At 35.8% G+C, this 144,179-nt stretch overlaps 1 long non-coding RNA gene across 1 annotated transcript; it reads right to left on the bottom strand.

Annotated features, from left to right (window-relative positions):
- Positions 1–72,566: 72,566 nt before the first annotated feature.
- LOC147911905 (uncharacterized) lies at positions 72,567–74,166 on the bottom strand. Its single transcript, XR_015550561.1, has 3 exons — positions 74,111–74,166; positions 73,762–73,952; positions 72,567–73,026 (listed from the first exon to the last, which is right to left on the bottom strand). It is a non-coding gene; the product is annotated as an uncharacterized LOC147911905 (long non-coding RNA).
- Positions 74,167–144,179: the final 70,013 nt, after the last annotated feature.

The raw sequence follows: 144,179 nt of genomic DNA on the forward strand, positions 1-144,179 counted from the left end.
TCTAAAAGATTTCTGGTGGATTCTTTAGGGTTTTCTATATGTAAAATCATGTCATGTGCAAATAGTGACAGTTTCACATCTTCCATTCCAGTTTGGATCCATTTTATTTCTTTTCCTTGCCTGATTGCTCTGACAAGGTCTTCCAGTACTATGTTAAACAGGAGTGGTGAGAGTGGGCATCCTTGCCTGGTTCCTGTTCTAGGAGGGATAGTCTTCAGTTTTTCACCATTGAGGATGGCATTAGCTTTGTGTTTGTTATATATGACCTTTATTATGTTGAGGTACTTTCCTTCTATACCCATTTTATTCAGAGTTTTTGTCATAAATGGATGCTGTATCTTCTCAAATACTTTCTCTGCATCTATTGAGATGTGATCATGTGATTTTTTATTCTTCATTATATTAATGAGGTGTATTATGTTGATTGATTTGCAAATGTTGAACCATCCCTGCATGCCTAGAATAAATCCCACTTGATCATGATGTATAATCTTTTTAATGTATTGTTGTATGCGATTTGCTAGTATTTTGTTGAAGAATTTGCATCGTTGTTCATCAGTGATATTGGCCTGTAACTTTCTTTATTTGGGTTGTCATTTTCTGATTTTGGTATCAGGGTAATGCTGGCTTCAGAGAATGAGTTAGGGACCTTCCCCCCTCCTCAAATTTTTGGAAGAGTTTGAGAAGTATAGGTATTATGTCTTCTTTGAATTTTTGGTAGAATCCCCCCGGGAAGCCGTCTGGTCCTGGACGTTTATTTTTGGGGGAGGTTTTAGATTACTGTTTCGATCTCCTTACTGGTGATTGGTATATGCAAATTCTCTATAATTTTGGTCCAGTTTGGAAGGTTGTATGATTCTAAGAATTTTTCCATTTCTTCCAGATTGTCGAATTTGTTGGCATATATTTTTTCATAGTATTCACTTATAATCTTTTGTATTTCTGAGGTGTCTGTTGTAATTTCTCCTCTTTCATTTCTGATTTTACTTATTTGAGCCTTCTCTTTTTTTCTTGGTGAGTCTAGCTAAAGTTTTGTCAATTTTGTTTATCTTTTCAAAGAACCACATCTTGGTTTTATTAATTTTTTCTATTGTTTTTTTTTAGACTCTATTTCATTTATTTCTGCTCTGATTTTTATTTCTCTTCTTGTACTGATTTGGTGCTTTGTTTGTTTTCTTTTTCCAGTTCCTTTAGGTGAATTGTTTGATTGTTTATTTGAGATTTTTCTTGTTTGTTAGATAGGCCTGTATTGCTATAAACTTCCTTCTTAGAACCACTTTGGCTGTATCCCATAAATTGTGGCATGTCGTATTTTCATTTTCATTTGTCTCCAGGTATTTTTTTTATTTCTCGTTTGATTTCTTCATTGACCCAATCGTTGTTCAGTAGCATTTTGTTTAATCTCCACGTATTTGTGGCTTTTCTGATTTTCTTCCTATAGTTGATTTCTAGTTTCATACCATTGTGGTCAGAAAAGATGCTTGGTATTATTTCAATCTTCTTAAATTTATGGAGACTTGTTTTGTGTCATAATACTTGATCAATTCTGAGGAATGTTCCATGTGCATTTGAAAAGAATGTTTATTCGTTGGTTTTTGGATGGAATGCTCTGTATATATCTACTAGGCCCATCTGTTCTAGTGTGTCGTTTAAGGGCAATGCTTCCTTATTGATCTTCTGTTTGGATGATCTAACCTCTGGTGTAAGTGGAGTGTTAAAGTCCCCTACTATTATTGTGTTACTGTCTATTTCTCTTTTTATGTTTGTTAATAACTGCTTTATATATTTTGGTGCTCCTACATTGGGCGCATAGATATTTACAAGTGTTATATCATCTTGTTGGATTGTTCCCTTGATCATTATATAATGCCCTTCTTTTTCTCTTTTTACAGTTTTTGTTTTCAAGTCTATTTTGTTTAATATGAGTATTGCTACCCCAGCTTTCTTTTCATTGCCATTTGCGTGGAGTATCTTTTTCCATCCCTTCACTTTCAGTTTGTGAGTGTTTTTAAGTCTGAAATGTGTATCTTGTATGCAGAAGATATATGGGTCTTGTTGTTTTATCCAATCAGCCGCCATATTCCTTTTAATTGGAGCATTTAGTCTATTGTCATTTAAAGTAGCTATTGATAAGTGTGTACTCATTGACATTTTTTAAGTTTTTGTTTTTTCTCAGTGTTCTAGTAGTCCTTCTCTGTTACTTTCTTCTTCTATACTGAATTGATGGTCTCTTTAGTTTGACCTCTGTCTGAAAGCTCTACTCTATAACTCCTGTCCTCTCTCATTTTATGTTTTTGATATCATTTCTAACCTCTTTTTTGTGCATTTGTGTCCATTACCGTTCTTATCATGGAAATAGATAGTTTTTCCTATTTGTAGTCTTCTATTTTCCCCTTGAATCAGTCTCTTTAACATTTCTTGTAGCACTGGTTTCTTGGTGACAAACTCCCTTAATTTTTGCTTGTCTGGAAAACTTTTTATCTCTCCTTCCATTTTGAATGATAACCTTGCCAGGTAGAGTATTCCTGACTGTAAGTTTTTTCCTTCTAGAACTTTAAATATATCATGCCACTCTATTCTAGCCTGTAAGGTTTCTGCTGAGAAGTCAGCTGATAGCCTTAAGGGGTTTCCTTTCTATGTAACTTGTCTTTCTCTTGCAGCTTTTAGGATTCTCTCTTTAATTCTGGACATTTTGATTATGATGTGTCTTGGTGTATGCCTCTTTGGGTTTATCTTGTTTGGTACTCTCTGTACTTCCTGTACCTGGATGTCTGTTTCCTTCCTTAGGTTAGGGAAGTTTTCATCTATTATTTCTTCAAATAGATTCTCTGCAACTTTTTCTCTCTCTTCTCCTTCTGAGACACCTATAACATGGATGTTAGTGTCCTTGATGCTGTCCCAGACGTCCCTTAGACTGTCCTCACTCTTTTAATTCTTTTCTCTTTTACCTGTTCCACTTGTGTAATTTCTTCTAGTCTTTCATTCAGCTTGCAGATCTCTTCTTCTGTTTCCTCTACTCTGCTTTCAAGTCCCTCTAGTGAATTTTTCATATCCAGTATTCTATTATTCATTTCTGATTAGTTCTTTTTTATTTCTTCCATTTCTTTGTTGACATTCTCACTGAGTTCATCTATTCTTCTCCCCAGATCAGTGAGCATCCTGAACACTCTTTCTTTGAACTCTCTGTTGAGTAGGTTGCTCATTTCAGTTTCACTTAGTTCCTTTTCTGGGGTTTTGTCCCGTTCCCTTAATTGAAGTGTATTCCTTTACCTCCTCATTTTGCCTCTTTCCCTGTGCTTGTGTCTGTGTATTAGGTAGCTCAGCTACGTCTCCTGCTCTTGGATAGATGACCTTATATAAGTGATGCCTTAGGAGTCCTGCAGTGTGCTTCCCTCAGTTCTGAGTGTTCCAGGAGTGACCCTTATGTGGGCTACATGTGTCCTTCTGTTGTGACACATTTACTCTCCCTGTAGGCACCCAAGGAGGCTGAGTTATGCTCCTGGCCAGCTGTTGTAATGCTCAGCTGTTTGTAGTTGTTGTGGGCCCTTCAGTCTCTTTATCAGATGTGGGAAGACCCAGCACAGTTGGCTGCAATTTGTCATACCACATTTGTGTTGCAGTATTTATTTTAAGTGAGTAGGCCCCCAGCCTGGCATGTTGTTAGGCTCAGGGGCTTACAATTGCTATAAGACTCCAGTCTTTAGGTCTCTTGTCAGCTCTCTGAGGATTGCAGCTGCTTGGAGCTGGCCTCAGGCATGGGAGCACTCAATTGTTTCAGGCTTTGGAAGGTAGAGCAACCCCCCTATGTGGGTATTTGAGAAGCACCAGTCTTCTGCAGCTGACAAGCCCCACCGCCCAGAGGTCCACACACACGGTCAACACAGTCCTGCCCCTTGTGTGCACCCTTACCTCTTGAAGTTGACCCAGTCTCTCCACGGCAGGAGCCCCACACACTCAACCACTACCCCACATTCTCCACCCACTCCTTGTGCACGCCCTGTCCCACTGAAGTGGGCTCAGTTGCCAGGCTGCAGAGAATCCAGTCACTAATCTATGCATGCCCACAAGTTTCCTGACGGCTTGTTGTTGGGTGGGGCCAGTCCCTAGAGTGGGCTGCCTGCCCTCGCTGAGCTGGATTAAATTGGTGCTCTTGTGGGTGAGGCAGACCCTGGGCTAGCAGGCCCCAGGGAGATCTCTAATTGTGTCTGTGTTAGCACGTTCTCACCAGGCCACAACAATGGCCACCGCCAATGTCCCAGTCCCTGGAGAGGTCTCACCTCTCAGTGCGATGCACTCAGAGCCTATCAGTTGAGTCTCTTTTCACCAAAGCACTGTGCACCTTTCTTTCTGGCGATTTTAGGTTGCTTTCTGAAATGGGTGAATTTGTGCATGGGCCCTTTAATAACTGGATTTCATTTCTTTGTGAACCAGATTTTCTGGGGGTACTCCCCCAAGTTTTAGTAGCAGGAAGTCAGGTATTATGCCACTTGTCTAGATTGTGCTGGGTCCACAAAATGCCTACAGCAGGAGCACTCCCCGGCTCAGGCCCCTGCTCCTCCCTGGAGGGCTGTGTAGCTTTGGGCTCCTCCTGGGCAGCTGTGAAGCTAGCAGCTTGTGAAGGTGGCATTTTCCCTCTCCAGAAGGGTATTTCTGTCTCTTCCACCTCAATTAGGATCGTCCTTTGTTGCAGGAGTTCCTCTCATCTAGTTTTCAGTTCTCTCTCAGTGATAATTTTTCCACGAGTAGTTGTAACTTAGCTGTGTCTGTGGGAGGAGGTGAGTTCAGAGTCTGCTTATGCCACCATCTTCACTTCTCTCCCCACACTCAACTTTTAAGTTAAACTTTAAAACAATAGCAATGACACCAACAGTTGCTGGCATGTGCTTGTTGCATTACAGGTTACCAGGCACTTCTCCATCCTCTCATGTTATCTTCACAATAATTCTAGGTGGGAGGCAAAACAGGAAGTACTATCTGTATTTTGTAGACAAGAAAACTGAGTGTTAGAGAGGAGAAGTGGCTTTCCTAAGATCTGCCAGCTAAAACAGTGGCAGAACCAGGATTCCAACCAGTGGTAAGCTGGAACCTTGCTTGCACCAGCTCCTGAGAGTCAATTGTGTGCATCTCTTCCCAACTCCACATTCAGTGATGTCACACTGGTGGCTTGAAATCATCCATGGTGAGAGTATTTATATCAGAGAAGTTGGTGAATGTTTCAAATTAAGCTTATAGTTGTTTTTTTGGGGGGAAAGCTAGTTGTTAAACATTTACCAGCATACCACTGCCTCCTCTTGGTGCCCCTAATAAACAGTTATCAGTATGGCTTTATAGAGCTCATGTCACTAGTCTTAATCCTAAACTGGTAGTTTAACTCTGACCTGAGCAGAGGATATTAGTATGATGAGAATATTTGTATCATACCCCCACATAGATTATTTTATCTTCATCTAGTAACCCAATAAAGAAGTCAAAACAAGTAAATCTTTGGGACCATAGGAGTTCATAGACTTTCTCAGAGGGATAAATCAACATGACAAAACCAAGAATAGAATCACAGTGCCTCTCTGAGACCCTACATTGGCTATTCATTGGCAGAGAAACTGTATTAGTTAGAGTATAGGCTAAGCTACTAGAATAGAATGTTCTCTAAAATACAGAGGTTCCAAAAAGAAGTTTCTTTCTCTCTCACATAATAGAGGTATGGGGCCAGTCCAGAGTGGGAAATAACTCAGCTCTTGCAGGTTATCTAGAGACCTAGGTTCCTTCTATATTATTGCTCTACAATCCCTTACGGCCTAGGGAGTTATCTTTATCTACATAGTTACAGCTGCCCCACCAGTACCTATGTATACAAGCTTGAAAGAAAGGGGAAGAATGGAAGTCAAGGACCAGCAATTTCCTTTTAAGAAATGACAGTAAAGTTACACGCATCACTTCCACCCATATTTGATTTTCCAGAATATAGTCAGAGGGCCACACCTAGCTTCAATGGAAGCTAAGAAATGGTTTCTAGCTGTGTGGTTATGTGCCTGGCTTACTAAAATGAAGAGTAGACTGAATCCTGGAAGCCTTCATCAACTTCTCAGATGCCTAGTTTCATGGGCCAGATAGTATACTAATACCTTTATCATTTTTCTGTTCAGGACATTGAAGGAGAATATGCAACTGTGCTGAACTGGGATGAGATCAAAAGCCAAAAGTGCCTGTAAATTCACTTTTGGCCACAGGGGATCATGGCCTCACCATGAGTACAGTACTTGGGGATATGGATTCAGGGGAGGGGTTCACATATATGATTCCAATCCACAGTGTCAGTAAAAGGCATGTTGCCTAGAAGATGATTTTTCCATCCTATAGGCACTCAGAATATGGATGCACCTTAGTGGTAAGAGAGATATCTTCCCAGATACTCTCCAGAGGCCACAAATCTCCTGGCCATCATATGCAAAGCTCTTACCTTTTTAAATGATTCTAATTGCATTTGAAACTGCTCAGAAGATAGATTAACCAAGGCTAGAATTTGGGATTAATGTGTATTGAAAAGACGAGCGTTCAAGACTGTTTGTCTCAATCATTCATTCATATATTTCCTCCTACTATGTGCTTGAAACTGAGGATAAAGAAAGAAATAAGACACAGTCCCTGTATTTAAGAAACTTAAAGTATAAATTGTAATACTTTGTTTGCATTCTATTCCTTTCTACTGCTCTGTGAGTGCCCCTCATTGTTTTCCCAGGCTGGCATATGGCCTGTTTCCACACTCAGAATGTGAGTTCTCTAAAGGAAGAGGCTATACAGTGTATTCTTCTGCATCTACTTATAGCCCCTCTAGCACAAAAGGTACTCGGTCACAGGTTGGTTCCCAGCACTGTTCCTGGCACATAGCAAACATTCATTAATTGATTTATTTACTCATTTATTTCAGCAACTATTTATTGCACACCTATTTTGTGCTGGGTGCTATTCTAGTGCTGGGGACATAGATGGAAAAAAGGGGGCAAGGAAGGGTGTGACATGAGATGAGGTCTATGAGATATAGAAGGACAAGATCATGCAGGCCTTGTGATCTTAGGATTTTACCCTGAGTGAGATGAGCAGCCATTGAAGGGTTTAGAACTGTGGGGTGCTATGATCTGATGTGTATTTTAAAAGAATTACTCTGGCTACTCTATGGATAATAGACTGTAAGGCAGTAAGGATGGAAGTAGGAAGACCAGTTAGGAAGTTATTGCCATAGTCCAGATGAAAAATGATGGTTGCTTGGACTGGGGTGCTGGCAATGGAGGTGAGAAGTAGACATATTTATTGAACATTGAAGGTTGTTGACCTTGGGTAAGTTACTAAATATCTCTTGGCTTCAGTCTTCTTATCTATAAAGTAGGACTAATAATTCTTACCTACAACAAAGCATTGTTGGGAGCATAGTAACAATGCTGGCAAACCAGTCAAAAGCTATAAAAAGGGACTAGAGCTGAGATCTTTATCCTCTGCCTTCTCTCCTCTTTTACCCATCCCCCACCTCCAAGGAAACAAAAGGAATTGATGAATGTCCAAAGAACAATGATTTATATTTCATAAGTTCCTCAGGTCCTTAGCCTTTCCTTCTCACCCTATGCCCGTCATGAGTATGCATACATCTATGATATTGCTCTATAGGCCCAAACACTTTCACCAGCACCAAATTACTTGAAGTGGAAATTTTTTAAAAAGAGCAAATAATAAATCCTTCCTTACTTTCTAACTAAGCTCTTTCCAAACGTACTCACTGCCTTAGCTTGGGTTGCTATAACAAAATATCATAAATCAGGTGGTTCATCAACAACAGAAATTTATTTCTGACAGTTCTAGAAGCTGGAATTCTAAGATCATGATGCCAGCATGGCCAAATTCTGGTAAGGAGCCTGTTCCATGTTGCAGATGTCTGACTTGTCCTTGTATCCTCACATGGCAGAAAAAAAGAGTGAGCTAGCTCTCTGGCCTCGTCATATAAGGGCACTAATCTCATTCATGAGGGCTCCACCCTCATGACCAAATTACCTCACAAAGGCTTCACCTCCAAATACCATCACATTGGGGATTAAATTTCAACATCTGAGTTTCAGCAGGGCACAGACTTTCAGTACATAACACTCATCTACTAAAGTCCAAGGCCAAAGCACTGGTACCACCACACTGTCATTCTCCAGGTATACCTGACAGACAAACACACACTTTCATCAGCTAAGTCAGGCATGATCCCCCCTCTAATCATTATGTCCTTGCATTCAAAGGAGACAGATTTACACCTACCTTCCTCCATCCCCAGATCCACACTTACTTCTGGGTTCTGCTCATACATTCAGGAAGATGAAGAAAGACTACAGGCAGTCGTTTTTTTTGTGTGTGTGTGAGGAAGATCAGCCCTGAGTTAACATCCATGCTAATCCTCGTCTTTTTGCTGAGGAAGACTGGCTCTGAGCTAACATCTATTGCAAATCCTCCTCCTTTTTTTACCCTAAAGCCCCAGTAGATTGTTGTATGTCACAGTTGCACATCCTTCTAGTTGCTGTATGTGGGACGCCGCCTCAGCATGGCCAGAAAAGTGGTGCGTTGGTGCGTGCCCGGGATCCGAACCTGGGCCGCCAGTAGCGGAGTGCATGCACTTAACTGCTAAGCCACGGGGCCGGCCCCCAAGCAGTCTTGAATAGAGCTGGCAAGAGAACCCCATATATACTGCCTCACCTTTCCTTACCTCAACACTTGGCTGGCACTATTAGAGCAGAAAAGACCTCCAAGAACTCGTGCATTTCAAGTCTCTTGTCTTATAGGCGAGAAGGCCCAGAGAGATAGTCTTTGGCCAAGGTCACTCTGAAAGTTAATAATAATAATAATAATAATAACTATACCTATTGAACTCTTACACCATGCTCCATTTACTCAGTCTTCACATCAGGCCTATGAGGTAAATATTATTATCATCTCCATTTTTATCAAAAAAGAAAATTAGAAGGTTAAATAATTTGCAAAGTTCTCACAACTGCTAAGTAGTAGAGGCAGGATTTGAAACCTCTACTTCCTGCTAAATCCAGAGAGTCTGGCTTTAGAGCTTCTGCTCTCTACCATAAAGCTAACTAAAGCCCAGTTTTCCAGACTCCTGGATAAGTGCTCTTTCCAATACACATGATCACTAAATAAGCCAAAGACAAGACACAGAATAACGCAGTGAACCCTCCACAAACACACAGACTCTTGGGGAAGGGGAACCGCAGAGATACATGACAGCTGTTTGGCTCATCCCAGCAGCTCATAGGCTGTGGCAGTGTTTTAGGAATACCTCACAGGCAACTCTGGCTGAGAGGCTACCTTTCTGTAAAGTTCGTTTTTCTGAGGAGTGGCTTTTTTCCCTCATTTTGTGTTTTCACAGCACCTTTAGAAGCTCTCTCCCTGGAAGTTTCCCTCTAGCTCAGTGATTTCAATAGGTGGCAGAACTGTCAAAGAAGGTAGCCAGAGGTAAAGTAGCAAGAGCTCCCTCTTTTTCCAGAGGTGAGTTCTACAGGTGCACTCCAGACTATTGTCTGCAATCATCTTTATTGAAAGGGGAAATGCAATTTATCAAAAGCATCCAGACAGTAGAATGTTACTTTTGAGATAGTTTTGCTACCCATGGCTTTGGTTACTTGTTTCTCTCAAGAGATAGCTTCCAGATTTAACATGTGCCCTAGCTTTACCATTTCTCACTCATCCATCCTAGCCCTAGTCTTGCTGCACGTGGACATCTGTGCACACAAACACAATCCTACTAAGAATATATTACTCACAGAACTTTTCAAGGACTTTGGTACAATTCAAGGACCTTGTGGCCTATTTTATTTTTTTGATCCTTATGTGTTTACAGCCATTGTAGTCTTCAAAAAAATGTCACTTTTGCATCTAGTATACTCTGTTTTTTGGAGAGACATTGTACAGATTGCTACACAGTTAAGTGCCGGCCTTCATTCTATGGCTTCCCAGCCAAATATGTGAGACTTTGGGCCAGTGACTATAAACCTTTGAGCCAGTTTCTTCATCTATAATACAGGAAAAGTAGTATTCTCCAACTCACAGGGTGGACATGTGAATTAAAACAGTGAATGGGTGTAAATCACATAGCACAGTGTTTAACACATGGTTATGTTGTTTTATAAAGGTGACTTTTATTTTCCTTTATGGAGGAATTAACTGAATTTTCTTTTTTTAATTTGAGCTTGAGGTTCTGTGTTCCTCACTGCCCTGCTGCTAGCATAACTGGCTTCTCATTACTGGCTCTGGGGAGAGGGACTCACCAGTTGAACTGCTTCTCTGATTTATTGCCCTACACCCCCATGCATTCTTCCAGGGAACTTTTGGCTTAATCAGGTGTCTGACAGACATCTCAGAAGGGACCACCATTCCACCACCACCAGCACCACCACACCACTACCACTGCTGAAAGCAAGAAAGGGTCAAGGAAGTTTTGATCCAAGAAGCTAAATGTTACCCTTCTTAAATACATCTCTCCCCTGTCAGGCAAAATATCTATCTTGCCCCCTTTTAGATGGATGTGTTCTTCCCATACCAGAACTTGCAAAGCTATAAGGGTCCAGGAGGTCCAAAGACAGCATTTTCTTTCTAAATTTTTTATATTTTTTGACTTTTCATTTTAAAATAATTATGGGTTCACAGGAAGATGTAAAGAAATATACAAGGATGTCTCATGCATTCTTCACTCAGCCTCTCACAATGTTTATATCTTGCATAACTATGCTACAGTATCACAATTAAGGAGATGACATAGATGCCAAATGACATGGAATGATAGAATCCATGGAGCTTATTCAGATTTCCCCAGTTATATGAGGACTTCTGTGTGTTTGCATGTGTCTGTCTGTATAGCTCTGTGCAATTTTATAACATGTACAGCTTTGTGTAATCACTGCCAGTCAAGATAGATAATGGTACCATCACCACAAGGCCCCTCATGCTACCTCCTTATAACCACACCCACACTCTCACTCCCCATCCAAATCCTATAACAACTGCTAATTTATTCTCCATCTTTACAATTATGTTATTTCAAAAACGTTACATAAATGGTATCATGCATACCCCCTTAGGATTGGCATTCTTTTCACTCAGTATCATTTCCTTGAGGTTCATCCAAGTTGTTACCCATATCAATTGTTAATTCATTTTTTATTGTTAAGTAGTTTTCCATGGTATGGTTGTGCCACAATTTCACAGTTTACCCATTGAAAGACATCCAGGTTGTTTCCAATTTTTGGCTATTACAAATAAAGTTGCTATAAACATTCATGTATACAGGTTTTTGTGTGAATGTAAGTCTTCAGTTCTCTGGGATAAATACCCAGGAGTGCAACTACTAGGTCATATGGTAGTTGCATTTTTAGTTTTATAAAAAACTGCCAATTTGTTTTTCAGAGTGGCTGTATCATTTTACATTCCCATCAGCAATGTATGAGTGATCAGTTTCTCCACATCCTTGCTGGCGTTTGGTGTCACTATTTTTTTTTTTTAATGTTAAGCCATTCTGATAGGCCTGTAATAATTTGCATTTTCCTAATGGGTAATGATTTGAACATCCTTTCATGTGCTAGTTTGACATTTGTATATCCTTTTCAATTAAATCTTTCTTGATTTGTTGGGTTCATTTTATTTATTTCTTTCTTTTCTTTCCTGAGGAAGATACACCCTGAGATAACATCTGTTGCCAATCTTCCTCTTTTTGTACATTAGCTACCACCACAGCATGGCGACTGACAGGCAAGTGGTGTAGGTCAACACCTGGGAACCAAACCCAGGCCAGTGAAGTAGAGCATACTGAACTTAACCACTAGGCCAACAGGGCTGACCTTGTTGTGTTCATTTTCTAATTGGATTGTTTGCTTTTTTTCACTGTTGAGTTTTAAAAGATCTTTTATATTCTAATATTAATATTTTGTCAAATATATGGTTGTAAACATTTTCTCACAGTCTGTAGTTTATCCTTTCATCCTCTTCACATGGGCTTCTACAGAGCAAAGGATTTAATTTTGTTGAGGTTCAATTTATCAATTTTTCCTTTTATGGATTGTGCTTTTGGTATCAGCTCTCAGAACTCTTTGCTTAAATCCTGAAGATTTTCTCCAAATTTTTTTCTAAAAGTTTTATAGTTTTATGTTTTACATTTAAGTACATGATTCATTTTGAGTTAATTTTTAATAATATGTGAGGTTTAGGTTGAAGTTTATTTTATTTGTCTATAAGCGTCCAATTGCACTAGCACAATTTGTTGAAAAGTCTATCCCTTCTCCACTGGGTTGCTTTTGCTTCTTTGCCAAAAATTAATTGAGCTTATTTGTGTGGATATATTTCTAGGTTCTCTATTCTGATCCATTCATCTATATGTCTATCCCTCCACCAAAATCACATCGTCTTGCTTAATGTAGCTGTATAACGTCTTGAAATCAGTAGACTGATGCTTCTTGTTTTTTCTTTGTCAAGATTGTGATAGTTATTCTAATTTCTTTGTCTTTCCATATAAATTTTATAGAAGCTTGTTTGTGTCTACAAAAAAAATTCTTGCTGACATTATAACGGGAATTACATTAAACCTCTAGATTAATATAGGGAGATGTGGTATCTTTACTATGCTGAGTCTTCCACTCCTGATATGGCTCTCAAGGTATTTAGATTTTCTTTAATTTCTTTAGTCAGTGTTGTGTAGTTTTCAGCATAGAGATCCTGTGTTTTGTCAGATTTATGCCTAAGTATTTCATTCTCTTTGGATCAATTATCAATGGTATTGCATTTTTATTTTGATTCCTAATTGTTCCTTGTCAGTATATAGAAATGCAATAGAATTTTAGTGTTGACTTTGTATTCTGTAAACTTACAGAACTTGCGAGTGAGTTCCAGGAGTTTTTGTTTGTTTTACTTGGGTTCCTTGAGATTTTTTAGGTAGATAATTATGTTGAATGTAAGTAAAGACAGATGTATTTCTCTTTTAAAATCTGTATTCCTTTTATTTCCATTTCTTGCCTTATTGAGACAACTAGGATGTCTATTACTATGTCCAATAAAAGTAGTGAGAGCAGACATCCTTGACTTGTTCCTAATGTTAGAGGGAAAACGTTTAGTTTTTCATCATTAGGTATGGTAGTAGCTATAGTTTTTTTGTAAATACTCTTTTCCAAGTTGAGGAAATTTCCCTGTATTTCTAGTTTTCTGAAAGATATTATCAAGAATGAGTGTTAGATTGTTTTTTAAGTAAAGCTATATATCTTTATTGTGGTAAAATACACATAAGAGGGCTGGCCCAGTGGCATAGTGGTTAAGTTCATGTGCTCTGCTTTGGTGGCCCAAGGTTCATGGGTTCAGATCCTGAGTGCAGACAGGTTCACTACTCATCAAGCCATGCTGTGGCAGCATCCCACATACAAAAATAGAGGCAGATTTGCACAGATGTTAGCTCAGGGGCAATCTTCCTCACAAAAATAAATAAATAATAAATAAATAAATAAAATACACATATAATATTATAATTTTAACCATTTTAAAATGCATAATTCAGTGACATTGAGTACATTCATAATATTGTTCAGCCATCACAACTATTTAATTAGTTCCAGGACATTTTCATCACCTCAAAAAGAAACCTAGTACTATTAAGTAGTCACTCCCCATTCCTCATCCTCTCTAGCCTCTGAAAACCTCAAATAGGCTTTCTGTCTCTATAGATTTGCCTATTCTGGACATTTCATTTAAATGGAATCATACAATATGTAACCTTCTGTGTCTGGCTTCTTTCACTTAACATGATGTTTTCAAGGTTCATGTGTGTTGTAGTATGTATCAGTACTTTATTTTAGTTATGGCTGAAAAATTTTCCATTGTATGGATAGACTCCATTTTTTTATCCATTCATCTGTTGATGGGCATAGGGGTTGTTCCACTTTTTGTCTATTATGAATAGTGCTGCTATGAACATGTGTGTACAAGTTTTGTTTGAACACTTGTTTTCAATTCTTTTGAGTATATAGTTAGAAGTAGACTTATTAGTTCATATGGTAATTCTATGTTTAACTTATTGAGGAACCACTAAACTCTTTTGCACAGTGGTCGCACCAGTTTACATTCCCACTAACAATATATGAATGTCCCGGTTTCTCTGCATCTTGGCCAACACTTGTTCTTTTTCATTTTTTATTTTGGCCATGGGTGTGAAGCGGTATCTCATTGTGGTTTTGAATTGGTTTTCCCTGATAACTAAAGATATTGAGCATATTTTCATGTATTTGTTAGTTATTTGCATATCCTCTTTAGAGAAATACCTATTGAAGTCCTTTTCCCAAATTTTTAAAATTGGGCTTTTTTTCCTTATTGATTTATAGGAGTTCTTTATATATTCTTGATACTAGGCCCTTGCCAGACATACGATTTGCAAATATTTTTTCCAATTCTGTGGGTTGGCTTTTTACTCTCTTGATAGTGTGTTTTGATGAATAAAAGGTTTCAATTTTGATGAAGTACTATTTATATCTTTAACATTTTGTTGTTTGTGCTTTTGTCATATTTAAAAGAACATTGCCAAATGCAAGTTCATGAATTTTGTCCCTATGTTTCTTTCTAAAAGTTTTATAGTTTTAGCCATTAGATTTAGATCTTTGAACCACTAAAAGTTAATTTTTTTTATGTGGTATGGGTTAAGGGTGCAAATTCATTCTTTTGCTTATGTTTATACTGTTGTCCAAGCACCATTTGTTGAAAAGAGTATTCTTTCTTCATTGAACGGTCTTGGCACCCTTGCCAAAAATTAATTTACCATACATGTATAAATTTATTTCTCAACTCTCAATTATATTCTATTCAAATGTCTTTTACACCAGTACTGCACTCTTTTGATTATTGTAGGTTTTGGTAAGTATTGAAGTCAAGAAATGTGAATCCTCCAAATTTGTTTTTCTTTTTCAGGGTTATTTTGGCTATTCAGGTCCTTCGCAATTCATATGAATTTTAGGATCAGCTTTTCATTTCAGTCAAAATCCATTTGGGATTTTGATAGGAATTACATTGTATCTATAGATTTTTTTGGAGAATATTGCCATCTTAATATTAAGTCTTCTAATCCATGATCACAGGATATCTTTCCATTTATTTAAGCCTTCTTTTGTTTATTTCAACAAAATTTTGCAATTTTCAGTGTACAAGTTTTTCACCTCCTTAGTTTAATTTATTCCTAAGTATTTTATTCTTTTTGAAGCTATTGTAAATGGTGCTGTTTTCTTATTTTTGTATTCTTTATTGCTAGTGTATAGAAATATAACTGATTGATGATTTGTGTTGATCTTGTATCCTGCAACTTTGTTAAATTTATTTATTATCTCAAGCAGATTTGTGTGTGTGTTGACAACTTAGGATTTTCTATATATAAGCTCATGACTTCTGAGAACAGTGATAATTTTCATTTTCTTTTCCAAACTGGATTCTATTTGTTTTTCTTGCCTAACTGCTCTGGCTGGGACTTACAACACAATGCTAAATAGAAATTATAAAAGCCATCATCCTTGCCTTGTTCCTGGTCTAAGGATAAAAGCTTTCAATCTTTTACTGCTGAGTATGAAGTTAGCCATGGGTTTTTCATACATGCCCTTTATCATGTTGAGGATATTCCTTTCTAATTATAGTTTATTGAGGGTTTTTATCATAAAAGTGTAATGGACTTTGTCACATGTTTTTATGGGTCATTTGATATGAACGTATGATTTTTATTCTTTTATCTGTTGTTATGGTACATTAAATTGATTGGTTTTCAAACATTGAGCCAGCATCACATAAAGTACTAAATTCTACTTGGTCATAGTGTATTTTTTAACCATTGTTGTGTTTGATGTGCAAAACATTTGTTGAGGATTTTTGCATCTACATTCATGAGAGAGTGGTCTATTGTTGTGTCTGTACGTGAGTTAACTTTGCCTGGTTTTGGTATCAGGACAATACTGGCCACAGAAAACAAATTTGCAATTATTGCTTTCTGTGAAAGAGAACGTGCTAATCTTGGCTAAGTTTTGTTAGCTTGTGGTTTTCAAGGTAGTTGTCCAATTTTTTTTAAAGTTTCCACATTTATAAGCATAAAGTTGTTCCTCATTACCTTTTTATTTTAATTGATGTTTTAATGGTTTCTAACATTGTGAAATTTTGGGTTGTACATGTTTGTTTGTCCATCACCACATATACGACTCCCTTCACCCCTTGTGCCCACCCCCCACCCCCACTGCCCTGGTAAACACAGTCCGGTTTTCTCTGTCCATGTGTTGGTTTATATTCCACATATGAGTGAGATCATACAGTGTTTGTCTTTCTCTTTCTGACTTATTTCACTTAACATAATACGCTCCAGGCCCATACATGTTGTTGCAAATGGGACAATTTTGTCTTTTTTTATGGCTGAGTAGTATTCCATTGTATATATATACCACATTTTCTTAATCCAATCGTCAGTCGAGGGACACTTAGGTTGCTTCCACTTCTTGGCTATAGTGAATAATGCTGCAATGAACATAGGGGTGCATAAGCCTCTTTGGATTGTTGATTTCAGGTGCGTTGGATAGATTCCCAGTAGTGGGATGGCTGGATCATAGGGCATCTCTATTTTTAATTCTTTGAGGAATCTCCATACTGTTTTCCATAGAGGCTGCACCAATTTGCATTCCCACCAGCTGTGTATGAGTGTTCCTGTTTCTCCACATCCTCTCCAACATTTGTTGTTTTTTGTCTTGGTGATTATAGCCATTCTAACAGGCGTGAGGTGGTATCTTAGTGTTGTTTTGATTTGCATTTCCCTGATGATTAGTGATGTTGAGCATCTTTTCATGTGCCTATTGGCCATCTGTATATCTTCCTTGGAGAAGTGTCTGTTCATTTCCTCTGCCCATTTTTTGATCGGGTTGTTTGTTTTTTTGTTGTTCAATTGTGTGAGTTCTTTATATATTATGGAGATCAACCCCTTGTCAGATGTATGTTTTGCAAATATTTTCTCCCAGCTGGTTGATTGTCTGTTCATCTTGATTCTGGTTTCATTTGTCTTATAAAAGCTCTTTAGTCTGATAAAGTCTCACTTGTTTATTTTTTCTTTAGTTTCCCTAGTCTGGGTAGGCATGTCATCCGAAAAGATTCATTTAAAACCAATGTCAAATAGTGTGTTGCCTATATTTTCTTCTATGATTTTGATAGTTTCAGGTCTCACCTTCAGGTCTTTGATCCATTTTGAGTTAATTTTTGTGAATGGCGATAGCACATGGTCCACTTTCATTCTTTTGCATGTGGCTGTCCAGTTTTCCCAACACCATTTATTGAAGAGACTTTCCTGTCTCCATTGCATGTTCTTAGCACCTTTGTCAAAAATTAGCTGTCCGTATATGTGTGGTTTTATTTCTGGGCTTTCAATTCTGTTCCATTGATCTGTGTGTCTGTTTTTGTACCAGTACCATGCTGTTTTGATTACTATTGCTTTGCAGTATGTTTTGAAGTCAGGAATTGTGATGCCTCCTGCTTTGTTCTTTTTCTTTAGGATTTCTTTAGCTATTCGGGGTCTTTTGTTGCCCCATATAAATTGTAGTATTCTTTTTTCTATTTCTGTGAAGAATGTCATTGGGATTCTGATTGGGATTGCATTGAATCTGTAGATTGCTTTAGGTAATATAGACATTTTAACTATGTTTATTCTTCCAATCCACGTGCATGGGCTATCTTTCCATTTCTTTATGTCATCATGGATTTCTTTCAATAATGTCTTGTAGTTCTCATTGTATAGGTCCTTCACCTCCTTGGTAAGATTTATTCCTAGGTATTTTATTCTTTTTGATGCAATTGTAAATGGTATTATCATTTTGAGCTCTCTTTCTGTTAGTTCATTATTAGCATATAGAAATGCAACTGATTTTTGTAGATTGATTTTGTACCCTGCAACTTTGCTGTAGTTGTTGATTGTTTCTAATAGTTTTCCAACAGATTCTTTAGGGTTTTCTATATATACAATCATGTCATTTGCAAATAGTGAGAGTTTCACTTCTTCGTTACCTATTTGGATTCCTTTTATTCCTTTTTCTTGCCTAATTGCTCTGGCCAAATCCTCCAGTACTATGTTGAACAGGAGTGGTGAGAGTGGGCAGCCCTGCCTCATTCCTGTTCTCAGAGGAATGGCTTTCAGTCTTTCCCCATTGAGTATGATGTTGACTGTGGGTTTGTCATATATGGCCTTTATTATGTTGATGTACTTTCCTTCTATTCCCAGTTTATTGAGAGTTTTTATCATAAATGGATGTTGTATCTTGTCAAATGCCTTCTCTGCGTCTATTGAGATGATCATGTGGTTTTTATTCTTTGTTTTTTTTTTTTTTTTTTTTTAAAGATTTTATTTATTTATTTTTTCCCCCCAAAGCCCCAGCGGATAGCTGCATGCCACAGTTGCACATCCTTCCAGCTGCTGCATGTGGGACCCGGCCTCAGGATGGACGGAGAAGCGGTGCCTCGATGCGCACCCAGGATCCGAACCCGGGCCACCAGCATCGCAGCGCGCGCACTTAACCACCAAGCCATGGGGCCAGCCCTATTCTTTGTTTTGTTGATGTCATGTATCAAGTTGATTGATTTGCGGATGTTGAACCATCCCTGCGTCCCTGGTATAAATCCCACTTGATCATGGTGTATGATCTTTTTAATGTATTGTTGTATTTGGTTTGCCAATATTTTGTTGAGGATTTTTGCATCAATGTTCATCAGCGATATTGGCCTGTAATTTTCTTTCTTTGTATTGTCTTTGTCTGGTTTTGGTATCAGGGTGATGTTGGCCTCATAGAATGATTTAGGAAGTGTTCCATCTTCCTGTATTTTTTGGAATAGTTTGAGGAGGATGGGTATTAATTCTTCTTTGAATATTTGGTAAAATTCACTGGAGAAGCTATCTGCTCCTGGACTTTTATTTTTTGGGAGGTATTTGATTACTATTTCAATCTCTTTACTTGTTATTGGTCTATTCAGAGTCTCCATTTCTTCTTGGTTCAATTTTGGGAGGTTGTATAAGTCTAAGAATTTATCCATTTCTTCTAGATTGTCCAATTTGTTGGCATATAATTTCTCATAGTATTCTCTTATAATCCTCTGTATTTCTATGGTATCTGTTGTAATTTCTCCTCTTTCATTTCTAATTTTATTTACTTGAGCCTTTTCTCTTTTTTTCTTAGTAAGCCTGGCTAAGGGTTTGTCAATTTTGTTTATCTTCTTGAAGAACCAACTCTTTGTTTCATTAATCCTTTCTATTGTTTTTTTGGTCTCAATATCATTTATTTCTGCTCTGATTTTTATTATTTCTCTCCTTCTGCTGGCTTTGGGCTTTGTTTGTTCTTCTTTTTCTAGTTCTGTTAGGTGTAATTTAAGGTTGCCTATTAGGGCTTTTTCTTGATTGTTAAGGTGGGCTTGTATCGCTATGAGTTTCCCTCTCAGGACCGCTTTTGCTGCATCCCATATGGTTTGATATGGCATGTTATCATTTTCGTTTGTTTCCAGATAGTTTTTGATTTCTCCTTTAATTTCATCAATGATCCATTGGTTGTTCAGTAGCATGTTGTTTAATCTCCACATTTTTGTCACTTTCTCAGTTTTTTTTTTCATGGTTCATTTCCAGTTTCATAGCCTTATGGTCTGAAAAGATGCTTGTTATGATTTCAATCTTTTTAAATTTATTGAGGCTTGCTTTGTTTCCCAGCATATGGTCTATCCTAGAGAATGTTCCATGTGCGCTTGAGAAGAATGTGTAGTCAGCTGTTTTTGGATAGAGTGCTCTGTATATGTCTACTAGGTCCATCTCATCCAGTTTTTCATTTAAGTCTAATATTTCTTTATTAACTTTTGTCTGGATGATCTATCCATTGCGGTAAGTGGGGTGTTAAGATCCCCTACTATTATTGTGTTGTTGTTGATGTCTCCTTTTAGGTTTGTTAATAGTTGCTTTATGTACGTTGGTGCTCCTATGTTGGGTGCATATATATTTATAAGTGATATGTCTTCTTGATGTAGTGTCCCTTTTATCATTATATATTTCCCTTCTTTGTCTTTCTTAACCTGTTTTATCTTGAAGTCTACTTTGTCTGATATGAGTATGGCAACACCTGCTTTCTTTTGTTTGCCATTAGCTTGGAGTATTGTCTTCCATCCTTTCACTCTGAGCCTGTGCTTGTCTTTAGTGCTAAGATGTGTTTCCTGAAGGCAGCATATTGTTGGGTCTTGCTTTTTAATCCATCCTGCCACTCTGTATCTTTTGATTGGAGAGTTCAATCCATTTACATTTAGGGTAATTATTGATATATGAGGGCTTAATGTTGCTGTTTTGTCACTTATTTTCTGGTTCTTTTGCATTTCCTTTGTTTCTTGTTCCATTTGTTTTGGACTGCCAATTCCGTTTGGTTGTTCTGTCTTATGATTCTTCTAGTTTTCTCTTTGTTTATCATATGTGGTTTTGCTTTGATTATTTGTTTAGTGGTTACCTTGAGGTTTGGGCAAAAAATCTTATGTATGAGATAGTCCATTATCTGATAGCCTCCTATTTCCTTATACTAAGTCAATTCAGTCACCTTCCTCTTCCTCTTCTAAGTTGTTCTTGTTATACCTTATTCTATCTTGTGTTGTGGCTGTGTGTTTACAGTGATGAGGTTAAATTTATTTTTGGTGAATTTCTTCCTTTGATCTTTGACTTTAGTATTTAAGTGGTTTCTAACCTATTCCGGTAAAGATCTACTATTTCTCTGATTTTGTCTACCTACTTTTCTCCTTCCTCCAAGCTTTGTGTTCCCTTTCTCTTCTTTTTTTTAGACCTGAGGGCCTTCTTGAGTATTTCTTGTAGTGGGGGTCTTGTGGCCATGAACTCCCTTAGCTTTTGTTTATCTGGGAGAGTTACTATTTCTCCATCATATTTGAAGGATATTTTTGCTGGATAGCTATTCTTGGCTGAAAGATTTTGTCTTTCAGTATTTTGAATATATCATTCCAGTCTCTTCTAGCCTGAAAAGTTTCTGTTGAGAAATCCGCTGAGAGCCTGATGGGAGTTCCTTTGTATGTTATTTTTTGTTTTTGTCTAGCTGCCCTTAATATTGTTTCTTTGTCGTTGACCCTGACTAGCCTTACCACTAGGTGTCGTGGTGAAGGCCTTTGTCTGTTAATGTATATAGGTGTCCTGTTGGCTTTGCTTACTGGTATTTCCTGCTCCTTCCCCAGATTTGGGAAATTTTCAGCTATTATTTCCTTGAATAGGCTCTCTGTTCCTCTTTCCCTCTCCTCTCCCTCAGGAATACTTATAATTCTTATGTTACATTTTCTAATAGAGTCAGATATCTCTAGGAGTCTTTCTTCATTTCTCTTTAGTCTTAGTTCTCTCTCTTCTTCCATCTCGAGTAGATCTGTATTCTTATCCTCTAAAGTACTAATTCTTTCCTCCATATTGTCAGCTCTGTTCTTTAAAGATTCCAGATTCTCCCTTATCTCCTCCATTGTGTTCTTCATCTCCATCAGCACTGATTGGTTTTTCTTTATGATTTCAATCTCTTTTGTGAAGAAACTCCTAATCTCATTGAATTGTTTGTCTGTGTTGTCTCGTATTTCGTTGAGTGTTTTTATGATAGCTATTTTGAAATCTCTGTCATTTAGTTTATGGATTTCTGTGTCTTCGGGGTTGATTTCTGGGTGCTTGTCATTTTGTTTCTGGTCTGGTGATTTCATATATTTTTGCATTGTGGTTCCTGTGTTGGTTTTGTTTTTCCTCATCCTGGAAGTCTCTGGTTGCAATTTCCACCTGCCACCACTGTCTGGTTGTAAAGGGCTGTGTAGTCTAAGCTCCCTGCACTCTGCCCCAGTTTTTCTGCTGCTATCCGCAGTTTTGTTTTTTTTTCCCGCTGCGATCCACGGGTCCAGTCGTTTGATCAGGACTGCCTCGGATCGCTAGGTCTGGTCTGGTCGAGCTGCAGACTCCGGGTAGCGGGGAGGGGGGAGCTCTCTCTTTTGCCCTCTGGGTCCCTGACGTGGGGGGCTTCTCGTTTGCCCCTCTTTATCCGCTCTCTGGGGTTCTCAGATGTTGATGGTAGCCCTGTGGCTCCTCTGAGTCCTCTGTGCGGGAGTCTCCCACTGGCTGAGAGAGTCCGATGAGCCACAGTTTCCCTGCCGAGGGCCGCCCCTCCCCCCCTCTGGGAGCTGCGCAGACCGGGATCGCTGATCTGATGGGGAGGGAGCGGAGTTCTCCTTACCTCTCCCCACATCCTCCCGGGGCGCAGTACGTTCCGCTCTCAGATGTGCGGCAGTGTGCATCCCTCCGCTCTAGGTTTTCAGTGTCTGGGATTCCGTTGTTGGTCTGTGGCTGTTGCTTTTGTTGTATCTTGTAGGGGGAAGAGTTCACGGGAAAGCTCACTCTGCCATGATGCTGACATCACCAGGATGTTAGTCTCCTCATTACCTTTTAATGGCTGCAGGATCTGTAGTGATATCAGCTGTTTCATTTCTAATATTGGTGATTTCTGTCCTTTCTCTTTTTATACTTGTGAATTTTCCTTGATAGGGGTTCAACAATGTTATAGAGTTTTTCAAAGAACCAGCTTTTTCATTAATTTTATTCATTGTGTTCCTATATTGAATTTCATTGATTTCTGCCCTTATCATTATTGTTTCCCTTCTCCTGCTAGCTTTGGGATCATTTTGCTCTTCTTTTTCTAGTTTCTTGAGATATTTATTTTGAGATCTTTTCTCTTTGTTAATAGAAGTATTTAGTGCTATAAATGTTTCTCTCAAAACTACTTTAGCTGACTGCTTCAGATTGTGATATGTTATGTTATATTTAGTTCCATATATTTTTCTTTCTTTTCAAATTTTGTCTTTGACCTATAGATTATTTGCAATGTGTTGTTTAATATCCACGTACATGAAAAGGCACAAAAAGGGTATCAACTATATTTGTAATGTTTTATTAAACTGGGTAATGGGTACATGATTGTTCATTATATTATTCTTTAGGCTATGTATTCATCTAAAATATTCCATAATAAGTTTTTTAAGAGAGATCGTGCTGTAAAAGAGGAGAGACAAGAGCAGGGAGCACCCAGACGGAAAGGAATAACTGTTTGAGATATAGGGGAGAAGTCCAGGGAGTTTCCTAGAGAAGGCAACATTTGAATTAGGCCTATAATGAGGAGCAGGAATTAGCCATATGAGGCCATAGGTTGGGATGCGGGTGTACTTCAAGCAGAGGAAGGAGCATATACAAAGGCAAGACACTCTTATTATGGAAAAAATTCTATGATAGACCTAGCTGTTGCCCTCACAAAGCCACAAGGCAAGCTTGACTTTGTGAGCTCCTTGAGGGCATGGGAGGATGGCTGCACACCAATTCCAAACAAGCGCATGGGATGAGCATTTTTGTGGCATGCTGTGTAATCAGCCTCAAGCTACATAAAGATGATTGTGCCCAAACCAAAACAAGAGTGAGAACCAGGAGGCTGAAGCAGTAAGCCATGAATGCAAAGATAATTTTGTTTTCCTAACACGAGGACTGGAGGGAGGCAGGGGGCAGATGCAAGAACTGGAAAGTGGCCAAGCAGTTTGGTTTTGAGGATAGGCAAAATTTTAAGAGGTCCCAGAAAGGAGAAATCAGTGAGTGCTGGAACTTTCAGGCAATAAGTATGGGGAGTGAATAGGATTTGTATCTCATTGATTTTTATGTCATTTAATTGTTACAGCAGTCCCATGAAGAAGGTTTTAATATTATGCCCATTTTACAGATGAAGAGACTGAGGCCCAGGGAATGGAAGTGACTTTATCTAAGGCCACTCATCTAGGTTTAGAAACCAGGTCCACATGATTCCACTCCTTCCACTGCATTATGGGGAGGAGGGAGTAAAATGAGGAGTTCTACTTGTTTTGAATAAAAAGTGCTTAAGGTAAGGTTGGAGAAATTATGCCAGAGATAGCTGCAGCTCACACATGGGTCACTTTCTTCCCCTAGTCCTCAAGACTGGAGCAACTTGGTCTCAGCACTAGAACCCTCACCGTGACTGTCACACCTGGTCCCACGAGTGGAGATGGTCTTCTCTCCTTGCCTCTGAGACCTGGCCTAAACAGGGGCCCAAAGCCCTTTCTTTCAACTCTTCCTCTAGTGTAGATGATACAAGCTGGCATGTTCAGTACCAACTAAAGAGGAATCAACTACAGAGACTATAAGGAACATAACAAAACCAGCATCCTCTATTTGCTTTTTGCTTCAGATTGTGAGCTCAGGGATTCCATGGAAAGTAGGAAAAGAATTGCTGAGCCCCACAATCCCCTCGATGAAGAGAACCAACTTCTTTCTGGGCTGGTATAACTTTACCTGTGCTCATTCCCTCCTTGCTTCCTCTACCTGTCTGTAGGCCCTGAGGCCTCTTAGCCCCAAGTAGTGCCAACATCATTAGCCTTTTACTGCATGGCCTTGGGACAAGTTCCTTATTGTTACTTTGTTTTCTCATCTGTAACATAGAGATATAATAATAGCTACATCATGGTGGTGTTGTGCAGATTATGTGAGTTGATACAAGTGCCATACTCAAAACAGAGTGTGGCTCATAGTAAATTGTAAATGAATATTATTTATAATGATAATAATTAATTATTAATATTATTATTATTATGAGTAATGTTCCTCTTGTGCCCGTGAGCAGAAAATGTCAATTTCCAGGAAACGAAATTCTTTTCAAGTTCTTGTTCTGTGTGTAAGAAGCTTGGAAGTCTCAACTCCATCCTAAAAACAATTACAAAGCTGATCTAGGGGCCGGCCTGGTGGCACAGTTCTTAAGCTCTGCACACCCTTTTTCGGTGGCCCAGCGTTCGCAGTTTTGGATCCTGGGCACGGACCTACAATACTCATCATGTCATGCTGTGGTGACATCCCACAGACAAAACAGAGGAAGATGGGTGCAGGTGTTAGCTCAGGGCCAATCTTCCTCACAAAAAAAAAAAAGCTGAACAAACTGAGAAATCAACAACTCTTCTTAGAACTGAAAGAGAAGTGAGGTCACAGGGGAAATTCCTGACCACCAAATTGGAGAGACTGACAGGAGAATACAGAGAATCACAACTTACCCAAGTGAAGCTCTTGAGCTGGATACTCCATGGGGACCAGTGCTATGGTAAGAAAACCTGTAATTGACAATTGCTAAGGACACAGAGTAGACAAGTCTGAGAGTTAAAAACCCTAGGGGGACCCAATCATGGGAGTCCCCCACACACTTTTGTGAGTTTTACTTCCAGGAGTCCAACCAGGTTGTTATAGTATATATGGGGGGAAAAATCTCATGCTTCAGGCAGGGGATTAGGTGGAAAGGAACCATTTTGAAAGAAATAAGAACACTCTGTTCTTCTTAACAAGGCCTGCCCTCAGGAGAAACTAATTAGAAACTAGAGCTTAACCTTCTGGACTTTTATCAGAGCCTAACTAATTTGGGAAAAGGGAAATAGCCGACTCCAGCAGCTCTAGCATTCCATGTGTCAGAAGGGAAATACAACTCCAGCCCGCTCTAGTCATCCTGTTCCACCTAAGGTGGGGGAAAATATCTAAGTATTTTTGAGGTTCTCAGTCAGGAGACATAGGCTCACTCAAAGACTGAAACATAAGCATAAGACTATAGAATGTTTACCCTCCCCCCATGCCTTACCACCACATTACTAAAGGTCTATTTACAGCACTTCCTTTTACCTAGTACATCATGTCCAGCTATCAATAAAAATTACAAGATATACTAAAAGGCAAAACCCTTTTCAAGATTCAAACCCAGATTTTCTTAGGTCTACACTCTCAGTTCTAACATGATAGGTATTTGGTAGGGCTTTGGTGAGTTAATATTTTGAGCCCAAATGAAGAACATGGCCCTTTGGTCCTGCTCATCTCTGAGGCTGTCATGATAACTTAGGTGTGAACTACTGCCCCTCTAACACACACACACACACACACACACACACAGAACTATTATACAATATATACCCTTTACTATGCCACAGTATAATTCTATCTGCACCATAAAGTATCATTGTGTGCAGAGAAGTAGCATACACACAATGAGAATAGGATTTTTGTTGTCTCTTTAAGACTAAGAGAAAGAATATTGTGTATTAGAAAATGTACAGGCCTTTAATCCAGACAGACCTGAATTTTAGTCTCAAATCTGACCTTGGGCAATTTACCTAACCACTCTAACCCTTGATTTCTCCATTTATAAAGTGGAGACAATAATAGCAGCACCTACCTCGTGGGGTTATTATGAGGATTACATGAGATCATATATATCTGTCAGGTGTACAATAAGTACATACTGAAAATAATAGGTGTTTTCATTACTTTCCTCAAATAGGGGTTGAGCAGTCATGCTCTTTCAAAGAGGCAGTGTTAGGTAAGGAAATGACACAGACTTTGAAGCTTATGCTTGGGCTTGTGACATTGGAGAGGTTACTTAATCTCTCTGAGTCTCTATTTCTTCATCTGTAAAATGGGTGATCATGAAAATAAAATGTGATACTGAATATAAAGTTACTGGAACTAAGTAGATGCTTAATATCAACACCCTCTTGCCTGAATTTCACTGCGAAGGTAGAAAGATAGTGGCTTGTGCAGTATTTCACCCATCATCCAGCCATTTTCCACTCCCTGCTCTTGTCATGAAGAACTTCCTTACACATATGACACCCCTCATTGAGTTTCCATACAGCTTTCCATCATCCATGTCATATCTCCCACATTCTAAGTCTTGTAGTGTGTTAAGGTATGGAAATCAGGTGTAGATACAGGACCACTTATATTCATAAATTGAACTGCTCTGCTATATATTCTCTTTTCCTGTACTTTTCCTCATAGCCCTCATAGCCCATATCACAATCTCTAATCACACATTTGTGGGTTTTTTTATTAGTCACTTAATATGTGGCTCTTCCAGTAGATTACAAGCTCCATGAAGGCAGGACTGTATCCCGAACATCTTGAAAAATTGAATGGACATTGAATGAATGAATGAATATAAAGACTCTTGCTTAGTTTCCCTCTCTCTCTTTCTCTCTGCCTCTTAATTGATGCTGGTTCTTCCCTATGTGGCCTTCCCATTGTGTGGCAAGCCTCCTCCTCTAGGGATCAGTGAGTATGACAAATTAACCTTTTAAGGCAGTTGTCTCCTAATTAGTTGGCATTAACATACTTAAATAATAGTAAAACCAGAGAGATACAGGGAGTCATAGCTTAAAAGAGCAGAGACTCATGAACTTAAACCACCACAGGAATCAGTGCTGGGGTAGGAAAACCTGAATCATAATTGATAAATTGCTAAAGGCTCAATGTGGACAACTCTGTGACTTAAAACATCCAGGGGGGTGCCCAATCATAGGAGTGCCCCACAATATTGTGAGATTTACCTCCGGGAGCTTGACCAGACTCCCCTGGAAAATATTGGAGAAAAATCTCCTTGTGCTTCCAGAAGGGGAAGGGGAAAATGAACCATTTTGAAATATTCCAGATCATTCTATTCTTCTTAATAAGACCTGACTTCAAGGGAATGTAATTAACCAACTTCATCTGGCTCTAGCTTTCCACATTGGGTAAAAATACATATCAAACTACTGCCCACTCTAGCCATCCTGTACCACCTAGGAGGAGAGAAAAAGGCTGAGAAACACTTGTGATGTTCATAATCCAGGGGCATAGGCTCACTAAAAGACTGACTGAATCATATGACTATAAAACACTTCCCCTACTCCCACACCAAACCTCCAAATTATGAATGGCTTATTTACAACAGTTCCTTTTAGCTGATAGATCATGTTCAGCTACCAAGAAAACATCACCAGGCATACAAAATGACAAAAAATACAACTTGAAGAGACAGAGCAAGAATCAGAACAAGATAGTCAGGAGTATTGAAATTATCAGACTAAAAATTTTAAAAAAACTATGATGAATGTGCCAAAGGATCTAAAGGATGGAGTTCAAGCAAGAACAGATGGGCAATGTAAGCAGAGAGATGGATATCCTAAGAAAGAACCAAAACGAAATGCTAGAGATAAAGAACAGTATAGCAGAAATGAAGAACACCTTTGATGGACTTATTAGTAGACTATGTATGGCTGAAGAAAGAATCTCTCAGCTACAGATAGGTAGAATCGTTGAAAACCAAAAAGCAAAGAGAACAAAGACTGAAAAAAGCAGAACAGAATATCCAAGGAATGTGATACAACTCCAAAGGTGTAGCATAAACATAATGAAAATAACAGGAGAAGAAAGTAACAGAAGAAATATTGGAAATAATAATGACTGAGAATTTTTCTAACTTAATGTTAAGAAACTAAACCACAGATCCAGGAAGCTCAGAGAATATCAAGCAGGATAAATGCAAAACAAACAAACAAACAAAAACTACACTTAGTCATGTCATGTTCAAATTACAGAAAATCAAAGATAAAGAAAAAGTCCTGAAAGATGCCAGAAGAAAAAAAAGCACCTTGCCTATAGGGGATAAAATATAATAATTACATCAAGTTTCCCCTCAAAAACCATGTAAGCAAAAAAAGAGTGGAGTGAAATATTTAAAATGTTAGAGGAAAAAATGACCAACCTGGAATTCCGTACTCTGCAAAATATTCTTCAATAATGAAGGAGAAATAAAGACTTTCTCAGACAGACAAAAGTGGAATTTATTGCCAATATATCTGCCTTGCAAGAAATGTTAAAAAAAGTTTTTTAGAGAAAAGGAAAAGAATATATATTAGGAACTCTGATCTACATAAGAAAATAAAAAGCAATGAAGAAGGAAAAAAATGAAGGTAAAATAAAAATCTTTATTTTTCTTATTCTTAATTTGTCCAACACATAACAATTTGTTCAAAATAATAATGCATTCCATTATGTATGTTTGGATATATATATCACATCAAATATATATATCAAAAAAAACAGGAATATCTATATTAATTTTATACACAGCAGACTTAAAAGCAAAGAAAGTGATTTCAGATGAAAGAGGGCATTAAATAATGATAAAAGGTTCCATTTTCCAAGGAGACATAACAATCCTTAATGTGTGTGTGCCTAACAACAGGGTGTCAAACTACATGAGACAAAAATCTTATAGAACTGCAAGGAGAAATAGATGAGTCTATTACCATAGTTGGAAACTTCAATACCCCTCTGTCATAAATGGACAGATCCAGCAGGTAGAAATTCAATAAGAATATAGTTGAACTCCATAAGATCATTTTAACTGGACACAATTGACAAATGTATATAATGGACATCTATAGACTACTTCTTCTACCAATAGCAGAATACACATTCTTATCAAGCTCACGTGGAACATTCATCAAGACAGACAACATTCTGAGCCATGAAACATAACTTAAACGTAAAAGAATAAAAACTATACAATGCCTGCTCTCAGAACACAATGAAATTAAACTAGAAATCAATAACAGAAAGAAATGGAAAATCCCAAAATATGTGCAGATTAAATAACACAGTTCTAAACTACACATGATTCAAAAAAGAAATCTCAAAAGAAATTAAAGAATATTTTGAAATTAAGAAATTACAAGTATTTTGAACTAAAATGAAAATAAAAACACAAGTTATCAAATTTTGTGGGATTCAGTGAAAGCAGCGCCTAGAGGGAAAGTTATAGCATTGAATGTGTATATTATTAAAATAATATAAAATTGATCATCTATGTTTCCACCTTAGGAAATTAGAAAAAGCGGAGAAAATTAAATCCAAAGTAAGCAGAAGAATACAAATAATAAGAATTAGAGCAGAAATCAATGGAATTGAAAACAATAGAGAAAATCAAAGAAACCAAAAATTATTTCTTTGAAAAGTTCAATGAAATCAATAAGCCTCTAGCCATACTAAGTAAAAAAGAAAAAGGACACAAATTAATAATATCAGAAATGATAGAAGGGACATCACTACAGTGGACATTAAAAGGATACTAAAAGAATACTGCGAACAACTCTATGCCCACAAATTTGAAAACCAAGATGAAAGGGACCAGTTCTCTGAAAGACACAATCTGTCAAAACTCACACAAGAAGAAATAAATAATTGAGTATACTTATATCTATTAAAGAAATTGAGTCAATAATAAATAATCTTCCAAAACAGAAATTGCCAAGCCCAGATGGGTTCACTGATGAATTCTACCAAGTGTTTGAAGAAGAAATTATACCTATTTCTTAAAATTCTCCAGAAGCAGAGGGAATACTTCCTAATTTATTCTATGAGGCCAGCGTTACCCTAATACCAAAATCAGAGAAATACATTGCACAAAAGAAACCTACAGGCCAATTTTTCTCATGCACATAAATGTAAAAATCTTCAAGAAAATATTAGCAAATTGAATCCAACAATGTATAAAAAATTATACATCACAACCAAATGGCATTTATCCCAGGTATGCAAGGCTTTTTCAACATTCAAAAATCAATTAATGTAATCCGTCACATCCACAGACTAAAAAGGAAAAAAATTGCCTGATAATATTCATTGATACAGAAAAGGCATTTGGCAAAATCTAACACCCATTCATTATAAAAACTTTCAGTAAACTAGGAATGGGGGAAACTTTCTTAACTTGATGAAGACTATCTACAACAACAAAAACAAATACAGCTAACATCATACTTAATGGTGAGAAACTAGAAGCTCTCCCACTAAGATCAAGTACGAGGCAAAGAGGTCCCATTTCACTACCCATTTGAATATTGTACTTGAATTCTTTGCTAATAAAATAAGGCAAGTAAAGGTAATAAATTTTATACAGATTGTGAAGGAAGATGTAAAACTGTCTTTGTTTACCGATGACATGATTGTATATGTAGGAAATCTGAAAGAATAACAAAAAACTACTGGAACTAATAAGCTATTATAGCAATATTGCAAGATGCAAGGCTAATACACAAAAGTTAGTTGATTGCCTATATTCCAACAATAAACAAGTAGAATTTGAAATTAAAACAATTTGTATTTGTATATAAAAAATGAAATATTTAAGCATAAAACTAACAGAATGTGTACAAGATCTATACAAAGGAAGCTATAACACTCTGATGAATGAAATCAAAGAAGAATTAAATAAATGGAGAGATAGTTCATGTTAATGAATTGGAAGATTCAATATTTTCAAGATATCAATAAATTCAATTCAATCTCAATCAAAATTCCAGCAAGTTACTTTATGGGTATTGAAAAACTGATTCTAAAGTTTATATGGAGTGTCAACAGACCCATAATAGCCAACACAATATTGAAGAAGAACAAAGTTGGATGACTGATGCTACTTGACTTCAATATTTACTATAAAATTACAATAATCAAGACTGTGGGGTATTGGCAAAAGTATAGACAGATAAATGGAACAGAACAGCGAGCCCAGAAATGGGCCCACATAAGTATAGTCAACTGATCTTTGAAAAAGGAGCAAAGATAATACAATGGAGTAAAAATATTCTCTTCAATAAATGATGATGGAATAACTATACATCCACATGCAAAAAAATAAATGTAGACACAGACCTTACACCCTTCAAAAAATAAACTAAAAAAGTATCATAAAACTAAATGTAAAATGCAAAACTATAAAACTCCTAGAAAGTAACATAGAAGAAAACCTAGGTGACCTTGGGTATGGTGATGCCCTTTTAGATGCAACAGGAAAGACACATAAAAAAATCCATAAAAGAAATAATTAATAAACTGGAGATAATTAAAATTAAAACCTTATGACTTGTGGGAAAAAAATATCAAGCAAATTAGAAGACAAGCAAAGGCTGGGAGAAAATATTTGCAAAAGACACATCTGATAAAGACTTGTTATCCAAAATATACAAGGAAATCTCAAAAATCAACAATATGAAAACAAACAATCTGATTTAAAAAATGGGCCACATACTTTAACAGACACATCACCAGAGAAGATATACAGGCATATGATAAAATACTCCATGCCATAGAGTAAATGCTTCATATTTTTGCAGAAATAGACTTCACGAAAATAGTGTAAACAAGTCACAAATCAAATGAAAATAAGCAAACAACAACAAACAATCTGTGGAGAGGTGGGTGGAGTGTTTCTAGAATTCCTACAGAGTATTATTTAAAATGTCCAATATTCTATGAAAGTTGAGACATGCAAACAAACAGGAATGTGTTACCCATGAAGAAGAAAAGAGCAGGCAGCAGAAACTCCCTCAGAGTCAGCTTTAATGGACAAAGACTTCTAAGCACCCATTATAAATATGTTCAAAAAACTAAAAGGAACCATTCTCAAAGAAGTAAAGAAAGTTAGGGAGAAAATGTCTCATAAAATTGGGAATATCAATAAAGAGATAGAAATTATTTCTAAAAATTAACAAAAATTCTATAGTTGAAAAGTAGAATAACTAATGAAATATTAATTAGAGGAGCTCAAAATTGTTTAGAACTGGCAGAAAAAAATTTAGTGATCTTGAAAATACACCAGTAGATATACAATCTAAAGAATACAGAGTATAGAATGAAGAAAAATGAATAGAGCCTTAGAGAAATGTGGGACACCATTAAGCACATCAACATATGTGTAATGGGAAAAGAAGAAAGGACAGAAAAAAGAGAAAAGAGCAGAAAATATTCAAAATTAATGGCAGAAAACATCCCAAATTTGATTTAAAAAAAAAACTTTAAAACCCCAAGAAACTCAATGAACTTCAAGCAAGATAAATACAGATATCCAAACCTGGACACATCATAGGAAAAATGTGGAAACCCCAAATGATGAGAAAATCTTAAAGAAGCAAGTGAAAAAATCTTAAAGCAGCAAGCATCAAATAGAAGATATGAATGTGTGACTTCTCATCAGAAACAAGGGAGGCCAGAAAGTAGTGGGTTGACATATTCAGTGTTGAAAGTAATAAAATATCAACCAAACATGTTATATACAGCAAAACTAAGTTTCAAAATGAAAGAGAAATAAAGATGTTCCCAGCCAAAAACTGAGATAATTCTTTGCTAGAAGACCTGCTTTATGAGAAATACTAAAAGAAGTTCTTCAGACAAAAAGCAACAGACCCAGATAGAAATTTCAATCCCACGAAAAACAAAAAGCGTTAGTAAAGAGAATTATATAATTATGAAAAAAGAGTGTAAATGCATATTTTTTCTCAATTTATTTGAAAAGCTATTGGTTAAAACAATATGTATATAATTGTATTTTTGGACTTGTAACATATGGAAGCATAATAAGACATGTAAGAATGACAGGACAAAGTAGGCAAATGGTAGCAGAGTTGTATTGGAGTATGAAAATAACACAAGATGATACCTTGACCCAACAGACAGAGATGAATAGGATGGAGACATGGTAAATAAAAATAATTGATTATACAAACTCTGTAAATTACTTTTTGGTCTCCTTTCTTTTCTCAGTTTCTGTAATAGGCATGGAATTATGGAAAATAATTATGACAATATATTGTTGGTTTTCTAATATAGATAGATGTGATATGTGTAACAATAATAGTTCAAAAAAAGGGAAGTAAAACTAATGAATTTGGGAGTAATACTTTATCTCACCAGAAAAGTTTATATAAATCTGAAGTAGATACCGATAAATTAAAATGTATATGATAAGCCCTAAGGTAACCACTAAGAAAATTAGTCAAAAATATAGTGAAAAAAATCATTAAGCAATTGAAATGTTACATGAAAATATAGTCACTTAATACAAAATAACTAAACAAGAAAAAAAGGAGCAAAAATATCATGAGACGTACAGAAAATAAATAGTGAAATGTAAATACAAATATGTCAATTATAACATTATATGTGAACAAATTAAACAATCAAATTACAAGGCAGAGATTATCAGATGGGATTTTTAAAAAATCAAACTATATGCTTTATAGGAAACATAATTTAGATTCAGAGATACCAATAGGATAAATGAAAAAGGATGGAAGAGATATCTTTGAGAAAGCACCCACAAGAAAGCTGAAGTGGCTATATCAATATCAGAAAAAATAAACTTTAAAACAAATATATGTTACTAGGGATAAAGAAAAACATTCTATAATGATAAATTAATTAACTCATCAGGAAGTTGTAATAATTATAAACATACATGCACCTAAACAATAGACCCAAAAATGTGAAGCAAAGCTGACACAGTAGAGGGGATAAATACACATTTAACAATAATAATAAGAGACCATAATATCCCACTTTCAAAAATAGAACAACTAGGCAGAAGATTAACAAGTAAATAGAAGACTTCAAAAAACATTCTATAAAAAGTAGACCTAAAATACATCTATACAACACTTTACCCAACAACAGAAGAATACACATTCTTCTCATCTCATTTGCAATATTCTCTCAAAGTATTAACCAATGGGTCAAAGAAGAAATCATAAGGAAAATTATAAAATACTTTGAGATGAATAAAAATGAGGACAAAATATACCAAAATGTGTGAAGGAGACATCACCAAGACGACAAAATAAGTTGTTCCTGATTTTGCTCCCCATCACAGGAAAAACAGCTAACAACTATTAGTGAACAAGACACCACTGAGAGAATCCTACAACACAGGGATGAGGCTGAAGTACCCCCTGTACCACAGAGACCAAGACAGACCACACTAGAAGGTAAGAGAAGCAGCTACACACTAACGGCATTGCATCTCCTGCAGGCCAGTGCAGCACTATGCAGAGAGGACTCCCCTCAGCCTCCAGTTCCTCCAGTGGGAAAAAAGAGCTTGGGGAGGCAACCAACCCCCCCAGCATTGTGAGTTGCTTCATGGGAACCCCTACTCTGGTCTTGCTCTATGGGGATTGCAGGGGAATCTGCAGGGTACAACCACTGGGAATCTGACTGTGATGGAGAAGGGGGAAGGGTCTTGCAACCATCAGCAGATGTATATTGGCAGACCAAGTTTATACCTGCAGTGTCCAAGTAGTAAAACTAACCAGAGGCTTTACTTTTTTGCAGAACTAAGTCAGTGGTGCACTCTGATCAAGGAACTCATTGGAGTGCAGATCTGCCTGATTCAGGTTCTCAAACAAGGAGTTTTGCTGGCCCTAGAGCCTGGTTTGCCCACGTCCAGGCAAGGAGCAAAGTCATAGCTCCACCTGCTGAGAAGAGTGTGTCCTTGTCCTATCTGGCCAGAGGGGCTGTCAAGAGCAACAGGAAGCTGTGTAGCAAAGCAGTGCACAAGCTGAGAGGCAGGTGAGTGGAGATTATTTTTCGCAGAGCAAAGCCAGTAACCTGCAATGCCCAGGGAGGGAACTAATTCATAGCCAGGGATGGGTAATGTTTGACTCCTCCTGACCAGAAATCCTGCTTGAAAAACATTGGGAAGGGATTGCTTGGAAGATGGTGTCATAAGAGGACACTGGACCCACCTCCTCCCACAGAGAGAACAAATTTACAACTACCCATGGAACAAATACCCTTGACAGAGAACTGGAAACTCGATAAAAAGAACCCCCACAACAAGGGACAATGCTGACTGAGGTAGATGAGGTAGAAATACCTTTCCGTAGAGGAAAAAACCACACTCTAGCCATGGTGATTCAGAGCCAGCAACAATTTTAAGGTATGAAGTTTTTCCTGGAGGACCAGGGGATCTAAGCAAGAGAGCTTTGCCACAATAAGCAGCTTTTGTACTCAGCACAACTGAGACCACTGTCATAATATCTGGCTTTGCTGGCTATTAAAAATAATGGGCAATACCCCCAGAAAAGCTATTGAACATAAGACAAAGAAAAGCCTGCTCTTAAAGGACCCATGCACAAATATATCCTTTTCCAAAAGCATCTCAAAATCACCAGAAAGAAAGGTGCACAGTCCTTTGGTGAAAGAGACTCATGTGATAGGCTCTGGGTGCATCTCAGAGAGGCAGGGAGCAGCTGGGCCCACCTCCCCAGGGACTAAGACATTGGCAATAGCCAATTGTGTTACCTAGCACTGGCATGCTGACACAGATGCTGGTAGATACCATTGGAGCTCCTCTTCTGACCTGTTAGCACAGGGGTTTTCCCTGTCCACTAAAACACTGATTTAATCCAGCTTAGCCAGGGCAGGAAGACTGAAATAGAAATAGGCCCCACATACTAGCAAGCACTTGAGCAACTTGTGGACCTGCATATGTGGGGTCTGTGGGACCTTTGCAGTGGGGTGAATGAGTCCAACTCTGTGAGTCAGGCCATGTGCAAGGGACAAGCCTGCACTGGCAGTCTGTGGGGCCTCTGCAGCAGGACAAGTGGGTGCACTTCAGCAGAGTAGGGTGTGTACATGGGGCAGGACTGCCTTGACAGGGAGTGTAGGCCTGTGGGATGTGGGACTTACCAGCTGAAGCAGATTTGTGCTTTGCAAACAGCCACATAGGGGATCAGACCCACCTTCCAATGCATGAAGCAATTATGTGCTGTCATGCCTGGGACTGGCCCCACCCAGCTGCACTCCTGAGAGAGCTGGCAACGGCCTCTGAGTACAGAGGCCTACAGCAATTGTGAGCCCCTGAGCCTAGCAACCAGCCATGCTGGGGGCCTACTCAACAGCAAAACAGCAGCAGGTATCTGCTATTAGAACTTGCAGCCAACTGTGCTGTGGCTTCCCCATCCAATAAGGTAGCTAAAGGGACCATAGCAGCTGCACAGAGCTGAGCCTTATAACCAGCCAGCCAGGGGGACAGCTTAGGCTCCCTGGGCACCTATAGTAAGAGCAAGCCCAGCACAACAGGACACATGTAGCCCACATAGGGGACACTCCTGGAACATTTGGAACTGGTGACAAAAGGGAAACACATTGCTGGGCCTCATAAGACATCTGTTATATAAGACCACATCTCCAAGATCAAGAGACATAGCTGATCTACCTAATACATAGATATAAGAACAGGGAATAGTCAAAATGAGGCGATAAAGGAGTATGTTCCAAATAAGGGAACAGGACAAATCCTCAGAAAAAGAACTAAACAAAACAGATAAACAATCTGATAAAGAGTACAACTGAATGGTCATAAGGATGCTCACTGATCTTGGGAGAAGAATAGATGAACACAGTGAGAATTTCAACAAACAATTTGAAAATATAAAAAAGAACTATTCAGAACTGAAGAATACAATAATGGAAATGCAAAACTCACCAGAGGGAATCAAGATCAGAGAATATGATACAGAAGAACGGATCATTGAGTAGACAAAAGAATATTGGAAATCGCTCAAGCTGAACAGAAGAAAGAAACAAGAATTAAGAATAACGAGGACAGTCTAAGGGACCTCTGGGAAAACATCAAGCATACTAACATGTGTACTATAGGTGTCCCGAAGGAGAAGAGAGAGACAAGGGGGCAGAGAATCTACTTGAAGAAATAATAGCTGAAATCTTTCCTAACCTAAGGAAGCAAACGGACATCCAGGTACAGGAAGCACAGAGAGCACCAAAGAGAATGAACCCAAAGAGGCCCACACCAAGACACACTATAATTAAGATGTCAAGAATTAAAGACAGAATCCTAAAAGCTGCAAGAGAAAGGCAGCAAGTTACAGACAAACGAAACCCAATAAGGCTATCAACTTGCTTCCCAGCAGAAACCTTGCAGGCTAGAAGGGAGTGGCGTGATACATTTAAAGTGCTGAAACGAAAACACCTACAGACAAGAATACTCTACCCAGCAAGGTTATCATTCAGAATGGAAGGAGAGATAGAGTTTTCCAGAGAAGTAAACACTAAAGTAATTCATCATCACTAAACTGGCCTTACAAGAAATGTTAAAGGGACTTATTTCAGTGGAAAAGACCACAAATAGGAATAAGAAAATTATCAAAAAGAAAAAAAAATCACTGGTAAAGGCAAATATACAGTAAAGGTAGCAGATCAACAAACTATGAAGCTAATACAAGGTCAAAAGACAAAAGTACTAAAATTATCTATTTCCATAATAAGAGGTTAATGTATACACCAAAAAAAGAGGTTAAATATGATATCAGAAACATAAAATGTGGGGGGAGGAGACTAAAAGTATAGAGCTTTTAGCAAGAGGTTAAGCTTAGGAGACCATCAACTTAATATAGGTTGCTATTTACATGGGATATTATATAAGAACAGCATGATAATCACAAACAAGAAACCTATAATAAATACACAAAAAATTAAGAGAAGGGAACCCAAACATAATACTAAAGAATTCCACCAAATCACAAGGGAAGAGAGCAAGAGAGGAAGAAAGGAACAGAGAAGAACTACTAAAACACGCAGAAAAAAAGTAATGAAATAACAATAAGTACATACTTATCAATAGCTACTTTAAATGTCAATGGACTAAATGCTCCAATCAAAAGGCATAGGGTCACTGATTGGATTTTAAAATGACCCATGTAGATACTGTATACAAGAGACACAGTTCAGACCTAAAGACACAAACTGAAAGTGAAGGGATGGAAAAAGATACTGCATACAAATGACAATGAAAAGGAAGCTTGGGTAGCAATACTTATATCTGATAAAATAAACTTTAAAACAAAAACAGTAAAAAGAAACAAAGAAAGGCAGTACATAATGATAAAGGGAGCAATCCAACAAGTGGATATAACACTTGTAAACATCTATGCACCCAACATAGGAGCACCTAAATGTATAAAGCAATTTTTAATAGATATAAAAGGAGAAATAGACAGCAACACAATAATAGTAGAGGACTTTAACACTCCACTTACACCAATGGATAGATCATCCAATCAGAAGACCAATAAGGAAACATTGGCTGATGTTCAACAAAGTCACCAAGAACATACAATGGAGAAAAGAAAGTCTCTTAAATAAATGGTGTTGGGAGAATTGGACAGCCACATGCAAAAGAATGAAAGTAGACCATTATCTTACATCATACACAAAAATTAACTCCAAATGGATTAAAGACTTGAATGCAAGACCTGAAACCATGAAACTTCTAGGGGAAAACATAGGCAGTACACTCTTCAACATCGGTCTTAGCAGCATATTTTCAAATATGTCTGACCAGATAAGGGAAACAAATGAAAGAATAAACAGATGGGACTGCATGAAACTAAAAAGCTTTTGCACCACAAAGGAAACCATCAAAAAAAATGGAAACACAACCTAACAATTTGGAGAAGATATTTGCAAACCATGCATCTGGTTAGGGGTTAATATCCAATATATATAAAGAACACATATATCTCAACAAACAAAAAAACAAACAATGCAATTTAAAAATAGGCAAAAGATCTGAACAGACATTCTCCCAAAGAAGATATACAGATGACCAACAGGCACATGAAAAGATGTTCAACATCACTAATTATTAGGGAAATGCAAATCAAAACTTCAATGAGATATCACTTCACACTCATCAGAATGACTATAATTAACAAGACAAGAGTCATATATTGTTCGTGAAGTGTAAAATGGTAACACTACTTTGTAAAATTATTTGACAATATCTTATAAACTTAAATATACAGCTATCCTATGAACTAGTAATTCCTCTCTTAGGTATTTACTCATGAAATATGACCAACAGAAATATTTGGTCAAGAATGTTTATGGCAATTTTAGTCATAATACCCAAAAACTATAAGGAATCCAAATGTTCTTCAAGAGAATTGTTAAACAAGATATAATAGGGTCATAAAATGGAATACCACTTTGAAACACAAAGGAACAAACAACTAATACATATAACAATATGGATGAATCTCAAAAACAAGTTGTATAAAGCACAGAAGAAGTTGGAACCAAAAAAATACATCCTAAATTATTCCATTGATAGGAAAGACAAGAACATGTAAAAGCAAATCTATGGTGATAGAAATTAGAAAATAGTTGCCTCATTGAGGTTGACGGAATTACTGATGGGGAAAGGGCATAAGGGAACTTTCCCGGTTGATGGAAATCTTTAATACTTTATTTTGGATGTATACAATTGTCAAATCTCATTGAATGTACACTTATTATCTGTGCATTTTATTATATGTATGTTATTGCTAAATTAAAATGTGTGTATGTGTGTAGAAAAAAAGACTGAATAATATTCCATTGTATGCACATACTACACTCTCTTTATCCATTCATCTATCAATGGATATTTATTTTGTTTTCCTATCTTGGCTACTGTGAATAATGCTGCAATGAACATGGGAGAGCATGCATCTTTTTTGAGATATAGTTTTTAATTTTTTTTGGATAAATACCAATAAGTTGATTTGTTGGATATATGGTAGATCTATTTTTAATTTTTTGAGAAATCTCCATACTATTTCCCATAGTGACTACACCGTTTCACATTCCCACCAACAGTGCAAAAGGATTCCAATTTCTTCACATTCTTAACGACACTTGCTATTTTCTGTTTTGGTTGTTTTTGATAATGGCAATCCTAACAGGCATGAGGTGATATCTCATTGCTATTTTGATTTGCCTTTCCCTAATGATGAGTGACGTTGAGCATTATTTTCATATACCCTGTTGGCCATTTGTACGTCTTATTTAGATAAATATCTGTTTAATTCCTTTGATCTTATTTTAATCAGGTTATTTGTTTCCTTACTATTAACATGCAGGTATTCTTAAATATTTTGAGTATTAACTGCCTAGATACATGGTTAGCAAATATTTTGTCTCATTTTCACAGTTGCCTTTTCACTCTTTTGATAATTTTCTTTGCTGTGTAGAAGCTTTTTAATTTAATGTAGATGCACTTGTCTATTTGCTTTTATTTACTGTGCTTGGTGTCATATCCATGAAATCATTGCCAAGACCAATGTTACAAAAATTTTCCCCATTTTTCTTCCAGGAGTTTTCCAGTTTCAGGTCTTACACTTAAGTCTTTAATCCATTTTGATTTGATTTTTGTGTATGGTGTAAATAAGTGTACAATTTTATTCTTTTGCATGTGGATATCCAGTGTTCTCAACATGATTTGTTGAAATAACTACCTTTTCCTCATTGGGAAAGGGTCTTGGCACCCAGTTGATCATTGGGTGATATATGCATGGGTTCATTTCTGAGCTCTGTATTCTGTTCCATTGGTCAATATGTCTGTCTTTACGCCAGCGCCATACTCTTTTGATTATGTTTTGATGTAAGGAAGTATGATGCGTCCACCTTGCTCAACATTGTTTTGGCTACTCAGAGTCCTTTGTGGTTCCACATGAGTTTTCAAATGGATTTTACTTTTTCTCCAGAAAATGCCACTGGGATTTTCATAAGGATTGAATTAAATATGTAGATCACTTTGGGTAGTATGGGCATTTGAACAGTGTTAATTCTTCCAACCCATGAACACAGGATATCTTTCCATTTATTTGCGTCGTCTTTAATTTCTTTCACCAATGTTTTATAGTTTTCTGTGTATACGTCCTTCACCTCCTTGGTTATGTTTATTCTTAAGTATTATTTACATTTTGATGCTACTGTAAAAAGAATTGTTTTCTTTACTTCTTTTTTTGGTAGTATGTTGCTAGTGTATAGAAACGCAACTTATTTTTGTACGTTGATTTTGTATCCTGAACTATACTGAATTCACTTATTAGTTCTAACAGTTTTTCTGGTGGAATCTTTACAGTTTTCTGTGTATAAGATCATGTTATCGGCAAACAGAGACAATTTTCTTCTTTCTTTCCAATTTGGATGCCTTTTATTCATCTTTCTTGAATAATTGCTCTGGCTAGGGCTTCCAGTACTATGATGAATAGAGAAGATGAGAGCTGGCATCCTTACCATGTTACAGATCATAGAGGAAAATCTTTCAACCCTTCACCATTCTGTATGGTGTTAGTTATGGTCTTGTCATTAATAACTTTTAGAATATTGAAGTGCATTCCTTCTATATGTAATTTGTTGAGCGTCTTATCATGAAACGATATTTTATTTTGTCAAATACTTTTTCTGCATCTTTTGAGATGATTGTATAATTTTTATCTTTTACTTATTAATGTGATGTATCACATCTATTGATTCGTGTATGTTGAACGAAGTTTGCATCCCAGCGATAAATCCCACTTGATCCTGGTTTATGATCCTTTTAGTGTATTGTTGAATTCAGTTTGGTAGTATTTTGTTGAGGATTTTTGCATGTGTATTCATCAGGGATTTCTGTCTATAAATTCTTTCCTTGTAATATCCTTATCTGGCTTTGGTATCAGAGTAATACTGGCCTTGCAAAATGAGTTTGGAAGTATTCCCTCCTCTTCAATTATTTGGAAGAGTTTAAGAAGGATTGGTAATTTCTGCTTTAAATGTTTGGTAGAATTCATCAGTGAAACCATCTGGTCCAGGCCTTTATTATGTTGGGAGGCTTTTGATTACTAATTCAATCTCCTTACTTTAATTGGTCTGTTCAAATTTTCTATTTTTTCATGACAGTATTGGTAGGTTGTATATTTCTAGAAATATATCTATTTCTTCTGGGTTATCCAATTTGTGGTCGTATAATTGTTCATTGTAGTCTCTTAAGAGCCTTTGTATTTCTATGGTATCAGTTGTAATGTCTCCTTTTTCATTTATAATTTTTGTTGTTTTGTGTCTTCTCTCTTTTTTTCTTGGTTAGTCTAGCTAAAGTGTTGTTGATTTTGTTTATCTTTTCAAAGAACCAACTCTTAGTTTTGTTAATCTATTTTTTGTTTTTTTTCTTGTTCTCTGTTTCATTTATTTCTGATCTAATCTTTATTATTTCCTTCCTTCTGCTAAATTTGGGCTTCGTTTGTTGCTCTTTTTTTTTTTCTGAGGAAGATCCACCCTGAGCTAACATCTGCTGCCAACCTTCCTCTTTTTGTATGTGAGCCACCACCACTGCATGGTCACTGACAGATGAGTGGTGTAGGTCTGCACCTGGGAATCAAACCTGGGCTGCTGAAGTGGAGTGTGCCAAATTTAACCACTAGGCCACAAGGGCTGGCCCTCTTCTTTCTTAACAAAGACATTCATCACTATAAACTTCCCTCTCAGAACTGATTTTGCTGCATCCCATAAGTTTTGATATGTTGCATTTCCATTTTTGTTTGCTTTGAGATTTTTTTTTATTTCTCTTTTGATTTCTTCTTTGATCCATCAGTTGTTTAGGAGTGTGGTTAATTTCCACACATTTGTAAATTTTCCTGTTTTCTACCTCTTATTGATTTCTAGTTTCATGCCATTGTGCTCAGAAAAGATATTTGGCATTATTTCAAACTTCTTACATTTGCTAAGGTTTGTTTAGTGACAACATATGATCTATTCTGGAGAATGTTCTGTGCGCACCTGAAAAAATGTGTATTCTTCTCTTGTTAAGTGGAATGTTCTGTATATATCAGTTAGTTCCATTTGGTCTAAGGAATAGTTCAAGTCCAGCATTTCCTTATTGATTTTCTGTCTGGATCATCTATCCATTGTTGAAAGTGGGGTATTGAAGTTCTCTACTATTATTGTATTGTTTACTTATCCCTTCAGATCTGTTAGTATTTGCTTAATATATTTAGTTTCTCCAATGATGGGTGCATGTATATTTACAATTATTATATCTTCTTTTGAATTGACCTCTTTAATATTATATAATGACCTTCTTTGTTTCTTGTTACAGTTTTTGATTTAAAGTCTATTTTGCCTGATATTAGTATAGCTACCCCTGCTCATTTTTGTTTTCTATTTGTGTGGAATATCTTTTTCAGTCCTTTCACTTTGAGTCTATATGTGTCCTTTTAGCTGAAGTGAATCTCTTACAGACAACATAGAGTCGGGTCTCTTCTTTAACTTGTTCAGCATTATATGCCTTTTGATTGGAGAATTTAATCCATTCATATTTCAAGTGATTATTGATAGATAAAAACAATCTAATGCCTTCTTGTTAATTGTTTTCTAGCTGTTTTGCAGTTTTATTTTTCTCTTCTTCTTTTACTGTCTTTTATTGGAGGTTGACGTTTTTCCATATTGATACATTTTGATTATATTTTCTTTATCTTTTTGTATCTACTGTAGGTTTTGCTTTGTGGATACCATAAACCTTACATAAAACATATTATAGATATAACAGTCTATTTTACGCTGATAACAACTTAACTTCAATCACATACAAAAACTCTGCTCTTTTATCACCCTCTTCCACAGTTTCTGTTTTGTATGTCATAATTTAATCTGTTTTTATATTGTCTATCCTTTGACAAGTTATTGTAGCTGGAGTTATTTTTTTCTCCCCAAAGCCCCAGTACATAGTTGTATATTCTAGTTGCAAGTCCTTCTAGTTCTTCTAGGTAAACCACTGACACTACATGGCTACTGACAGACAAGTAGCATGGTTTCACACCCAGGAAGTGATCCTGGGCTGCCAAAGCACAGCATATCAAACTTTGACCACTAGGCCATCAGGGCTGGCTCACTGTATTTTTAATACTTTTTCCTTTAAACCTTTATACTAGGGTTAAGTGATTAACACATCACCATATTACAGTATTAGAATATTCTGAAATCAGCAATTTGCTAGTTGCTTTCTTCACTTAATATGTTTAAGTGAAAACATGTGTAAGTGAAATTATATTGTTTCACTTAATATGTTTCAGACATTTTTAGGTGTCAATACATATTTGAGAGGGGAAAATGGATTTTCGTGGCTGTAGCTTGCAGTTCCCTGATTAGCAGGGAGGTTGAGCATGTTCTACTATGGTTGTTAGACATTTGCGTTTCCTCATCTTTTCATTAACTTTGCACATTTTTCTGATGGAGAATTTGTTTCTTTTTATTGATTTATAGGTGTATTATTTATTTTTCATGTGCATATATACATATACATATGTACTTTTTTTTTATAAAGTAGACACTCTCTGTGTTCTGGAGTCTTATTTAACTTGTTTTTAGTGTCTAAGATGGTGAACTCTCATGAACTGTGATCCAGGTTTATAAAAATCTGCAACATTCCTATTTGTATGGAATATTCTCTATGAAAATTGTACTGTTCAATATATAATGATTTAAATAAAATAAAGAAGTTTTAAATTTGTATGATTTTTTTCTAAAATTGCATAAATCAATAAAAATGGGCAATTATTGCAATTCTGATTTAGTCCATTAAATTTACCTTCTTGAAACATAAAGACCAGGTTTTTTTTCTTTTGTTACTTTTGAGGGTAAAACAAGTATGATGGAAAGAATATCAAATATCACAAACAACAAAGAATGTATTACGAGCTTGTTTGATTTTATGGGAGTATCCATATTGCTCACTGTAACCTACATCTACAATAGATTTAAAATTATTTTTTAAATGTTTTTAATGTGGTAAAATATATGTAACGAAATTAGCCTTTTTAACCATTTTAAGTGTACAATTTGGTGGCATAAATTCAGAATACTATGCAACCATCACCACCACTACCTATTTCCAAGACTTTTCATCAGCCCAAGTAGAGACTCTGTAATCATTAAGAAATACCCTCTTGGGGCCGGCCAGGTGGCACAAGCAGTTAAGTGCATGCGCTCCACTGCAGCGGCCCGGGGTTCGCCCAATTGGATCCCGGCTGCGCACCGACACACCGCTTGTTAAGCCATGCTGTGGTGGCGTCCCATATAAAGTAGAGGAAGATAGGCACAGATGTTAGCCCAGGGCCAGTCTTCTTCAGCAAAAAGAGGATGATTGGCATTGGATGTTAGCTCAGGGCTGGTCCTTCTCACAAAAAAAAAATAATAATAACCCTCCATTTTCCCTATTCCAGCCCACGGTAATCTCTAATCTACTTTCTGTCTCTTGGAATTTCCTAATCTAGATGTTTCATATAAGTGAAATCATACAATATTTGTTCTTGTGTGTCTGGCTTATTTTATTTGTGCATGTTTTGAGGGTTTATCTATGTTGTATCATGTATCAGGACTTCATTTCTTCTCGTGGCAGAATAATATTCCATTGTCTGTATATACCACATTTTGTTTATATGTATATTTGTTGCTAGGCTGTTTTCGGCTTTTGGCTATTGTAAATACTGCTGCAGTGAACACTAGTATAACTACAGTTTGAGTCTCTATTTTAATTTTTTTTTTGTTATATACCTAGGGGTGAAATTGCTGAGTCATATGGTAATTCTGCATCTAGCTTTTGGAGGAAACACCAAGCTGCTTTACACCATTTTATATTCCCACTAGCAATATATGAGGGTTCCAATTTCTCCATATTCTCTCCAACACTAGTTATTTTTCATATTTTTGAATATAGCCATACTAGTAGGGGTCACTAGTATCTCATTTTCATTTTGATTTGCATTTTCCTAATGAGTAAAGATATTGAACACCTTTTCATGTCCTTATTGGCCATTTTGATATCTTCATGGGAGAAATGCCTTTTCAAGTACTTTGCCTGTTTTTAACTGGGTTAACTATCTTTGTCAGATTAAATTTTAGGAATACTTTATATATTATGGATAATAACCTTTATCAGATATATGATTTACAAATATTTTCCTCCATTCTGTAGGTTGTCTTATCGCTTTCTTTTTTATTTTTTTATTATTTTTTAAATTTTTTGTTTATTGCAGTAACATTGGTTTATAACATTGTAAAAATTTCAGGTGTACATCATTATACTTCTATTTCTGCATAGATTACAACATGTTCACCACCAAAATACTAATTACAACCCATCAGCACACACATGTACCGAATTATCCCTTTCACCCTCCTCCCTCCCCTCTTCCCCTCTGGTAACCACCAATTCGATCTCTGTCCCTATGTGTTTTTTTATTGTTGTTATTATCTACTACATAATGAAGGAAATCATACGATATTTGACCTTCTTCCTCTGACTTATTTCACTTTGCATTATACCGTCAATGTCCATCCATGTTGCCACAAATGATTGGATTTCATCATTTCTTATGGCTGAGTAGTATTCCATTGTGTTTATATACCACATCATCTTTATCCATTCGTCCCTTGATGGGCACTTAGGTTGCTTCCAAGTCTTGGTTATTGTGAATAACGGGGCAATGAACACAGAGGTGCATGTAACTTTACAAATTCGTGTTTTCAAGTTCTTTGGATAAATAGCCAACAGTGGAATAGCTGGATCATATGGTAGTTCTATCCTTGATTTTTTGAGGAATCTCCATACTGTTTCCCATAGTGGCTGCACCAGTTTGCACTCCCATCAGCAGTGTATGAGAGTTCCCTTCTCTCCACATCATCTGCAACACATGTTGTTTCCTATCTTGTTAATTATAACCATTCTGACGGGCGTAAGGTGATAACTCATTGTAGTTTTGATTTGCATTTCCCTGATAGTTAGTGATTTTGAACATCTTTTCATGTGCCTGTTGGCCATCTGTATATCTTCTTTGGAGAAATGTCTGTTCAGGTCTTTTGCCCATTTTTTAATTGGGTTGGTAGTTTTTTTGTTGTTGAGATGCATGAGTTCTTTATATATTTTGGAGATTAAGCCCTTATCAGATGTATGGTTTGCAAATACCTTCTCCCAATTGTTAGGTTGTCTTTTCATTTTGTTGATGGTTTCCTTTGCTGTGCAGAAGCTTTTTAGTTTGATGTAGTCCCATTTGTTTATTTTTTCTATTGTTTCTCTTGCCCGGTCAGACGTGATGTTTGAAAAGATGTTGCTAAGACCGATGTCGAAGAGCGTACTGCCTATGTTTTCTTCTAGAAGTTTCACAGTTTCAGGTCTTACATTCAAGTTTTTAATCCATTTGGAGTTAATTTTTGTGTATGGTGTAAGGTAAGTGTCTACTTTCATTTTTTTGCATGTGGCTATCCAGTTTTCCCAACACCATTTGTTGAAGAGACTTTCTTTTCCCCTTTGTATGCTCTTGGCTCCTTTGTCAAAGATTAGCTGTCCATAGATGTGTGGGTTTATTTCTGGGGTTTTGATTCTATTCCATTGTTCTGTGTGTCTGTTTTTGTGCCAGTATCATGCTGTTTTGGTTACTATAGCTTTGTAGTATATTTTGAAATCAGGGAGTGTGATACCTCCAGCTTTGTTCTTTTTTCTCAGGATTCCTTTACCTATTTGGGGTCTTTTGTTGTTCCATATAAATTTTAGGATTCTTTGCTCTATTTCTGTGAAAAATGTTGTTGGAAATTGGATAGGGATTGCATTGAATCTATAGATGGCTTTAGGAAGTATGGACATCTTAACTATGTTAATTCTTCCAGTCCAAGAGCACGGAATATCTTTCCATTTCATTGTGTCTTCTTCAATTTCTTTCAGCAATGTTTTATAGTTTTGGAAATACAGATCTTTCACCTCTTTGGTTAAGTTTATTCCTAGGTATTTTATTCTTTTTGTTGCAATTGTAAATGGGATGGTATTCTTAATTTCTCTTTCTGCTACTTCGTTGTTAGTGTACAGAAATGCAACTGATTTTGTATGTTGATTTTGTATCCTGCAAATTTACCATACACGTTTATTACTTCTCAAAGTTTTCTGGTGTATTCTTTAGGGTTTTCTATATATAAAATCATGTCATCTGCAAATAGTGACAGTTTCACTTCTTCCTTTCCAATTTGGATCCCTTTTATTTCTTTCTCTTGCCCGATTGATCTGGCTAGGACTTCCAGTACTGTCTTAAATAGGAGTGGTGACAGTGGTCATCCTTGTCTGGTTCTTGTTCTTAGAGGGACAGCTTTCAGTTTTTCACCATTGAAGATGATATTAGCTGTGGGTTTCTTATATATGGTCTTTATTATGTTGAGGTACTTTCCTTCTATACCCATTTTATTCAAAGTTTTTATCATAAATGGGTGCTGTATCTTGTCAAATGCTTTCTCTGGATCTATTGAGATGATCATGTGATGTTTATTCTTCATTTTATTAATGTGGTGTATTACGTTGATTGATTTGCGAATTTTAAACCATCCCTGCATACCTGGAATAAATCCCACTTGATCATGGTGTATAATCTTTTTAACATATTGTTGCATGCGATTTGCTACTATTTTGTTGGGGATTTTTGCATCGATGTTCATCAGTGATATTGGCCTGTAATTTTCTTTTTTTGAGTTGTCCTTGTCTGGTTTTGGTATCAGGGTAATGTCAGCTTCGTAGAATAAGTTAGGGAGCTTCCCCCCTCCTCAATTTTTTGGAAGAGTTTGAGAAGGATAAGTATTAAGTCTTCTTTGAATGTTTGGTAGAATTCACCAGGGAAGTTGTCTGGTCCTGGACTTTTATTTTTGGGGAGGTTTGTGATTACTCTTTCGATCTCCTTACTGGTGATTGGTCTATTCAAATTCTCTACTTCTTCTTGATCCAGTTTTGGAAGGTTGTATGATTCTAAGAATTTATCCATTTCTTCCAGATTGTCGAATTGGTTAGTATATAGCTTTTCATAGTATTCTCTTATAGTCGTTTGTATTTCTGAGGTGTCTGTTGTAACCTCTCCTCTTTCATTTCTGATTTTACTTATTTGTGCCTTCTCTCTTTTTTCCTTGGTCAGTCTAGCTAAAGGTTTGTCAATTTGGTTGATCTTTTCAAAGAACCAGCTCCTGTTTTTTTTAATTTTTTCTATTCTTTTTTTGGTCTCTATTTCATTTATTTCTGTTCTGATTTTTATTATTTCCCTTCTTCTACTGATTTGGGGCTTTGTTTGTTCTTCTTTTTCCAGTTCCTTTAGGTGCATTGTTAGATTGTTTATGTGAGATTTTTCTTGTTTGTTGAGATAGGCCTGTATCGCTATAAACTTCCCTCTTAAAATCGCCTTTGCTGTATCCCATAAATTCTGGCATGTTGTATTTTCATTTTCATTTGTCTCCTGGTATTTTTTGATTTCATCTTTAATTTCTTCGTTAAGCCAGTCGTTGTTCAGTAGCATTTTGTTTAATGTCCACGTATTTGTGGCTTTTCTGATTTTCTTCCTATAGTTGATTTCTAGTTTCATACCGTTGTGGTCAGAAAAGATGCTTGGTATTATTTCAGTCTTCTTAAATTTGTGGAGACTTGTTTTGTGGCCTAATACGTGATCAATCCTGGAGAATGTTCCATGTGAATTTCAAAAGAACGTGTATTCTTTGGTTTTTGGATGGAATGCTCTGTATATATCTACTAGGTCCATCTGTTGTAGTGTGTTGTTTAAGGCCAATGTTTCCTTATTGATCTTCTGTTTGGATGATCTATCCGTTGGTGTAAGTGGAGTGTTAAAGTCCCCTACTATTATTGTGTTACTGTCTATTTCTGTTTCTATGTCTGTTAATAATTGCTTTATATATTTAGGTGCACCTACATTGGGTGCGTAGATATTTACAAGCGTTATATCCTCTTGTTGGATTGTTCCCTTGATCATTATGTAGTTCCCTTCTTTGTCTCTTTTTACAGTTTTTGTTTTAAAGTCTATTTTGTCTGATATGAGTACTGCTACCCCAGCTTTCTTTTCATTGCCATTTGTGTGGAGTATCTTTTTCCCTCCCTTCACTTTCAGTTTGTGACTGTCTTTAGGTCTGAAGTGTGTCTCTTTTATGCAGCATATATATAGGTCTTGTTTTTTTATCCAGTCCACCACCCTATGCCTTTTAATTGGAGCATTTAGTCCATTGACATTTAAAGTAGGTATTGATGAGTATGTACTTACTGCCAATTTTTAACTTTTTTTTCTCAGTGTTTTAGTAGTCCTTCTCTGTTCCTTTCTTCTTCTATACAGAATTGATGGTCACTTTAGTTTGACCTCTGTCTGAAAGCTGTACTCTTTAACTCCCCTCCTCCCTCATCTTTTTCATATCATAATTAACCTCATTTTTGTGCATTTGTATCCATTATGTTCTTATCATGGAAATAGATAATTTTTCCTATTTGTGGTCTTCTCTCTTCCCCTTAAATAAGTCCCTTTAACATTTCTTGTAGCACTGGTTTCTAGGTGACAAACTCCTTTAATTTTTGCTTGTCTGGGAAAATTTTGATCTCTCCTTCCATTTTGAATGATAACCTTGCTGGGTAGAGTATTCTTCGCTGTAAGTTTTTTCCTTTTAGCACTTTAAATATATTGTGCCATTCTCTTCTAGCCTGTAAGGGTTCTGCTGAGAAGTCAACTGATAGCCTTATGGGGTTTCCTTTGTATGTAACTTTACATTCTCTTGCTGCTTTTAGGATTCTCTCTTTATCTTTAATTCTGGACATTTTGATTATGATGTGTCCTCGTGTGGGATTCTTGGGGCTTATCTTGTTTGGGGCTCTCTGTGCTTCCTGTACCTGGATGTCTGTTTCCTTCCTTAGGTTAGGGAAGTTTTCATCTATTAATTCTTGAAATAGATTCTCTGCCCCCTTGTCTCGCTCTTCTCCTTCCGGGACACCTATAACACGGATGTTAGTGCACTTGATGTTGTCCCAGATGTCCCTTAGACTGTCCTCACTCTTTTTAATTCTTTTCTCTTTTACCTGTTCATCTTGGGTAATTTTACTTGTTCACCTTGGGTAATTTCTTCTTGTCTTTCGTCCAGCTCACAGATCCGTTCTTCTGTATCCTGCACTCTGCTTTTGAGTCCCTCTAATGAATTTTTCATTTCCAGTATTGTATTCTTCATTTCTGATTGGTTCTTTTTTATATCTTCCATTTCTTTGTTGACATTCTCACTGAGTTCATCTATTCTTCTCCCCATATCAGTGAGCATCTTCGTTTGAACTTTCTGTCGGGTAGGTTACTCATTTCGGTTTCACTTAGTTCCTTTTCTGGGGTTTTGTCCTGTTTCCTTGCTTGGAATGTATTCTTTTGCCTCCTCATTTTGCCTCTTTCCCTGGGCTTGTGTCTACGTATTAGGTAGGTCAGCTACGTCTCCTGCTCTTGGATAGGTGACCTTATGTAAATGATGCCTTAGGAGGCTTCCAGTGTGCTTCCCTCAGTTCTCAATGTTCCAGGGGTGACCCCTATGTGGGCTACATGTGTCCTTCTCTTGTGGCCTGTTTGCTCTCCCTGTAGGCACCCAGGGAGGCCGAGTTATGCTCCTGGCCAGCTGTTGTAATGCTCAGCTGCTTGTAGTTGTTGTCAGTTCTTCAGTCTCTTTATTGGATGTGGGGAACCCCAACACAGTTGGCTGCAAGTTCTAATACCACATTTGTGTTGCAATATTTCTTTTAAGTCTGTAGGCCCCCAGCGTGGCAGGTTGTTAGGCTCAGGGCCTTACAATTGCTGTAAGCCTCTAGCCTATTAAGTCTCTTGTCAGCTCTCTGAGGATTGCAGATGGGTGGGGCTGGCCTCAGGCACAGGAGCACCCAATTGTTTCAGGCTTTGGAAGGTGAGGCAAAACCCCTATGTGTTTCTTTGAGAAGCACAAGTCTTCTGCAGCTGACAAGCCCTGCCACCCATAGGTCCATACACACAGTCAACACAGTCCTGCCCCTTGTGTGTGCCCCGACATCCCCAAGCGGACCCAGTCTCTCCAAGGCGGGAGCCCCACACACTCCGCCACCGCCTCATACTCTCCACCCGCTCCTTGAGCACACCCTGACCCGCTCAAGTTGGCTCAGTTGCCAGGCTGCAGAGAATCTAGTCACCAATCTATGCAGGCCCACAAGTTGCCTGAGGGCTTGTTGTTGGGTGGGGCCAGTCTCTAGGGTGGGCTGCCTGCCCTGGCTGAGCTGGATTAAATCAGTGCTCTAGCGGGTGGGGCAGACCCTGGTTTAGCAGGCCTCAGGGACAACTCCAATGGTGTCTGTGTCAGCACTCCAACACCAGGCCACAACAGTGGTGCCGCCAATGTCCCAGTCCCTGGAGCGGTCTCTCCCCTCACCGAGATGCACTCAGGGCCTATTAGGTGAGTCCCTTTTCACCAAAGCACTGTGCACCTTTCTTTCTGGTGATTTTAGGATGCTTTCTGAAATGGGTGAGTTTGTGCATGGGCCATTTAAGAGCCGGTTTTAGTTTCTTTGTGAACCGGGTTTTCTGGGGGTACTCCCCAATGTTTTCGTAGCAGGCAAAGTCAGATATTATGCCACTCGTCTCAATTGTGCTGGGTCCTCAAAATGCCCACAGCGGGGGCGCTCCCTGGGTCAGGCCCCGCGGCCCCAGGGAGGGCTGCGTACCTGTTGGCTGCTCCTGGCGGCTGTGAAGCTGGCGGCTTGTGAAGGCGGCGTTTTTCCTCTCCAGAAGGGATTTTCTGCCTCTTCTACCTCAGTTAGGATTGTCCGTTGTTGCAGGAGTTCCTCTCATCCAGTTTTCAGTTCTGTCTCAGGGGTAATTTTTCCAGGAGTAATGGTAAATTGGCTGTGTCCACTGGAGGAGGTGAGTTTCGAGTCTGTTTATGCCGCCATCTTGACTTGAGATCTCTCGCTTTCTTGATAACGTCCTCTGATGCACAGAAGTTTTTATATTGATGAAGTCCAATTTATCAAGTTATTCTTTTCCTTCTTGTGCTTTTGGTTTCATATGTAAAAATCCATTGCCAAATCCAAAGTAACTTAGATTTACCTCTACGTTACCTTCTAAGAATTTTATGGCTTTAGCTTTTATACTTAAGTCATTGAATTAATTTTTGTATATGGTATGAGTTAAATGTCTAACTTCATTCTTTGCATGTGGGTATTTAGTTGTCCAAGCACATTTTGTTGAAGAGATGGTTCTTTCCCTATTTGAATGGACTTGGCATCTTTGTGGAAAATCAACTGGTCATATATGGGTTTATTTCTGGGCTCCCAATTCTATTCCCTTTGCCCATATGTCTATCCTTATGAAATTATCACACTGTTTTGACTACTGTAGCTTTGTAGTAAGTTTTGAAATCTACAAGTTAGCCCTCAATTTTCTTCTTCTTCTTCCAATTATTTTAGGCTATTCAGGGCCCCTTGCTATTCTACATAAATTTAAGGATCAGCTTTTTAATTTTAGCCATTGTAACAATTCCTTATCTATTTTAGATAGAATTCTCTATTAAAATATATATTGAAAATATTTTCTTCCAGTCTGTGGTGTAACTTTTTAACTTTTTCAATAATCTTTTGAAGAGCAAAAATTTATAATTTTAATGAAGTCTTACTAATGTTTTCTTTATGGTTAAGTTTTTTATATCCAATCTAAAAAATATTTGCCTAAACCAAGTTTGCAAAGATTTTGTCATATATCTTCTATAATTTTCACAATTTTAGCACTTATATCTAGGTCAGTGATTTATTTTGAGTCAATCTTTATGTATGGTGTCAACAGCCCAGATTTATACCCCGCCCCAGAGAATCATCAGTTCTTTCAGCACCATTTAATTAAAAAAAAACTATCTTTCTACTGTTGAATTACTTTGGCAACTGTGTAAAACATGAATTGCCCATGTATATGTAGGTCTATTTCTGGGCTCTCTAAGACATTTTTCTTTACTTCTATGTTTATGCCAAAACCATATTTTTTTATTACTTCTTAATAAATCTTTAAATATGTTGATGTGTGACTCCTTCAACTTTGATCTTTTTTTTCAAAAATGTTTGGCTATTCTAGATCCTTTGTTTTCCCATATACATGTTTTGGGATAAGTGTCAATTTCCACCAAAAAAATGGCTGCTGACAGTTTGATTGGGATTGCATTGAATATATAGATAAATTTGGAAAAAATACACATCTTAACTATGTTTGTTCTTGCAATTCATGAACATGGTATTCTCTCTGTTTATTTAGGTATTTTCTAATTTTTCTAAGCAATTTTTGGTCCTATTTTGTTAACTTATTCCTAGGTATTTTATGTTTTTCAGTGCTACTGCAAGTAGAATTATTTTTTCCTATTATTTTTCCATTGTTTTTTGTTAGTCTTTGAAAATACAGTTAGTTTTTGTATACTGAATTTGTATCATGCAATCTTGTCAAATGCTATTACTTCTGTTGTTTGATTCATAGATTCACTGATATTTTCTTAGTAAATAACTGTAATACCCACAAAAGGACAGTTATGTTTCTTCGTATCTGACTTCTAGGCCCATTCTTCCCTCCTTTCCTCCTTCCCTACTTTCTTTCTTTTCTTTCTCTCTTTCGTTTCTTTCTCTCTCTTCCTTTCTTTCTTCCTCTCTCTCTCTTTTTTAGTTGCTTTTTCTCTTTCATTTCTGATTGAACTCTCTAGAAATTCCAGTACAATGTTGAATACAAGTGATGAGAAAAGGCATCCTGGCCTCTCTCCCAACCTTAAAGGAAATAATTGTCTTTCACACGAATTACTATCTTAGCTATAGGATTTGGGTAGATGCCCTCTATAAGAATTTGGATTTTTCTGTTTATTCCTGCTTTGGTGAGATTTTTTTTAATGAATGTGTGGTGAGTTTTATCAAATGAATTTTCTGCATCTAATGAGGTAGTCATGTGCTTTTTCTTTTTTAGTCTGTTAATATGTTGAATTACAGTGTCTGATTTTCAAATAGTAAAACAATCCTGCATTCCTGGAATAAACTTCATCATGTATTCTCATTGTTATATCTATAGAATACAATCTGCTAATATTTTTCTACTTTTAAAAATATTCATGTTCGTTTTGTTAATTTTAAACTGTACATATGTGCTATATACATGCTTTTTAGTGATATGTTTTTGAAAGAAAATTTTTAAAATCTGTCATAAAATAGATATACCTTGTGCATTGAAAATGATACTGTGTCTGGTGGACCTAACATGTAGTTGCTACTTACAGAGAACATTCTTTATAAAAGGCTGGCTGCTTTCATTTTATAAAATGTCTTCAACCTTTTCAAAATCCCCTGCAATTATTACTTTTTTTGCTAACATCTTCTTTGAGAAATAAGTCAAATATTGTAAATTTATCCATTTAAAGTGCACAATACAGTTTTTTTAAACTATATTCACAGGATTGTGCAACTATCACTGAAGCTAATTTTAGAAATATTTGATTTCCCCCTAAAAGAAATCCTACATACGTTAAGAGTTACACCCTATTTCTGCCTTTTCCAACCACCAGTCCATCCCTAGGCAACCACTAATATAATTTCTCTGTCTATAGATATGTCTTTTCTGGATATTTCATATAAATAGAAACATACAATATGTGGGCTTTTGTGATTTGTTTCTTTCATTTGACATAATGTTTTTAAGGTTTATCCATGTTGTATTAGTACTAAACTCATTTTTATTGCTGGATAATATTTATTTGTATTGATATACCACATTTATCTATGCAGTCATCAGTTCATTCGTATTCAGTTTGTCTGCTCTTCTTGGCTATTATTAGTAATGCTGATATGAACATTAGTGTACAAGTTTTTGTGTGGACATATGATTTTATTCCTCTTGGATATATACCTTGGTGTGGAATTTCTGTGTGATACTGTAATTCTATGTGTAATTTTTTTTTCTTTTATTGAGATATAACTGGTATATAACACTGTGTAAGTTTAAGGTGTAAATGTGTATATTTGATACATTTATATACTGAAATATGGTTACCACCATGGCATTAGCTAACACCTCCATCACATCACATAATTATCGTTTCTTTTTTGTGGTGAGAACATTTAGGTACTACTCTCTTAGCAACTTTCAAGTATATACTGCAGTGTTGTAAACTATATGCTGTGCATTACATCTCCAGAACTTATTCATCTTCTAACTGCAAGTTTCTACCCTTTGACCAACATCTCCCCAGTCCCCCCATCCCTCAGCCCCTGGTAACCACCATTCTACTCTCTGTTTCTATGAGTTTGGCATTTTTTATGTTCCACATATAAGTGATATCATGCAGTATTTTTCTTTCTCTGTCTGAGTTATTTCACTTACCACAATGCCCACAAGATCCATCCAGGTTGCACATGGCAGGATTTCCTTCTTTCTCATGTCTGAATAATATTTCATTCTATATCTATATATGTATATCTATATGTATATCTATATCTATATGTATATCTATATATGTATATCTATATGTATATGTATATCTATATCTATATCAAATCTATATCTATATCTGTGTCTATATCGTATCTTCTTTATCCATTCATCCATTGATGAACACTTTGGTTATTTCCACACCTTACCTATTGTGAATAATGCTGCATTAAACATGAGAGTGCATATATTTCTTCAATATCTTATTTTCATTTTCTTTGGATATATATCCAGAAGTGGGATTGGTAGATCATATGGTGGTTGTATTTTTAATTTTTTCAGGAACGACTGTACTGTTTTTCATAGTGGCTGAACCAATTTACAGTCCCACAAAAAATGCATAAGCATTCCCTTTTCTCCATATCCTCACCAACTCTTGTTATCACTTGTTTTGATGATAGCTATTCTAACAGGTGTGAGGTGATATCTCATTCTATGTTTAAATTTTTGAGGAACTGCCAAACTTGTCTAATATGACTGCAGCGTTTTACATTTTTATGAGCAGTGTAAGAAGGTTCCACATTCTCCACATTGTCACCACTTGGTATTATATTTCTGATTTTAGCTATCCTAATGGGTGTAAAATGGTATCACATTGTAAATTTGATTTGTATTTCTCCGATATTCAATAATTTTGAGATTATTTTCATGTGTTTTTTGGATATTGGTATATCTTCTTTGGAGACGGGTCTCTTCTGTTCCATCGTGCATTTTTTTAATTGATGTTTTCATGGTTTCTAACATTGTGAAATTTTGGGTTGTACGTTTTTGTTTGTCAATCACCATATATATGACTCGCTTCACCCCTTGTCCCCACCCCCCACCCCCCCCCCCCCCCCCCCACTGCCCCTGGAAACCACAGTCCAGTTTTCTCTGTCCATGTGTTGGTTTATATTCCACATATGAATGAGATCATACACTGTTTGTCTTTCTCTTTCTGGTTTATTTCACTTAACATAATACGCTCCAGGCCCATCCATGTTGTTGCAAATGGGACAATTTTGTCTTTTTTTATGGCTGAGTAGTATTCCATTGTATATATATACCACATTTTCTTAATTCAATCGTCAGTCGAGGGACACTTAGGTTGCTTCCACTTCTTGGCTATGGTGAATAATGCTGCAATGAACATAGGGGTGCATAAGCCTCTTTGGATTGTTGATTTCAGGTGCGTTGGATAGATTCCCAGTAGTGGGATGGCTGGATCATAGGGCATCTCTATTTTTAATTCTTTGAGGAATCTCCATACCGTTTTCCATAGAGGCTGCACAAATTTGCATTCCCACCAGCTGTGTATGAGGGTTCCTGTTTCTCCACATCCTCTCCAACATTTGTTGTTTTTTGTCTTGGTGATTATAGCCATTCTAAGGGCGTGAGGTGGTATCTTAGTGTTCTTTTGATTTGCATTTCCCTGATGATTAGTGATGTTGAGCATCTTTTCATGTGCCTATTGGCCATCTGTATATCTTCCCTGGAGAAGTGTCTCTTCATTTCCTCTGCCCATTTTTTGATCGGGTTGTTTGTTTTTTTGTTGTTCAGTTGTGTGAATTCTTTATATATTATGGAGATCAACCCCTCGTCAGATGTATGTTTTGCAAATATTCTCTCCCAGCTGGTTGGTTGTCTGTTCATCTTGATTCTGGTTTCATTTGTCTTATAAAAGCTCTTTAGTCTGATAAAGTCTCACTTGTTTATTTTTTCTTTAGTTTCCCTAGTCTGGGTAGGCATGTCATCCGAAAAGATTCCTTTAAAACCAATGTCAAATAGTGTGTTGCCTATATTTTCTTCTATGAGTTTTATAGTTTCAGGTCTCACCTTCAGGTCTTTGATCCATTTTGAGTTAATTTTTGTGAATGGCGATAGCACATGGTCCACTTTCATTCTTTTGCATGTGGCTGTCCAGTTTTCCCAACACCGTTTATTGAAGAGACTTTCCTGTCTCCATTGCATGTTCTTAGAACCTTTGTCAAAAATTAGCTGTCCGTATATGTGTGGTTTTATTTCTGGGCTTTCAATTCTGTTCCATTGATCTGTGTGTCTGTCTTTGTACCAGTACCATGCTGTTTTGATTACTATTGCCTTGTAGTATGTTTTGAAATCAGGGATTGTGATGCCTCCTGCTTTGTTCTTTTTTTTAGGATTTCTTAACTATTCGGGGTCTTTTGTTGTCCAATACAAATTTTAGTATTCTTTTTTCTATTTCTGTGAAGAATGTCATTGGGATTCTGATTGGGATTGCACTGAATCAGTAGATTGCTTTAGGTACTATAGACATTTTAACTATGTTTATTCTTCCAATCCACGTGCATGAGATATCTTTTCATTTCTTCATGTCATCATCGATTTCTTTCAATAATGTCTTGTAGTTCTCATTGTATAGGTCCTTCACCTCCTTGGTAAGACTTATTCCTAGGTATTTTATTCTTTTTGATGCAATTGTAAATGGTATTATCTTTTTGAGCTCTCTTTCTGTTAGTTCATTATTAGCATACAGAAATGCAACTGATTTTTGTAGATTGATTTTGTACCCTGCAACTTTGCTGTAGTTGTTGATTGTTTCTAATAGTTTTCCAACAGATTCTTTAGGGTTTTCTATATATACAATCATGTCATCTGCAAATAGTGAGAGTTTCACTTCTTCGTTACCTATTTGGATTCCTTTTATTCCTTTTTCTTGCCTAATTGCTCTGGCCAAAACCTCCAGTACTATGTTGAACAGGAGTGGTGAGAGTGGGCAGCCCTGCCTCGTTCCTGTTCTCAGAGGAATGGCTTTCAGTCTTTCCCCATTGAGTATGATGTTGGCTGTGGGTTTGTCATATATGGCCTTTATTATGTTGAGGTAGTTTCCTTCTATTCCCATTTTGTTGAGAGTTTTTATCATAAATGGATGTTGTATCTTGTCAAATGCCTTCTCTGTGTCTATTGAGATGATCATGTGGTTTTTATTCTTTGTTTTGTTGATGTGATGTATCACGTTGATTGATTTGCGGATGTTGAACCATCCCTGCATCCCTGGTATAAATCCCACTTGATCATGGTGTATGATCTTTTTAATGTATTGTTGTATTCGGTTTGCCAATATTTTGTTGAGGATTTTTGCATCAATGTTCATCAGCGATATTGGCCTGTAATTTTCTTTCTTTGTACTGTCTTTGTCTGATTTTGGTATCAGGGTGATGTTGGCCTCATAGAATGATTTAGGAAGTGTTCCATCTTCCTCTATTTTTTGGAATAGTTTGAGGAGGATGGGTATTAAATCTTCTTTGATTGTTTGCTAAAATTCACTGGGGAAGCCATCTGGTCCTGGACTTTTATTTTTTGGGAGGTTTTTGATTAATATTTCAATGTCTTTACTTCTTATTGGTCTATTCAGAGTCTCCATTTCTTCTTGGTTCAATTTTGGGAGGTTGTATAAGTCTAAGAATTTATCCATTTCTTCTAGATTGTCCAATTTGTTGGCATATAATATCTCATAGTATTCTCTTATAATCCTCTGTATTTCCATGGTATCCGTTGTAATTTCTCCTCTTTCATTTCTAATTTTATTTACTTGAGCCTTTTCTCTTTTTTTCTTAGTAAGCCTGGCTAAGGGTTTGTCGATTTTGTTTATCTTCTCGAAGAACCAACTCTTTGTTTCATTAATCCTTTCTACTGTTTTTTTGGGTCTCAATATCATTTATTTCGGCTCTCATTTTTATTATTTCTCTCCTTCTGCTGGCTTTGGGCTTTGTTCTTCTTTTTCTAGTTCTGTTAGGTGTAATTTAAGGTTGCCTATTAGGGCTTTTTCTTGTTTGTTAAGGTGGGCTTGTATCGCTATGAGTTTCCCTCTCAGGACCGCTTTTGCTGCATCCCATATGGTTTAATATGGCATATTATCATTTTCGTTTGTTTCCAGATAGTTTTTGATTTCTCCTTTAATTTCATCAATGATCCATTGGTTGTTCAGTAGCATTTTGTTTAATCTCCACATTTTTGTCACTTTCCCAGTTTTTTTTTCATCGTTCATTTCCAGTTTCATAGCCTTATGGTCTGAAAAGATGCTTGTTATGATTTCAATCTTTTTAAATTTATTGAGGCTTGCTTTATTTCCCAACATATGGTCTATCCTAGAGAATGTTCCAGGCGCTTTTGAGAAGAATATGTAGTCAACTGTTTTTGGATGGAGTGCTCTGTATATGTCTACTAGGTCCACCTCGTTCAGTTTTTCATTTAAGTCTACTCTTTCTTTATTGACTTTTTGTCTGGATGATCTACCCATTGCTGTAAGTGGGGTGTTAAGATCCCCTATTATTGTGTTGTTGTTGATGTCTCCTTTTAGGTTTGTTAATAGTTGCTTTATGTACCTTGGTGCTCCTATGTTGGGTGCATATATATTTATAAGTGATATGTCTTCTTGATGTAGTGTCCCTTTTATCATTATATATTTCCCTTCTTTGTCTTTCTTAACCTGTTTTATCTTGAAGTCTACTTTGTCTGATATGAGTATGGCAACACCTGCTTTCTTTTGTTTGCCATTAGCTTGGAGTATTGTCTTCCATCCTTTCACTCTGAGCCTGTGCTTGTCTTTAGTGCTAAGATGTGTTTCCTGAAGGCAGCATATTGTTGGGTCTTGCTTTTTAATCCATCCTGCCACTCTGTATCTTTTGATTGGAGAGTTCAATCCATTTACATTTAGGGTAATTATTGATATATGAGGGCTTAATGTTGCTGTTTTGTCACTTATTTTCTGGTTCTTTTGCATTTCCTTTGTTTCTTGTCCCATTTGTTTTGGACTGCCAATTCAGTTTGGTTGTTCTGTCTTATGACTCTTCTAGTTTTCTCTTTGTTTATCATATGTGGTTTTGCTTTGATTATTTGTTTAGTGGTTACCTTGAGGTTTGGGCAAAAAATCTTGTGTATGAGATAGTCCATTATCTGATGGCCTCCTATTTCCTTATACTAAGTCAATTCAGTCACTTTCCTCTTCCCCTTCTAAGTTGTTCTTGTGATACCTTATTCTATCTTGTGTTGTGGCTGTGTGTTTACAGTGATGAGGTTAAATTTATTTTTGGTGAATTTCTTCCTTTGATCTTTGAATTTAGTATTTAAGTGGTTGCTAACCTATTCTGGTAAAGATCTACTATTTTTATGACTTTATTTACCTACTTTTCTCCTTCATCCAAGCTTTGTGTTCCCTTTCTTTTCTTTTTTTCAGGCCTGAGGGCCTTCTTGAGTATTTCTTGTAGTGAGGGTCTCCTGGCCATTAACTCCCTTAGCTTTTGTTTATCTGGGAGAGTTACTATTTCTCCATCATATTTGAAGGATATTTTTGCTGGATAGAGTATTCTTGGCTGAAAGTTTTTGTCTTTCAGTATTTTGAATATATCATTCCAGTCTCTTCTAGCCTGTAAAGTTTCTGTTGAGAAATCTGCTGAAAGGCTGATGGGAGTTCCTTTGTACGTTATTTTTTGTTTTTGTCTAGCTGCCCTTAATATGGTTTCTTTGTCATTGACCTTGGCTAGCCTTACCACTAGGTGTCGTGGTGAAGGCCTTTGTCTGTTAATATATATAGGTGTCCTGTTGGCTTCGCTTACTGGTATTTCCTGCTCCTTCCCCAGATTTGGGAAATTTTCAGCTATTATTTCCTTGAATAGGCTTTCTGTTCCTCTTTCCCTCTCCTCTCCCTCAGGAATACCTATAATTCTTATGTTACATTTTCTAATAGAGTCAGATATTTCTCAGAGTCTTTCTTCATTTCTTTTTAGTCTTAGTTTTCTCTCCTCTTCCATCTGGAGTATATCTGTATTCCTATCCTCTAAGGTGCTAATTCTTTCCTCCATATTGTCAGCTCTGTTCTTTAGAGATTCCAGATTCTCCTTTATATCCTCCACTGTGTTCTTCATCTCCATCAGCACTGATTGGTTTTTCTTTATGATTTCAATCTCTTTTGTGAAGAAACTCCTAATCTCATTGAATTGTTTGTCTGTGTTGTCTTGTATTTCGTTGTGCGTTTTTATGATAGCTATTTTGAAATCTCTGTCATTTAGTTTATGGATTTCTGTGTCTTCGGGGTTGATTTCTGGGTGCTTGTCATTTTGTTTCTGGTCTGGTGATTTCATATATTTTTGCATTGTGGTTCCTGTGTTGGTTTTGTTTTTCCTCATCCTGGAAATCTCTGCTTGCAATTTCCACCTGCCGCTACTGTCTGGTGGTAAAATGCTGTGTAGTCTAAGCGTCCTGTGCTCTGCCCCGGTTTTTCTGCTGCGATCCGCAGTGTTGTTTTTTTTTTTTTTCCCTGCTTCGATCCACGGGTCCAGTCATTTGATCAAGTCTGCCGCGGACCGCTTGGTCTGGTTTGTCACGGATCATTTGGTCTGGTCTGCCATGGATCGCTAGGTCTGGTCTGGTCGGTTGAGCTGCAGAGTCCGGTTTGCGGAGAGGGGGGAGCTCTCTCTTTTTCTCTCTGGGTCCCTGACTTGGGAGTCTTCTCGTTTGCCCCTCTTTATCCGCTCTCTGGGGTGCTCAGATGTTGATGGTAGCCCTGTGGCTCCTCTGAGTACTCTGTGCGGGAGTTTCCCACTGGCTGAGAGAGCCCAAAGAGCCATGGTTTCCCCGCTGAGGGCCGCCCCCTCCCCCTCTCTGGGAGCCTCGTGGACCGGGATCACTGATCTGATGGGGAGGGAGAGGAGTTCTCCTTACCTCTCCCCACTTCCTCTGGGGGCCCAGCACGTTCTGCTCTCAGATGTGCGGCACTGTGGATCCCTCCGCTCTAGCTTTTCACTGTCTGGTATTCCATTGTTGGTCTGTGACTGTTCCTTTTGTTGTATCTTGTCGGGGGAAGAGTTCACGTGAAAGCTCACTCCGCCATGATGCTGACGTCACTCTCTCCAACTTTGACCCATCGTGCATTTTAATATTTGGTTTTTTATCGTTTTATTGTTGAGCTGTATTTTTAATATATTCTCAATTCAGTTGATTATCATATATATAATTTGTAAATATTTCTCCCACCCTTTGGTTTTCCCTTTCACTTTTATGATAATGCCCATTGAAGTACACAAGTTATCAATTTTTATGAAATTCAAAATATCTATTTGTTCTTTTGTTGCTTTCTTTTGTTATTTTTTCTCTTTCCTTTTCTTTTAATGTTCTATTTAAATATTCATTGCCTAAACAAAGGTCAAGAAGATTTATGATTTTGTTTTCTTCTAAGAGATTTATAGTTTTAGCCCTTACATCTAGGTCTATGATTTATTTTAAATAAATTTTTATATATGATATAAAGTAATGGCCCAAATTCAAACTTTTATGTATAGATATCCAGTTTTCCTAGCACTATTTGGAAACCCCATTGAATTGTTTTCATAGCATTTTGAGTATTATTTCACAGAAAATGTGTAGAATTCTCTTTAGTCCACTCAGTCTATTCTCTTGATCTACAGGTATACTTTTTTTATTATGATGCACTTTATTGTGCTTTGCAGATATTGCGTTTTTTACAAGACCCTTCACAAGCAAAAAGATTATGACTCACTGAAGGCTCAGATCATGTTTAGCATAATTTATCAATAAAGTATTTTTTAATTAAAGTTTGTATATTGTATTTTTAAACATAACTATGTTGAACATTTTATAGACTACAGTATAGGGTAAACATAACTTCTATATGCACTGGTAAACAAAAAAATCTGTGTGACTCCTTTTATTGTGATATTCACTTTATTGTGGTAGTCTGAAACCAAACCTACAATATCTTTAAGGTATGCCTATATATGTCTATTCTTTCCTCAGTACAAACTTGTCTTGATTACTGTTGCTTTTTTTAAAGTTTATATAGTTTCATGTGTACAATATAATGATTTGATATATGTATATATTGTGAAATGTTCACCACAATAGGTTTAGTTAACATCCATCACCATAAATAGTTACAAGTCTTTTTCTTTTAATAAGAACTTTTAAGACCTATTCTCTTAGCAAATTTTAAATATACAAAGGAACATTATTAACTATAGTTATCATGTTGTACCTTACGTCTCCAGAATTTATTTATTTTACAACTGGAAATTTGCACCTTTTGACCACCTTCACCCATTTCACCCACCACTTGCCCCCATCTCTGGCAACCACCAATCTGTTTTCTGTATCTATGAGTTTAGCTTGTTTTCTTATTCCATTTGTACGTGAGATCAAGGAATATGTATATTTCTCTGTCTGGTTTATTTCACTTAGCACAACGTCCTCAAGGTCCCTCCACTGTCTTGGCTATTGGAAATGATGCTGCAGTGAACATGAGAGTGCAGATATCCTTTTGAGATAGTGTTTTAATTTCCTTTGAATAAATACCCAAACGAGGAACTGCTGGATCATATGGTAGTTCTATTTTTAATTTTTGGAGTCACCTTTTTACTGTTTCTCTTAGTTGCTACCCCAATTTACATTCCCAAAAACAGTGCACAAATATTTCCTGTTCTCCACATCCTGGCCAGCACTTATTTCTTGTCTTTTTAATAATAGCCCTTCTAACATGTGTCAGGTGATCTTTCATTGTGGTTTTGATTTGCAATTTCCTGATGATTAGCGATGTTGAACACCTTTTCATGTACCTATTGGCCATCTGTATGTCTTCTTTTGAAAAATGTCTATTCAGGTCTTCTTCCTTTTTTTTTTAATTGCATTGTTTTTTTGCTTTTGATTTTTGTGTGTTCTTTATATATTTTGGATATTAACCCCATTCAAGAATATTATTCACAAATATTTTCTCCATTAGGTTGTCTTCATTTTTTAATGGATTACTTTGTTGTGCAGAAGCTTTTTAGTTTGAAGCTTTTTAGCTTAGTCCCACTTGTTTATTTTTACTGTTATTGCCTTTGCTTTTGGTGTTAAATCCAAAAATCATTGCCAAGACTGATTCAAGGAGCTTACTGCCTATGTTTTATGTTAGGAATTTTCTTGGTTTTGGGTCTTACATTCAAGTTTTTAATCCATTTTGAGTTAATTTTTGTATATGGTGTAAGATAGTAGTCTGGTTTCATTCTTTTGCATATAGCTGTCCAGTTTTCCCAACATCATTTATTAAAGAGCCTGTTATTTCCCCCATTTTATATTCTGGATTGCTTTGTCATAAACTAATGGATCATTTGTGTGTGTGTTTATTTATGGACTCTATATTCTTTTTCATTGATCTATGTGTCTGGTCAATATAGTACTGTTTGATATCAGGAAGCATGATGCTTCCAGCTTTGTTCTTCTTTCTCAAGAGTTTTTTTTTGGATAGTCAATGTCTTTTGTGGTTCCGTACAAACTTTAGGATTGTTTGCTCTATTGCTGTGAAAAATACTGTTGGAATTTTGGTAGAGATTGCATTAAATCTGTATATTGTATGGCTTAGTATGGGCATTTTAACAGTATTAAATCTCTCAGTCCTTGAACACAGACTATCTTTCCATTTGTTTGTGTCTTCTTCAAATTCTTTCATTAACGTCTTATAGTTTTCAGTGTATAGTTCTTTCACCTCCTTGGTTAAATTTATTCCTCGGTATTTTTTTTCTTTTTGATGCAATCATAAATGGGATGTTTTCTTAATTTCTCTTTCTCATAGTTAGTTATTAGTGGATAGAAATACAACAAATTTTTGCATATTTATTTTGTATCCTGCAACTTAACTGAATTTATTGATTAGTTCTATCAGTTTTTTGGAGGAGTATTTAGAGTTTTCTGTATGTAATATCATGTCATCTGCAAATGGTGACAGTGTTACTTCTTCCTTTCTGATTTTGATATCTTTTATTTCTTTTTCTTGCCTAATTGCTGTGGCTAGGACTTCCAATACTATGTTAATAAAAGTGGTGAGAGTTGAAATCCTTGTCTTGTTCCTGATCTTAGAAGAAAAGTTTTCAGCTTTTCACCATTAAGTGTTATACTCACTCTGGGCTTGTTTTATGGCCTTTATTATGTTGAGGTACCTTCCCTCTATACCTACTTTGTTGAGTGTTTTTATTATGAATTGATGTAGAATTTTGTCAAGTAATTTTTTTGGATCTACTGAATGATCATATAATTTTTATCTTTCATTTTGTTAGTGTGGTGTATCATATTATTTACAGGTGTTAAACTTTCCTTTCATTCCTAGAAAAATCCCACTTGATCATGGTGTATGATCCTTTTAATGTATTGTTGAATTCATTTTACTAATATTTTGTTGAGGATTTTTTCATCAAGGTTATTGGTTTGTAATTTTCTTTTCTTATAGTGTCCTAGTCTGGTTTATAGTATTAGAGTAATGTTGGTCTCATAAAATGAATTTGAAAATGTAACCTCCTCTGCTATTTTTGGAGGGGTTTGAGAAGGGTGGGTATTAATTCTTCTTTGAATGTTTAATAGAATTCACAAGTGAAACCATCTCATCATCGACTTTTGTTTGTTGAGCGGTTTTTGATTACTGATGCAATCTCTTTACTAGTAATCAGGTTGTTCATATTTTCTATTTTTTCATGATTCAGCCTTGGTAGGTTGTATGTTTCTAGGAATTTATTCCTTCTAGGTTGTTCAATTTCTTAGCATGTAATTGTTCACTGTAGTCTCATGATTTTTTGTATTTCTTTGGTATCAGTTGTAACATCTCCTCTTTCATTTCTGATTTTATTTATTTGAATCCTCTTTTTTTCTTGATGAGTCTATCTAAAGGTTTAGCTAATTTGTTTATCTTTCAAAAAAACAGTCTTAGTTTCTTTGATCTTTTCTATTGTCTTTTTAGTGTCTATATCATTTATTTCTGCTCTGATCTTTGTTATTTCCTTCCTTGTACTAATTTTGGGCTTAGTTTATTCTTCTTTTACTAGTTCCTTGATGTGTAAATTTAGATTTTTTATTTGAGATCTTTCTTATCTTTTTAAACTCAGGTATAATTGACATATAACATCATATTAGTTTTAGGTGTACAGTGTAATGATTCAATATTTGTATGTATTGCAAAATAATCACCACAACAAGTCTAGGTAACATCCGTCACCATACACATTTATAAATTTATGTTTCTTGTGGTAAGAACTTTTAAGATCTACTCTCTTAGCAACTTTCAATTATGCAATACAGTATTATTAATTATAGTCTAATATAGATTATTTGTAAACATTTTTATAATTGAGGTAAATTCACATAACACAAGATCAAACATTTGAAAGTGTACAATTCATGGCATTAGCATATTCAGAATGTTACACAACCATTGTCTCTATCTAGTCTCAAAATACTCCAAGATGTTTTCATCACCTCCCAAAGAGAACCTATAACCACCTAACAACCACTTTCCATTAGCCCTGACCTCAAATCCTGGAGACAACCAATATACTTTCTGTCTCTATGGATTTACCTATTTTTATTGCATATAAATGGAATATATTTTATATAAATTGAATCATACAATATGTAACATTTTTTATCTGACTTCTTTAACATAGCTTAACATTTTCCAGGTTCATCCACCTTATAACATGTGTCAGTACTTTATTCCTTTCTTGGCTAAATATTCCATTATATAGATATACCACATTGTGCTTACCCATTTATTTGTTGACGGACACTTGAGTTATTTCCACATTTTGGATATTGAGAATAGTACTGCTATGAATATTTGTGTTCTTAAATACCTGTTTACAATTTTGGAGGGATATATGCCTAGGAATAGTATTGCTGGATCATATGATAATTCAATGTTTAAATTTTTGAGAAACTGCCAAACTGTTTTCTTCAGTGCTACACAATTTTACAATTTCTATCTCTTTGTTAGTATTCTCATTTTGTTTCTGTATCATTTTCCTGATTTTATTTAGTTGTCTATCTTCATTCTCTTTTAGCTCATTGAACAGCTTTAAAACTGGTGTTTTAAATTCTTTTTCAGGTATTTCAGAGTTATGCATTTCTTTAGTGTTGGTTTCTGGAGATTATTTGGGCTGTATTTCTGTCTTTGCATATCTTGTGATCTTTTTTTGGAATTTGTTCATTTGAAAAAATAGCCACCTCTCCCAGTGGCTTCAGGCAGGACAGACCTTCACCAGTTAGACTGTCTGGAGGTCCTGTGACCTCTCAAATCCTTTCTGGATATATGTCTTCTCTGGTTTTGTGTACATGCTTTTATTCTAGTATAAATGGCTTCTTTTAACTATCTTACTTTCTTTAAGCAGCTCATCCCTGTTTCTCCTCAGGAGCATTTAATTTCTGTTTTTGTTGTATTCCTCTGCCCATAATCTCTTGATCTCTGCAGTGCCTGCTTGTGGAATAGCCTTACTAACCTAATGTTTTGTGGTGCTGACCTTTGTTTTCATTAGTCTCCCACCTTGTTTCCAAATTATGCCACTATTTCCCTCAATTACCTATGCTAGATGAGACACAGACTAGTACTTCAGGTAGCCCCAGGCAGCACCAGACAGCCTATACTATTTGATGCAAGTTCCATTCTTTTTCTTCCATCCCAAAGGAATTGCCTGGAACTGGAAGATTTACTACTGACTGCACCAGGTTATGCTGGGTTGGGGAAGGGGCAGTGGCAAACAAAATGTCCCAAATTCTTCTACCTTTCTTGATGCAGTTTTTTCTAGTAGTTATGCATTCATCTGGGTGATACAGCCTCCTAACTGGTTTGTGCAGGTCTCACAAATGTATTTTGATCTGTATATTCCTGTTACCTTGGTCTCTCTGTGGAAGAAGGAGGCCCTGGATCTTCCTAGACTGTAATCTTGGTGATGTAAATATTTCTTCTTGACTCAGTGTCAGTAGCTTGTAGAAATTTGTACATTTCCTAGGTTATCCAGTTAATTGCCATACAACTTTTCAAATATATATATATATATACAATTTCTGTAAGGTTGGAGGTAATGTCTCCTCTTTCATTCATGATTTTAGTAATTAGAATGTTCTCCTTTTTTTCTTTGTCTGCCTAAGTTTTGTCAATTTTGTTGTATTTTCAAAGAACCAACTTTTGTTGACTTTCTTTATTGCATTTCTATTTTCTATTTTGTTTGTTTCTATCAGATACTTTATTATTTCCTTTCCTCTGCTTTCTTTGTGTTTAGTGTTTTTTTATAGTTTTTTAGTGTGGATTTTAAGCTTATTTATTTGAGATCTTTATTCTTTTATAATCTAGGAAATTAGAGGTATAAATTTTCTTCTGAGCACTGCTTTCAGTGTATTTCTTACTTTTTAATTTGTTGTATTTCCATTTTTATTTGTCTCAAAATATTTTCCAATTTCCCCTGTGGTTTCTTTGACCTATTGGTTATTTAGAAATGTGTTTTTAATTTTTGTATATTTCTCATTTTCCAAATTTACTTGGGTGATTTCTCTCTAACTTTATTCCATGTGGTCATAGCACACTGTGTGATTTCAATAATTGATAATTGTTTTTTCATCCTAACATATGTTCTGTCCTCAATAGTATTACATGTGCACTGGAGAAACATATGTCTGTTTCAACCTTTTGTTCTTTTAGTTTGGCTTCCTGTATTTTGGAGTTCTGTTAGGTGCTTATATGTTTATAATTGTTATATGAATTATAACATATATATGTTATATGAACCCTTATATGAAGGGTTCTTTTTTATTATTGTAGAATTCCATTCTTTGTTTCTTTTAACAATTTTATCTTAAAGTCTATTTTCTTTTTGTTTCAGTGTAGCTGAGATAGGTCTTTCGTGTTTACTGTTACCATGGAATATCTTTTTCTATTCTTATACTTTTGACTTATTCTTGTCTTTTAATGTAAAGTGAGTTTGTTGAATCATAATTTTAAAAACAATTTATTCCACCAATGTCTACATTTATTTGGAGATTTTAAACCTTTTTAAATTTTATGTTATTGCTGATAAGGGAGAATTCACTCCTGCCATTTTGTTCTTTGTTTTCTATATGTTGTATATCATTTTTCTTCTAAGTCCCTCTATTACTCTCTTCTTTTTGTAAGTAGACATTTTCTCATGTATCTTTTTAATTCCCTTGTTCTTTCTTTTATTCTTTATTTTTGAGTTATTTTCTTTTTGGTTGCCCTGGAGAATATAACTAATATATTTCTTTGTTTATAACAATGCAGTTTATATTAATAAAAACTTAATTTCAGTAGATACAAAACTTTGCTCCTGTATTACTTTATCTCTCTCCTTATGTTGTTATTATCACAAATTACATCTTTATACATTCCATATCCATTAATGCAGATTTATAATTATTGTTTTGTTCATTTGTTTTTTTAATCAGATTGTAATAAATGGGAGTTATAAGTGAAAAAGATATTAATACCAACTTTTATCTTTACCTATGTAGTTGTCTTTTCTGGTGTTCTTTAATTACTTGTGTAGAATTGAGTCACACATCATTTCATTTCATCTTGAAGGATAGCTTTCATAACATCCTATAGGGCAGGTTTACTAGTTACAAACACTGTTTTGTTTATCTGAGATTTTCTTGATTCATCCTTCTTCCTCATAAAAAGAATAGTTATACTTAGCAGGAAGAATAGGAAATACCACTACTCATTCTTCCTGGAAGTGGAAGTAGTATATTTATTTGTGTGTATAAATGCTCTGCCTAGATTTACACTTTTTACAAGTCTAAATAAAGAATTTGTAGGCTTAGTGACATCACCAAGATAGAGCAAAGAAGAACAACTAACAACTACTCATGGACAAGACGCCCCTGAGAAAATCCTAGAACATGGAGGTGAGGTTGAAGCACCCCTCTTCACCACAGAGACTGAGACAGATCACATTAGAAGGGTAACAGGAGTGGCTACATGCTAACCACATTACCCCTACCCCAGGCCAGTGTAGCACCACAATAAGAGGTCTCCCCAGAGCCTACAGTTCCTCCAGTGGGAAAAGAGAGCCCAAGGTGGACATCCACCTCCCCCAGCATTATGAGTCACTTCTTGGGAGTCATACTCCAGTCTTGCCTAATGGGGATCACGAGGGAATCTGTAGGGCTTGACCACTGAAACTGGATTGTGATGGAAAAGGAGGAAGGGGCTTGCAATAACCAGCACTCAGATCTTGGCAGACTGAGGTCATGTCTGCAGCACACAAGTAGTAGTCCCAACCAATGGCTCTGCTTATATGCAGAGCCAAGACAGTGGTGCAGTCTGATTGTCAACTTAGTGGGATGTAGGACGTGAAAGAGTCTTACAGGCCCCAGAGCCTCTCTTCCTGCCCTCCCTGCTCAGGCAGAGGCATTAATGCCTATCCCCATCCATGTCTGACTGTAGCTTTTAGTCCCACCAATCCAGAAAGCCTGATGAGAACACCTGGGAGGTTGTTTGGATCTGGCTCTTGTATTCTGCCTGGGCAAAGGAGGTAATTCATAATTCTGCCCTGATGAGGAAGAGGGAGAATCCCCCTCCACCCTTTCCCTTAAGGTTCTTATGGCTGGTCAAATAATTAAAAGACAAGTTAGCAGGAGAAAATAATAAAAAGTTTAATAACATGTATACATGGGAGAAAACCAGGGAAACTGAGTTTCTCAACACAATGGTAGAGATTCTCGTCTTAAATACTATCTTCAGCTAAAGGCAAAGGAAGATGTTGGGGGTGGGGAGGGAGACATAAGGGAGACAGATATTACAGTAATCAAGGATATGCAGGTTTAAGTCTTCTCCTTCCACACCAAAAAGAGTTTTCACAGATAAGGCCACCCCCCTTCCCAATACAGAGAGGGAGATACCTTTACAAATGGAGATTTCCCTTATAAATGTAAGTGTTTGTCTGGCAACTCTTTGCAGGGCCACCTAGAGAATGTGGCCCGGAAAGACAGAATTTTTGATAAGAGAGGCTTGTGGTGTCTTTTTCATTGTAACATTTATTTTACATTAGCTTACAGCCATCATATGATAGTAACTCTTTCCTGGAACGGGTCTTTTATGTTAAATTCTGTAGGCAGCCTGGGGGAGGTCAAATGTCCATCAGAGAAAATAATCAGGGTAAAGAGACATATTTCAGGGTGGCAAAGTTTTGATCTCCCACAGTCCTGCCTTTGAAACTAAAAGTTGCACAGTCCTTTTGAAACTTGAAGAAGTTTCACAGTCCAGAAGCTGCATTGGTAGATTGTTCCATCTCACTGAACATATTTTTTTAGTCCTGATAATAAATCAGTTCAATTAAGTTCTATTTAGAAGGTGGTGATGCAGTATATTGTGGAAGCAAGCAGTCAAGTATTTAATAAGAAGCATTTCTATGGAAACAAAAGAAAAACAAGGTTAATGATTAGATCAAATTGTAAACCAGTTTCTGAGCTCAGAGGACAGCCAGTTAGGAAGATTTTTAGTGTCAAAGAATCTTTTTCAGTTTAAAATGTCTCTGATGATGTCATTGGGTAATCTCTCAAGTTTATATCTAGTCCACCTGCTTCAATTTGTAAGGCTTCAGGATAAAGGGCAGGTTTTGTTCTCAGTGATTCCAAATGAAAATGATGGGAAAAAAATCAAAAACATTAATTTGGAGATCTGTAGCCAGATATTTTAGGAAACTGGAAGAAATCAGGATCCAGTCCCATCAACAGATATAAAAAAAATCTTCAAAAGACAATTGACAAAACTAGGATCTAATATCTACAAATGTAGACTATAGTTTCCATTGGAATAATTTCTCTCTCTAAAATCACCCTCATTTTTATTAAAGATAGCCAAATTAAAACTAACTAGTTTGCAAAATAAGTCTATTTTTAATAAACTTGGCCCAATTACTTACCTAAGTACAGCAAGAATAGCAATTGATAATATAAGCTGTTTTAAATCTGCTTTGCTGGAACCTTTTATAAGGAATCTCTGATTGAACTTAAAAGGGCTCTCGAGGCCAGGAAAGCCAAGCCAAGGACTTTTGTCATCAGACTTCGCCTGCAATACCTACAGATTTGGGTGAATTCCACTCTTCTTGTGGTTTCACCAAAATATTTCAAGGTTCTTTGTACCTGCTAGATAAGTGACATTCTTTATTTATTCTGGTAAGTGCTGCTTGGAACATAAGGTACCAGGCCAATATTTCCACGTGGCTTTATTCCATAAAGTCCAATCTTCATTCTTCAAAAGCTGTATGGTTATATAGCAAATATGATGTTCCAGTCACAGCCTTGGTAAAATAACCAATGTTTCCAATTGTGTCCTGTTATAAGGAGAACAGATTCTTATTGAACTTATGCTAATAAGTATATTGTCATGAAATAAGAATATTTACTTACTAAGAGTTTTCAAGTTCTTGAGGGATCAGGTAGAGAGAGAAAAGAGAAATATTTCAATTTTACTTACAAAAGTATCACTTACCAAATTGTTATAAGTCATAGCTAGCTCAGGAAAAAGAGAAAAATTTTCTTTAAATCTGGAAAAATCAAACATTTATTAAAATCAGTAATATTTCAAATGAAAAATTATAATCATCCTCATCAGTTCATTCAGTCCTGTGTAATAAATTCTTATTCCCAATCTTTTTGTTAGCAGCTTCATGAAGTCACCAGTTTCTCAGTTAGAATTCTCTAATTTCTTACCCAATTCAGTTTTATAATCTGAAAGTTTGTCAGAATCCTGGATTCCAGAGTAAATGTTAGAGTCATTAGAGCAAAGAAATAAGTCTGTAAACAAGACATCAAAATGGCAATTGACAAAGAAATCCAGTTAATTTTGTGACATACAATATTTTAAATAATAGTAACCAGAATTATGACTGGTAACCAGGACAGATCAGAATTTCAGTAATGTTATACAGTTTTAAAACACATATCAATAACATTCACCCACTTAATACCACCTAAGAAGGTTTATCATAAACACTTGATCAAGTATGAGACAATGTTCATTATGAAACCGTCAAGGGCAGACAGAGAGTTAAAATAGTCAAAAAAAACCTTAATAGAGAGACCTCAGTCCTTTTGAACATAGGAAATTATTTTATCCAAACATAGATCTTTTGTCTGTTAGGTAGACTTACTCAAAGGTAAAGAAACCTTTTATAACTTCTCAGATGAAAAGTTTAAGAAAAATTATTCTTTTAAGAGAAGACCAAATTTTAATTTTGTACCAGCTTACTTTTGACATTAAAACTCACTTATGGTTTTAGTTTAATCTTAGCAAAATTGACCATGCATAAAACTCTTTTTCCAGAATTCCTCTTCCACAAACCCTCTATTACTTTCTTTTTACATTTAGAATTTGTCCCATGCCTTCTTTTTTCCCTTCTAGTACTTTGGGACAGATTTATCTTTCTTAATCAACCAAAGAAAATATTTCAGTTCTTTGTACCTTCTTTGCTATATACATCTTACTTTCCTTGTATACAGAACTGTTTTCCTTATTAATTTTTAGTAACTTTAATTACATATTAGAATTTTAAACCCTTAGAAACCTTAATTTGTAAGTAATTATAAACTTTCTTTTACATTAGTATTCTGTGGCTTGACAAAACACTTTATAATTTTTGGAAACAATACTTTATAGTACAATCTTTTAATAAAACACAAGACAAGTTTACTAATAGACCCAAAACACCTTTTAGTTTTCTTGTAATAAGAAGCCAAAAGTAGACAAACCTATATTAAGCAATTAACGTTTAATATCTTATCAGAAATTACAGTAATCAACGGTATTCAGATTTAAGTCTTCTCCTTCCATACTGAAAAGAGTTTTCACAGACAAGGCCATCCCCCTCTTCCCAATACAGAGAGTGAGATACCTTTACAAATGGAGATTTCCCTTATAAATGTAAATGTTTGTCTGGCAACTCTCTGCAGGGCCACCTAGAGAATGTGGCCAGGGAGAGACAGAATTTTTTATAACAGGGGTTTGTGATGTCTTTTTTATTGTAACATCTATTTTACATTATATTACAGCCATCATATGATAGTAACTCCTTCCTAGAACAGGTCTTTTATGTTAAATTCTTTAGGCAGTTTGGGGGAGGTCAAATGTCCATCAGAGAAAATAATCAAGGTAAAGAGACATATTTCAGGGTGGCCAAATTTTGATCTCCCACAGCCCATTGCTGAGTGTAGCTCCCAGTTCCCCCCAATCCAAAAGTCTTGCCAGAATGCCTGGGAAGCTGTGTATCTCAGCAACAGTTGAGCAGAGTCCAGCAGGCAGAGCTGATTATCTGTACAGCAAAGCCAGTGGCCTTGTTTGGCCAGGGAACTTGGTAAGTGGGTCGGCTTGAGTCAGGAGCACAAAGACCCTTGTCAGCTTTAGAGCCAGCTCTCCCACTCTGGCTGGCAGGGAGTCTGATTCATAGCTCCACTCCCTGCTGAGTGTAGCTCGTGGTCCCACCCAAACAGGAAGCCTGACCTGAGCACCTGTAAAACTCATAGCTTCCAATAATAAAAATCTCCCAACAAAAAAAACACAGGATCAGATGGCTTCACTGGTAAATTTTATCAAACATTTAAAGAAGAATTAATGCCAATTCATCTCACACTCTTCAAAAAAGATCAGACTTGTGGTTACCAGAGGTGGGATATGGGTCTTGGGGGAATTTGACGAAGGTGGTCAGATGGTACAAACTTTTAGTACTGGGGGTGTAATGTATAATATGATCATTCTAGTTAGCAAGGCTGTATGGTATGTTTGAAAGTTACTAAGACAGGGACCAGCCCTGTTACTTAGCAGTTAAGTGCACACGCTCTGTTACTGATGGCCCAGGTTCGGATCCCAGGCGTGCACCGAGGCACCACTTCTCTGGCCATGCTGAGGTCGCATCCCACATACAGCAACTAGAAGGATGTGCAACTATGACATAGAACTATCTACTGGGGCTTTGGGGGGGAGGAGGAGGATTGGCAATAGATGTTAGCTCAGAGCTGGTCTGTCTCAGCAAAAAGAGGAGGATTAGCATGGATGTTAGCTCAGGGCTGATCTTCCTCAAAAAAAAAAAGAAAGTTACTAAAACAGTAAATCCTAAAAGATTCTCATTACAAGGAAAAAAACATTTTTTGTATCTATATGAGATGACAAATATTAACTAAATTTATTGTGGTAATCATTTGACAAATATATAAGTCGAATCAATAATGCTCTACATCTTGAACTTATGTAGTGCTCTACAGGCATACCTTGTTTTATTTTGCTTTGCATTATTGCACTTTACATATATTGCATTATTTACAAGACCCCCCCACCAGCAAAAAGATTACAACTTGTTTAAGGCTCAGATGATGGTTAGCATTTTTTAGCAATAAAGTATATTTTAATTAAGGCATATACATTTCTTTAGACATAATGCTATTGCATACTTAATAGGCTACAGTATAGTGTAAATATAACTTTATATGTACTGGGAAACCAAAAAATTTGTGTAACTCACTTTATTGCAATATTCACTTTATTGCGATGGTCTGGAAAAAAAACCCACAACATTTCTTATGTATGCTTGTATGTCAATTATATCTCAATAAAACCAAATGAAAAAAAAGAATTAGTTTATGAAGAACAGTTTTTGTAATTTATACAATCTATATTCACTCTTTCTACATTGGGAAATGTCAGTTACCATAGTGAGTTTATAATGGTGAATTTAATGATACCAGAAATGGAGAAAATTTTGATATTGGTTCCTAAACAAAACGTCTTTCCAACACACCAAAGGAAGTCAAAGAAATCTCCCATAAAATAGCAAGTCCGTTCAAGTTACCTCAGCAGTAGTGTATAGAGATATAATCTACATATCTGATTTTCAATTTTTATTAAGCATAGGAATATAGTCATACATCACTTAATGAGGGGAATACATTCTGAGAAATGCATCTTTAGGCAATTTTATTGTTGTCTCAGCCTAGAGTGTACTGAAGGGGAACAAAATTTGCCACCCCAAAATGTGTCTCTTTAACATGAAGATTGTTTTAGGCTTATTATTTTTAAGAAATAATAGAATCAGATAGTTTTCCTTATTTCTTCCCCCTTAACTGCCTAAAAGAATTCAGATTAAAAAAATCTGTCTTAGGAAGTGAGCTATCACCTTAGCATAACATGACCTAGCTAGTAGACAGGGAGGAACCTAGAAAAGCCCGTTTGTTGGGCTCCCTTCTGTGGTATTCTGTTTATGTGTGGCCAGATATTTGTTTTCCAAAGGTTTGCTCTTCTTCACCTACTTGTGAATTGACTTCCTTCCCTTTGAATTCCATGATCCCCACCCCCAGTGTCTTCTTTTTTCTTCACCTAAGGATGTATTTCAAGGAGGGCTTCAGCCATTTTGGTGAGTTGTTCAGTTTTCCTAGGTTTCTCCCATATATACATGTTATTAAACTTTTGTGTTTTTCTCCTATTAATCTGTCTCATGTCAATTTAATTCTTAGACCAGCCAGAAGAACATAGAAGGGTAGAGGAAAATTTCTTCCTCCTGTACAGTACCTACACAAACCTAGATAGTATAGCCTACTACACACCTAGACTGCATGGTACCAGTCTTATGGGACCACCATTGTATATGTGGTCCATTGTTGACCAAAATGTCATTATGTGGTACACGACTGTATGATTAATATTCCTATTAATAAATGGAATCCTCATTATATAGATATGGATTAAACTTACAGGTTGAAAGACATCCACTCTACGTGACTTCATATATATGCTATATATTTTTAATTTTGTTTTTACTTATTTCCCTTTGATGATAGTAAGGAGTTCCAGTGAAACTCTGGAAAATTAATTATTCATGAGATATTAAAAATATCCTAGGATAAATACATACAGGATTAGGATTAATAATAAATAGTTAGATGTGGTTAGATACATAACAAAATGTCACTGACTGGAAAATTATGTCAGTTTTATTTCCTTCTTAATGTTTTTAAATTTTGTCTAATGTCTATAATGAACATATATTATATTTACACTGATAATATGTAACACAAAATAGTATGTAGTCTGCCCAAAATAAGTATACATACTCTAGTTTTGTTTTTGTTTTACAAAATTTATTTTTCTTGGCCAATGCTAGTTATCTGGCTTGGGTAGCCCTGTATAATTTGAAAAGTGGGATAGAAACCTTAAAATAATCAACTTAGAGAAGGTGATGTGTTTTTATTCTTCAGCATTTCTCAACTGTCCTAAGAGATAAAATACTTATTTTGTTTTCTTTCAGTGACAATTATACCTAGATAGTTTTAACATACTTGTTCCTAGAATGTATTAGTTGAAATATTATGTTTAACTCTTCTGTGAAGGACTAAATCATAGCTTAATATTGAGTATAAGAAAAAATGCACACATTCATAATACTGAGTCTTTGTTGCACATCAGTTGCCAAAATTCTTTGTGTAAAGAATATGTTCTTACATCATTATAGCCATTAATTCTAGGAATAACTGATAATGGTAAAAATCATTACACTTTAAATTTCATACAGGGATGCAAACTAAGCCAACATTTTCCTTTACCAGTAATTTTAATCAAGTCATAACAATGTCTTATTAGCAAATGAGTATTTTTCACAATGGAAATACATATGAACTAAACTATGATTCATAACTTACTATTTTTTTCTCCATAATGAATATTAATATCTTGGTGTTTGAATTTATCCTGTCTATCCACTTATCTGAGTTCAGTTCTCCACATTTTACCTTTCTTATTTTATTCTTACTTGTTTTTCTAACCTCACTGTATTATTTGTTCTTCATTTTTTTCCTGATAAGAGAAACCTCCTATGCTCTTTTCTTGTTTAGGTATTTTTTAATTTCTTTGGGTTGTGGCCCATGCTGTATCCAAAACAGTTTATGACTGTGGTTCTACCAAATTACTTTGAAACCATAAAGTTCCTTTGATATTTCAATTTCAAAATATGTTTACATAAAAATTGCAAGGAATTATTAACTTTTATCTAATACCAGTTTATTTGCTTAAAAAAAACAAAATAAAATGAATATACAATCACTGAATTCTCTGCAAACAACCCCTTTTGTTTAAAATTAAAACTCAAAATTTCAATCTTTTGCAGTTTTATTCCTTTGCTTTCCTCTATATGCCTTATCTTTGGAAGTGAATGATATGCCAACACTCCCACTTATTTAAACAATTTTACACTATCAGCTATATTTCATAACTTTTATTTTTTTAATATTTATAATTTGCATTTTCTTTTTTGTCCAATTTGGAAATACATTATTGCAATATATGTTATGTTTCCCAACACATTTAGCTGTGTCCCTATTCACTATCAACCAATATTATTTTGTTATTTCACAGACTAGAGTCAGATGTTTCAGCCTATTTGTTAGTTCACATTCCTGTCTCAAGGAAGCATATTGCCTGACCCCAATGATATTTTTTTTAATTAGCACATATTTATTTATTTATTTTTATTCTGATTTTTCCTTCAATTTACAGCTAACTAGCTACCATGAAACTTTTATGTTCTATGCCTTTTGTATCATGTATTTTGTTTTAATTGAGGGAAAATGTATATAACATAAAATTCACCATTTTTACAATTTTTAAAGTGTAAATCAGTGGCATTTAGTACATTTACATTGTTGTGCAACCATTTCAACTATCTCATTCCAGAACATTTTTGTCACTACTAAAGGAAACTCCGTACCCATTAAGCAGTCACTCCCCATTCTTCTCCCCCAGCTCCTGGCAAGTTAATTGATCTTGCCACTAATCTGCTTTCTGTCTCTATGGATTTTCCTATTCTGGACATTTCATAGAAGTGGAACCATACACTATGTGGCCTTTTGTAACTCATTTCTTTCACTTATAGTATTTTCAAAGTTCATCTATATTGTAGCATATATAAGTCCTTCATCACTTTTCATGGGTGAATAATTTGCCATTGTACGGATATGCTGCATTTTGCTTGTCCATTCATCAGTTGGCGGACATTTGGGTTGTTTCTCTCTTTAGCTATTGTTAATAGTGTTGCTGTGAACATTTGTGTACAAGTTTTTCTTTGAACACCTGTTACCTTTTCTTTCAGTTGCTGCAAACTTTTAACAATTTCCCAGAGTTCTGACAAATTTGTCTCTCACGGTTTCTACTTGTTTTTCAGTGTTTTTGTTGGGAAGCAAGAGCTTGAAGCTGCTACTGTGCCATTTTGCTGATGTCATTCAGCAATAACTATTGTATTAATAGATTTTTAAATAATTTTAACTATCTTTGCTTTCCTAGAATAAATCTCTCTTCGCCAGAGAGTAGTCATTTTTAAGCTCTACTGAATACTGTTTGCTAATATTTTATTTCAAAAATTTGCATTAATACTTATAAATGAAATTGGTCTGTAGGATTTTTTTCTGTTTTTTTTATTGTCTTTATTAGTTTCTGGTATCAATGTTATACTGAGTTTATAAGAAGAATTGACAAAGTCTTTTTTTCTGGATCTAGTAGTGTTTAAATAGTGTAAAAGTTATTAGTTTACTGAAGAGTTTAATTCTCACATAACAGTATTTCCACCTGGCACCTTTGTGGGAATAGCTCTTTGACAGCTTTCTCTTTTTCTTCCATGCTTCTTGGTTTATTTTGATTTTCTACCCTGTTTTAAGCAAAATTCAATAATGTATATTTTCTGGAAAAGTTTTCATTTCATTTAATTTTTAATTTGCATAGAATTATAGAATTTGTGCTCTTATATTTTTGTAAGTTCCTCTGTCTCTGTGGTTAATATCCCGTTTTCATTACAATTTGTAAATACTAGTATATTTCCCATTCATCTAGTGTATTACATTTTTTTTTTCCCAAGTATCAATCCTTGGCTTTAGTATCACTTCAAATGTGTTTTCCATTTAATGAATTTATATTTTTCTTAATTAATTAATTATTAGTCCTTATGTTTTCCTTAGTTTTTTTGTTGTCATTTTCCTAACTTTTTTACTTGGATCTTAATTTATTTTAATTCACTTTTAATAATAAAACTGTTTATTATTACGAATTTTATAAGTATTGCTTGATATATCGTGTTCTCACTTTATATTTTTAATTCAGAAGTGGAAAATAGGTTTTTATCTCTCATCACCATGGACTGATTGATGATGGTTGACCAAATCATCATGTTGATGAAAGTCTGAGGCAATCATCTACATGCAGTGGGATAGTATTCCTTGATCAATTAACTCTGCCAAGAGTGTAGAAAGTAAGATTGGAATTTTTTAAAATCGATTTTCCTTTCTAATTCATCACATTTAGCTTTTTTTAATTTGATCCAAAGATGTTTAAGAGTTTTTATTTGTTGTTTTAGTAAAACTTCAAGAATGTGTATTGTGGAAGATGCTGTGATGAGCCACCAATATCCTCCTTCAGGAATGAAGTACTTTTTCCCCCGTTGCTGGGAGAGCAGCAGGCAGACAGCTGTTAGCCCCCTTTCAGGGACTGCTTCAGCTGAAGAAAGTTACCTTGCTCAAGGTCATGCCCTATTCCGAGGTCAACTCATATCCAGTGACTGACTGAAGCAAGGTTATAAATGTCCAACCTATTTGCTCCACCTGTTTTTGTAAATAAAGTTTTATTAGAACACAGCTGTGCTCATTTGTTTATGTATGGCCCATGGCTGAGTTCACATTACAATGGCAGAGTAGTTTTGACAGAAGCTGTAATCATTCAGAAAGCCTCAAGTATTTATTGTCTGGCCCTTTACACAAAATGTTTACAGAGTCCCACTCTAAAGGATTGTTTTAGCTCTAGAGTTTCCTTGTAGGATTGTGTTAGGTTGTCGTTGGGACTGAATTACAGCTAGACTTCTCCTTCTGCCTACTCCTGCATTCTTTCCCTTCCTTCCGCAGTTGTTGATCCCAAGGGCACTCTTTAATAAACATTCTTCACACTAAATTCTGTCCCAGAGTCAGCTTCCCAGGAACCTAACCTACAATATATATTCTTTCCTTCTAGGTTATAAGTATATCTTTCTGTTTATAATCAACCTTATTATAGTCTTTATATCTATAATATCTTAATTTATTTGTTGTTTTACTTGATCTTTAAATGATTGAAAGTAGGTCAAAGTCTTACCACTGTTGGATTTTTGTATACATTTCCTGTAACAGTTGCTGTATGTATTTCAAAACTATGTCATTGTAATAAAACTTTTCATGACATTTATTATTTGTAGGTTGTATCCTTCATTATTATAAAGTACTACAAGCTTACTGCATGCCTTTTGCTATAAATTCAAATGGTGTTGATATCAACTTGCTTCCTTTTTTTTTTTTTTTGGTAAATTCTTACTTTCCAAATTTGAATTACTTTATTTTTGGTATGCCTTTTACAAACAACATATTTGTGTGTATGTGTGTAACATTCAAATGCTTATATACATAGACTAATCTTAGCAATGGGGGAGGTCGAGAAGTGAAGCTAGTGGTTTTAGATGATGTCCAGCATCTTGAATTTCTTACATAGTCTCCTGTCAGTTCTGACATCTATGAGACTAATAGGCCTATCCTATAAGTACACTGTTTGGCATGATCCTGATGGAATATCACTCATTATGTTGAATGTAAGTCATGATATTTTTCATCTTTTCTTTAACCTCTTGGCTCAAACATAAATGTGAGACTCCATTTGAATATGTTACCATTGATTTGGTAATATATTCTTTGTTTAATTAAAAGAATGGATGGAAAATATATACCATTATATAAGAAGCAGGATTTACTAAAGTTTTTAATAATGTGGATTAAAAGAAAAATTGGAGAATGTACTTTTTAATCATCCTTTGTTTTATTGGTTATGTGTCTACCTTGTTTTGATCTACATTGAATTTAAAATATTTTTCATGATTAATTTGGGTGAGGTATTATAAGATGTAAATATTTCTAATACCCTTTTAATACATATTTAAAATCTTCATAAAATAACATTTGAACCTATAATTTTTGTAGTCATTATGGTCTACAGTTATACATTTTATAATTTTTACTATAAATCGTTAAAGTATAATACTACAGGACTTTTTTAGGTAAGCAATAACACAATACTTGTTTTACGAGGCAGAAGACTTTCTCTTAAGGTGATTTGTGTTTGCCTTGATATCATTTCTCAGCTACTTATGGTAGTTCTTCCATAATTATTCTTTGTATGCTTCCATGGCGGTAAAAAAATGTTTAATACTTCTCAAGCTACTAGGAAAAATGCAAAGTCACTGCATATAAATGACTTTGAAGTGCACTTTTTGATAAATTAAGTTTGTGACTAATAATATAATGAATGTGTTTGTGATTAAAAAGTGTACAACCAGGTCTTGAAGGAACTGTAGTTTGTGTTCTTCAGCTAATATATAGTTTCTTTATTTCTTACCGGAACACGTGGTTACTCTACACTTCGCTGGTAATTAGTGTGGTTTTGAATATCTATCATAACTTCTAATGATTATTTGGCTAATTTAGTTGCCTATTTGAAGTGAGATATTTTAAATATTATCATTAAAATAGCTATTATAAAATAACTCTGACATAGGTCAAATAAACGTCATGGTTCAGAGTGGATTATAGGCTTTATTAAAATAAATCTAAACATATTGTCATATTACATTTTCAATGTATAATATTTATTTTACTCAATTACCATATATTTGATACTCTTATATATTGATGCTCAACTGTAAGCCTGATGCTGCTAGTAATAGTTTCTAAATTAAAATTAGATAAACATATAAAATAGAGCCTTTAGCTGGAAAAAAGACATATTTTGGCCATAATCTCATATAGCACGTGATCTAGCATATGTCCATATAGATAAACATATTTGTGCTTTTTCTATATCAAATAAACCCTCTTTCTATATATACATATAAATATATACACACGTGTAAACACACATACACATACGCATATTTCAAGTGAAATCATATAGTGCAAGCAATAATTTTTTTCACATTAGGGTCATGATACATTAGCAAAGGAGCATTTTGGAATGAGAATAACCATAGAATGTTGGAATAAATGCATTCACATACAATTAAATGTCAAAGAGGATTTAAATAAGTTTTTCCATGATCCACTCTAAATGATTTTTGTGCTTATTTTCTAGTAAAATAATCAAAATTATTTGTAAAGCAATTGGCTTTTATAAACTAAATTGAATTCAAAGTTTCAAATTACTTCGCATAAATTCACCCTGAAAAGAAAATATGTTAGAATAATATTTTGATAATTACATTCAAGAAGTTTTAGTTACAGTTTAACATATGGAAAGGAAATGTATTAACACATTCTATCATGGATTTTTTAAAAAACAACTTTATTGATATGTGATTCACATACCATAAAAGTCACTATTTAAAATGTATAATTTAGTATTTCTTAGTATACTTATATTGTTGTGCAACCTTCGCTACTATCTAATATTAAAACATTTCATCAACACAAAGATAAACTCAGTACCAATTACCAGTCACTCCCCATACTGCCATTTCCAAAGCCCCTGGCAACCACTATTCTATTTTCTATCTCTATTGATTTGCATATTCTGGATATATCGCATAACTAGAATCATACAATATGTGGCCTTTTGTGTCTGGCTACTTTCACTTAGATAATGTTTTTAAGAATCATTGTGTTGTGGCATGTATCAGTATTTCATTCCTTTCTATGGCTGAATTTCATTGTATATGTATATACACTATATTTTGTTTATCCATTCATCAATTGATAAACACTGGTTGCATTCATATTTGGATATTATTTAAAAAGCTTCTATGAACATTTATTTACAAGATTCTGCCTGGATATATGTTCTCAATTCTTTGAGTACATACCTATGAGAGAAATTGTTAGGTAATACGGTAATTCTAGGTTTAACAGTTTCACGAACTGCCAGACTGTATTTCAAAGCAGGTGTATCATTTTACATTCTTTATAGTAACATATGAGGGTTCCAATTTCCCCAAATTTTTGTCCACAATTGTTGTTATCATTTATTATGATTATAGGCATTCTAAGGTGTGTGAATTGGTATCCCATTGTGGTTTTGATTTGCTTTCCCTTAATGACTAATTATGTTGAGCTTCTTTTCATGTGCTGATCACCATTTGTATATATACTATAGAGAAATGTCTTTTCAAATAATTTGCCCATTTTTAATTGGCTTATTTCAGTTTCATTGTTGAGTTGTAAGAGATCTGTAATACACTCTGGATACAAGTCCTTTATCAGGTATATGATTTGCAAATATTTTCTCCCAACTACTGATGTGTATTTACCTTTTCATTTTCTCGGTGCTGTCCTTTGAATCACAAAAGTTATTAATTTTGATGAGATCCCATTTATCTATTCTTTCATTTGTCCATTTTATTTTTGATGTCATATCTAAGAAACTATTGGGGTCATTAAGATTTACTTCTAGAGGAAGTCAAGATGGTGGCGTGGGCAGACTCTGAACTCACCTCCTCCCATGGACACAGCCAATTTATAACTACTCGTGGAAAAGTTACCCCTGAGACAGAACTGAAAACTACATAAGAGGAACACCTGCAACAACGGACAATCCTAACTGAGGTAGAAGAGGCAGAAACTCAATTCTGGAGAGGAAAAATGCCACTTCTACAAGGCGCAGCACCTCACGGCCACAGGGAGCAGCCCAGAGGTGCACAGCCCTCCCTGGAGGAACGCAGCCCTGAGCCGGGGAGCATCCCCACTGTGGGTATTTTGTGGACCCAGCACAATCAAGACAAGTGAAATAATATCTGACTTTGCCTGGTACTAAAACATTGGGGCGTGTGCCCAGAAAAGCTGGTTCACAAAGAAATTAAAACTGGCTCTTAAAGGGCCCACACACAAACTCACCCATTTCAGAAAGCAACCTAAAATCACCAGAAAGAAAGGTGCACAGTGCTTTGGTGAAAAGAGACTCACCTAATAGACCCTGTGTGCATCTCTGTGAGAGGTGAGACCTCTCCAGGGACTGGGACATTGGCGGCGGCCATTGTTGTGGCCTGGAGTGGGCATGCTGACACAGATGCCATTGGAGTTGTCCCTGAGGCCTGCTAGCCCAGGGTCTGCCCCACCCGCTAGAGCACCAATTTAATCCAGCTCAGCCAGGGCAGGCAGCCCACCCTAGAGACTGGCCCCACCCAAGAACAAGCCCTCAGGCAAATTGGGGGCCTGCATAGATTGATGACTGGATTCTCTGCAGCCTGGCAACTGAGCTGACTTCAGTGGGGCAGGGCTGAAGTGGGGGAGGGCCTGCACAAGGAGCGGGTGGAGAGTGTGGAGCAGTGGTGGAGTGTGTGAGGTTCCAGCCTTGGAGAGACTGGGTCCGATTCAGGAGGTCGGGGTGCACAGATGGGACAGGACTATGTTGACCATGTGTGTGGACCTGTGGGCGGCAGGGCTTGTCAGCTGCAGAAGACTTGTGCTTCTCAAAGACTCACATAGGGGGTTTGCCCCACCTTCGAAAGCCTGAAACAATTGGGTGCTCCCATGGCTGAGGCCAGACCCACCCAGCTGCAATACTCAGAGAGCTGACAAGAGACCTAAAGGCTGGAGGCTTATAACAATTGTAAGGCCCTGAGCCTAACAACCTGCCGCGTTGGGGGCCTACTCACTTAAAAGAAATACTGCAAAACAAATGTGGTATTAAAACTTGCAGCCAACTGTGCTGGGGCTCCCCACACCTGATAAAGAGACTGAAGTGCCCACAACAACTACAAGAAGCTGAGAATTACAACAGCTGGCCAGGAGCAAAACTCAGCCTCCCTGAGCGCCTACAGGGAGATCAAGCAGGCCACAACAGAAGGACACACGTATCCCACATAGGGGTCAAACCTGGAATATTGAGGACTGAGGGAAGCACACTGCAGGCCTCCTAAGTCATCACTCACATAAGGTCACCTATCCAAGAGCAGGAGACGTGGCTGACCTACCTAATATGTAGACACAAGCACAGGGAAAGAGGCAAAATGAGGAGGCAAAGGAATACATTCCAAGTAAGGGAACAGGACAAAACCCCAGAAAAGGAAGTAAGTGAAACAGAAATGAGCAACCTACCTGACAGAGATTTCAAACAAAGAGTGTTAAAGATGCTCACTGATGTGGGGAGAAGAATAGATGAAGTCAGTAAGAAAGCGGGTCTAAGAGGGAAGGTTATAGCAATACAGGCCTATCTCAACAAACAAGAAAAATCTTAAATATACAATCTAACAATGCACCTAAAGGAAATGGAAAAAGAAGAACAAACAAAGCCCAAAATCAGTAGAAGAAGGGAAATAATAAAAATCAGAGCAGAAATAAATGAAATAGAGACCAAAAATCAATAGAAAAATTAATAAAACCAAGAGTTGGTTCTTTGAAAAGATAAACAAAATTGACAAACCTTTTGCTAGACTCACCAAGAAAAAAAGAGAGAAGGCACAAATAAGTAAAATCAGAAATGAAAGAGGAGACTTTACAACAGACACCTCAGAAATACAAAAGATTATAAGAAAATACTATGGAAAGCTATATGCCAACCAATTAGACAATCTGGAAGAAATGGATAAATTCTTAGAATCATACAACTTTCCAAAACTGGATTAAGACGAAATAGAGAATTTGAATAGACCAATCACCATTAAGGAGATCCAAACAGTAATCAAAAACCTCCCCAAAAATAAAAGTCCAGGACCAGACGGCTTCCCTGATGAATTCTACCAAACATTCAAAGCAGAATTAATACCTAACCTTCTCAAACTCTTCCAAAAAACTGAGGAGGGGGGGAAGCTCCCTAACTCATTCTATGAAGCTGACATTACCCTGATACCAAAACTAGACAAGGACAACAGAAAAAAAGAAAATTACAGGCCAATATCACTGATGAATATCGATGCAAAAATCCTCAATAAAATACTAGCAAATCGCATACAACAATACGTTAAAAAGATTATACACCATGATCAAGTGGGATTTATTCCAGGGATGCAGGGATGGTTTAACATTCGCAAATCAATCAACGTAATACACCACATTAATAAAATGAATAATAAAAATCACAAGATCATATCAATAGAGGCAGAGAAAGCATTTGACAAGAGACAGCATCCATTTATGATAAAACTCTGAATAAAATGGGTATAGAAGGAAAGTATCTCAACATAATAAAGACCATATATGAGAAACCCACAGCCAATATCATCTTCAATTCTGAAAAACTGAAAGCTATCCCTCTAAGAACAGGAACTAGACAAGGATGTCCACTGGCACCACTCCTATTTAACATAGTACTGGAAGTCCTAGCCAGAGCAATCAGGCAAGAGAAAGAAATAAAAGGGATTCAAATTGGAAAGGAAGAAATGAAATTGTCACTATTTGCAGATGACATGATTTTATATATAGCAAACCCTAAAGAATCCACTAGAAAAATTTTAGAAGTAATAAACAAATATGTTAAAGTTGCGGCATACAAACTCAACAAACAAAAATCAGTTGCATTTCTATACACTAAAAATTAAGTAGCAGAAAGAGAAATTAAGAATACCATCCCATTTACAATTGCAACAAAAAGAATAAAATACCTAGGAATAAACTTAAGCAAAGAGGTGAAAGAGCTGTACACAGAAAACTATAAAACATTGCTGAAAGAAATTGAAGAAGACACAAAGAAATGGAAAGGTATTCTGTGCTCTTTGATTGGAAGAATTAACATAGTTAAGATGTCCATACTTCCTAAAGCAATCTATATATTCAATGCAATCCCTATCAAAGTTCCAACAACATTTTTCACAGAAATAGAGCAAAGAATCCTAAAATTTATATAGAACAACAAGAGACCCCGAATAGGTAAAGGAATCCTGAGAAAAAAGTACAAAGCTGGAGGTATCACACTCCCTGATTTCAAAATATACTACAAAGATATAGTAACCAAAACGGCATGGTACTGACACAAAAACAGACACACAGATCAATGGAATAGAATCGAAAGCCCAGAAATAAACTCACACATCTATGGACAGCTAATCTTTGACAAAGGAGCCAAGAAAATACAGTGGTGAAAAGAATGTCTCTTCAACAAATGGTGTTGGGAAAACTGGACAGCCACACACAAAAAAATGAATGTAGACCCTTACCTTATACCATAAACAAAAATTAACTCCAAATGGATTAAAGATTTAAATGTAAGACCTGAAACTATGAAACTTCTAGAAGAAAACATAGGCAGGACACTCTTCAACATCGGTCTTAGCAACATATTTTCAAGCACCATGTCTGACCAGGCAAGAGAAACAATATAAAAAATAAATAAATGGGACTACATCAAACTAAAAAGCTTCTGCACAGCAAAGGAAACCATCAACAAAATGAAAAGACAACCTAACAATTGGGAGAAGATATTTGCAAACGATACGTCTGATAAGGACTTAATCTCCAAAATATATAAAGAACTCATGCATCTCTACAAGAAAAAATCTACCAACCCAATTAAAAAATGGGCAAAAGACCTGAACAGACATTTCTCCAAAGAAGATATACAGATAGCCAACAGACACATAAAAAGATGTTCAAAATCATTAACTATCAGGGAAATGCAAATCAATACTACAATGAGATATCACCTCATGCCCGTCAGAATGGCTATAATTAACAAGACAGGAAACAACATGTGTTGGAGAGGATGTGGAGAGAAGGGAACTCTCATTCACTGCTGGTGGGAGTGCAAACTGGTGCAGCCACTATGGAAAACAGTATGGAGATTCCTCAACAAATCAAGGATTGAACTACCATATGATCCAGCTATTCCACTGGTTGGTATTTATCCAAAGAACTTGACAACACCAATGCGTAAAGATACATACACCCCTGTGTTCATTGCAGCGTTATTCACAATAGCCAAGACTTGGAAGCAACCTAAGGGCCCGTCAAGGGACAAATGGATAAAGAAGATGTTGTATATATCCCCAATGGAATACTACTCAGCCATATGAAATGATGAAATCCAGCCATTTGTGACAACATGGATGGACATTGAGAGTATTATGCAAAGTGAAATAAGTCAGAGGGAGAAGGTCAAATACTGCATGATTTCCTTCATTAAGTAGTAGATAATAACAACAATAAACAAACAGATAGGGACAGAGATTGGATTGGTGGTTGCCGGGGGGTGAGGGAGGGGGTTGAAGGGGATGGTTTGGTACATGTGTGTGGTGATGGGTTGTAGTTGGTGTTTTGGTGGTGAACATGATGTAATCTGTGCAGAAGTGGAGGTGTAGTGATGTACACCTGAAATTTTTACAATGTTGTAAACCAATGTTACTGCAATAAACAAAAAATTACAAAAAAATCCAATGGCATTCTTTACAGAAATAAAAAAAAACTATTCTAAAATGCATATGCAACCCTAAAGACTCCAATAAGCCAAAGCAATCTTGAGACAGAAAAGCAGCGCTAGTGGCATCACACTTCCTGATTTTAAAATATAGTACATAACTATAATAATCAAAACAGCATAGTACTGGCATAAAAACAGACTTATAAACCAATGGAACAGAATCAAGAGCCCAGAAATAAACCTCCACATAGATAATCAACTCATGTGTGACAAGAGAGTCAAAAATAGTCAATAGGAAAAGGATAGTTTCATCAAGAAATAGGGTTAGGAAAATGGGATAATCACATGCAGAAGAATGAAATTGAACCCCTGTATTACACCATTAAAAAAATTAGCTTGAAGTGGATTAAAGACTTAAATGCAAGATCTGAAATTGTAAAACTCCTAGAAGAAAGCATAGGGTAAAACTTTCTTGACATTGGTTTTGGCAATGATTTTTAGATACGACACCAAAAGCAAAATCAACAAAAGTACAAATAAATGTCATACTACATCAAACTAAAAAGCTTCTACATAGCAAAAGAAACAATCAACAAAATAAAAAGGCAACCTTAGAACTAGGAGAAACTATATATCTGGGAATGGATTAATATCCAAAATGTATAAGGAACTCAAACAACTCAATAGCAATAAAACAAAAAACCCAATTTAAAAATGGGCAAAGGAACTGAATAGACATTTCTCAAAAGAAGATATACAAATGGCCAATAGGTACATGAAAAGGTGATCAACTTTACTAATCAGAGGGGTGCAAATAAATGCCATAATGAGATATCATTACACATGTTAGGATGGCTATTATCAAAAAGATAAAAGATAAGTGTTGACCAGGATGAGGAGAAAAGGGAATTTTTGTACACTATTCATGGGTATATAAACTGGTACACCTATTATGGAAAATAATATAGAGATTCCTCAAAAACACTAATTCAAAAAGATATATGCACCCCTGTGTTCATTGCAGCCTTATTCACGATAGCCAAGACTTGGAAGCAACCTAAGTGCCCATCAAGGGACGAATGGGTAAAGAAGCTGTGGTATATATACACAATGGAATACTACTCAGCCATAAGAAATGATGAAATCCAAGTAGAGTATTTTTGGTTGGAATTTTTTCTCCTTTCAGCCCTTTTGATTTATCATGCCATTTCCTTCTGGCCTGCAAAGTTTCTGCTGAAAAATCTGCTGATAGTCTTATGGGGGTTCCCTTGTACATAACTAGTTGTTTTTCTCCTGCAGCATTTAAGATTCTCTCTTTATCTTTAATTTTGACATTTTGATTATAATCTGTCTTGGTATGGATCTCTTTGAGTTCATCTTATTTGGTACTCTGTGCTTCCTGGATCTGGATGTTTGATTTCTTCCCCAAGTTATGGAAGATTTCAGCCATTATTTTTTCAAATAGGTTTTCTACTCCGTTCTCTATTCTTCTTCTGGGACCTCTATAATGCAAATGTTAGTATGGTTAATGTCGTCCCATAGATCGCTTAAGGTAGCCTCATTTTAAAAATTTTTTTTTCTTTTTGCCGTACTGTTTGGGTGATTTCCACTACTTTGTCTTCCAGGTTCCTGATCTGTTCTTCTGTATCATCTGGTCTGCTGTTGATTCCCTCTAGTGTATTTTTCAGTTAAGTTATTGTATTCTTCAATTCTATGAGTTCTGATTGATACTTTTTTATATTTTCTCTCTCTTTTTTGAAGTTCTCACTGTGTTAATCTATTCTTCTCCCAGGTTCAATGAGCATCTTGACCATTATTTGGAGTCTTTATCAAGTAAATTACTTATGCCCATTTCATTAAGGATTTTTTTGGGGGGAGGGCTTTATCTTTTTCCTTCATTTGGAATGTTTCTCTGTTTCCTCATTTTGCTTGACTCCCTGTGTTTTTTTCTGTGTATTATGTGAAATAGCTATCTCTCTCTGTCTTGAAGGAGTGCCCTTGTATAGGAGAGGAACATTATCATTTAACTTTGCCCTAGTTATTGGTTACCTTTGAACTGTCTCTCTGATTATTTCAGACCCATGGGGTCCACAAACAATATCCCACCTAAAGAACTAAGCCTGGTGCCCAAAGCGCTTCTCCAGTGTGGGCTGCACACTCCCATTGACTCTGTCAGGGTCACCTGAGCATCACAGGGGGACAAGGCTGCTCCTTTGCTGCATCTGGCAGTGCCACATGAGTGGTGCTGTTGAGTAAGCCTGCTTTCCTGCCATGTCTGTTGAAATCCATATGAGTGGCATAAGGTAGTTTGTCTGCTGGCCTGCCATAAATGGCAGTGTAGCACCAGTGGCACAGGTGGATGGGGCTGCTTGCTGGTCATGTCTGTCAGGGACCATGCTAGTGGCACAGGGGCAGGGCTGCAAACTCACTGCATCTGTCAGGCCACATGAGTGATGTGGGGGGGTGGGGTTGGTCATCCACTGCATCTGCTGTTGCCATGCATGTAGTGTTGGGGGAGTTGTCTGCTTGCCAACAAGGTCTGGCAATTCTGCACCAGTGGCATGGGAGGATGGTTTGCTTGTTTGTTATGTTGGTGGTGTCATGTTATGGTGGTGGTGCCACATGAGCAACATGGAGGGTGATGGGGCTGTTTCCCAGCCACTGTTTGTGGGTTAGAGTGATAATGCAAAAATTGCACCCACCAGCACCAGTGCCAGCAAGGTAGAAGGACCTCATCAAAATGGAATCCACCAGCATTCTGTCCCCAGAGACTTCCGACAGACTTATACTCCATGGCAGATCCTTTAAGGTTAGCAGATGAATCTCCTTCACATATGGTCTAGGCTCTTTTCAAACTACTGCTTCGTATACTGGGTCTCAGAGTGAGTGGGTCTTCATGCAAGCCTTTTAGAAGCAGAATCTTTATTCCCTAAAGCCATATGTTTCTCCTAAACATAAGCCCCATTGACTTTCAAAGCTACATGTTTTCGAGGCTCAGCTCTCTGGGGAAGGACCCAAGGGTTGGGGTGCCTAGTGAGGGGTACAAACCCCTTGTTCCTCAGAGAGAAGCTGCATTGATTTTTTAATCTTTCTTTGAGCTTTATCCCGATTCTCAATTGCTATGCTGAAGGTGGGGTTTTTGGTGAGAGCATGTATCTGCCTCTCCTACCTGTCTTGATGTTGACCTTTTATCCTTTGTTGTGGAGTCCAGATACTTCTCGTGTTCTTTTCAGAGGAAATTGTTCCATGTATAGCTGTATATTTGTTGTGTCTGTGGGAAGAGGTGAGTTCAGGATATTCCTATGCCACCATCTTGTACTGATCTCCCTCTTTCCTTCCTTTTTACGGTTGAAAAGTACTCCATTATGTGTATATACCACATTTTGCTTGTCCATTCATCTGTCAATGGACACTTGGTTTACCTCAATGTTTAAGCTATTGAGAATAATGCTGCTATGAACATGGATGTACAAATATCTCTTTAAGAACCTGCTTTCAATTCTTTTAGATATGTACCCAACAGTGGAATTGCTGGATCATGTGGTAATTCAATTTTTAAGTTTTTGAGAAACTGCCATATTGTTTACCACAGTGGCTGTACCATTTTACATTCCCACCAACAGTGCACAAGAATTTTGAAATCTCCATATCCTTGCCAACACTTGTTTTCTGTTTTTTTGATAGTTGTCATTCTAATAGGCATTAGGTTGTATCTCATAGTATTTTTAGTTTTAATTTTCCTAATTTTTAGTAATATCGAGCATCTTTTCATATGATTATTGGCTATTTGTATATCTTCTTTGGAGAAATGTCTATTCAATTCCTTTGCCCATTTTTGAATTGGGTTGTTTTTGGTTACTGTTGTTGTTGTTATTGAATGTTAGGAGTTCCTATATGTTCTGGATATTATTAATCCTTTATCAAGTATATGATTTGCTAATATTTTCTTCCATTCAGTGGGTTGCCTTATAATCTGTGTATAGTATTTTTTGTTGCACACATTGTTTTTCATGCAGTCCAACTTGTCTCTTTTTTCTTTTGTTACCTCTGCTTTTGGTGTCATATCCAAGAAATTATGCCAACTCCAAAGTTGTGAAGTCAGTTATTAGTCACTTAGTAACTATCTCAGTTATCAGGTTGAGTGTCATGATATCATAGTGCTTGTGTTCAAGTAACCCTTATTTTACCTAACAGTGGCCACAAGGCACAAGAGTAGTGATGCTGACAATTTGGATATGCCAAAGAGAAGCCGTAAAGTGCTTCCTTTAAGTGAAAAGGTGAAAATTCTTAACGTATTGAAAATTTCTCAAGGTGAAAATTTTCAATAAGGAAAAAAAAATTGTATGCTGAGGTTACCAAGATCTATGGTAACTTTTATTACAGTGTATTGTTATAATTGTTATATTTATTCTTCGTTACTTTCGTTAATCTCTTATTATGCCTAATTTATAAATTAAACCTTATCACAGGTAGGTATGTATAGGAAGAAATGCCCATTAATGGATGAATGGATAAAGAAGATGTGGTACATATATATACAATAGAATACTACTTAGCCATAAAAAAGGTGAAATCATGACATTTGTGACAACATGGATGGACCTTGAGGGTATTATGCTAATTGAAATAAATCAGACAAAGACAAATACCATATGATTTCACTCATATATGGAAGATAAACAAATACATGGATATGGACAACAGGTTGGTGGTTACCAGAGGGGCAGGGGGTATGGCAAAACGGGTAGGGGGAATGTATGTATGGTGACAGATGGAAACCAGAGTGTAGGTAGTGAACATAATGCAGTCTATAAGAAGCAGAAATATAATAATGTACAATGGAAATTTACAAAATGTCATAAACCAATGTGAGCTCAATAAAATTAAAAAAATAGAAAATAAAAAAATACTATGTATAAGGTTTGGTACAATTTGTGGTTTCAAGAATCCACTGCAAGGTCTTGGGACATATGGATAAAGGGGTACTACTGCATGTCTTTTAGATCTCTTTGGTTTATTGTGTTCTTTACATCCTTTATTTTCTTACTTCACTTCTATCTGGCTGTTCTATCTATTATTGTGAGTGGAGTATTGAAATCTCCAATTATTATTGTAGAGCTATTTCTCCCTTCAATTCTCTCAGGTTTTGCTACGTATATTTTTATGCTTTGTCATTAGATGCATAAATGTTTATAATTTTTGTATATACTTACTTAGTATACTAAATATTTTATTAATATGTAATGTCTTTCTCTGTCTCTCTTAACCTTTTCTGATTTAAAGGCTATTTTCTCTATTAGTAGAGCCACTCCTGCTCTCTTTTGGTTACTCTTTGCATGTAATATATTTTTCCATCCTTTCTCTTTCAACCAGTTTGGGTCTTTTGAACTTAAGTGAGTCTCTCATAGACAACATATCATTGGTTTGTGTGTCTTTATCTGTCTTGTGATGTGTTTCCTTTGGAGAGTTTAACAAATTTGCATTTAAAGTAATTACTGATACAGAGGGACTTACATCTTTTATAACAAATAAGCTATTTGTTTTTTATCTGCCTTGCAGCTTTCTTGTCTCTCATTTATTGCATTACTGTCTTCCTTTCTGTTTAGTTGATTATTTGTGGTGAATTTTAAATTTCTTGCTCATTTCCCTTTGTGTATATGCTAAAGCTATTTTCTTTGTGGTTATCATGGGAATTACACTCAACATCTGAGAGTTATAATAATTTGAATTTATACCAGTTAAACTTCAACACCATACAAAAACTTTGCACCTTTACAGATACATCCTTGCCTTTTTGGTTGTTGATGTCACAAAATTGCATCTTTATATATTCTGTGCCCCCGAAAATTAACTGATAACCCTTTAACTGCATTTGTCTTTTAAAATATGTATAAAACAGAATTTAGAGCTACAAACCAAAGTTATAGTACTATTAGTTTTTACATTAGTAATTTGTTTATTAACTATATTAGTCTCATATAGTGTAGAAAACAAAAAAATGGTATTACACACCATTGTTACAAGATTACTAGCTTCTAACAAGGGAAACTCCTGGAACATTTGGAACAGGTAACAAGAGGGAAACACATTGCTGGGCCCCATAAGGCATCTCTTACATAATGCCACATTTCCAAGATCAGGAGTTGTAGCTGATCTACCTAATATATAGATATAAGCACAGAGAAATAGGCAAGATGAAGACACAAAAGAATATGTTCCAAATAAGGGAACAGGATGAATCTTCAGAAAAAGAACTAAAGGAAATAGATAATCAACCTGATAAGGAGAATAAATTCATAGTCAGAAGGATCCTCACTGGTCTTGGAAGAAGAATAGATGAACACAGTGAGAACTTCAACAAAGAATTGGAAAACATAAAAAAGAACCAGTCAGAACTGAAGAATACAATAATGAAAATGAAAAACTCACTAGAAGGAATCAACAGCAGAGTAGATGACACAGAAGAGAAGATCAGTGATCAGGATGAGAGAGCAGAGGAAATAATCCAAGCTGAACAGGAGAAAGGAAAAAGAATTAAAAAGGATGAGGAAAGTCTAAGGGACATCTGGGACAATATCAAGTGTACTAACATCCATATTATAGGTGTACCAGAAGAAAAGAGAGACAAAGGGGAAGAGAACCTATTTGAAAAAAATAATAGCTGAAAACTTCCCTAACCTGAGGAAGGAAACAGAAACCCAGGTACAGGGAGCACCAAACAAGATGAACCCAAAGAGGCCCACACCAAGACAGATTATAATTAAAATGTCAAGAGTTAAAGAGAAAGAATCTTAAAAACTGCAAGAGAAAGGCAACAAGTTACATACAATGGAAACTCCATATGGCTATCAATTGACTTCTCAGCAGAAACTACACAGGCTTTAAGGAAGTGGCTTGATATATTCAAAGTGCTGAAAGGAAAAGACCTACACGCAAATACTCCAGCTGGCAATGTTATAATCCAGAATCGAAGGAGAGATAAAGACTTTTAAAGACGAGCAAAAACTAAAGGAGTTTATCACCAATAAACAGAACTTACAAGAAGTGCTAAAAGGACTTATTTAAGTGGAAAAGAAAAGACCACAAATAAAAATAAGAAAATTATCAAAGAAAAAATTACCAGTAAAGGCAAATACACAGTAAATATAGTTGATCAAACCACCCATAAAACTAGTATGAAGGTCAAACGACAAAAGAACTGAAAATTTTTGTCTCCATGATAAGAAGTTAGGGGATATACACATGTAAAAACAAGTAATATACGATATCAAAAACATAAAATGTGGGGGGGGTAGTAAATGTGTAGGCTTTGAGTAAGAAGTTAAACTTAAGAAATGATCAACTTAATATAGATGGCTATAGACAAAGGTTATTATATATGAATCTTAAGGTAATCACAAATGGCAAACCTATACTAAATACACAGAACATGAGGAGAAAGGGACTCAAACATAATAATAAAGAAAGCCACCAAATCACAAGGGAAGAGAGCAAAAGAAGAAGAAATGAACAGAGAATAACTACTAAAGCACTAAGAAAAAAAGTAAAATTGGCAATAAGTACATAGTTATCAATAGTTACTTTAAATATAAAAGGACTGAATTCTCCAATCAAAAGGCATACACGGCTGAATGGATGAAAGAACAAGATCCATATATATGCTGCATACAAGAGACACACTTCAGACCTAAAGACACTCACAAACTGAAAGTGAAAGGATGGAAAAAGATACTCCATGAAAATGGAAACAAAAAGAAAGCTGGGGTATTAATACTTATATCAACAAAATAGACTTTAAAACAAAAATTTTAAAAAGAGACAAAGAAGCGCAATACATAATGATAAAGGGAAAAATCCAACAAGAGGATATAAAACATGTAAATGTCTATGTACCCAACTTAGAAACACCAAAATAAATATAACAATTATTAACAGACGTAAAAGAAGAAATTGACAGTAACACAATGATAGTAGGGGTCTGTAACACTTGACTTACATCGATGGATAGATCATCCAAACAGAAGATCAACAAGGAAACATTGGCCTTAAATGACACATTAGACCAGATGGACTCAGCAGATACATAAAGGACACACCATCCAAAAACTGCAGCATACACATTCTTTTCAAATCCACATGGAACATTTTCCAGGATAAATCACATATTAGGCTACAAAACAAGTCTCAATAAATTGAAGAAGACTGACATACTACCAAGCATCTTTTCAGACCACAACGATATGAAACTAGAAAGCAACTACAAGAAGAAAATTGGAAAAACCACAGATATGTGGAGATTAAACAAAATGATACTGATCAACTGTTTGGTCAATGAAGAAAGCAAAGGAGAAATGAAAAAATACATGAATAGAAATAAAAATAGAACATGCCAAGATTTATGGGATACAGCAAAAGCAGTAATAAGAAGGAAGTTTGTAGTAATACAAGCCTACCTCAAGAAATAAGAAAAATCTTAAATAAGTAATCTAACAGTACACCTGAAGGAACTAGAAAAAGAAGAACAAACAAAGCTCAAAATCAGTATAAGGAGGGAAATAATAAAAAACAGAGTGGAAATAAATCAAATAGAGACTAAAAAAAGGAAAAAATCAATGAGACTAAGAGATGATTCTTTGAAAAGAAAAACAAAATTGACAAACATTTAGCTAACCTCACCAAGAAATAAAAGAAGTCTCAAATCAATAAAATCAGAGACAAAAGAGGAGAAATTACAACAGACACCACAGAAATGCAAACATTTATGAGCGAATACTACAAAAAGCTGTAGGACAACAAATTGGACAATCTAGAAGAAATAGATAAATTTTTACAATCATACAACCTTCCAAAACTGAATCAAGAAAAAAAAGACAATTGAAGTGAACCAATCACAAGTAAAGAGATTGAAACATTAATCAAAATCCTCCCCAAAACAAAAGTCCAGGAACAGATGTCTTCTCTGGTGAATTTTACCAAACATTCAGAGACTTAATACCTATCCTTCTCAAGCTCGTCTGAAAAATCAAAAAGGTGGGAACACTTTCTAACTCATTCTATGAGGCCAACATTACCCTGATACAAAAATCAGACAAGGACAACACATACACACACAAATTACATGCCAATATCACTGATGAGCATAGATGCAAAACTCCTCAACAAAATATTAGCAAATCAAATACCAAAATACATTAAAATGATGTACTTGATCACACCATGATCAAGTGTGATGTATACCAGGGATGCAGGGATGTTTCAATATCCGCAAATCAATCAATGTGATACACTGCATTAATAAAATGAAAAATAAAAATCATATGACCATCTCAATAGATTCAGAGAAAGCATTTGACAAGATGTATCATTCATTTATGATGAGAATTCTGAATAATAGGTATAGAAGGAGAGTACCTCAACAAAATAAAGGCCATATATGACAAACCCACAGCCTACATCACACTCAATGGTGAAAAACTGAAAGCTATCCCTTTAAGAACAGGAACAAGACAAGGATGCCCACTTTCTCCATTCTTGTTTAACATAGTATTGGAAATTCAAGCAAGAGCAGTAAGTTAAGAAAAAGAAATAAAAGAGATCCAAATTGTAACAGAACAAAGAAAACTGTCATTATTCGCAGGGGACCTGATTTTACATATAGAAAACCCTACATAATCAACTAAAAAACTATTAGAAATAATAAATGAATACAGTAAAGTTACAGGGCACAAAATCAACAAACAAAAATAGTGTTTCTATACAGTAATAACAAAATAGCAGAAGGAGAATTTAAGAGTACAATCCCATCTAGAATCACAGCAAAAATAATGAAATACCTAGGAATAAACTTAACCAAAGAAGTGAAAGGGCTGTGCACTGAAAAATATGCAACATTGTTGAAAGAAATTGAAGAAGACGTAAAGAATTGGAAAGATATTCCATTCTCATGGAATAGAAGAAATAACATAGTTAAAATGTCCGTACTTCCTAAAGCAATCCACAGATTCTATGCAACCCCAGTCAGAACCCCAATGAGATTTTTCATGGAAATAGAATAAAGAATCCTAAAATTTATACGGAAGAACAAAAAATGCCAAATACACAAAGGAAATCTGAGAATAAAGAATAAGCTGGAGTATCACACTCCCTGATTTTAAAATATACTGCAAAGCTACGGTAATCAAAATAACATGGTACTGGCACAAAAACAGAAACACAGATCAATGCAACAGAATCTAGAGCCTAGAAATAAACCCACATATCTCTGGACAGGTTATTTTCAATAAGGGAACCAAGAACATACTGTGGAGAAAGGAAAGTCTCTGAAATAAATGGTGTTGGGAAAACTGGACAGCCACATGCAAAAGAATGAAAGTAGAATATTACCTTACACAATACGCAAAAAAAGTCAAAATGGACTGAAGATTTGAATGTAAGACCTGAAACCATAAAACTTCTAGAAGAAAACATAGGCAGTATGTTCTTCAACATCAGTCTTAGCAGTATCTTTTTGAATACCATGTCTCACCAGGCAAGGGAAACAGAACAACAAATAAACAAATGGGACAAAAGCTGGAGATATCAAACTCCCTGATTTCAAAATATACTACAAAGCTATAGTAACCAAAACAGCATGGTACTGACACAAAAACAGACACAAAGATCAATGCAATAGAATTGAAAGTCCAGAAATAAACCCACACATCTATGGACAGCTAATCTTCGACAAAGGAGCCAAGAACGTACAATGGAGAAAAGAAAGTCTCTTCAACAAATGGTGTTGGGAGAACAGGACAGCCACATGCATAAAAATGAAAGTAGACCCTTACCTTACACCATACACAAAAATTAACTCCAAATGGATTAAAGACTTGAATGTAAGACCTGAAACCATGAAAGTTCTAGAAGAAAACATAGGCAGTACGCTATTCGACATCAGTCTTATCAACATATTTTCAAGCACCATGTCTGACCGGGCAAGAGAAACAATATAAAAAATAAATAAATGGGACTACAACAAACTAGAAAGCTTCTGCACAGCAAAGAAAACCATCAACAAAACGAAAAGACAACCTAACAATTGGGAGAAGATATTTGCAAACCATACATCTGATAAGGGCTTAATCACCAAAATATATGAAGAACACATGCATCTCAACAACCAAAAATCCCACAACCCAATTTAAAAATAGGCAAGAGACCTGAACAGACATCTCTCCAAAGATGATATACAGATAGCCAACAGGAATATGAAAATATGTTCAAATTCTTAACTATCAGGGAAATGCAAATCAAAACTACAATGTGATATCACCTCACACCCCTCAGAATGGCTATAATTAACAAGACAGGAAACAACAAGTGTTGGATAGGATGTGGAGAGAAGGGAACTCACATACACTGTTGGTGGGAGTGCAAACTGGTGCAGCCACTATAGAAAACAGTACAGAGATTCCTCAAAAAATTAAAGATAGAACTACCACACGATCCAGCTATTCCACTGCTGGGTATTTATCCAAAGAACAGGAAAACACCAATGTATAAAGATATATGCACCCCTGTGTTCATTGCAGTGTTATTCACAATAGCCAAGACTTGGAAGCAATCTAAGTGCCCATCAAGGGACTAATGGATGAAGAAGATGTGGTATATGTACACAATGGAATACTACTCAGCCATAAGAATTGATGAAATCCAGCCATTTTTAACAACATGGCTGGACATTGAGGGTATTACGCAAAGTGAAATAAGTCAGAGGGAGAAGGTCAAATACAATATGATCTCTCTTAAGTAGTAGATAATAACAACAACAAACAAACACTTAGAGACAGCGATTGGATTGGTGGTTACCAGAGGAGAAGAGGGGAGGGAGGAGGGCAAAAGGGATAATTAGGCACAGGTGTGTGGTGATGGGTTGTAATTGGTATTTGGGTGGTGAACATGAGAACATGATGTAATCCATGCAGAAATAGAAGTATAATGATGTACACCTTAAATTTATACAATGTTATAAACCAATGTTACTGCAATGAACAAAAAAATAAAAATAAAACAGACAAAGAAATAAACTAATGGGACTACATCAAACTACAAAGCTTCTACACCACAAAGGAAACCATCAACAAAACCAAAAGACTACCTAACAATTTGGAGAAGATATTTGCAAATCATGTATCTGATAAGGGTTTAATATCCAAAACATATAAAGAACTCATACAACTAAACAATGAAAAAACAAACAACCCAGTTAAAAAATGTGCAAAGAATCTGAACATTTTTCCAAAAAAGATATACAGATGGACAACAGGCACATGAAATGATGTTCAACATCACTAATTATTAGGGAAATGCCAATGAAAACTACCATGAGATATCACCTTACAGTTATCAGAGTGCTTATAATTAACATGACTAGAAACAACAAGTGTTGGAGAGGATGTAGAGAAAATGGAACTCTCATACACTTCTGGTGAGAGTATATACTGGTGCAGCCACTATGGAAAAGAGTATGAACATTCCTCAAAAAATTAAGAATAGAAATACCATATGATCTAGTTATTCCACTTCTGTGTTTATTTATCCAAAGAACATGACAACATGAATCTGAAAAGCTATATGCACCCTTATTTCCATTGAAACATTATTCGCAATAGCCAAGACTAGGAAACAACCTAGGTGCCCATCAATGGAGAAATAGATAAAGAAGATGTGGTATATATACACAATGGAAGAGTACTTAGCCATAAGAAAAGATAAAATCGTGCCATTTGTGACAACATAGATGGACCTTGAGGGTATTACACGAAGCGAAATATGGCAGACCGAGAAAATCAGATATTGTATGATTTCACTCATAAGTGAAAGAAAAAAACAACAGCAAACAAACACATAGGTACAGAGATTAGATTGGTGTTTACCAGAATTGAGGAAGGAAGAAGGTGAAAGGGGGAATAGGGCACATGTGTACAGTGATGGATGATAATTATTTTTTGGGTGTTGAACATGATGTAGTTTACACAGAAATCAAATTATAATCATGTACTCCTAAAAATTATATAATGTTATAAACCAAAGTTACCTCAATACAAAATTAATAATACTAGCTTCAATAATTGCCCATGTATTTACCTTTATTGAGATGTATATTAATCCATATGGCTTCAAGTTACTGAGTATTGTCCTTTCTTTTCACCTTGCAGGACGAAATTGAGCATTTCTTGCAGTGCTAGTCTAGTAGTCACAAACTCCCTCAGGTTTTGTTTTTCTCTGAAAGTCTTAATTTTCCCTAACATTTGAAGGACATTTTTGTAGGTATAGGCTTCCTCATATAGACCTTACAGGCCAGGAAAGAATGGATGATATATTCAAATGTTGAAAGAAAGAAACTGTAAACCAATCATACTTCATCCAGCAACGTTGTCCTTCAGAAATAAATGGGAGACAAAGACTGTCCCTAAAAAACAAGAGCTAAAGGAGTTAATCACCACTAAACTTGCCTTACAAGAAATGATGCAAGATGTTCTTCAAGCTGAAATGAAAAGATGCTAATTAATAACATGGAAACATAGGGCAATATACAATACAGTAAAGGTAAATGTACAGTCAGATTCAGAATACTCTAATGCTGTAATATGGTGGTGTGTTAACCACTTTAGTATAGAGGCTAAAAGACAAAAGTATTAAAAATAACTGTAACTACAATAATTTGTCAATGGATATACAACATAAAAGCTGTAAACTGTGACATCAATAACATAAAAGGAGGTAGTAAAAGAATAGAATGTATGTAATTGATATAAAATTATCAGCATAAAATAGCATAAAAATGTTATTTTTATAAGATGTTTTATATAGGACTCATGGTAACCACGAACGAAAAACCTACAATAGATTCAGAGAAGATAAAGAGAAGGGGATCAAAGCATGCCACAATGGTATATCACAAATTCACAAAGGAAGGCAGCAAATGAGGAAGAAAGGAACAGGGAACTAAAAAACAGCCAGAAAATAATTAATAAGATGATATAAGTAAGTACTTACCTATCAATAATTTCTCTAAATGGAAATGGATTAAATTGTCCAATCAAAAGGCATAGAGATGGATAAGAAAATACAAGACTCAAATATATACTGCCTACATGAAATGTACTTTAGCTTTAAGGATACAAATGGGCTCAAGATGAAGAGATGAAGAAAGATATTCCATACAAGTGGAGACCTAAAGATAGCAGGGGTAACTATACTTATATTAGACAAAATAGACTTTAAGCCATAAACAGTAACATAGACAAAGAAGGTCATTGTATAATGATAAAGAAGACAGTTCTCAAGAAGATATAATAATCATAAATATATATGTACTCAATATTGGAGCACTTATATTAAGCAAATATCAACAAATATAAAGCGGGTAATATACAGCAATGCAATAATAGTATGTCACTTCAGTAACCCACTTTCAACAAGGAATAGGTCATCCATTGATAGAAAAATCAATAAGGAAACACTTGACTTGAACTATATCTTATACCAAATGGACCTAACAGACATATACAGGTGTTTTTATGCAACAACAGCAAAATACATATTCTTATCAAGCCCACACTGAACATTCTCCAAGATAGATCATATAATAGATCCCATACCAATTCATAGCAAGTTTAAGATTGAAATAATAACATTTATAAAAGACTACATTAAGAAAAAGGAAAGATCTCAAATGACCTAACTTTACACCACAAGAAAATGAAATAAGAACAAACAAATCCAAAAAGTTAACAGAAGGAAAGAGCTAAAGATCTGAGCACAAATAAATGAAATAGAGCCAAGAAAACCAATAAAGATAACAAAAACTAAAAACTGTTTTTTTTTAAAGATAACACAGTTGAGAAACCCTACCAAGGCTAATTAAGAAAAAAGAGAGAAGACTCAAATAAATAAAATCTGAAAAATGATGAGACATCACAACTGATACCACAGAAATATAAAGGATCATAATACTACGGGGGCTGACCTGGTGGCTTAGCAGTTAAGTGTGCACACTCCACTACTGGCAGCCCAGGTTCAGATCCCGGGTGTGCACCGAAGCACCACTTCTCCAGCCATGCTGAGGCCGCATCCCACATACAGCAACTAGAAGGATGTGCAACTATGACATACAGCTATCTACTGGGGCTTTGGGGAAGAAAAAAAGGAGTAGGATTGGCAATAGATATTAGCTCAGAGCTGGTCTTCCTCAGAAAAAAGAGGAGGATTAGCACAGATGTTATCTCAGGGCTGGTCTCTCTCACAAAAAAAAAAAGAAAGAAAGAAAGAAAGAAAATACTTTGACCAGTTATTTGCCAACAAATTGAATAAAATAGAAGAAATGGGTAAATTCTTAGAAACATGCAACTTTGCAAAACTTAATCATGAAGAAATAGAAAATTTGAACACACCAGTAATGAGTGAAGAGATTGAATTATTAATCAAAAACCTCCCAACCAAGAAACGCCAAGGATCAGGTGGTTTCCCTGGTGAATTTTACCAAAAATTTAAAGAAGAATTAACATAAATTCTCAAAATCTTCCAAAAATATTTAAGAGAAGCTAACACTGCAAAACTCATTTTATGAGGCCAGCATTACCCTGACACCAAAGTTAAATAAAGACACTACAGGAAAAGAAAACTAAAGACCAATATTTCTGATGAATATTGGTGCAAAATTTCAACAAAATAATAAAACTGAACTCCACAGCACTTTAAAAGGATCATAAACCATGATTAAGTGAGATTTATCCCTGGAATGCAAACATGCATCAACATATGTAAATCAATATATGTGATACACCACATTAACAGAGTGAAAGTAAAATTTTATGATATTCTCAATAGATTCAGGAAAAACATTTAACAAAATACATCATTTCCTGATATAAACACTCAACAAATATATATAAGCAACACACCTCAACACAATAAATGTCCTAAATGACAAGCCCGCAGCTAATATCATACTCAATGGTGAAAGTTTGAAAGCTTTTCCTCAGATCAGGAAAAAGACAAGGCTGCCCACTCTCACCACTCTCATTCAACATAGTATTGGAAGTCCTAGTCAGAGCAAGCAGGGAAGAAAAAGAAATAAAAAGCATCTGAATCAGAAAGAATAAAATAAAATTGTCTCTGTTTGCAGGTGACATGATCTTATATATAGAAAATCCTAAAGACTCTACCAAAAATTTGTTAGAACTAATAAACAAATTCAGTAAATTTGCAGGCTACAAAATCCACATACAAAAATCAGCTGCATTTCTATATACTAATAATGGATTATCTGAAAATAAAATAATGAAAACAACCCCATTTACAATAGCATGAAAACCAATAAAGTACTTAACAATATATTTAACCAAGGAAGTGATAGATATGTACACTGAAAATTACACAGTTTTGAAAGAAATTGAAGAAGACACAAGTAAGTGGAAAGATATTTTGTGTTCATGAATTGGAATAATTAATATTGTTAAAATATCCATACAACCTAATATAATCTATAGATTCAATGCAATCCCTATCAGGATCCAATGACATTTTACAGAAATAGAAAAAAAAAAAACTAAATTCTGTATGGAATCACAAAAGATCCCAAATAGCCAAAACAATCCTGGGAAAGAAGAGCAAAGCTAGAGGCAACACACTTCCTGATTTCAAACTATATTACAAAGCTATAGTAATCAAAACAATATGGTAATGGCATAAAAACAGACACATAGACCAACGGAACAGATTCAAGTGCCCAGAAATAGACCATCTTATATACGGTCAACTAATTTTTGACAAGGATAAATGATGGTGAATAAACTGGATACTCACGTGCAAAAGAATGACTATAGACCATTATCTTACACTACTCTGAAAAATTAACTTGAAATGATTTAAAGACTTAAATGTAAGACCTCAAACCATAAAACTCCTAGGAGAAAATGGAGGAAAAAAGCTCTTTGACATGGGTCTTGGCAATGATTTTTTGGATATGACACCTAAAGCACAAGCCACAAAATAAAAAATAAATGAGTGGGACTACATCAAACTAAAATGCTTCCACGAGCAAAAGAAACAATCAACAAAATGAAAAGGCAAGCGTTGGAATTGGAGAAAATATTTGCAAGTCATGTATCTGGTAAGAGGTTAATATTCAAAACATATAAAGACCCTATACAGCTGAATAGCATAAAAAAAAAAACACAAATAATTCAATTTAATAAAGGGCAAATGACCCAATATATATTTATCGAAAGAAGATATTTAAATGTCCAACAGGTATGTAAAAGGTTGTTCAACGTCATTAATCATCAGGGAAATGCAAATCAAAACCAAAATGTGTATCACTTCACACCTGTTAGAATGTGTTTTATTAAAAATGCAAAAGATAACAAGTGTAGACAAGGATATGGAGAAAAGGGAACCCTTGTACATTGTTGGTGGGAATGTAAATTGGTACAGCCACTATGGAAAACAGTATGGAGCCTCCTCAAAAAATTAGAAATTGAGCTATTATGTGATTCAGCAATTCCATTTTTGGGTATATTTCCAAAGAAAATAAAATCACTGTCTCGAAGAGAGTATCTGCATCCCCATGTTCATTGCAACATTATTACAATAGGAAAGATGTGAAAATAACCTAAAGTTTGTTGACAGATGAATGTATAAAAAAGATGTGGTATAATATATATACAATGAAATATTATTCAGCCACAAAAAATAAGGAGATCCTCCTGTTTGTGACAACATGGATGTACCTTGAGATCATTATGCTCAAGGAGATGTCAGACAGAGAAAGACAAATACTGTAAAATCTCACTTTTATGTGGAATCTAGAAAAAAACAAACTCATAGAAACTGAGGACAGATTGGTGGTTGCCTGAGGTTAGTTGTTGGGGATGGATGACATGGGTAAAAGTGGTCAAAGGGTACAAACTTCCAGTTATAAGATAAATAATTTCTGGGGGTGGAATGTACAGCATGGTGACTATAGTTAACAATACTATATTTCATATTTATAAGTTTCTAAGAGAGTAGATTTTTAAAGTTCTCACCACACACACACAAAATTGTAACTAGGTGAGGTGATGGATGTGTTAACTAGCCTTATTGTGGTAATAATTTTGCAACGTATACATATATCAAACCACTATGTTGTATACCTTAAAATTACCCAGTATGATATGTCAACTAATCTTAACAATCTGAAAAATTAGCATATCTTAGCATCTTTAACATCTAAGAGCAATAGATCATCTCCATTCTGAACATGAGGAGCATAAAGATATTAACTGTGTATTTATTGCACATAAAATGTTACTTACTAGCACATTGGTATTTTTAATTAGTGAGGAATGTTTGATAATATTTTATTGAAATAACGTTGGTTTATATAAGTTTCATGTGTACAACATTATAATTCAACTTCTCTATATACTACAGTGTACTCACTGCCAAAAGTCTAGTCTCCATCCATCACTATACAGTTGACTACTTTTACCCATTTCACCATCCCCCCATCCCCCTTCCCCTCTAGTAACCACCAATCTGTCCTCTGTATCTATGTGTTTGTTTTTGGGTTTTTTGTTCATTTTTTCAATTTTTTTAATACTTCACACATAAATGAGATCATACAGTATTTGTCTTTCTCCGTCTAACTTATTTCCATGTCTTGGTTATTGTAAGTAGTACTTCAATGAACGTAGAAGTGGATATATCTTTTCAGATTAGTGTTTTTGTATTCTTCAGATAAATACCTAGAAGTGGAATAGCTGGATCATGTGGTAGTTTTATTCTTAATTTTTTGAGGAATCTCCATACTGTTTTCCATAGTGGCTGTACCAATTTACATTCCTATCAGCAGTGTATGACGATTCCCTTTTATCTACATCCTCTCCAATGCTTGTTATATCTTGTCTTTTTATTAATAGGGTAATTTCTTAATAGACTCAAAGCTCTAGTATGTTAACACAATCTAGATGAATGGTGCTATTTCCATATAATATCAGGATAATGGCATTTCATTACTATTCTCACAATAATCTGTATTTGTGCTTTATAAATTCAAAAAATACTTCTACAACTATCATTCCATTTGAGCCTCACATCATCCCTGTGGGGTATCCAGGACCAACGAGTTTACCTTTATTTCAAAGTAATGGAAAGTAAAACTTAGAATGATTGACTTGCTTCAGGTGAGCTGGGACTTCAGCCCAGGTGTTCTATCATCCTGTCCAGCATTTTTTAACTTATATCAGAATAACACTTGCACTGAAAGCAGGCCATGACATTGTCTCACTTACGTCACTTAGAAACAAATTGTTCATGAATATTATCTCCAAGGTCATTTTTAGCTCTAAAATTCTGACTCTTTAGTAACTATTGGTTGAAATTATGTAATTTTTCACTCCTGCAATATGTCAGTATTCCACTGAATTTAAGCTTAAGTGACCAGAGCATAAATGTTTAAAAAGTCATAAAGTTAGTGAGCCACTCAGGAAGCGAGAACCAATAGAACTAAGCCATGAGAATGCTAATGTTTAGGTCTCTGGTTTTATTTTACCCTAAGCCAACAGGTAATATAAAACCATTAGAATAGTTTACTCTGAGTACTTTGATATCACTCTAGGTATTGAAGACATTGCAAAAGATAAGGTTATTGAGATGGCCTCAGGCTCAAGATAGCTCTCAAGAAGCCATGTTTCACTGATATCAGCTGTACCCATTTAGCACTACAGAAGACATTAATTTCAGACAAAATGATGTTTCTGCCACTCATACCTAATGTTTTGAACTCTTTCTTTAGGCATTTGAATACTTCCACAGATTAAAGACAGAACATAGAAATTTTTTTGTCACACCTGACCATATCTATCTTTAAAATTTTGAGGTAAAGTGTTTTCTCATTTTAAAGGTATAGATTTCCATAGGCTTTTCCAATCATGAATTTAACAACAGCCAGGGAATTGCATACAATACACAAAGTCAAATTGAGTGCCAGTGAAGCAGAAAAAATATATTTTGAAACTTTTAAAGATCTTCAATAACATAATAGGGAGATATAAATTCCAATGTGCATAATAGCAACATATCTGTCTTATAGATATTGAATTAGAGACTTTTAAAATCTCACTTCTACCAGTTCTGTGTTTAATTTTCCCCTAGTCTTTTTGGAGTCTCTCTAAAATATTTTTAGTTCAATGCTCTTTTACCTCCTACATATATCCACCATCAGGTTCTCCAAATTCTTTCTGTAATCTCTTTCAGAACCAACACCATACATCTTCATTTATACTGCCACCAGTCCAGTCCTGACCGTAGTCATTTATTTCTATTTTATTGTAGACCTGAGTGTCTGCTTACTGATAATATCCATACTCTCTTTCTATAAAATCTTATTTTCATAATGTCGCCTCCCTAATTAAAAACATAAAATGACTCATTTTCACATATCATACATACAAATTCCAATTGGGTACAGACTTCAATACGTTCCATCTACTATTTCTTCCCTTCCCTCTTCTGCAGTTAGTGATTTTTTTTCTTTTTTAATCTAGACAGAGAAGTTTGGCACTTACAGTAAACACATTACCATAGAAATAATTATGATGTCACAAATTTATCACAGAATCCTCCCTTCAGTACACAAAGTTTGTTCGGAGTAGCAGATGTGAATGGAGTTAAGGGACTGTGGCATTAGTATGTTTCCCCATTAACAATCAGAGCTGGGAATTTATTGTAAAAATCTGCTTTTGATCCATTAAGAATTCACCTGAAAGGTGAAGTGACTTGGCTAAACTTACATTTGTGTTTCAAAACCAGAGATGTGACCTAGATCTCAAACAGCAGGTTTATTTTATTGCTCTCTACACCAAGTCACCCTCTAGTAAAGAAAAAAAGTGTAAACACGTTTCAAGAGCCATCCATTTTAAGCAAGATTTTATTTTAAATTCACTTACCATTTATGCATTTGTTAAGTGACCACTGTATGCAAAATATTTTGGTATATAATATGGAAATTAAAACATAATAGACCACTGATAACATATTAATACAACACTATAGTTTATACTATGTACTTTTCTATTATTTTATTTGATTCTCACAGCAACTATGTGAAATATTTAGATTAAATATTATCCCTATTTACACATGAGGAAAGTCGAACCTCAACATTATTTTACTATTAATTAGCATAAGTGAGTTTAGATCTGATGTCTTCTGGCTGCAAGCTAGTAGGAGAGACACACATAAACACCAAAAATAGAAGAATTAATTAAATTAAATAAAATTAAAGCCTTAAATTAAATCGAACTACATTTGCAAATGTACCTTCTATAAACTGATGATGTCTTTGACATATGAATATTCCAAACAGCTTAACAAAATGGCCCTGAAGTTCATAGTTATTTTATCAGTCATCAACATATATATTCTGTAAAACTATTTTTAATTTATGCTAAGTATCTATGTATAAGCAGAAATGGGCATGCTTTTTGTCTTTACTCAAGAAAACCTGAGTGGGGAGGGTTTAAATACAATAGAAAGCAGTAATATAAATTATACTACATGGGGAATTTAAGGAAAGACTACTGTGTCATTTTTTTAAGATAGCTAGCTATTACTAATAGTGCTATGTGAGTTTCTTATGAACCATATAATAGAAATATGAGCCTAAAGAGGTTTGTTTCTTGCATTAGAGTGACTTTTTATTATGTGTGAACTTAAACTGCAGTATTTGGATATTAAATTGTCAGAGAGTGTCAATTCAACAACATGAGGTTGATTCTATTACTAATCTGATTACCCATCCATGACTAGCTCCCTTTACTGTAAGATAGAGGCTCTTATGTAATGTCCACATTTAATATAAACAATAAAACATTTGTTCATATTCCATTAATTTAATAGAGCATCTTCCAAAACTGTTGCTAGTGAAAACCTGTACTTGGATGTTAATAAGTACAAAATTTATTTAAGTTAAATTGGTTTCTTGTTTATTCTAGGACTTCTCTGAACTTTTTATGTGCTAATGAGTATTATAACTTTGTTCTTAGGGCATTTATTTCCAGTGCTGGTAACTAGTGTTCCCTGGATCCAGTTTGGGAAACCTTGTTCTAGGGTATTCTAATGTTTAGAGTACCCTTCAGTCTCTTGCATTGTGTGATGACTGTCCTCATTGCTAGACCATGAGCAGCCACAGGGCCAAAAGTGTTTGTCTCATTGCTTTTTTAAATATTTCCCATTGTGCACTCCCCCTAGTCAATCTCCACTCCTCTGTGTATATATTGGGAGATATAAAGATATCTATGTCTATATCTATCTCTATCTATCTATCTCCCAAATATATATCTTGAGCTCTTGAGCTTTGGGCCACGTTCTTATGTTAAAGATTCGTATTTCTAACTGTTTACAGAACACCTCTATGGGCTGCTGACCTCAGATCAAAATAGTTGGAAGCAAACATTATCTTAATCTCCAAGTTTGTTTTCCTTCCTCTATATCCTACTTGGTTAATAGTTTTGACAAAGAACTAATCACCCAATCTAGAAATCTTGCAGTTATTTTTAATTTTTTCTTTCTCTCAATCTTTACATTTACTGAATGCCAATGTCCTGCTATTTCTATTTCAAAAATGTCTCTTCAATCAGTCCCTTCTTTTCCACCTTCACTGCCACTACTAGGATATAAGTTCTACAAGGTTAAGAATCTTTGTTTTGGTTATTGATGTACCTAGTCTTTAGATGTATCTAACTTCTATAACAGTGTCTGACATATAATAGACCCTCAATAAATGTTTGCTAAATGAACAAATGAATGAATGAATGTTCTAGTTTAGGCTTTCATCATATCATGCCTGGGCTGGTGATAGAAAACTCTAGGGAAATCCTAAAAAGAGGGTATCTTCTTTTTTTTTTGCTCTAATCACTGGAGTGATTTTTTAAAACACACAGCTCTGACCATATCATGTAGATGCTCAAAACTTTGATAACATCATTTTCTTAATAAAATTTGAGTTCTACAGCATAATATTCAAAGAATATGACCTTGGCTTAGGTTTTTTAGGCACAGTGCCTCAATAACTGCCTGCCACACCCTCTTATCCAGTTTAGACACTTTGATTATCAAGCATTCACCTTGACAGAAAGATTCTTATATACCATATTCTTGTATGGGTTAGGTTCACATAGATGCATATTTGTAAGTATCTCACCAAATGTATTTCAGTTCAGAACATAAAACCAGTAACCACAAGGAATATAAATAAAGATACATTATAACAAAAGAATTTAAAAAAAGAATAAGCCAATAGAATTAATCAGTTGACAAATGGTAATAAATATACGCTATTTTAATGGCACCCAGAGCAAAAAATCATTTCATTTGTATTTCCATTTTCACACATTTATCATATTCTGGGGGGGAGGAATTCCTTCAAATAGAAATCAGATTTATACATAGTCTTCTACAATCTAAACTTACATTATTTTAAAATTCTATAGTACCTCTTTTTGAAAACAGTGTTATCTCTCTAGAGATTGGCAGAGAAAAGTTTTAGAGGGTGAGTCACTGATGAGACCAGTTCTTACCCCTATCCAGGACTTATAAGGCTCAGGGTAGAGAGACATCAATAAAAACACTTTCTGGACATATGTTTTAATCATAAAGTGATAACATTAAATCAATGTCAGAAAGTTTACTCTTAGCTATGCTCTCTGTTTGGAATAATTGCATAGCATTCCTTTGATCTTCCTAAATTCCTAACTCTTATGAAGTGAAGTTTGAAAATTGAGAAAACACATTTTTCTCCTTTGAGCCCTTTCTTCCTTAAGACAAGTTGGAAATTAATTTCAACAGGTACTGGGTATGGACTCTATGTAAATCACAATGCTAAGTGCTGTGGGAGAGATAAAAGATGAAAAAAAATATTAGTCCTTGCCTCGAGTGAGGGAGAGAGATGAGTGAGTATACAAGTAAGAATAATTAAAAGTAAACTGTAATAGAGTCCAATAGAAATCAAAAATATTTTAAGATAAGGCTTTCTCCCTCCTTTTGTAGTGTGCCAGTATTTTAGGAACCAAATTAATTAATGCTGAAATAAGATGAAATAAACTTAAATGTTCCCATCTGATTTCAGCTGAGGGACTCCACTGGGCTTAGGGTTAGGTAGATTACCTTTTTTAGAAAAATGTAGTATTAGGTGCTACCCTTGTTCTCATAAGTAAACAAACAATAAACCCAAGCAAAATAAATAAAACATAGTAATCAAAACAAGAAAATTGCTGAGAAAGCTACCTAAAGTAACCATTCTATGTTTAACTGAAAATACCCAGGTTACATGTCATTTCTGTATCATGCATGGCAATGTGACCAGACAATTACAAGAACTGTCACAATACATAGATAATCCATCAACCTCATCTAGTCCACTTTCTCCCCATCCCTGCTTGAAATTTAGAAAATAACAAGTTTCATGGCAACAAATATGCATAATTATGTCTGTGTGAATGGATGAATTGGTGTTGGATGGGTTTGTGTAGATTTTAGAATATTCTAATGTCATACGTACTTCATATGAACCATAAAATACAAAAATCATAGGACTTAAGAGCATCTGAGAAGTACTTTAGGCCATTTGCCAAGTTTCACTTTGAGTCTCTCTTCAGTTACCTTTAGAAGATAAATATGTAATTAAATAGAACAAAAGACAAAAATCCATGAGGAATGGGTACTCACAGTAAGTACATAGTTCTAATTATGTGTCAGTCATTGTTCATACATACCCACAAGCCTATTAGGTAGCTTCTATGATTATCTCCATTTTACAGATGAGGAAACTGAAGTACAGAGAGGTTAAGTAACATGTTCATGATCACACTGCTAGAAAGTGACTCTTAGGATTCATTAACTCATTAATGTTTTTATTTAACAGATACTTATCAAGTAACCACTGTATACCAGACATACTTCTCTAGATCCAGCAGTGAATAAAACAGACAAAATTTCTGCTTTCATGGAGCTTACATTCTAGTAAGGGAAAACATACAATAAATTAATAAAACATATAATATATTAAATGATTATAAGTACTAAGGTGAAAAATAAAGCAGGAAATGATTATAGGCAGTGCTAAGAGTGATAGGAGGAGGAAATTGCAGTTTTAAATAGCATCATCAGGGTAAGTGCCTCTGAGAAGGTGATATTGACAATGATCTTAAGGAGAGTAAGAAGGAAGCAAGGAATCCAGATATCTGGGGAAGAGTGCTTGAGGGAGAGGCAGGTGAGTCAGTGCAAAGTTCTGAGATGGGAATGGGCCTAACAAGTTCAGGAAATAGAGGGGACCAGTGAGGCTAGGGCCCAGTGAAGAAGGGAGACAGTAATATGAGATGAGGTTAGATTGGCATCCAGATTATGTAGAGGCTTGCAGACCATTGTTAAGATTTTGGCTTTTAGTCTGAGGGAAATAGGCACTTATTGGAAGGTTTTGAATAGTGGCAGAAAATAATTTTTTATTTTGTATTTTAACAGGTTCACTCTTCCTGCTGGGTTGAGAATAAACCTGTAGGGGAACAAGGAAGAAAGCAAGAGAAATAGTCATGAGTTTATTGCAGTGATTCAGGCAAGAAATGATGATGGCTTAAACCAGGGTGGTAGCAGCGAAGAAGAAGTGGTCTGATTCAGGATGTGTTTTGAAGATAGAGAAAACAACATTTACTGACAGATTGAATGTTGGGAGTGAAAAAAAGGAAAGAATAAAGGATGTCTCCCACTTGTTGGTCTGAGAGAAATGGAGTTATCATTCATTCCATTATTGGGAAGAGCAGACTTGGATGAAGATCAGGAGTTATTTAAGCCATGCTAGGATTGAAATGTCTGTTAGATCTCCAAGTAGAGATGTTGAATAGGCAGTTAGTATATGATACTTATCAAACTTCAAGGACTAGTTCTTTGTATGGCTGGAAATGTAATAAAAATTCTCCATAGTAGTTGTTTTATTGTTTTCCCAGTAAAATAAACCCTGTTCAGACTTTCATCTTAGGTATTATTTCAAAACTTCCACTATCTTTGTGATTCTGTGAATCTTCTTCTAGCTATTCTCATTCTTAAATTGTATTTGTATTATAAGCACTTTGTATATAAAGCACACCAGTTGCATGGGGTGTTTTAGGATGTGATATATAATATGGTCACTTGAAACTTCTCCTTTAACAAAGGTTATAGGTAAGAGCCACATGCCTTTAGAAGGATATTTTGTAGCAAGAAACAGAGATACACTGATTCTAATTCTGGAAGAGGTGTGTTTATTTTAAGGATACAATGGGAAATTTCATGAATGTCCACAGACATGATGCAGAGTACCAGGCATCATTCTACTTACAGCTGGAAACTAGAAAGCCTGTGACTTTTCTCTCTCTCTTATTCTTTTCATGGTCTGTTGTGTTTCTCTCTTTGTATCTACTCCAGTCACTTCTCTCACCTGAGTAACTCTCTCATAACTCATCTTACACATGAGCCATGATCGCTTCCTTAGGCACAGCTCCTCTACATGATCTTCCATATCCAGTGCCTAAGAATAACTACAACTTTCTCAACTCTTTTAATTTATTGGAGAGAATTTAATTATTCCATCTCATTTTTTTAGCCCTGCTTGAAGTCTTATTTCCCTGGTCAGGCTATTGTTCATCTTGTGCTAGATGTCAACCCTGGACCATTCAGGTGTGGCCAGAGTTTGGGGGTCCATCACATGACACATACATATGTGGGAGTTATGATAGATTTTCCCTTAAAAGGGTCTGGCCAGGCATGCACCCTGAAATGTGTCTACTGTGCTCTGAGTACTGTGTAGCCATAGAAGTTATTTCTATACTTTACTGTGCTTACTTTTTAAATTTAACACTTCTCAATTTGCACTCCACTAATTTTTTAGACTCTTGGTGATAAATCTGAATGGAGCTATGATTCCCCTTATAATATTTTTTAGATTAAGAGAAATTCACTAAATTATCACTGGCCTAATTCTTTCAGGGATAGTAGCTCTTTCTTATGACCATTTCACATACCTCTTTACTTTATCTGGTCATATTTCACTGGTCTGACTTCTCTGCTAGAAAAGGAGTAATAAACTCAGAATCTTCTTATCCCCAGAGTCTAGCATAGTGCTTGGCACAAAGTACTCCCCCAATAAACATTTGTTAAATCAGTGAATCAATCTAAGTTTCTTGTAACAAAATGTTCTTCAAAATACTCATTAAACATCAAACAGATATGTTGTATTCTATTTCTTTCCTTTGAAATTTACTCCCTTAACTATTAGAGAATGAAAGTAATGGATACGTCTAGAAGGGAGGACATATAAAGTTTAAATAAACTTTTCTGTACCTCCAGAGAGCAAGAGTATCTTGAGATAATGAGATTTAGGAAGTTCAGCTGAAGCTGGAATCCACTTTTAATGATTGTGTAGGACATTATGGGATGATTGATTTTCCACCTGGCTTCATTTATAGATCAACTCTTATTTTCCCCTCACCCTCATTTCCTTATCTCTTTTCAAATGCCATTATATTGTATATATTTTTATAAACCATCATGAATCTTTTGTTAGTAAAAAAAAAAAAACAAGGCATGGCATAAATTTTAAAAAGTGAGGAAATAAATAAATATACTAGAAAAAGATTGGTCACTATAGAGTCCACTATAGTATTTAGGTATTTAAGCTGACCATCTTTAATTTTTATTTTATTTATATTTATATCATAACAACAACAATAATGATAGACATTATTTCTTGAGTACTTGCTATATGCCAGGTATTGTTTTATCAACTTCACATTAATTGATTATATTCTCATGAAAACCCTGTTATTATCTTCTTTTTATAGATGAGTACACCGAAACACCAGAGTTAATAATTAGCCCAAGGTTACACGCTATTGAGGAGTAAATCTTTGATGCAAACCTTGGCAATCTAGCACCATAATCTATACTCTTAATCACTAATCTACAGTTCCCTACATAAAGTTATTATTAATATTTATTTTTACAAGGCTGTTTTTATTTACTTAATTTTATTTTAAACTGAGAAAATACTGTGGAATACTTCCAAATTGTTTGCAGTTGTTTTAAGTCTATGAAAAGTTCTATAGTACAATCTTATACCACTCATTAATTAAATCTATGAAAACTGAGTGATAAATATTATGTAAACATTTTGTAATTATACTGACATAAATTTCCTTCAGGCAATTTCCTTCAGAAACTGATAATTCTCCAGGTGGTATATTTGACTAACTACACTGTGTTAAAATTACAAAATTTATTTTTCTAAACCACAGAACTGTGGAGCCAAAGCCTGAATCCACTTTAATTTTATTTAATACTGTTTGTTTTGATATGTGTTAACCAATATTATCAATTTCTCAAAATAGTGGATTTTTTTAGGCAGTTGGGGAATTGAAAGAGACATTCCCCATGTTTTGTGACAGTTAGTAGTTTGAAATTATATTTTCAAAAAGAATCCCAGACATTAGGTTAGATGTGTCTGATCTGTATGGGTGACCATAACAGTTGCTAAGAGAGAAACTGATAAGGACGACAGTGTTTTTAAAGGTTTCCTGCTCTAGCTAAAAGTTTGCTGGGTGTTTTTGCAGTAAAAAAGAGATAACATAAAATTTACCGTCTTAACCATTTTTAAATGTTAGAATCAGAATGCTTATATTTTTTTAAACTTTTGTAAATTTACCTGTGATTTTCAAAAATTAGGCTGGCTAAATCATTCACCCTCTGGTGGTCATCTTTGCCCATTATGAAAACTTGTCAAAGCTAAATTAACTACACTTGGTTTAGAATTGCACTGACAACAGTTCAAGAATTTCCCCCTGGTACTGTCAAATACTTTTGTGAGAGACTGCTTACATCATCCAGAACTGAAGAGCTCCTGGGGAGACATTCTCCAGCCAGGCAATCTGTGGAGTCCTTCCAGCCTTCCAGAGAGAGTTTTCAGCAGGGAGGTTCTTATGCGGTAACTCACAGGAAGTTAGGATCCATGGCTGACAAAGCGCTTGGTAACAAGTGAAAAACTTTCTAGTTTTCAAGATACACAAGAAACACTAGTCCCGACCATAATAAAAAAAAGTCTGGGGGCCAGCCTGGTGGCATAGTGGTTAAGTCCGGCACACTCCACTTCTGCAGCCCGGGGTTTGCAAGTTCAGATTCTGGGCCCGGACCTACACGCTACTCCTCAAGCCATGCTGTGGTGGCATCCCACATACAAAATAGAGGAAGATTGGCACATATGTTAGCTCAGGGCCACTCTTCTTCAAGCAAAAGGAGGAAGATTGGCAACAGATGTTAGCTCAGGTCCAATCTCCCTCACACACACACACACACACACACACAGTCACACACACACACACAAGTCTGATTACTGTTTGTATGGTGAAGCTCCAAATGCTTTCTTCCATTTCTATCCCCAGACTCCCACAGTTGAACCTTACTAGACTTTTAAGTTTTATTTAAGACCGTGTGCTTCCTTCCATGCCTGTATTTCTTGTTTTTTTAACAATTTTGTCAAGATATAATTCATACATCATATAAAGTGTGCAATTCAATAGGATTTAGTACATTCACAGAGTTGTGCATCCATCACTGCGATCAATTTAGAACATTTTCATTACCTTTAAGAGAAATTCCTTCTCCTCAGCTATTACCACCTCAGTGTCCCCAACCCCCCTTCAGCCTGAGGCAACCATTCATCTACTTTTTGGTTGTGTAAATTTGCCTATTCTGGACATTTAATATAAATGAAATCATATAATACGTGGTCCTTTGTGACTGACTTCTTTCACTTAGCAGGCTTTCAAGGATCATTCATATTACAACATGTATCAGTACTTCATTTATTTTAATGCTGAATATTATCCAATTTTATGACTATATCACACTCTATCCATTCATCAGTTGATTGACATTTGGTTGTTTCCACTTTTTGGCTATTATGAATAATACTACTGTGAATATTCATGTACAAATTTTTGTGTGCATGAACATTTTTTAAAATTCCATTTTGATTTATATATGGTGTTTTGAATGTATCTCATTGTATTGAGTTTTTTAGCAGTTGCTCTAGGTACTATATTATACATACATAACTTATCACTGAGTACTGGTGTCAGCATTTTACCAGTGTGAACGAAATGTAGAAATCTTACCACCCTTTAAATTCCTCTATCTTCTCCCCTGTATGATACAATTTTTAAAAATATATGCTCTATATACTTTGAGAGCCACGTTGGACAGTGTTATGATTTTTGCTTCAACTGTCAAACATAATTTAGAAAACTCAAAAGGAGAAAGAACATGTGATGGTTAATTTTATATGTCAATTTGACTGGGCCACAGGGTGCCCAGATATTTGGTCAAACATTCTGGTTGTGTCTGTGAGGGTGTTTTTGGATGAGATGAATATTTGAGTTGGTAGACTCAGTAAAGCATATTGCCTTCCTCAATGTGAGTGGTTCCCATCCAATCAGTTGCAGGCCTGAATACAACAAAAAGTCATACCTTCCTCCTCCTACTAGTAAGAAGGATTCCTCTTTCTAGACTGCATGATCTGGGACATCAGTCTATTCAGGCCTTTGAACTCAAATTGAAAGAATCAAATTCAAATCATGAACTTGCCAGCTTTTGGACCAGGACTTATACCGTCAGCTCTTCTGGGTCTCAGGCCTTCAGACTTGGGCTGAAACTACACTATCAACAGTCGTGTGTCTCCAACTTGCTGACTGCAGCTCTTGGGAATTCTCAGCCTCTATAACCACATAAACCAATCCCTTATAATAAATCTGTATACATATATATAAACATAAATACATACTTATATATATATATGAATCTCTCTCTCTACATATATATGTACATATATATATAAGTAGATTTTATATATATAAAATAGGATGTTTAGGATTTACTTCAAAATATATAGAAGGCTGGGCCGGCCCGGTGGCACAAGCAGTTAAGTGCATGTGCTCCGCTGTGGTGGCCCAGGGTTCGCACCGATCCCAGGCACGCACCGACGCACCACTTGGAAAGTCACACTGTGGTGGTGTCCCATATAAAGTGGAGGAAGATGGGCACGGATGTTAGCCTAGGGCCAGTCTTCCTCAGCAAAAAAGAAAAAAAAGAGGAGGATTGGCAGATGTTAGTACAGGGCTGATCTTCCTCACACAAAAAAAATATGTGGAAGGTGCAGCGAGAAAGTGGAAGCATGGAGTTAACAAGATTGGCCAGGTATTGGTTATTGTTGAAGCTGACCGTTGTACATATCTTCTCCATCCTGTTGGTTTTGTTTCTCTGGAGGACACTAATACAGAACATCTATTGTTTTTACTCATGTTTTTACTCTTTTTGTTGTTCTTTTTTCTTTCCTGATGTTTCAAGTTTACTTCTTTTATCACTTTATGTTTCAAGAACTTACATTAGCAATTTTTTATTTTTTTAGAGAAAGTTAGCTAGCCTCAAATTCTCTTAGGTTTCTTTCATCTAAAAGTGTCTTGGTTTTCCCTTCGTTCCTGAAGGATATTTTTAATTAATACAGGATTCTGGGTTGACAATTATTTTCTTTTGGCACTTGACAAATATTGAGCCACTTCTTTCTGGCCTCCATGGCTTCTGATGAAAAATCTGCTAATATTTGAGTTGTTCTTCCCACATAGTTAAGATTTCATTTCTCTCCCACTTCTTTCAACATTTTATCCTCGCCTTTAGTTGTCAGAAAGTTGACCTCAGTGTGGATTTCTTTGAGTTTACCTTACTTGAATTCACTCTGTGTCTTGAATCTGTATGTTTACCTCACTGCCAAATTTGGGGGAAATTTCAGCCATTATTTCTTCAAATACTTTTTCAGCTCCACCCTCTTTCTTCTATTTTTCCAAAACTCTGATGTCACAAACATTAGATCATTTTTTACAGCCCCATAGATCCCCGAGGCTCTGTTAATTTGTTTATGCTCTTTTCTCTCTTTTTTCAGGTTGGGTAGTTTCTATTGTACAATCTTTGAGCTCACTGATTCTTTCCTCTTTTGTCTATTCTGCTGTTGGGCCCATACAGTTAGTTTTTCATTTTGATTCTTATAACTTTCAATTCTAAAATTTCTATTTGTTTCTTCTCTATATCTTCTATTTCCTTGATGAATCTTTCTACTTCTATGCAGATACTTTCTATTCTTTGCTGAAATATTCTATTTTTTTTCATTTGTTTCAAATGTGTTCATAGTTATCACTTGTATTATCACTACTTTAAAATCTTTGTCAGGAAATCCTTACATATATTTAATCTCTGTGGTGGTGTCTGTTGATGGTCTTTTTCATTCAAGGTGAGATTTTCATGGTTCTTGGTATGACGATTTTCAGTTGCATACTGGACATTTTGAGTATTACATTATGAAACTGTATGTTTTATTTAAATCTTCTTTTTTAGCAGGCCTCCTGTAACACTACACTGTTGGTGCAGTGTGGCAGTACCTCATTATTTCCAAATTGAGGTGAAAGTCCACATTTCCCAATTGGCCTTTGTTCACACCGAGGAGTGTGGGGACAACTCATTACTGCTGGGTGGAGGTCAAATTTCAGGCTCTCTAGTAGGCTTCTGCTGGTGATACCACTCTGGCTGGGAAAGGGAAAGACACCTCATTTCTGCTTCTCATGTGTTTTCCATTTCCACTGTGAAAGTGTAGGCTTCTCATTCCTATGCAGAGATAAAAGTTCCAACAGCTTACTTGGTTTTTCATTACAACACTTTGGGTGGAGGAGTTGGGACATCTCATCACAGCTTGTTAGAAATTGAAGTCTAGGTTCTATATTTGTTTTCTGACACTGGTGTTTTGGGTGGGGACCACAGCTTTCTGTTTTGTTTTGTTTTTTTTCCTGTAGTATTTGGCTAGAGTAGCATGGTTATTGTCTAAAAGTTTTCTGTCATGCTAGGCTATTCCTTTCTTTGTCCATTTACTAAAAAGAGCATGATTTTCTTGGGGCTTTATTTTGGTCAGTACTGTTTGCCTTTCTGGGTTGCTGGCTTCTTTAGCACCCAGTCTAAAAAAAGCAAAAAGCTTTATAAAGCAAAAAGAACACTCAGTGAATTCAGTGCCATCCCATTCCTCAGGTCCCAAGTCCCCTAGCTTATCTCCTTCTTTCCAGTTTTCAGAAATTTCTTATGTTCATTTTATAAATAATGTCCAAGGTGTTTAGCTGTACTTCACAGGAGAAATATAGAGAAGTGTGTCAACACCGTCTGGTCCTGGAAATGAAAAATAAATATATTTAGTTTTATTATGGTAAATTTCAAATATACACAAACACAGAGAAAATAGTATAATGGATCCCCAATTGTGCAACAGTTAGCTTTAACAATTACCAATACCTGGCCAATCTTGTTACCTCTATGCTTTTACCTTCTCCCTGCATTCCTCATATATTTTGAAGCAAATCCTAGACATCCTATTATTACATCTATAAATATTTCAGTAAGATAAACTATATCTATTTCTAAGATAAAAAGGCTCTTTTGAAAAACAAAACCACAATATCATTATACACCTAAAGTTAATAATTCCTTTATTCCTTAATTTAATTAGTTATACAGTCAGCATCTCCATTTCTCTGTTGCTTTATTTTTTATAGCTTGGGTTTTTTTTTGGGTTCCAAATATAACCCATGCATTGTGATGTGTTAACTATTTTAAATCTCTTTTGGTCTATAGGATCTCATCCATATCTTTTTATTCCTTGCAATTTTTCTTGTTGTTTTTGTTGATAAAGAAACCAGGACATTTATCCTACTGTTTTCTACATTCTGGATTTTGATAACTGCATCTACGGGTTATTTGACATGTTACTCTGTCTCCTACATTTTCTGGAAATTGGTAATTAGGATCTAGGGATTAGTTAGATTTAGTTAATTTTTGTGGCAAGGTTACTTTATAGGTGGTTTGTGTATTATCCACAAGGAGGCATCTAAATGATGGTTGTCTATTTTACTGATTTTTGAGCCATTCATGATCATTGCCTTGAATAGAGCAAAGAATTTATTAGGGGTTGCATAATATGTTCTAATTATATTATTATTATTTCTTTGTATAGTATCTGGAATATTTGTTAAAGAGGAACTTTACCTCCTCAACTATTTGGCTACCTTGAAGAACAACTCATGTAAAAAAAGAATGATAAATTATTGATTCTTTTCCTTTATGCATTAGTTTTCAGAATAATGAGTTTCTGTCCTAGCATCCATCCTCCAATTGTAACCAGTGAATGTTTTAAATTATCATTATGAATTCATGAATGTAAACATATTTTATATGTTTTAAATCTATGTTAGGTACTACCTTTACTGAAGCTCAAATTGTCCAATATTTGGCCCTTGGGGATCTCTTTAGATTGGCCCATGAATTATTTATGACATATCCCTGGTGGTTTTTGAGAGCTTTCTTGCTTTCTGATATGAGAAGATGTTCCAGTCACATTTTGTACATTTCTTACCCCAAACCTGGAATTAGCCAAAGTTTCCTCATCTGTAACATAGGTATAAAAATAGTACACCTACCTAATAGGCTCATTATGGGGATAAAATGAGTTCATGTGTGTAAGGCACTTAGAACAGTGTCTAAACTCTAAACTCATCCATGTTATAAATGTTACATAAGTGTTAAATGTTATTATTATTATTACTGGTATAATGATTTTGAAAGATGAAAGGCTGCACTTATTGTATGAAACTTATCATATCAGTAAAACTTATTGTAAACTTATTGTATCACTTTATTGTATCACTGAAAAGTCAGTCACATTTTTAATTTGAAGGCACATGTGACATAGATCTAAATTGTCTCTAAGCTGCAATAAGTTCTCTTGTGAGTTTGGGCTTCTGAATGTTGGAGACACTGTTACATGGGTGGTGTGTTTATTTAAGAAGATAACTTTGCAGAGAATTTCTTGTTTCATTATAGTATCTGAAATCTGTTTATATTACCACCTGTCTGTACAATGAAGGTAAACAAATATTCCCTTTGTCTCACTTATAAATTGGTCATATAATTTGATCAATTCACAGGTCGTTGGAAGCCTACTCAATGGGTGCTTTTGGGCCTAGTGCCCATCCATGATATAATCTTATACAGAGAAGGTAGCTAGGAGGAATCACATAGTAGAGTATGTGGGCAACCCTGCCCAAGAAACAGCTCCAGGAGACTTCCTTCAGTTGGGCTATGAAAAAGGAATCCCCTTTAGAAAGGGCAGTGGATGTAAAAAGTAAAACTGCGTGAGTTACCTATTATAGCTAGTAAAAATCAGCCTTTTCATTACAGACCACAAAACGTGCAAATGAGCTTAGCCAGACATATCTAAATAGAGAAATATATGTTCAAGACTATATATAAAATATATAAACATAAATATTGTCCTTTAAGTGTGATGTATGGAATTTAATGCAAATAAGGAAATATTTAATGATACTCTTTCAAAGAGCAAAAGTGGAGGGGCCGGCCCAGTGGCACAGCGGTTAAGTGGGAGCAGTCTGTGGCCCAGGGTTCGTAGGTTTGAATCCTGGGTGCGCACCAACGCACCGCTTGTCAAGCCATGCTGTGGTAGCGTCCCATATAAAATCGAGGAGGATGGGCACGGATGTTAGCCCAGGGCCAATCTTCCTCACCAAAAAGAGGAGGATTGGCATTGGATGTTAGCTCAGGGCCAGTCTTCCTCACAAAAAAAAAAAAGATCAGAGGTGGAGCTAAGTATCAGCAAATTCAGAAAATATCTTCCAGTTAAAACAATTAGACATCAGATTTAGACACAAAAGACATATCTTATATTCAATTGCAACCTTAATGTTGTCTACATGAAGAGAGGATCTATTTTATAAAGGAAAAAAAACAAAAAACAAAAGGAATAAGAAGTATTCACCAACTAATTAAAAAGTCTTATACTATGATTAAAGACAATACAGGAAACTGCAGATAACATTCACATTGAACAAGTAGTTGTTAGATATTTATTTATGAAAATCGTGTAAACAGCCAAATGCATTAGAAAATAAGAATCACTGCCAAATTGATTATTTCTAATCTTTTACATGCAAATTAGTAAAGGTGAAACCAATTAGTTCCAAGGAAATTATCAGAGTATAAAAATCTTTACAAATATCATGTCACACTATACATATAAATGGCTCAGTTTTTTTTCCTCCCATGTAATTACAAATGAGATACAAGGATTGGGAAAGTGAACAGGTTTTGGACCCGCATACTCTAGGGTTTCAATCCATGCCCCACCACCTTCTACTAGTGACCTTGGGAAAGTTACCTAACATTTCAGAGCCTCAATTGCCTCATTTATAAAACTGGAGCAATAATACCTCACAGGATTATTCTTTTTGTATTTGTAATTTTCTAAGATGTCAAAAGCAATGAGCTATTTGAATTCAAGATGTTTCTGTTACTATATTTGGAGTTTATTTTAAAATTTTTTTTCAAAGAACAGAGAGCATAAATAGCTTAAAATCTTTATGAGGGCAGGATGAGTGCCCACCTTATGTACCACTCCATCCTTAAGGCTTAGCATAGTGCCTGACACATGATAGGTACTTATTCAGTGTTTTTGGAATGAATGAATGAAAAAGTATTATCACATTATGCCTTTAAACTATAATTCAGCAATTTAGAACAATTGTGGAGTGTTCAGGTTAGTACAAAGAATGCATCTTAGAATGCTTTTCAACACAGGAATTTTAACAGCCTGAAGTGTTTGGAGCAAACTTCTAGCAAAATACTTCCTAGTAGAAGTTTTGTTGACCCAACATTAACAGGTCATTGGACTAAGTTCTAAATACCAACAGTCTTTTATATACTGGCAAATTTCTAAATACTACAAAATCTTGAAAATCCTAAGCCTTAGGAACTGTTTTAATTGTAATTCATTTAATAAGTACAGCATTTGTGGACTGGCTAGTCACTGAGAAGAGAGATATGAGTAAGAGAAGGCCCTTGATCTGAAAAAGCTCACGATCTAATTCAGACAGCAAGATCAGACAATGTCAGTATTCTCTTATAGATACTATGATTGAGGTATAAATTTGTTACCAGGCTGGCAGAGGGCAAGAGGTATAATCTCACATTAGGGCCAAATGTGGTATTGTGGGATGTGGTGAGATGGTGGCATGGTGCCAGGAAATGCATCTTACAGGTATTATCCCTTGGAGCTGAGTCATGAAGTATAGGTAAGTTTTAGTCACTCAAATGAGGGAAGGTGTCAGAGGCACATGAAGCAATATTTTTAAATGCCCTGAACTGAGAGAAAGAATGCCTTACTTTGGGAGCACCAAGGCGTTTGTATAGCTGGAGTTTAAGTTTTAGGTATCTGGAAAAGGATATGAATTAGGCCTAATATACAAAGCTCAGGAATTTGAATTTCATTCATCAGGGTACAGTGAACATAATTCTACTCTTTTCCTGATAACTCAGGGCCACCAATGCATGTATCAGTTTCCAAACTGAACATAATAAAACGATACTTTTAGGCCTGGCATACTGTAGTTTGCAGGACCAGTGTGCCTTATATAAAATGTCTTAATTTGTTGCAATTTTGTAATTTTGAACTATAGCTACAATAATTTTCATGTTTATATCCTTACTATCAGCCTTTACCATTCTCAGCTTGAAGTGGGCCAACTTTAGCAACCCCTCTCCCGATTTTCTAAATTATGTTTTCCATTCTGCTCTACCCCAAAAAATTAAATAATTAAATTTTCTAGAATTACATGTGGATTAAGACTAAGTGCCAGGTGAAGATATGGAGCACTTTGCTACCGTAGCCCCACTCTTGTCCATGGCAGACAGTGCCAATTGCTCACAGCATCTCTTTTCATAGAGTCAAATTAAGGCTTTGAAATTTCTTCTTAACACAATCCTATATTTTAGGGAGCTACTATTAATTAGTTGAAGTTAGTAAGAGGAATGAACTCCGTTTTTTATGACTTGTCTTAGAGTTCTCTTTTGAGTGCATTTTGTGAGTCTTAGTGCAGAAACTATTTGGTTTCAGAGAGGTTTTTTTTTGCTTTATTTCTTTGTCAGCTATGTTCACAGAGGTGAAGATATCAGAGAGTGAAGGTGTTCTGGCCCCAAGTACTTGAATTCAAATAGTGTACATGTTAATGTGCTTTAAATGATTAGATTCTTAAGTAGATTGAACTTTCTAATTAAAGTCTGGCTTATCCAGCAAACCCCAGACAGCCAGAGGATCTTCAAAGGGTTTCTATGGTTTGGTCTAGGAAAAACTGGCTTGAGTCACAGAATTATAGACTATTAGAAAATTGAAGGCCCATAAAAATTATCCAATCCACTCCACTAGTTTTATGGATGAGAAAACTGATGACTAGAGAAGCTGAGTGACTTCCAAGGTCACATCGTGAAAGCAAGACTATAGCTCAAGGCCCTGGACTTTATACAGTCCTCCATTATGATGGCTAATTTTATGTGTCAACTTGACTGGGTCCAAGGTGCCCAGATTAAACATTACTTCTAGATGTATCTGTGAGGGTGTTTCCAGGTGAGATTAGTATTTTAATTGGTGGACTCAGTGAAGTAGATCGTCCTCCCCAATGAGGGTGAGCATCTTCCAATCCATTGAGTGCCTGAATAGAACAAAATGCAGAGGGAGGGAGCATTCACTCCCTTCCTGCCTACCTACTTGAGGTAGGACATTGGTCTTCTCCTGCCCTTGGACTAGGGTTTACACCATCAGCTCCCCTAGCTCTCAGGCTTTTGGACCTGAACTGGAACTACAGCACCAGCTTTCCTGGGTCTCCAGCTTACAGATGGTAGGTCGTGGAACTTTTCAGCCTCCGTAATGGCATGAGCTAATTCCACATAATAAATCTCCTTTCGTATATATATATATGAAATGATATATATATGACATATATATGATATATATACGAAATGACATATATATGAAAGGATATATATAGAATATAGAATATTCTATATATATATATATATATATATTCTATTGGTTGTGTATCTGAACCCTGATGAGTATATCTGCATACTCTTTCAGAACTTAAAATGTAAACTCTAACTGAAAGGAAATTATGCTAAAGCTGATTTCAGACTAAACTCTGAGTTAATGAGGTTTTATTGCTTAGAAGCAGAGAAAATGTGAATTTGTTTTCTTAATTTAGGCAAATATCACTCTTTGAATTGTGACATAAATGTTCCAAACTTGTGCTTCTGACATTTTCTCCCTGCCCTGATTTGTCTCTCCAAGGAAGCTGGAGGAGACGCTGGAGACATCCCAAGTTTAATAAGCCAATTGGATCCTCTTGTGGTTCACTTACTCAACTGTCTATCTGAAGCTCCAAGTGTCCCCTTAGCATTGTATTGGCACAGTCTTCATTTAAGCATGTCTCAGCCTCAAGGCATTTAGTAAAAATGTCATTTTATGGGTAGATTCATAGGAATAGGTGATTTTTCAACTAGCTAAGATATATCTCAGAGTAGTCAGAAAATGCTTTCCTGATATTTTACAGGAAGCTTATTGTTCACTGTATCTCTGGGTGCTGAGAAAAATCTTTTAAAGGGATAGTCTGCCCATGTCAAAAACCGTTTTTCTGTTTCCCCAGGTGATTAATATCTTGAGGTCATTTTAGAAGCGCTGATCATAGTAATTGTTAATAAAATGTCCTAAAGTTATATGCAATTGTGTATTGGTAAGTATTAAATTTACATGTGGAATGCCAATTAGTAATAAGAAACTTTTTTTGAGATTATCCAATAACTGCACGTTTTAGGGATGCTTGCCTATGGGAAAAATATAAATATTGTAAGGTGTTTGAATTTATTGTTAGTGCGAACACTTAAAATATGTAAAAATGATTGGCTCTCTGCTGCTCTGGCCCATCTGTCTTGAAGTGATAAAATGTGTTTTAACTCTGCACAAATTAAAATGGGAGCAGTCACTTTAACAGAACCTTGTCTCTTGATTGCAGTGGTGTGTGACTGATGAACTCCAGCTGGTGGGGCCTTGCTCTCTCAAGCTGGGAAACAGAAGAGCCAGGAGCTGGAAGCCCTGGATATGCATTCTTCCTGTTCTCCAACTACTGTGCCAATATTTGGATGTTGTGTATCCTGCCAAAATTCTCTATCTCTTCTTTGAGAGTCTGGAATTTAGGGGTAGTGGGTAATAGAAGAAGGAGTATATTTGCTTAAGTGTCCATTCAGAATTTAATACAGAGGAAACTTGCTCTTCATCAATTTCCTTTGCACTAACTCTAATTAGCTTCATTTGAGTTGGAATTGGCCGCTGTATACTGACATGTAGTGGAAGCATACTCAGCTTAAAAAAGATTTAGAAAAGAATCAAATGACATGAGGAAGTTTCAGGGGAGCATGAAATTTGAACCTACATCCTGGGTAGCATTTCCTATCATGGAATGAAAATAATGTTGAAAAGAGACCAATATAGTAGCAGGACATCTTTTATGAGATAAACTTTTTAGATTAATCATGATCTTGAGTAACCTACCTAAGAGAGAAGTAATACAGGCTTAACGAAGAGTGTTTCTGAATTGTTCTTAGGTAAAGTCTGCTGACAACATTAAGGCCAAGGGCAGACAAAGCAAAAACACCTAAGTGTAGCAATATATGTTTCCCTATGCCTTCCTCTCCTGGCTCCATGATTCTGACCTACATGGAGCTTATGAAAATAACGTGATAGAGTAAATGGAGAATTGTTATGGGATCATATCCTTATTGCCTAAACCAGCTTAGAGCAGAATAGTTTCTGGTCTTGCCAATGTCACTATCTACAATGGTCGTTAGTGACTTCAGATATGGAAGAGAACTCAGCTGGAGTTTTCTACAAATTGAGCAGCGTGGGGGAGACTATGGAAATAGGGATGAAGGGAAGAGAAAAGTTTCTGTGTCCCTCAGATACTAGCTGAACAAATTTTGGCACGGGTAAAATCTCATATCTGATGTGATTATGCCTTCATTTTTCCTCAGTCAAGGCCATGCTGTTTTAGAAAGGTTCTTTGTTTACTCTTGTCTTGTAGCCATAAAATGTACTGCTTTATCTTCCCTTGAGTGCCTAAGGTAGTTTTTGACAATTTTAAAAGTTCCCTTGTTGAAATCACTTGTAATTATATTCTGTCTTGTGAGGTATTGGCAACTATATACAATTTCGTGACACCTGCTAATTTAAATAAGCTAAATTATGTTCTACAATGCAATTTGTCACAAAAAGAAACTTGATCTTCTAGGGATTGAGGCATTGAGTAAATGCTCCTGAAGAGATTTATGATCTAGACATCAAAAAGTATTACTTAGATTAAAAGCAACTCACTACTAATTAAATCCAGATTGAATCTTTTTTTTTAATTTTTTGTTTATTGCAGTAACATTGGTTTATAACATTGTATAAATTTCAGGGGTACATCATTATACTTCTATTTCTGCATAGATTACATCATGTTCCCACCCAAATACTAATTACAACCCATCACCACACACATGTGCTGAATTATCACTTTCACCCTCCTCCCACCCCCTTCCCCTCTGGTAACCACCAATCCAATCTCTGTCTCTATGTGTTTGTCTATTGTTGTTATTATCTACTGCTTAATGAAGGAAATCATACGGTATTTGACGTTCTCCCTCTGACTTATTTCACTTTGAGTAATACCAGCAATGTCCATCCATGTTGTCACAAATGGCTGGATTTCATCGTTTCTTATGGCTGAGTAGTATTCCATTGGGGATATATACCACATCTTCTTTATCCATTCGTCCCTTGATGGGCACTTAGGTTGCTTCCAAGCCTTGGCTATTGTGATAACGCTGCAATGAACACAGACGTGCACGTATCTTTACGCATTGGTGTTTTCAAGTTCTTTGGATAAATACCCAGCAGTGAAATAGCTGGATCATATGGTAGTTCTATCCTTGATATTTTGAGGACTCTCCATGCTGTTTTCTATAGTGGCTGCACCAGTTTGCACTCCCACCAGTGGTGTATGAGAGTTCCCTTCTCTCCACATCATCTCCAACACATGTTGTTTCCTATCTTGTTAATTATAGCCATTGTGACAGGCATGAGGTGATATCTCATTGTAGTTTTGATTTGCATTTCCCTGAATAGTTAACGATTTTGAACATCTTTTCATGTGTTTGTTGGCCATCTGTATATCTTCTTTGGAGAAATGTCTGTTCAGGTCTTTTGCCCATTTTTTAATTGGGTTGGTAGTTTTTTTGTTGTTGAGATGCATGAGTTCTTTATATATTTTGGAGACTAAGCCGTTATCAAATGTATGGTTTGCAAATATATTCTACCTATTGTTAGGTTGTCTTTTCGTTTTGTTGATGGTTTCCATTGCTGTGCAGAAGGTTTTTAGTTTGATGTGGTCCCATTTGTTTATTTTTTCTATTGTTTCTCTTGCCTTGTCAGACACGGTGCTTGAAAATATGTTGCTAAGACTGATGTCGACGAGCATACTGCCTATGTTTTCTTCTAGAAGTTTCATAGTTTCAGGTCTTACATTCAAGTCTTTAATACATTTGGAGTTAATTTTTGTGTATGGTGTAAGGTAAGGGTCTACTTTCATTTTTTGCATGTGGCTATCCAGTTTTCCCAACACCATTTGTTGAAGAGACTTTCTTTTCTCCATTGTATGTTCTTGGCTACTTTGTCAAAGATTAGCTGTCTATAGATGTGTCGGTTTAATTCTGGGCTTTTGATTATATTTCATTGATCTGTGTGTCTGTTTTTGTGCCAGTACCATGCTGTTTTGGTTACTATAGCTTTGTAGCATATTTTGAAATCAGGGAGTGTGATACCTCCAACTTTGTTCATTTTTCTGAGGATTCTTTTACCTATTCAGGGTCTTTTGTTGTTCCATATAAACTTTAGGATTTTTTGTTCTATTTCAGTGAAAAATGTTGTTGGAACTTTGATAGGGATTGCATTGAATCTCTAGATTGCTTTAGGAAGTATGGACATCTTAACTATGTTAATTCTTCCAATCCAAGAGCACAGAATATCTTTCCATTTCTTCGGGTATCTTCAATTTCTTTCAGCAATGTTTTATAGTTTTGAGTGTACAGCTCTTTCATCTCATTGGTTAAGTTTATTCCAGGTATTTTATTCTTTTTGTTGCAATTGTAAATGGGATTGTATTCTTAATTTGTCTTTCTGCTACTTCATTGTTAGTGTATATAAATGCAAATGATTTTTTGTATGTTGATTTTGTATCCTGCAACTTTATCATATTTGTTTATTACTTCTAAAAGTTTTCTGGTGGATTCTTTAGGGTTTTCTATATATAAAATCATGTCATCTGCAACTAGTGACAGTTTCACTTCTTCCTTTCCAATTTAGATCCCATTTATTTCTTTCTCTTGCCTGATTGCTCTGGCTAGGACTTCCAGTACTATGTTAAATAGGAGTGGTGACAGTAGGCATCCTTGTCTGGTTCCTGTTTTTGGAGGGATACCTTTCAGTTTTTCACCATTGAGGATGATATTAGCTGTGGGTTTCTCATATATGGCCTTTATTATGTTGAGGTACTTTCCTTATATCCCCAATTTATTCAGAGTTTTTATCATAAATGGATGCTGTATCTTGTCAAATGCTTTCTCTGGATCTATTGAGATGATCATGTGATGTTTATTCTTCATTTTATTCATGTGCTGTATTACGTTGATTGATTTGCGAATTTTAAACCATCCCTGCATACCTGGAATAAATCCCACTTGATCATGGTGTATAATCTTTTTAACGTATTGTTGCATGCGATTTGCTACTATTTTGTTGAGGATTTTTGCATCGATGTTCATCAGTGATATTGGCCTGTAATTTTCTTTTTTTGAGTTGTCCTTGTCTGGTTTTGGTATCAGGGTAATGTCGGCTTCGTAGAATGAGTTAGGGAGCTCCCCCCCCCCAGTTTTATGGAAGAGTTTGAGAAGGATAGGTATTAAGTCTTCTTTGAATGTTTGGTAGAATTCACCAGGGAAGCCGTCTGGTCCTGGACTTTTATTTTTGGGGAGGTTTGTGATTACTGTTTCAATCTCCTTACTGGTGATTGGTCTATTCAAATTCTCTATTACTTCTTGATCCAGTTTTGGAAGGTTGTATGATTCTAAGAATTTATCCATTTCTTCCAGATTGTCGAATTTGTTGGCATATAGCTTTTCATAGTATTCTCTTATAATCTTTTGTATTTCTGAGGTGTATGTTGTAATTTCTCTTTCATTTCTGATTTTACTTATCTGCACCTTCTCTCTTTTTTTCTTGGTGAGTCTAGCTAAAGGATTGTCATTTTTTTTTTTATCTTTTTAAAGAACCAGCTCTTGGTTTTATTAAATTTTTCTACTGTTTTTTTGATCTCCATTTCCTTTATTTCTGTTCTGATTTTTATTATTTCCCTTCTTCTACTGATTTTAGGCTTTGTTTGTTCTTCTGTTTCCCGTACCTTTAGGTGTATTGTTAGATTTTTTATTTGAGATTTTTCTTGTTTGTTGAGATAGGCCTGTATCGCTAAAAACTTCCCTCTTAGAAACGCTTTTGCTGTATCCCATAAATTCTGGCATGTCGTATTTTCATTTTCATTTGTCTCCAGGTATTTTTTGATTTCTTCTTTGATTTCTTCATTGACCCACTTGTTCTTCAGTTGCATTTTCTTTAATCTCCACGTATTTGTGGCTTTTCTGATTTTCTTCCTATAGTTGATTTCTAGTTTCATACTGTTTTGGTCAGAAAAGATGCTTGGTATAATTTCAATCTTCTTACATTTATGGAGACTTGTTTTGTGGCCTAATATGTGATCAATCCTGGAGAATCTTCCATGTGAATTTCAAAAGAACGTGTATTCTTCGGTTTTTGGATAGAATGCTCTGTATATATCTACTAGGTCCATCTGTTCTAGTGTGTCATTTAATGTCAATGTTTCCTTATTGATCTTCTGTTTAGATGATCCATCCGTTGGTGTAAATGGAGTGTTAAAGTCCCCTACTATTATTGTGTTACTGTCTATATCTGTTTTTTTGTCTGTTAATAATTGCTTTATATATTTAGCTGCACCTACATTGGGTGCGTAGATATTTACAAGTGTTATATCCTCTTGTTGGATTGTTCCCTTGATCATTATGTAATGCCCTTCTTTGTCTCTTTTTACAGTTTTTGTTTTAAAGTCTATTTTGTCTGATATGAGTACTGCTACCCCAGCTTTCTTTTCATTGCCATTTGTGTGGAGTATCTTTTTCCATCCAATCACTTTCAATTTGTGAGTATCTTTAGGTCTGAAGTGTGTCTCTCGTATGCAGCATATATATGGGTCTTGTTTTTTTATCCAATCAGCCACCCTATGCCTTTTAATTGGAGCATGTAGTCCATTGGCATTTAAAGTAGCTATTGATAAGTATGTACTTACTGCCATTTTTAAATTTTTTTCTCAGTGTTTAGTAGTCTTTCTCTGTTCCTTTCTTCTTCTATACAAAATGAATGGTCACTTTACTTTGACTTCTGTCTGAAAGCTCTACTCTTTAGCTCCCCTCCTCCGTCCTTTTATGTTTTTGATATCATATCTAACTTCTTTTTGGTGCATTTGTATCCATGACCCTCTGATCATGGAAATAGATAATTTTTCCTATTTGTTGTCTTCTCTTTTCCCCTTAAATGATTCCCTTTAACATTCTTGTAACACCGGTTTCTTGGTGAAAAACTCCTTTAATTTTTGCTTGTTGGGAAATTTTTAATCTATCCTTCTATTTTAAATGATAACCATGCTGGATAGAGTATTCTTGGCTGTAAGTTTTTTCCTTTTAGCACTTTATTTATATATCATGCCACTCTCTTCTAGCCTGTAACGTTTCTGCTGAAAAGTCAGCTCATAGCCTTATGGGGTTTACTTTGTATGAAACTTGACTTTCTCTTGCAGCTTTTAAGATTCTCTCTTTAATTCTGGACATTTTGATTATGATGTGTCTTGGTGTGGGCCTCTCTGGGTTTATCTTGTTTGGGGCTCTCTGTGCAGCCTGCTCCTCGATGTCTGTTTTCTTCCTTAGGTTAGGGAAGTTTTCATCTATTATTTCTTGAAATAGATTCTCTGCCCCTTTGTCTCGCTCTTCTCCTTCCAGGACACCTATAACACGGATGTTAGTGTTCTTGATGTTGTCTCAGAGGTCCCTTAGACTGTCCTCACTCTTTTTAATTGTTTTCTCTTTTACCTGTTGAACTTGGGTAATTTCTTCTAGTCTTTCCTCCAGCTCACAGATCTGTTCTTCTGTATCCTCTACTCTGTTTTTGAGTCCTTCTAGTGAATTTTTCATTTCCAGTATTGTATTCTTCAAATCTGGTTGGTTCTTTTTTATATCTTCCATCTCTTTGTTGACATGCTCACTGAGTTCATCTATTCTTCTCCCCAGATCAGTGAGCATCCTTAACACTCTTTGTTTGAACTCTCTGTCGGGTAGGTTGCTCATTTCTGTTTCACTTAGTTCCTTTTCTGTGGTTTTGTTCTGTTCCCTTACTTGGAATTTATTCCTTTCCCTCCTCATTTTGCCTCTTTCCCTGTGCTTGTGTCTACGTATTAGGTAGGTCAGCTACGTCTCCTGCTCTTGGATAGGTGACCTTATGTAAGTGCTGCCTTAGGAGGCCTGTAGTGTGCTTCCCTCAGTTCTCAATGTTCTAGGGGTGAACCCTATGTGGGCTACATGTGTCCTTCTGTTGTGGCCTGTTTGCTCTCCCCCTATGCACCCAGGGAGGGCGAGTTATGCTCCTGCCCAGCTGTTGTAGTGCTCAGCTGCTTGTAGTTTTTGTAAGCCCTTCAGTCTCTTTATCCGGTGTTGGGAGCCCCAGCACAGTTGGCTGCAAGTTCTAATACCACATTTGTGTTGCAGTATTTCTTTTAAGTGAGTAGGCCCCCAGGATGGCAGGTTGTTAGGCTCAGGGCCTTACAATTGCTATAATCCTCCAGCCGTTAGGTCTCTTGTTAGCTTTCTGAATATTGCAGCTGTGCGGGGCTGGCCCCAGGCACAGCAGCACCTAATTGTTTCAGGCTTTGGAAGGTGGTGTGAACCCCCTATATGGGTCTTTGAGAAGCACAAGTCTTCTGCAGCTGACAAGCCCTGCCACTCACAGGTCCACACACATTGTCAACACAGTCCTGCCCTGTGTGCGTGCCCCGACCTCCCAAAGTGGACCCAGTCTCTCCACGGTGGGAGCCCCTACCGTGGGCCTATACCACTATACCACACTCTCCACCCGCTCCCTGCCCCAGTGTAGTTGGCTCAGTTCCCAGGCTGCAGAGAATCCAGTCACCAATCTATGCACACCCACAAGTTTCCTGAGGGCTTGTTGTTAGGTGGGGCCAGTCTCTGGGGTGGGCTGTCTGCCCTGGCTAAGCTGGATTAAATCAGTGCTTTAGCGGGTGGTGCAGACCCTGGGCTAGCAGGCCCCAGGGAGATCTCCAATGGCGTCTGTGTCAGCACGCCCACACCAGGCCACCATAATGGCCGCCGCCAATGTCCCAGTCCCTAGAGAGCTCTCATTTCTCACCAAGATGCACTCAGGGCTTATTAGTTGAGTCTCTTTTCACCAAAGCATTGTGCACCTTTCTTCCTGGTGATTTTAGGTTGCTTTCTGAAACAGGTAAGTTTGAACATGGGCCCTTTAAGAGCCAGTTTTAATTTCTTTGTGAACCAGCTTTTCTGGGGGTACTCCCCAATGCTTTAGTAGCAGGCAAAGTCAGATATTATGCCACTCATCTCGATTGTGCTGGGTCCACAAAATGCCCACTGTGGGGCCCTCCCAGCTTAGGGCCCCATTCCTCCAGGGAGGGATGCGTACCTTTGAGCTGCTCCTGGCCAGCCGTGAGGCACTGCGTCTTGTGAAGGCATTGTTTTTCCTCTCCATATGGGAGTTTCTGCCTCTTCTACCTCAATTAGGATTGTCCGTTGTTGCAGGAGTTCCTCTTATCCAGTTTTCAGTTCTGTCTCAGGGGTAATTTTTCCACAAGTAGCTGTAAATTGACTGTGTTCTTGGGAGGAGGTGAGTTCAGAGTCTGCCTATGCCACCATCTTGACTTCCTCCTCCCAGATTGAATCTTTACTTTGTTTTAAATTTGGAATTAATATTAATGACTATGTTAATCCTTTCTCTGTATATTTTATGATCAATTCCAGCTACATTTATTTTGCTTTGCTCACATTCTAATTAGACAGTAGCCTTCAAATAAGCTTGTACTTAAATGAATATGATCATAGTTAAAAATAACCAGGGAAATTGTTTTTTCTTAATTATATAACAGGATCTATTATCTTTCTTGACCACTGTGAAAATTTATACTTGACCTAGAAAACATTATCTAACATGTTGTTGGTTTAAACTAAGTTCTACTGAATTCTGCTGTGTCTTGTCCCAAATGTTTTGTCCTATATTTAACAAAACTAGTTATGTGCTAAAACATGGTATCCCATCCTTGTTTCATCCTGCATTTCTTTGATTAATATAGAGGTTAAATTGTTTTTTATGTCTTCTGATAGCTACCTTCCTTTAGCAAATCTTGACTTGTGTTGCAGTCTCTTTGCCATTCCTCTCACTAGCAGCCCCCATTGCTTAGCACTGCTCTCTGAAATTTGGGGATTCTGTTGTTCCAGTCCTCTTGAGGGAACATCACATTGTATGCTATAATTAGTGAAAATGTTCCCTTGGAAGTTATAATGATTACTTTAAAAGAATAAACTGAGATTCTAGTTTGTAAATCAGCTTTGTGACTGGGATTTGCATGAACACATTCATTAGGGCTTAATCTCAATAGCTTGAACTAAAACACAAAAATATTTCTTAACTGCAAATCTGACGATAAAACTCTAGGGAAGTGGTAGCTATGCAGTTCAGCCTACCCAGTTAAATTTTGCTTGTCTTGAGTCACTGTATGCCATACCCACTATATGCTCAACACTACTAAGCACTGTGGGTGCTCCAGAAGTGCAGATCTTCTGCTCCAAGAAGTTTATATTCTAATTAAGGAGTTTAAGCAATTTGAAACAGCATATAATTAAATGCTAAATCGTGTAAAAAATAAGTGCTGTAGGAATTTAGAGAAGGGAAAAAACTCCACTTGGATTTTAAAAATGATATAATCTAAGTGCTCATTTTATGTTTAGAAAAATTGAGGTTTAGAACTGTTAAGAACATTGGCCAGGGTCTCACAGCTCTTAGCTTCAAGACTGGAAGTAGAATCCAGATCCTCTGAATTATTCTAGGCTCCTTTCCACTAGAGGAGACTCTCAATTTGGGCTCCAGTTAGTTTTTAGACAATGATTTCAAGAGAAACCTTAAGCCAGATGCTTATTCCCTAGAGATTTAAGTAATATTTAGTCATGACATTCTTGGAAACCTATTAATACTATGAAATACCAAAATTTATCATGAAAATAAATGTAAAGTAAATAAGATACCTATATTCATTTACAAATTATTATTAAATATACAAAATCAATTAAGATAAAAATGCTCTCTATAAATGGTCCTTTTAGGGAAATGTTCTGCATAGTTGGATTGACTTAAAATTCTTAAATATAAGTCCAAAGAAATTGGGACTAAATATGTTTTCATTTTTATCTGGTAAATATTTCTGAAGCAATTCATCATTGTTCCAACAATCTTTGAACTGAGTTCAAAATTAAGGTTTTCCGTCTTGAAAATTTTTCTTGCACTTTTATATGCGTACATATTTCTGAAGGTGTTCTAATGGCACATATTTGGAAAGAGGCAGTTTCCAAGGCAACATCTTCTTCCCTGATCTCTTGTTGTCTCATTTCAATAAGAGTTAGCTGAGTCACTTCATTTCTAGACAGACTTGCCTGTGATGGCAACTGATAAAATGAGGAGGTATTTGGGCTTCAGTATTGGCATCAACACAGTTATTAGGCAGTCTAATAGGAATTTTGGCCAAAAGTGAGAGACTACAAGTCAAGATATTTTAAATTAGGGATTTCCTATATACCTTATTGGATATTAAGGTTGAGGAAGAGGAAGGAATCAAGTTCAAGGCTAAAGACATGCAATTACTGTGTGTTGAGCAGAAATAGGGAAATGAAAAAGAGAATTGTACTGCTGCTGCTGCTACAAATAAGCATGTATGTTTGTATTGAGGTCTGAGGGGGCAAGGGAGATGTTTTCTTTGAATGAAACTTTGTAGCCCTTTGGTTGATGTCATGCCTAGGCCTTTATGTTGACAGTCTACCTGAGCCCACACACATCATTTCTCCCTTCCATCAGCCTTCACTCCACAGTAGCCAGAACTATGGCTCCCTTTGCCACTTGGAATGCACTGACTTTAAGCAGTCGTCACAGTGATACTTTCCATTTGTCTTTCCTTGAGACCAAGCTAAAGCAAAGCTGGTTGAGATGTAGCCAAAATTGCCAGATGTCACTTGATGCTATTTTGTGCTCTCTAGGGAAAGCATTGTTTTTCAGTGAAATTTGCAATTATGTCTTCTGAAAACTATTCCTGAAAAGTTGACTGAAAGAAAGAGAAGTGAAAAATCAAACAAACCTTTAGAGATATGAGATTCTGAGACTTTCTGTGTCTCAGAAACACCTATGTAGGCAGGAGCAAATTGATGAGCAGATAGTGGGCAGGGGTCATGCAAGAACTATGTAGATTTGGTGTTATTGCGATTTTTTTTCCTCCAAATTCCTACTTCCGTGCCAACTTCCTCTACTGTGAGGATCTAGCTTGAACATATCTTCCTCAATGGAGCATACCTCTTCCAGAGTTTGCCTGTATTACATAGAGCTTGCTGTACTTTCACTCTACCTGTCTTATTCCCTTTCTGAGATAATATGAGCTCTTTGACAGTCATTTCTTATTCATTACTGTGTCCTAAGAAGTCCGTAGAATATGCACTTGCATAAAGTCAGGACCTTAATTAGTATTTGTTGAAATGGTTTGCATGTTTTCCATAAGTATAAAGCAGAGTGTAAGGAAAATAGGAGAGAAATTAAAGATGTAGAGAATATCAGACGACAGATGACACAGAAAGAAGGGCATGAGAATGAAGTGGTTCTTGAGAGAGCTTAAATCATGAAAGAGATAAAAGAAAATAGTCAAAGGGAAGAAAGAAGATGGAAATAAATATTGTGACACAGTTGTAGAAGGGCTGTGAGAGTAAGGATTCATTTCTTGTGTGTGATATCTGATTTCTGCTTTTCCTGTCTTGTTTTAAATTTTTTACTCAAAATTCAATATTAAATATTCATGGGATACTTAGCTACATATTTTAACACTTATAAAAGTATCATTCGACTCCAAACTTCAGGAGAAAATAAATATTACCTCCACAAAAAGAATGTGCAGAATTCAGTTATCAGCTTTTAAAATAAAATTTTATAAGACCATAAAAATAATTATCTATATGCAAAGATGTAGTATGTTCTTAAGAGATTTTGCATGAGGTTCAGAAATCGTTTTATAGCTTGAGGTAGGCTGAATAATGGCCACCAAAGATTTTCAGGTCCTAATTCTTGGAAATTGGGCATATTACCTTTTAAAGCTTAGTAAATATGATTAAGTAAAAGATCTTGAGATGGGGAGATTATCCTGGATTAACTAGGTGGGCCCTACATGAAATTACAAGTGTCCTTATAACAGTGAGGCAAAGGGAGATTTGACACAAAGAAGAAGTCAATGTGACCACCTAAGCAAGATATTATTCTGCTGGCTTTGAATACACAGGAAGAAGTCTTAAGGAAAGAAATACAAAGGAATGCAGTTCTAGGAGCTGGAAAAGAAAATTAAATAGATTCTCCCCTAAAGCATCCAGAAGGAATGCAGCCCAGCCTATATCTTGATTTCAGGTCAGTGAAACTGATTTTAGAATTCTGACCTCTAGAACCGTAAGAGAATAAACGTGTGTTGTTTTAAAGTTTTGGTAATTTATTAGAGCAACCATAGGAACCTAATACATAACACTTTTAATTACTAATGGAATTATCCCAGAGTCTCTGAAATATTCTTTGGAAATGCCTGTACTGTAGGGATATATTTTCTACTTATAATATGCTATTAAAATCTTTCACAAATCAAAATATAGTTCTTCAAAAACATTTCAAAATGTCTTCCTTTTGCATGGTTGTATAATCGCTTTGGAAACCAAGATTATTTTTCTGAATATTTTCAAGTCTTAAGTATCTTAAATATCTTATTTATCGCTGATTTTCATTATCTTTTCACCATATTTTGAAGTGATTCGTAAAATCAAAACATAGCAGGTTTTATGTAATAAAATGTATCTAAACCTAAATTATGTAAATACCATTATCTAATGTGAAGGTTCCTAATCTCTATTTATGATTTGTTTTACACATGGGAACCAAGTTAAAAGAAAATAAAAGAAAAAAGCTTTATCATTATATTAACTATCAATTTATTTATGTAAGATATTGTGGTAGAGAAAGACAAAAATGTAATAAGAATAAGGAGAAAGGATGTTGCTGTAGATTTTCTAAGCAGAATTTTTAAAAAACTTGATTTTTTGAGGATACTTCACAACATATGGCTACAGATAAGAAAAGGGTAAAAATTCTTAAAAGGTGAATTATAAAACACAATTTGGTATACTAAATTTAGTTATTTTCCATATTGTAGCATATAGTTAGAATTACACCATTGTTTAAAGAATTTGGTAAAAGTTGGAAATAAATATTAGTTACCTCACCTCTAGAAAGAGTCTTCCTTTCATTCTCTCTTCACTGATTAAGAGTGCTTCTCTGAAGTCCTCAAACCTCAAGCCGTGTTTCTGCAGCCAGAGCAAGAAATTTCTACTGAATGGTTTAAGATTTTCTAACACCTTCTAGCTCCAGAAGGACAAATAACTTTATGATGTTTTAAAAATTGTGAAATGTGTACTACATGCCATGCCAGAGAGTATATAAAGTATATAGAGTTTACAGAGTAATTATAAAATAACAACTGTAGATGTAAAATATCCACCAGTTTCGTAGATGCCTCCTATGGAGGCAGACCAATTTTTGGTCATTAAAGAAGGTTATATTTTATGTTTAGTTCAGCAAGCAAAAGAATAGGATGGAGAGAAATGGAACAGTTGATTCAATTGAAGAGAA

Source organism: Ceratotherium simum, chromosome X, assembly GCF_057802395.1.
Source record: "Ceratotherium simum simum isolate JZ-2026a chromosome X, ASM5780239v1, whole genome shotgun sequence".
NCBI lineage: Eukaryota > Metazoa > Chordata > Mammalia > Perissodactyla > Rhinocerotidae > Ceratotherium > Ceratotherium simum.